The sequence below is a fragment of the Pseudorca crassidens genome, chromosome 15, assembly GCF_039906515.1.
Source record: "Pseudorca crassidens isolate mPseCra1 chromosome 15, mPseCra1.hap1, whole genome shotgun sequence".
Taxonomy (NCBI): domain Eukaryota; kingdom Metazoa; phylum Chordata; class Mammalia; order Artiodactyla; family Delphinidae; genus Pseudorca; species Pseudorca crassidens.
This window is the reverse complement of record NC_090310.1, coordinates 74,212,078-74,351,825: the sequence shown is the minus strand read 5'-3', so window position 1 is coordinate 74,351,825 and position 139,748 is coordinate 74,212,078. Positions and strand designations below refer to the sequence as shown.

At 47.9% G+C, this 139,748-nt stretch overlaps 8 protein-coding genes across 14 annotated transcripts; 4 read left to right on the top strand and 4 right to left on the bottom strand.

Moving 5' to 3' along the window:
* Positions 1-10,882: 10,882 nt before the first annotated feature.
* On the top strand, positions 10,883-15,521 carry LOC137206463 (spleen trypsin inhibitor I-like). Its single transcript, XM_067705190.1, has 3 exons — positions 10,883-11,044; positions 14,357-14,549; positions 15,008-15,521. The coding sequence occupies exons 1-3, from the start codon at positions 10,903-10,905 to the stop codon at positions 15,039-15,041; spliced, it is 369 nt and encodes a 122-aa protein (XP_067561291.1). The 5' UTR covers positions 10,883-10,902; the 3' UTR covers positions 15,042-15,521.
* Positions 15,522-23,643: 8,122 nt separating this feature from the next.
* On the top strand, positions 23,644-28,416 carry LOC137208064 (spleen trypsin inhibitor I-like). Its single transcript, XM_067708512.1, has 3 exons — positions 23,644-23,962; positions 27,259-27,448; positions 27,909-28,416. The coding sequence occupies exons 1-3, from the start codon at positions 23,821-23,823 to the stop codon at positions 27,940-27,942; spliced, it is 366 nt and encodes a 121-aa protein (XP_067564613.1). The 5' UTR covers positions 23,644-23,820; the 3' UTR covers positions 27,943-28,416.
* Positions 28,417-56,648: 28,232 nt separating this feature from the next.
* LOC137207899 (serum basic protease inhibitor-like) lies at positions 56,649-72,167 on the bottom strand. Of its 2 annotated transcripts, none has more exons than XM_067708260.1 (3): positions 68,200-72,167; positions 57,693-57,884; positions 56,649-57,235 (listed from the first exon to the last, which is right to left on the bottom strand). In XM_067708260.1, exons 1-3 carry the CDS (start codon positions 68,405-68,407, stop codon positions 57,225-57,227), a joined length of 411 nt encoding a protein of 136 aa, XP_067564361.1. In that variant the 5' UTR covers positions 68,408-72,167; the 3' UTR covers positions 56,649-57,224. The 2 variants fall into 2 exon arrangements, with proteins under 2 accessions (XP_067564361.1, XP_067564362.1); XM_067708261.1 differs by lacking the exon at positions 68,200-72,167 and adding an exon at positions 61,374-63,380.
* Positions 72,168-72,252: 85 nt separating this feature from the next.
* LOC137207897 (early lactation protein-like) lies at positions 72,253-77,042 on the top strand. Of its 2 annotated transcripts, XM_067708259.1 has the most exons (4): positions 72,253-72,388; positions 72,473-72,636; positions 74,475-74,690; positions 75,198-77,042. In XM_067708259.1, exons 1-4 carry the CDS (start codon positions 72,351-72,353, stop codon positions 75,218-75,220), a joined length of 441 nt encoding a protein of 146 aa, XP_067564360.1. In that variant the 5' UTR covers positions 72,253-72,350; the 3' UTR covers positions 75,221-77,042. The 2 variants fall into 2 exon arrangements, with proteins under 2 accessions (XP_067564360.1, XP_067564359.1); XM_067708258.1 differs by having other exon boundaries at positions 74,475-77,042.
* A 2,317-nt stretch (positions 77,043-79,359) lies between these two features.
* Positions 79,360-91,015, bottom strand: PIGT (phosphatidylinositol glycan anchor biosynthesis class T). 2 transcript variants are annotated; one of them, XM_067708250.1, is made up of 12 exons: positions 90,779-91,015; positions 90,049-90,226; positions 88,255-88,382; positions 87,852-87,952; positions 87,611-87,697; positions 86,996-87,083; positions 86,809-86,906; positions 86,541-86,706; positions 85,665-85,865; positions 80,882-81,077; positions 80,683-80,766; positions 79,360-80,031 (listed from the first exon to the last, which is right to left on the bottom strand). In XM_067708250.1, the coding sequence occupies exons 1-12, from the start codon at positions 90,963-90,965 to the stop codon at positions 79,779-79,781; spliced, it is 1,767 nt and encodes a 588-aa protein (XP_067564351.1). In that variant the 5' UTR covers positions 90,966-91,015; the 3' UTR covers positions 79,360-79,778. The 2 variants fall into 2 exon arrangements, with proteins under 2 accessions (XP_067564351.1, XP_067564352.1); XM_067708251.1 differs by having other exon boundaries at positions 80,882-81,047; positions 90,779-91,014.
* A 5,703-nt stretch (positions 91,016-96,718) lies between these two features.
* DBNDD2 (dysbindin domain containing 2) lies at positions 96,719-99,221 on the bottom strand. The gene is made up of 3 exons (XM_067708252.1): positions 99,083-99,221; positions 98,753-98,890; positions 96,719-97,390 (listed from the first exon to the last, which is right to left on the bottom strand). Exons 1-3 carry the CDS (start codon positions 99,219-99,221, stop codon positions 97,185-97,187), a joined length of 483 nt encoding a protein of 160 aa, XP_067564353.1. The 3' UTR covers positions 96,719-97,184.
* Positions 99,091-134,941, bottom strand: SYS1 (SYS1 golgi trafficking protein). Of its 4 annotated transcripts, none has more exons than XM_067708255.1 (5): positions 134,794-134,939; positions 133,900-134,139; positions 133,441-133,703; positions 132,033-132,100; positions 99,091-99,229 (listed from the first exon to the last, which is right to left on the bottom strand). In XM_067708255.1, the coding sequence occupies exons 2-5, from the start codon at positions 134,099-134,101 to the stop codon at positions 99,223-99,225; spliced, it is 540 nt and encodes a 179-aa protein (XP_067564356.1). In that variant the 5' UTR covers positions 134,102-134,139; positions 134,794-134,939; the 3' UTR covers positions 99,091-99,222. The 4 variants fall into 4 exon arrangements, with proteins under 4 accessions (XP_067564356.1, XP_067564357.1, XP_067564354.1 ...); XM_067708256.1 differs by lacking the exon at positions 99,091-99,229 and adding an exon at positions 101,916-103,216 and having other exon boundaries at positions 134,794-134,941; XM_067708253.1 differs by lacking the exon at positions 99,091-99,229 and adding an exon at positions 129,647-130,879 and having other exon boundaries at positions 134,794-134,923.
* On the top strand, positions 121,519-124,760 carry TP53TG5 (TP53 target 5). Its single transcript, XM_067708262.1, has 4 exons — positions 121,519-121,593; positions 121,794-121,924; positions 123,425-123,956; positions 124,652-124,760. The coding sequence occupies exons 1-3, from the start codon at positions 121,519-121,521 to the stop codon at positions 123,933-123,935; spliced, it is 717 nt and encodes a 238-aa protein (XP_067564363.1). The 3' UTR covers positions 123,936-123,956; positions 124,652-124,760.
* Positions 134,942-139,748: the final 4,807 nt, after the last annotated feature.

Here is a 139,748-nt window from a genome sequence, read left to right as displayed (position 1 = left end):
CACGCACTGACCGGCCATCATGTGCCATGCACTGCTCTAGGTGCTGGGATGCTCTGTGAGGAACAAATCAGACAAATTCCACCTGTGGAATCACAATCTGTGTTTTCACAAGACCCACAGGCAGAGTCAAGTTTGAGAAGCGCTGTTACTGGGCATTTGGCCCCAGCAGGCAGAGGCAGGAAGCCTGGTTATATGGGGAGATGTACATGAACAGCTCTGACCCCAGATCCTCCTCTTCTTCACTCCCCTCCTTATTCCCTGTTCCCACCCCTCAGCTGGGGTGGGAAAAGCTCTGTCAGCCCCCAGCTTTCCTCAGAAGCCCTCCTGCAAGGCCACGAGCATGAGCCGGCTCTGCCTCTCTGCAGCCCTTCTCGTCCTCCTGGGCACCCTGGTGGCTGGCACCCTGGAAGGTGAAACAAGCAACCAGGCCCAGGGTAAGTCCCGGCTCACGTCTCCTCTACAGGCTGGGGGGAGTGGGGAGGGAATGAGGGGAGTCCATGGGAGGGGCTGGGGAGCAAGCGTGGGGTGGGTGCTGACAGCCTCTCTGGATTTCTCCTGGGAAGTTGGGCAGTTGTAACTCCAGGGACATTTCATGACTCTCAAAAGGAATCATCATGTTTCAACTTTTAAAAAAAGGAACCCACCGAACCGTACCAGACCAGGGACCCCATCTTTGAGACTCTCTGTTCCTGGTCACTGCCTGTCCCTGAACCTCACTTCAATGTAAAGAAAAGATTCACCTTTGATTCTTGTCCCAGTTCATGGCCCAGGCCTCCTGAAAGTCTTGGAATTTACTGTCTTCGTAGGTCATGAGATGAGTCAAAGATGGGACCCTAGATAGCTTTTGGATGGGACTGGACTCCGGAAGATCCCACCTGGTGATTAGAGGGTTAGAACCTTCAACTCGCAGCCCCTCTGGGGAGAGGAGCGTGTACTGAGGTAGAGTTCAGTCACCGATGGCCAATGATTCAATCAAATTGCTTACCTCAGGGCTTCCCTGGTGGCGCAGTGGTTGAGAGTCCGCCTGTCGATGCAGGGCACACGGGTTCGTGCCCTGGTCCGGGAAGATCCCACATGCCATGGAGCGGCTGGGCCCGTGAGCCATGGCCGCTGAGCCTGCGCGTCCGGAGCCTGTGCTCCGCAACGGGAGAGGCCACAACAGCAAGAGGCCCGCGTACAGCAAAAAAAAAAAAAAAAAAAAAAAAAATTGCTTACCTCAAGCTCTCAATTAAAACCCATAAACACTGGGTTCAGAGGGCTTCAGGGGAGGTGAACACATCAAGGGATTGTGAGGAGGGGGTGTTCTGAGAGGGCATGGGGGCTCGGCACACCTCTTCTCCCTGTTTGCCCTGCACATCTCCTCCATAGGGCTGTCCCGGAGTTTTATAATAACTGGGGACAGTAAGTAAAGGGCTTTCCTGAGTTCTGTGAGTGGTTCTAATAAATTATTGAATATGGGAGGTGGGGCCATGGAACCCCTGAATTCATAATTTATAGCCAGTTGGCCGCATGTATGGGTGACACCAGGACTTGTGATTGGCACTTGAAGTGGGGGCCGTCCTCAGGGACTGAGCCCTCAACCTGTGGGGTGTATGTGGGACAGTGCACTCAGAAGTCCTTACCAGTCATCTGTAGTTTCCTCACCTGAACATGACCATGTTACATGACTTCTTTGAAAGGACTGCCAATCATGAGTATAAAGAATTTACCCATTTCATGGTCAATGATGGCCATTTTCCACCAAAATTTCTTAGTCTGGAAGACTTGTCTACCTACGTTTCCTCACCAAGGCCCCCCAAAGAAATTTATGGGTCAAATAATGATCATTTCTCTATTACTAAATTAATCAGAAAGTTCAGTGACAGCTGAACTTCTTCCCTTCCTGAGGCAGCTTCAGGGAGAGCAAGAAGTGTGGTACTTCCGTGAGTTTGCTCGTGGGGGGAAGACTGTTTTCTCCAGGTTGGAACAGTATTAGTCAAAACTCTAGGCCCTTCCCCTTGCCCCCCGTCAGACTATTATTTTATTTTCCTATCAGTATATAGAATGTTAGAGGTAGACTCATAATTATAGAGACATGCCCCATCACCAAATAGACTAACAGGAATTTTAATATATGCAGTCTCTTCAATGACGGTGCACTTGGCATGAGTATGAAATGGGAGATTCATTCCCTTGACAAATATTTATCAAATATTTATGCTTTTTGTCCCTAAAAAGCGTAGGTCATGTTGTAGGGAAGCAGCTGTAAACAAAATATAGTAAAATAATCTGCTTTCTACGAGAGAGAGACAATAAAGAAAGGGGAAAATATTAGGGCAGGTCGTGCTAAGCGTTTCGAAGAAAGAGAGTGATGGGGATACGGGAGGCTGTGCTCTTTCTGTAGAGGGTCAGTGAAACCCTCTGTGATAAGGAGGTGTTGAGCAGAGGCTGCAGAAAAACGTGCCTGGTGTGTTTGAGCCACAATCAGGACCAGGGTGGCTGGAGCTGAGTGGGTGAAGGGGAGGGGAGTGGAAGGGGATGAGGCAGAGATGCCATGGGGGCAGGTCCTGACCAGCCTTGTAGGACTTTATAAGAATCAAAATTTGACTCTGAGAGAGATGGGGTGTCACTGAGGGACTGGTTATGTGACCAACGGGCTAGAACTCAAGTTTTAACAGAATCCCTGTGGCTGCAGTGTGGGAGTGGCCTCAAGGGGTCAAGGGCAGAGACAGGCCATGGGCAGGCTGCTGCAGTGGTCCAGGTGAGCCATGATGGAGTGTGTACCTATGTTTCCTGGGTTGATCCCAGGTCTCTTGAATAACATGTATGACTTGCTCTGTTGAGGTTTCTATGGAGGCTTCATCACAAATCATGAGTCATTAAATCTTTAGCCATTTGTGATTGATTCAACCTCGAACCCCTCTCCGCTCCCTGAGGTGTGGGGGCAGGGAAAGGGGGAAAGTGGGAGTGAAAATTCCCACCCGCTAATGAGGCACTTTTTCCCCTGGCAACCAATCCCCATTCCTGGCTTAGGTTGGGGCTTTATAAAAGTCACCTCCCTCACATGATAAAATGTCCCTTTTTGCTCTCATCTCTTAGAAAATTCCAACAGTTTTAGGAGCTCTGTGTCAGAAATGGGATGAAGACGAAATTAATATTTTTATATAAGTCACAATATCAATATTCCATCAATAGTCCATTTTTCCAGTCCTCATGAGTTCATCAATGTAAACACACTGGTGTCTTTTCTTCCACGCCTTTCTCCATGACAGCATGATTCCTTCACATTTTCTTTTTTAATGGTGTAAACTTGCAACAACACCCCAAGTACCGAGAATAGTATTATAAAACCTATGGACCCATTGTGAAGGAATTATACAGGAGCAAAACTCGTCATGACTGCAGTGACTGTAGAGCCTGGGATTTGAAGCCAGGATTCTTGTCCTAATTTTCTTCCTCACTGCATCCTCACCTTCATTCTCCACCCACCATCACTGCTCTCCTCGTGCTGGCAAATGTAGAATTTGTGGCATCCAGTTCTCAGCATCGGTGGTGGGAGTGGTCTTTTCACTAAAGAAGCCCCTTTCCCCACAGTGATGTTGAACGTCTGTGTCTTCAAACAGTCTGGCCTTATGTTTAAATCAATTCATATTATAATTAAACCAACTACAGTGGATTCTGTTATTTGCAACTAAAACCTTAACCAGTAGGTTCCATGGAGATGCTGGTCCTTCTCACTCTTCTGCAGAGCAGCGAGCACCTCCCCATTCCCTGCCCTCAGACTGGGCCCTGCCAGGTATAGGAAGCCAACCCCTTATGGTGACATCTACCTCTTAATGGCCACCCCATACACAAAAACTGGGTGACAGACACCCCAACATGAACGCTTTTGTCCTTTACTTCTTGGGCCAGGTCAAACTTTGGGGCAGGAATTTTTCCTGGATTCTCAGAAGGAGAAAGGAAGGAGCTTGGGGCTCAAGGAACCCCCTTCCCTGTCATCATGTGCGGGGAGGGGCTTCCTACTCCAGCTCAAGAAGATCAAGCTCACGGTTAGTGGGCAATGGCCATTTGTCAGGCTCTGTGCTTGTCATATTCCCCAAATTGTATTCTTCCCCCTCCTTTCTACTTTGGTAACCATAAGTTTGTTTTCTATGTTGGTGAGTCCATTTCTTTTTTTGTTTTTTGTTGGTTTGTTTTGTTTCTCTGTTTGGCCACACCGTGCAGCACGTGGGATATTGGTTCCCTGACCAGGGATCGAACACAAGTTCCCTGCCTTGGAAGCGCAGAGTCTTAAAAACTGGATGGTTAGGGAAATCCTGTGAGTCCATTTCTATTTTCACACCACACTTCTTAAGCCAGTCCTCTGTTGATGGGCACTTGCATTGTTTACGTGTCTTGGCTATTGTAAACAGGGCTTCTATGAACATTGAGGTGCATGTATATTTTCAAATTAAAGTTTTCATTTCTGCAGATATATACGCAGGAGAGGAATTGCTGGATCATATAGTAGTTCTCTTTTTAGTTTTTTTTTCCTAGCATTATTTCTTTTATTTATTTTTAATTAATTTATTTTATTTATTCATTTTTGGCTGCGTTGGGTCTTCGTTGTTGTGCAAGGGCTTTCTCTAGTTGCGGTGAGCGGGGGTTACTCTTCGTTGCGGTGCGTGGGCTTCTCATGGCGGTGGCTTCTCTTGCTGTGGAGCACGGCTCTAGGCGCGCGGGCTTCAGTAGTTGTGGCATGTGGGCTCAATAGTTGTGACTCACGGAGTCTAGAGCGCAGGCTCAGTAGTTGTGGCGCACGGGCTTAGTTGCTCTGCAGCATGTGGGATCTTCCCAGAACAGGGCTCGAACCCGTGTCCCCTGCATTGACAGGCAGATTCCTAACCACTGTGCCACCAGGGAAGGCCTCTTTTTAGTTTTTTTAAGGAACCTCCATACTGTTTTCCATGGGGGCTGCACCAGTTTACATTCACACCAGAGTGTACGAAGCTTCTCTTTTTCCACACTCTCTCCTGCATTTATTATTTGTAGACTTCTCAATGATAGCCATTTTGACTGCTGTGATGTGATACGTCACTGTGGTTTTGATTTCCATTACTCCAATAATTAACAATGTTGACATCTTTTCAGGTGCCTGAGGCCATCTGCACGTCTTCTTTGGAGAAATGTCTGTTTAGGTTTTCTGACCACTTTTTGATTGGATTTTTTGTTTTTTCAGTATTGAGTTGCATGAGTTGTTTGTATACTTTGGATATTAACCCCCTGCTGGTCGCGTTTTTTGCAAATATTTTCTCTCATTCGGTAGGTTGCATTTTTATTTTGTCGATGGTTTCCTTTGCTGGGCAAGAGCTTTTAAGTCTGATGAGGTTCCATTTATTTATTTTTGCTTTTATTTCTTTCGGCATGGGAGACTGATCCATAAATATATTGCTACGATTTATATCCAAGAATGTTTTGCCTATGTTCTCTTCTAGTTTTATGGTGTCATGTCTTATATTTAGGTCTTTAATCCATTTTGAGTTTATTTTTGTATACAGTGTGAGGGTGTGTTCTAATTTAATCGATTCACATGTAGCTGTTCAGCTTTCCCAACATCATTTGCTTAAGAGACTGTCTTTTCCCCATTGTGTATTCTTGGACTGAACAAGTTGGGTTTATTACTCACTGCAGCAATGGACAATGAATGATATGGCATCTCATTAAGAGGATGTTGAAGGACTTACAGGATGTGGGTTTCCCTGAGGTTATTTGCAGGAGAGTTTCAGGAAGCTGGCTTTGCTCAGGATGGATGCTGTCAGGCAGTGGGGCAGTTCTATGATCAGGTGTCGTCATCTTATTCTGAAGTGAACTTTCAGCTGAGAACTGAGGAGGTACAACCAACAGGCTTTGCTATGAGATTGCTCACGGGGGGTGAGGAAAAGGTAGAATGAAGGACAACACTCAGCCTTCTGGGGGAAGGTAGGGGAAGCAAGTCTTTAGAAGGAAAGACAATAAATTCAGTTTGGTCAATGTTGAGTCCATGGTGCTTGGAGAACACATAGGCAAAGAAGTTGAGTAGACATTGATTCATTCATTCACTTGTTCATGAAATGTTTATTAGGGATAAAATATGTGATGACTGAAACCTTTGATCAGACTCCATGGCTTCAAACTCTGGCTCTGCCAATTTACTAGGTGTGTGGCCTAATCAATTTGCTAGTGCTTTACATCTGTGAGCGCAGATAAACTTTGAACTGTATCCACAGAGATGGAGTCATCCTTCCATTTATATAGGAGGAACCTGAGGTTCAGAGAAGGTGGGGATTACTAGTACCTCAGAGGGTGAAAGTAGCAATGTGAGTTCCCTGTCCTGATGTGCTGGTAAAAGTCACTGAGTCGATGAGAATGTCTAAGTAACTGAGAGAGGTAGAATTAATAATTAAAACACCCATCACCACTATTGACAACCTACTATGTACCAAGCCCTGCACGTACATCTTCAGCTCTAAACACCACAACAACCTTAATAGGTTTTTCTTCCATTTCAAAGTCATTCAAGCTGAAGCTCAGAGGTTTCATCCCTTCTCCAAGGTCACATAACCAATACCGGCAGGTGCTGGGATTCAAACTCAACACTCTCTGTCTCCTATGCTTTTCCTTGAAAGAGGTTTAAAAGCTGTGCCTTCAGAAGCCGCGACGATTCACCAGAAGAGACTCAAAGTTCTTCACATAGGAAGCTCTGCTTTTCATCATTATTTTATGCTGAGACCAAGTGGAAACCAATTTTGGTAAAGAATTTTGTTCGCATTTATGCCATGAGGGCCTTACCTGTGAGTTAGAGGAGGAGGATGGCTGAGAAAAGGCCACTGGATAGAAAAATGCGGAACTTGGTGGTGACCCTGGTAAAGGCAGCAGATCTCGCTGGTTATGAGCAATAGAAACTGACTCTGGCTATTGGGAGCAGAGAAGGAATTTGTGGCAACGGTGTGGGGATGTAGTGGTTCCTTCCTGATTGTACCCTTAAGTGAGATCCTTTTGGACTCTTCTGTTGGCACCCATAGCACTAATTGATTTAGTTCAGCTCACGGACTGAGGGGAGTGCTAAAAGGTCCCAGCTTGGAAAGGATGGTAAGCAAGGAAGAACTAAGGTCTTCCCAGGCCACCTCTGAATGACCTCCATTTTTAGGTCTTTTGGGATTCATTGATCAAGGTTAAATTCCAGGGAGAGCATCTGATTGGCCACTCTTGGTCTGGGGGTAAGGCAGGCACTTTGATTGACAGGCGGCCCAATCCCACCAGTCCTGGGTGGAGGAAGAGTCATTCCTCAAGCAAAATCAGCTACTGTATCAGGAAAAGGACAAAGAGATGCTAGGTGACAAAGCAACAAAATAGCCCATATACTGAGAGAGAGAAGTTTCCATGGAGAGAAGGGAGTTTGAATGGGTTCAACAGTCCAGGCGGAGAAAGCTCTATTGTATGGTGAAAGGCACGCTGTTTGCTCCTGGGAATTTCTCAGGCCTTCACTGTCACTTGTTTACAGTTACCTTAGAGTAGGCATGTTTGCAGCTGACTCATGTAACCTTCCATTTTAACTTTTTCTTCTTCCCTTTCTTGATAAGTATGATTTTACTCTCATGAAGTCGTGTCCACAATCTTTGATGCCTCATCTATGTTAATATCAGATAGATTTGCCTGTGTGTTGTTTATGTGTTTGTGTATTTATACCATTGACATTAGCGAGACCACATGACACTTTTTGCAAGTTCTTCCTTGTGATTTTCAGCTGTTTTTCGTCCAGCAAGTCACTTTCCCTTAGATGAACTTCAGTTTCTTCATCTGTAAAATAAGAATAATAATACTTACTTCATAAGATTCTTAAACAAGAACAAGCTACCTTTTACTGAACACTTACTGTGAGCCCACCCCACAGGTCACAATTTTAAATTCATTCCAGATCAGTTGAGTGTTGAGGATGGAGGTATTTGGAGTGGGGCTGGGGCGACAATAAGTAATGGTGGGGATTATGGAAACTGGAGAGAACACTCCCCTCGTGAGAAGAGAGCAGCTCTACTTAGCTTAGCTCATGGTTTTCAAACTGTGATCCCTTGAGCAGTACTGTCAGCAGCTCTGGAAACCTGTTAGATGCAGATCTTGGGTCCCACCGCTGTCCTACTGATCAAAACTCTGGGGTGGATCTCAAACGTGTGTTTGAACAACTGGCTGAGTGACCCTGATGCTCACTCAATTTTGAGACTCACTGCTCTTGTTACATTGCAGGACTGTGTAGCCAGACCGTTTACTTTTCCCAACAATACTAGAAATTTACTTTTTAAAGAAATCCCCCACTGTTCAATCTTGGCAAATGTTTCAAATTGTAAATTGCACTGTCTAACAATACTTATATTCTAGCCAGATTTGAACCTCTGGTTTATGCTTTTCCTTTTAATCCTTAAAATAATCCTTAAAAAAACAGTATTCATGATACCACTTTTAAGGAGGAAGACTATGTGGTTCCAAAGAGTGAGGTGCTGTTATATCACGTAGCCGGAAAGCGGCCACTCATGATTTAGATATGAACGTACGTCTCATAGGGCACAGCATCACAAACAGATAAACATCTTCTGCCTGCCCCGGGTGCATTCCATCCATTTCACAAAGGGGCCCTAGATAGCATGGATTCCAAGGTTCTCATTTCTCAGAGGGAAAAAGTGAGGATTAGAAGCAGAGATATGACTGGGGTCCCACAGTGCTGGGATCACTGGTCTTTATCCAGAATACAACCCCTGTGATGTTCCCGCCTTGCGATTTCTCTGAAGATGCCCCCAGGGGCCGGGAAGGCTTGAAACTAGAGACTCAGTCACTCATGAGCAGGGAGGTGGGAGGTGGAGGGAGGACAGGCCCCTCGGGGGTCCCTGGGTCTGGGGGCCTCTAACCTGGACCAGAGGGAGGAGGATATTGGGAGAGAAAGACAGACACATGAGAGAGGAGGGGGCAGAAAAGAGGAATCTCTGCTGTTAGGGGGAGTCTCTGCTGTTCCCTGATCTCAGATGGACAGACTGAGGCAGGGAGAGGGGCAGGACCAGAGGGCCTCCTGAGCTAGAATCCTAGTTGTGCCGTCTGCTTGCTGTGGGTCCTGAGCAAGTCGCTTCACCTCTCCGAGCCTCTGCTTTCTCGCTGGCAAAATGGGATGAGAATCCCAGATGTGGTAGGGTCGACATGAGGCTAAATGAAATCATACATGTGAAATGTCTCAGGAGAGAGCAGACCCTCCACACACAGTGGCTTGTTTTGTGGGTACCCCGCTCCTGAAGCCCTTCTGTCCGGGGGCAGCTCGGTATTGAGAGCTCCTGCCCTTCTCAGTGGAAAGGGTGACTTTGTGCGAGGAAGACAGCCCCTCCCGCCCTCTGCAGCTCATCACCCAGCTGTGTGCCCGCTTGACACTTGGCTGGGCTTGCTCCTGGGGCTTCTGGGCATTGAGCCAGCTCCCTTCTCCTTGACGCTGGAAGTGGAGCGCAGGGTGTGTGTGTGTGTGTGTGTGTGTGTGTCTGTGTGTGTGTGTGTGTGTGTGTTAGTGGCAGATTGCTTGAGTATGTGTGGATGAGTGAGTTGAGGGGGCATTGGTGCTACATGATTGTAACTGGGAGTGAATATATGGGAGTGAGTGAAGAGATTGTGGGTGTGTAAGCCCTCACACGTGCACTATAGTTTCAACTTACAAAGCAGTAGAGTGCATGGTGCACAGACTCTGAAGCCGGATCCCTGGGTTCAGATACTCTCTCTACACCCTATATCATTAGGCAAATACTTTCCTGTTACTTCAGGTTCCTCCTCTGTAACATGAGGAAATATCAAAAATTCTTCACCACCTCTTTTAAGATTTTTGAGGATTAGATGAGTTAATATATGTCAAGTAGTTAGGATAATGTCTGACACATAGAAGAAGCTAAGTTTTATCTGCTGTAATGACATTATTATTATTATTACAAGGACTTTGACTTCTCAGGGAGAAGAATATGTCTATTGCCTCCACTTCTTCCACAGAAACGCATGATGCTGGCAGCATTGACCTCATGTGACACTGGAAAACACAGGGCTCTGGGAGATTTAAGTCTTCAGGGCACAAAGTTAGGAAAAGGCAGAGCTGGTACCCAAACTGAGGTCCTATGGTTCCAAAACCACTGGGGGAGAGACAGGAGGATGGAGGCTATTGTGGGCGATCTTCCAAGCTCCCCTGAGGTCCACTCAGGCAGGCAGCTCTCCTGTTTCCGAAACCCGGCGAGGGGAAATGGGAGGTCATGCTGTGGAGACGTGTTCAGCTCCCTGCTTCCCCTCTGCCCACACCCCTTACTCCTTTTTCTACTGAGAAAACAGGGTTGCTGCCTCAGGAGGGCTTCTGCCTGGGCCAGTGCCAGGTAAACAGCAAGGGTCCATCCAGCTGAGAAGCTGTGGCAGTGGTTGCAGAAGGTGTCCTGTGTCACACCTGTCTTCTGAGTTAGGCAGTGGTAGGGGTGAGGGTGAAGCGCATAGTTCCCAGCTGTAATGAAACCTGCAGGAGTTGAAAAGGAGGACCTGAGCTAACACACTGTTGTTCACTTATCCATCCTTTGATTTGCTCTCATTCACTCATCACCTGCCATGCACTGCTCTAGGTGCTGGGACGCTCCCTGAGTCAACATATTGGACAAAATTCCACCTGTGGAATCACAATCTGTGTTTCCACGAGACCCACAGGGAGAGTCAAGTCTGAGAAGCGCTGTTACTGGGCATTTGGCCCTAGCAGGCAGAAGCAGGTTAGGTGGGGAGATTACACAATAAACAGGACCCAGCCCAGCTCCACCCTTTCCTCACTCCCCTCCTTACTGCCTGTCCCACCCCTCAGCTGGGATATGAAAAGCTCTGTCAGCCCCCAGCTTTCCTCAGAAGCCCTCCTGCAAGGCCACGATCATGAGCCGGCTCTGCCTCTCCATCGCCCTTCTCGTCCTCCTGGGCACCCTGGTGGCCGGCATCCCGGGCACCCTGGTGGCCGGCATCCAGGGGGGTGAAACCAGCAACCACACCGATGATGAAACCAGCAACCAGGTCAAAGGTAAGTCCTGACCCTCCTCTCCTCTACAGGCTGGGGGGAGGGGGGAGTGAGGGGAGTCCGTGGAAGGGGGTGGGGAGCAGGGGTGGGGTGGATGCTGACAGCCTCTCTGGATTTCTCCTGGGAAGTTGGGCAGTTTTAACTCCAGGGACATTTCCTGACTCTCAATAGGAAAAAAAATTAAAATTAAAAAATATATATGCCGCCTACCTCTACCAGATCAGGAATCCCATCTCTGACACTCTCAATTCCTGGTCATTGCCATGTCCCTGAACTTCACTGTAGTGTAATAAGAAGATCAATATTTGATCCTTGCCCTGATCCTGGAACAGACCTCCAGAAACTCCTGGAATTTACTGGGGTTATTTTTGGTAATGAGGTGAGAAAAGGAAGGCCACGGAGAGACCTGTAGGATGGGGCTGGTCTCCAAAAAAACCCAGTCATGTGTTTAGAGGTTACAACTTTCAATAGCCCGCATCCCAGCATCTCTGGGGCGAGGGGAGGGTATTGAGATGGAGATCAATCACCAATGGCCGATGATTCAATCAACACGCCTATTATTGACACCTCAATAAAGATCCATAAACATTGGGGATCAGAGAGCTTTCGGGGTGGTGAACACATGGAGGTGCTGTGAGGGGTTGCACTCCACTAGGGCAGGGCGCCTCCGCACACCTCTTCTGCCCCTTTGCCCTGCGCATCTCCTCCATTTCGCTGTCCCTGCGCTTTACCCTTTATAATAACCTGGGAACGGTAAGTAAAGGGTTTTCCTGAGTTCTGTCTGCACTTCTATTGGTTAGTGAACATGGAGGTGGGGTCATGGAACCTCCGATTCTTAGCCAGTCAGTCGGTCACAAGCATGAGTGACTCCGGACCACATGGCTCGCATTTGAAGTGAGGACAGTCTTGAGTCCTCAACCTGCGGGATCTGCACTAACTCCATGGATTTAGTATCAGAAGTAAATTGCCTTCTGGGATGCCCAGTGGGTGTTTAGGGAATTGTTTGGTGTTGGTAGAGACGCCACCTATTTGGTGTCAGGGAAAAACCAGACTCAGTCTTCCCTGTGATTTGGGGGCTCCAGTGAGGCTTGGGACAGGGGAATAATGAAAGTTGGACACTGCAGCCAGAAACTCTTACCAGTTACCTGTATTTTCAGAATTCCTGGCAGAATCAGGTAGTTTATCTAATGGGTTGTGACATGACAGTATCTTGTCCTGACCCTATCACCCACATGCCATGTGTCCTGGGGCAAGTCTTCTGCAGTTTCCTCACTTGAAAACGGGAACCACGTTACATGGGTTTTTGAACAGCTTACCACTCATGAATTTAAAGAGTTTAAACACATTTCATGGCCAATTTTGTCCATTTTCCACCAAGATGTGTTAAATTGAAAAAATTTCTCTACATACCTCCTTCGGGAAAGAAAAGATATTGAGGTGTCAAATGATGATTATTCCTCTAGGATTAAAATTAATCAGAAAGACGTGGGACCACTGAGCAGAGCAACTGCAGGGAAAGCAAGAAACACAGCGCTTGTGTGAGCTGCTCCTGGGACCAAGGCTGATACAGTCTTAGTAAAGGCTGAAGGCCCTTTCCCTTGTCCCCTTTTGACTGTCATTTTATTACCCTCTCAGGGTATGGAATGAGAGGCAGATTGATAATCACGTAGACCTGCCCCACCATCAAGGAGACTTTGCACTAACAGGAATTCCAGTACCTCCATTCTATTCAATGACTGTGCGCTTGGCATGAGCATGAAATGGAAGATTCGTTCCCTGGCCATATATTTATTAAGTCCCTACAGGCTTGGTTTTTGGTGTGGGGAAAGCTGTAGACAGAATATGGAAAAATACCTTGCCTTCTCAGAGTGAGACCGACAATAGCAAAAGGGGAAATGCTCTGCTAGGTTATGAGTTTTTGAAGGTAGAGAGTGATGGGGATAAAAGAGGCTGTGCTCTTTCCGTAGACTGATCAGCGAAACCCTCTGTGATAAGGGGGCGTTGGAGCAGAGGCTGCAGAAAGAACGTGCCTGCTGTGAACCAGCGGCAGCAATTACCAGGGTGGCTGGAGCTGAGTGGGTGGGAGGGGAGGAGGGCGGAAGGGATGAGACCAAAGAGGCCATGGGGACAGGTCCTGACCAGCCTTGTAGGATGAGAATCGGAATTTGACTGTGAGAGAGATAGGGAGTCACTGCGGGACTGGTCATGGGAGCAATGGGATAGGATCCCTGTGGCTGCAGTGCGGAGAGGGGCCTCTAGGGGACCAAGGGCAGAGACAGAGGCCCAGGGAGCAGGCTGCTGCAGGGGTCCAGGTGAGCAATGATGGAACGAGTACCTATGTTGTTCCCTGGGTCGATGCCAGATGCATGTTCACAACATGAATCTCTTCCTCTGTTGAGGTTTCTATGGAGGCTTCATTATCTAGTCATGATGCCTTAAATCATTAGCCATTGGTGACTGTTCAACCTCCAGCTCCTCTCCGATCCCTGAGGTTGGGTGGCGGGCTGAACTGTGGATGGGAGGCCACGAGGGAGAGGGTAGGAATGAAAGTTGCAACCCTCCTGTCAGGCAGTGGTTTCCCCTGGCAACCAGAGCCCATTCTGGGGTTACTAGGGTCTTCCCAAAAGTCACCTAGTTCACATAACAAAAGACACTTTTCTTGCTTTCAGCACTTAGGAAATAGCAACGTTTGTATGAACTCTGTGCCAGGATATTACAAAGAACAAGTATATATATATATATATATATATATATATATATTGCTTATTATAAGTCACAGTATCAATATAGCGTCAATATTCAATTTAGGGAGTCCCTGTGCCGTAACAAAAGAGAACACCCTGGTATGTGTTCTTCATGCCTTTCTCCATTACAGCCTGATTCCTTCACACTTTTTTATTAATGGTGGAAACTCTTTACCATACAAGTAATGCAGAGAATAGTCTTATAAAACCCAGGTACCAGCTCCAATAATTACTGACATATGACGAATATTTTTTACCTTGTCTGCCGTTTTTTATTCTTTTTTGGTAGAGTTTTTGGAACCTAATCCAAGGCATCGTACCAATTAATCTTAAAATATTTCATGTAGGAGATATCAATTTGTGCATGTTTACCATATCATGTCACACCTAGGAACATTAATAATAATATCCCAGAAAGCAGGTTGTCAAATGGCCTTTTCAATTTGACCCGTCCCCATAACCCTAACATTCTCTATTGCAAGACACACTGGTGGTTTCAGTTGTTGACATTGTAGACCAAACTGCGATGACGGTCCTCATAACTGACCCATAGCCCCTCCCATCCCATAAGGTTCTCAGCCTGCCTTCTGCCTGGAACCTCATCACACGGGTCCCTGCAGGGCCCGGAAGGTCAGGTACTTCTACAACGCCAAGTCCGGGCACTGCGACATGTTTATATACGGCGGCTGCCAAGGGAAGAAGAACAACTTCCCAACAGCACAGGACTGCATGAAGACCTGCGGTGGTCCTGTGGTGACCCACGGGTAAGGAAGGGGGCAGGACAGGGTGGGAGGGGAAGGGCTGAGAAAAACAGGTGAAACTCAGGGCGCCACCCACCATTCACACCTGCACAGTGTCTTTCCTCTTCGCTGCCTCCCAGGAGAAGTGGCTGCAGTGTCCTGTGAAACCGCAACTGAGCACATCCTCCACGGGCCAGCTTGGCAGAAGGTCACCCCTAGAAGCCCCGTCATGAGAATCTGAGCTTCCTCACATGCTCCCCTTTTCTCAGATGGGAACACTGAGTCAGCCACCCTACAGAGCATGTCTGCAGTGCTCCTGAGCTCCCCACCTAGGCTTGAAAAACTTCCTTCTTCTTGGTCATTGTGGTCCTGGGTGGACTGTGGTTGCATATTTCTGGGAAAGTCTAGGATCTGTCAAGGTCAGCGGTGTCCAGGTCTGGGGCTTCAGAGATGTCAATCAGCAAGTTCCTTTCTTTTTGCAGAGGACCTGCGAACTGTACCACCCCGAAACCCTGAAGTCAAGGAGGAGCCACGCGGGGCTGGGCTGTGGCTGCTTCTGAAACAGTGTGATCTCTTCTGAGTCCGTCTCAACCCCACCCTCCTCAGCAGAACCCTGCCTCTCTCCTCCCAACATGGGTCTACTTGCCTTAGTTCTGTCTCATCCAGTGGATTCTAAGCACCATGAGAGCAAGTCTTCCCTTTATCCCTAGCACTTAGCACAGGTCCTGGCATAGAGGAGATGATCCATAATTATTTAAGGAAGGAAGGAGTGAATGCAAGAGCACATTCCTCATGTCAGGATTCTTGTCTCAAGCCACATCCTCACTGCATCCTCACCTTCATCCCCCACCCCACCATCACTGCTCTCCTTGCGGGTGGCCAAGGTGGAAATTCAGGCATCCAGTTCTCAGTATCAGTGGTGGCAGAGGTCTTTTCAATAAAGAAGCCCCTTTCCCTCGCAGTGATGTTGTACATTTTCCTTCTGTCGCTTCAAACAGTCTGGCTTATATTCCAATAAATTCAAATTAAACTAACTGGAGTGGATTCTGTGGTTTGCCCCTAAGAACCTTCACCACTAGGGTCCACGGAGATGCGGGTCCTTCGCACTCTTCTGCAGAGCAGCCGGCACCTCCCCTTTTCCTGTCCTCACACTGGGCCCTGCCAGGTATAGGAAGCACTCCCATTACAGCACCATCTACCTCTGAATGGCCACCCCAAGCGACACTAAAACCCGGGTGAGAGACACCTCAGCATGAAAGCTTCTTTCTTTACTTCTTGGGCCAGGTCAAATCTGGGTGTAGAGGTTGCTCTCCTGGACTCTCAGAAGAACAAAGAAAGGAGTCTGTGACTCAGTTGTCCATTTGCAGTAGGAATCCCCTTGCCTGAGGTCACGTGTGGGGAGGGGCTTCTTACTTCAGTTAAAGAAGGGCAACTGCCCTTTCAGTGCGCCTGGCTCTGTGTTAACATTTTGCCTGCATTCTTTTATTAATCATCCTAAGAATCCTTCAAGGGCGGAAGCAGTGACACGGAGATGTCTCTTAGCTGCCTTATGAGTTTTGTAACACAGCAGGTCCCACCTCTCCCAAATAGAGCGACTTTGACAATGTTTTCACGCTCCTGCCTCTGGGAAGATGTGGACCGCAGGCACCTTTGGAGAACCGAGAGTATCTGCTTCACTGCAGATGAGGAAAGGGAGGCACGGGGACCACAGCAAGCATAGTATTCAAATAAACAAGGACGCAGATGGCGCTGATTCTGTTACTCACTTCCTTATAGTCTTGGGCAAATTTCCCAACATCTGTGAGCTTTACTTTCTTTAATTATAAAATAAGGATAATGCTTGTACTTTTTAACTAGCCAGAGACGTCTCTAGCTTGTACTTTTTTTTTTTTTTTTTTTTTTGCGGTAGACGGGCCTCTCACTGCTGTGGCCTCTCCCATTGCGGAGCACAGCTCCTCACGCGCAGGCTCAGTGGCCATGGCTCACGGGCCCAGCCGCTCCGCGGCACGTGGGATCTTCCCGGACCGGGGCACGTACCCGCGTCCCCTGCATCGGCAGGCGGACTCTCAACCACTGCGCCACCAGGGAAGCCCTAGCTTGTACTTTTTAACTAGCCAGAGACACCTAGAAACACTCCCTTTCCTAGTTGAATTAGTTGGGTTTATTACTCACTGCAGCAAGGAATAAGAATCACCTTGGAAGACAATATGATATCTCATTAAGAGAATGTTAGATAGAACTTATAGGATGCGGGCTTGTGTTAGGTGATTTGGTTGGCGGGGGTGTGTGTTTCAGGAAGCTGACTCTGCTCTGGATGGATGCTCTCAGGAAGTGGGGCATTTCTCTGAATGGGTATCTTAACTCTAAGAAGGGAAGACTAGCTAGAGGTTACAGCTGTACTTGGTAAAGACGTAGCAGTCACTCAATACAGGGGGATGCTTGGATATTTTGGTGGTTTGTATAATTTACCTCTTTTTGTTTGTGTTCAAACATCATTACCGAATGTCCTATTTTTGTTTTGATCCATCATGCACACAGAATGACCTTGTCAGATGTTGAAGGTTTCTGAAATAGTTCTGTTGAGTAGGAGAACATAAGGCGCACTGTAATGTCAGGTCAGGTCTTAGAACTCAGAGGCTGCATTTCTCTTTCTCTATCAATCTCATAAAGTTGTGATGACAGTTAAAAAGATATGATATTTGTTAAATGCTTTGTACAAGTATTGGCAGAGTAACCTTTTAGTGAATGTGTAATCAGATAACGGTAAGAGTACTACTATAAATATATTTATTTAATAATTATTAATTTATAACAGTGAATGGGGAAATGACTTGGTATTCATGAAAAGAGATTGGCTTCAGTAACTCACTGTGTTGCTGTGTGATCTTGGGCAAGTCACTTCACCTCTCTGAGCCACAGATTCTTTCTCTGTAAAAGAGGATGATGGTATGTGCCTTAAGAAATCCCCAGGTTTGGGCCCTTTTGAGGACCATGTTGGTTAGGCTGCTAAAGTTCTCTGCACACCACTTACAAAAGCAAATTTTCTAGAAGCACATAGAGGTTTAGTTTCCTTGGTTCCTGACTGCTTTTTAAATGTGCTGTCGACTGTAGTAAAGGAACAAATAGCATTGATTGCTGAAGTGTCCCCTTCTAGAAGTCCACCCTCATGAAGTTCTCCCAGTGCCAGAGGAGAGCCACAGTCTCTCTTCCAAATAGGTCTCCTTCTTTGTCAAGGTAACCAAAACCCCTCTTGCTTCAGTGATTGACCTTACCCCTATTCTGCCCTTTTCCCACCCCACCTTGCCTTTATTATACCCCCTGATCAAAGGGGCTAAGAGTTAACTGTCATATATTGTTCACTATTGTCATATATTGTTCACTATTGTTCTTATTACAAGGACTTTGACGTTGCAGGGAGACAGAATATATGTCTGTTGCCTCCACTGCTTCCTCAGCAACCTCACGACGTGGGCAGCACGGGTCTCATGCGGTACCTGATGACAAGGGGCTCTGGCAGATTTCTGGCCCCAGGTCACAAAGTTAGGAAAAGGGAGAGGTGGGACGCAAACTGAGGTCCTCCAATCCCAAAACCACTGGTGGAGAGATCAGAGTGGGGGGTGGTTTGCAGGGGATCATTGAGAAGTGCTGTTACTGGGCATTTGGTCCCAGCAGGCAGAAGCAGGAAGCCTGCTTATGTGGGGAGACAATAATTACACAATAAGGAAAGAGGCTTATACTTGTCAATGTTTCCAACCACAGACCACTAGAAACAGTCCACTTACAAACCGAACGAGTTGGGTTTATTACTCACTGCAGCAAGGGACAATGAATGATATGGCATCTCATTAAGAGGTTGTTTGAAGGACTTACAGGATGTGGGTTACCATGAGGTTACTTGCAGGAGAGTTTCAGGAAGCTGGCTTTGCTCAGGATGGATGCTGTCAGGCAGTGGAGCAGTTCTATGATCAGGTGTCGTCATCTTATTCTGAAGTGAACTTTCAGCTGAGAACTGAGGAGGTACAACCAACAGGCTTTGCTATGAGATTGCTCACGGGGGGTGAGGAAAAGGTAGAATGAAGGACAACACTCAGCCTTCTGGGGGAAGGTAGGGGAAGCAAGTCTTTAGAAGGAAAGACAATAAATTCAGTTTGGTCAATGTTGAGTCCATGGTGCTTGGAGAACACATAGGCAAAGAAGTTGAGTACACGTTGATTCGTTCATTCACTTGTTCATGAAATGTTTATTAGGGATAAAATATGTGATGACTGAAACTTTTGATCAGAGTCCATGGCTTCAAACTCTGGCTCTGCCAATTTACTAGCAGTGTGGCCTAATCAATTTGCTAGCATTATACATCTGTGAGCACATATAGATCTTGAATTGTGTCCATAGAGAGGGAGTCATCCTTCCATTTACATAGAAGGAAACTGAGGCTCAGAGAAGGTGGAAGTATTGCTAGTACCTCAGAGGGTGAAAGTTGAAGAGGCAGTTCCCTGTCGCGATGTGTTGGTAAAAGTCACTGAGTGGATGAGAATGTCTAAGTAACTCTGAGAGGTAGAATTAATAATATAAAACATCCGTTACCACTTATTGACAACCCACTATGTGCCAAGCCCTGCACATACATCCTAATCTCTCAATATTGCAACAATTTTAATAAGTTTTGCTTCTGTTTGAGAGTGATTCAAGCTGAAGCTCAGAGGTTTCAGCCCTTCTCCAAGGTCACATAACCAATACTGGCAGGGGCTGATATCCAAGCTTATCACTCTCTGTCTCCCATGATTTTCCTTGAAAGACGTTGGAGATGTGCATTCAAAAGCCCCGGAGATTCACCAGAAGATACTCAAAGTTCTTCAAATGGGGAACCTCTGCTTTTCATTATTATTTTTTTGTGTGTACTGAGACCAACTGGAAACAAATTTTGGTAAAGAATTTTGTTCGCATTTATGCCATGAGGGCCTTACCTGTGAGTTAGAGGAGGAGGATGGCTGAGAAAAGGCCACTGGATAGAAAAATGCGGAACTTGGTGGTGACCCTGGTAAAGGCAGCAGATCTCGCTGGTTATGAGCACTAGAAACTGACTCTGGCAGAGAAGGAATTTGTGGCAACGGTGTGGGGATGTAGTGGGCATCCATTCTCCCTTCCTGATTGTACCCTTAAGTGAGATCCTTTTGGACTCTTCTGTTGGCACCCATAGCACTAATTGATTTAGTTCAGCTCACGGACTGAGGGGAGTGCTAAAAGGTCCCAGCTTGGAAAGGATGGTAAACAAGGAAGAACTAAGGTCTTCCCAGGCCATCTCTGAATGACCTCCATTTTTAGGTCTTTTGGGATTCATTGATCAAGGTTAAATTCCAGGGAGAGCATCTGATTGGCCACTCTTGGTCTGGGGGTAAGGCAGGCACTTTGATTGACAGGCGGCCCAATCCCACCAGTCCTGGGTGGAGGAAGAGTCATTCCTCAAGCAAAATCAGCTACTGTATCAGGAAAAGGACAAAGAGATGCTAGGTGACAAAGCAACAAAATAGCCCATATACTGAGAGAGAGAAGTTTCCATGGAGAGAAGGGAGTTTGAATGGGTCCAACAGTCCAAGCGGAGAATGCTCCGTTGTATGGTGAAAGGCATAATCCTTGTTCCTGGGAATTTCTCAGGTCTTCAATGTCACTTGTTTACTGTCACCTTAAGGTGGGCATGTCTACAACTGACTCATGTCTCCTCCTCTTTTAACCTTTCCTTCTTCTGTTTTCTATTTCCCTTCTTCCTTTTCTTGATAAAAATGATTTTACTCTCATGACGTCTTGTCCACAATCTTTGATGCATCATCTATGTTAATAGCAGATACATTTGCCTGTGTGTTGTTTGTGTGTTTGTGTATTTGTAACATTGAAATATACGGGGCCACATGACTTATAGTTTCTGGCAAGTGTCTCCTTTCTGATTTTCTGCTGTTTTAACCTCCAGCAAGTCACTTTCCATTAGCTGAATTTCAGTTGCTTCATCTGTAAAATAGGAATAATAATACTTAGTTCAGAAGATTGTTAAATAAGAACAAGCTACCTTTTACCGAACACTTACTGTGAGCGCACCCCAAGGGTCACAAATTTGAATTCCTTCCAGGCCAGGTGATTGGTGTGGATGGAAATATTTGGAGTGGGAGTGGGGCTGGGGGGACAATAAGGCATGGTGGGGATTATGGAAACTGGAGAGACCGCTCCCCTCGTGAGAAGAGAGCAGCTCTACTTAGCTTAGTTCATGTTTTTCAAAGTGTGGTCCCTTGAGCGGTACCATCAGCAGCCCCAGAAACCTGTTTGATGCAGAAACTCAGGTCCCGCCCCTGTCCTACTGAAGCAAAACTCTGCGGGTGGAGATCTCAAACCTGTGTCTGAACGCCTGGCTAAGTGATTCTGATTTTCACTCAAGTTTGAGACTCACGGCTCTTGTTAAATTGCAGGACTGTGTTGCCAAATCATTTACCTTCCCAACAATGCCAGAAATTCTCTTTTATATGAAATCCCCCACTGTTAAATTTTGGCAAAAGTTTCAAAATTATAAAATGTACTGTTTGGCTAAAAATGCTTATATATTCTAGCCAGATTGCAAGCTCTGGTTTATGCTTTTCTTTTTAATCCTTAAAATAATCCTAAAAACCCAGTACTCATGACACCTCTTTTAAAGAGGAAGACTAAGGGACTCCCCTGGCGGTGCAGTGGTCAGGTCTCTGCGCTTCCAATGCAAGGGGTGCGGGTTAGATCCCTGATTGGGGAACTATATCCCACGTGCTGCGCGACCAGGCCAAATAAATATGTAAAATTTAAAATAAGGAAGGAGGAAGACTACGTACCTCCAAAAAGTGAGGTGCTGTTATATCGCATAGCCAGAAAGGGGCCACCCATGTCTTGGATATGAATGTACCTCTCACAGGGCACAGCATCACAAACAGATAAACATCTTCTGCCTGCCCCGGGTGCATTCCATCCATTTCACAAAGGGGCCCTAGATAGCATGGATTCCAAGGTTCTCATTTTTCAGAGGGAAAAAGTGAGGATTAGAAGCAGAGATATGACTGGGGTCCCACAGTGCTGGGATCATACATCTTTATCCAGAATACAACCCCTGTGATGTTCCCGCCTTGCGATTTCTCTGAAGATGCCCCCAGGGGCCGGGAAGGCTTGAAACTAGAGACTCAGTCACTCGTGAACAGGGAGGTGGGAGGTGGAGGGAGGACAGGCCCCTCGGGGGTCCCTGGGTCTGGGGGCCTCTAACCTGGACCAGAGGGAGGGGGACCGGAGGAGAGGAGGACACTGGGAGAGAAAGACAGACACATGAGAGAGGAGGATGGAAAAAAGTGGAATCTCTGCTGTTAGGCGGGGGGTCTCTGCTGTTCCCTGATCTCAGATGGACAGACTGAGGCAGGGAGAGGGGCAGGACCAGAGGGCCTCCTGAGCTAGAATCCTAGTTGTGCCGTCTGCTTGCTGTGGGTCCTGAGCAAGTCGCTTCACCCCTCCGAGCCTCTGCTTTCTCGCTGGCAAAATGGGATGAGAATCCCAGATGTGGTAGGGTCGACATGAGGCTAAATGAAATCATACATGTGAAATGTCTCAGGAGAGAGTAGACCCTCCACACACAGTGGCTTGTTTTGTGGGTACCCCGCTCCTGAAGCCCTTCTGTCCGGGGGCAGCTCGGTATTGAGAGCTCCTGCCCTTCTCAGTGGAAAGGGTGACTTTGTGCGAGGAAGACAGCCCCTCCCGCCCTCTGCAGCTCATCACCCAGCTGTGTGCCCGCTTGACACTTGGCTGGGCTTGCTCCTGGGGCTTCTGGGCATTGAGCCAGCTCCCTTCTCCTTGACGCTGGAAGTGGAGCACAGGGTGTGTGTGTGTGTGTGTGTGTGTGTGTGTCTGTGTGTGTGTGTGTGTGTGTGTTAGTGGCAGATTGCTTGAGTATGTGTGGATGAGTGAGTTGAGGGGGCATTGGTGCTACATGATTGTAACTGGGAGTGAATATATGGGAGTGAGTGAAGAGACTGTGGGTGTGTAAGCCCTCACACGTGCACTATAGTTTCAGCTTACAAAGCAGTAGAGTGCATGGTGCACAGACTCTGAAGCCGGATCCCTGGGTTCAGATACTCTCTCTACACTCTATTTCTTTAGGCAAATTCTTTCTTGTTTCCTCAGGTTCCTCCTCTGTAACATGAGGAAATATCAAAAATTCTTCACCACCTCTTTTAAGATTTTTGAGGATTAGATGAGTTAATATATGTCAAGTAGTTAGGATAATGTCTGACACATAGAAGAAGCTAAGTTTTACCTGCTGTAATGACATTATTATTATTATTACAAGGACTTTGACTTCTCAGGGAGAAGAATATGTCTATTGCCTCCACTTCTTCCACAGAAACGCATGATGCTGGCAGCATTGACCTCATGTGACACTGGAAAACACAGGGCTCTGGGAGATTTAAGTCTTCAGGGCACAAAGTTAGGAAAAGGCAGAGCTGGTACCCAAACTGAGGTCCTATGGTTCCAAAACCACTGGGGGAGAGACAGGAGGATGGAGGCTATTGTGGGCGATCTTCCAAGCTCCCCTGAGGTCCACTCAGGCAGGCAGCTCTCCTGTTTCTGAAACCCGACGAGGGGAAATGGGAGGTCATGCTGTGGAGACGTGTTCAGCTCCCTGCTTCCCCTCTGCCCACACCCCTTACTCCTTTTTCTACTGAGAAAACAGGGTTGCTGCCTCAGGAGGGCTTCTGCCTGGGCCAGTGCCAGGTAAACAGCAAGGGTCCATCCAGCTGAGAAGCTGTGGCAGTGGTTGCAGAAGGTGTCCTGTGTCACACCTGTCTTCTGAGTTAGGCAGTGGTAGGGGTGAGGGTGAAGCGCATAGTTCCCAGCTGTAATGAAACCTGCAGGAGTTGAAAAGGAGGACCTGAGCTAACACATTGTTGTTCACTTATCCATCCTTTGATTTGCTCTCATTCACTCATCACCCGCCATGCACTGCTCTAGGTGCTGGGACGCTCCCTGAGTCAACATATTGGACAAAATTCCACCTGTGGAATCACAATCTGTGTTTCCACGAGACCCACAGGGAGAGTCAAGTCTGAGAAGCGCTGTTACTGGGCATTTGGCCCTAGCAGGCAGAAGCAGGTTAGGTGGGGAGATTACACAATAAACAGGACCCAGCCCAGCTCCACCCCTTCCTCACTCCCCTCCTCACTGCCTGTCCCACCCCTCAGCTGGGATATGAAAAGCTCTGTCAGCCCCCAGCTTTCCTCAGAAGCCCTCCTGCAAGGCCACGATCATGAGCCGGCTCTGCCTCTCCATCGCCCTTCTCGTCCTCCTGGGCACCCTGGTGGCCGGCATCCCGGGCACCCTGGTGGCCGGCATCCAGGGGGGTAAAACCAGCAACCACACCGAAGGTGAAACCAGCAACCAGGCCAAAGGTAAGTCCTGACCCACCTCTCCTCTACAGGCTGGGGGGAGGGGGGAGTGAGGGGAGTCCGTGGAAGGGGTTGGGGAGCAGGCGTGGGGTGGATGCTGACAGCCTCTCTGGATTTCTCCTGGGAAGTTGGGCAGTTTTAACTCCAGGGACATTTCCTGACTCTCAATAGGAAAAAAAATTAAAATTAAAAAATATATATGCCGCCTACCTCTACCAGATCAGGAATCCCATCTCTGACACTCTCAATTCCTGGTCATTGCCATGTCCCTGAACTTCACTGTAGTGTAATAAGAAGATCAATATTTGATCCTTGCCCTGATCCTGGAACAGACCTCCAGAAACTCCTGGAATTTACTGGGGTTATTTTTGGTAATGAGGTGAGAAAAGGAAGGCCACGGAGAGACCTGTAGGATGGGGCTGGTCTCCAAAAAAACCCAGTCATGTGTTTAGAGGTTACAACTTTCAATAGCCCGCATCCCAGCATCTCTGGGGCGAGGGGAGGGTATTGAGCTGGAGATCAATCACTAATGGCCGATGATTCAATCCATATGCCTATTATTGACACCTCAATAAAATTCCATAAACGTTGGGGTTCAGAGAGCTTTCGGGGTGGTGAACACATGGAGGTGCTGTGAGGGGTTGCACTCCACTAGGGCAGGGCGCCTCCGCACACCTCTTCTCCCCCTTTGCCCTGCGTATCTCCTCCATTTCGCTGTCCCTGCACTTTACCCTTTATAATAACCTGGGAACGGTAAGTAAAGGGTTTTCCTGAGTTCTGTCTGCACTTCTCTTGGTTAGTGAACATGGAGGTGGGGTCATGGAACCTCCGAGTTTTAGCCAGTCGGTCACAAGCATGAGTGACTCCGGACCACATGGCTCGCATTTGAAGTGAGGACAGTCTTGAGTCCTCAACCTGCGGGATCTGCACTAACTCCATGGATTTAGTATCAGAAGTAAATTGCCTTCTGGGATGCCCAGTGGGTGTTTAGGGAATTGTTTGGTGTTGGTAGAGACGCCACCTATTTGGTGTCAGGGAAAAACCAGACTCAGTCTTCCCTGTGATTTGGGGGCTCCAGTGAGGCTTGGGACAGGGGAATAATGAAAGTTGGACACTGCAGCCAGAAACTCTTACCAGTTACCTGTATTTTCAGAATTCCTGGCAGAATCAGGTAGTTTATCTAATGGGTTGTGACATGACAGTATCTTGTCCTGACCCTATCACCCACATGCCGTGTGTCCTGGGGCAAGTCTTCTGCAGTTTCCTCACTTGAAAACGGGAACCACGTTACATGGGTTTTTGAACAGCTTACCACTCATGAATTTAAAGAGTTTAAACACATTTCATGGCCAATTTTGTCCATTTTCCACCAAGATGTGTTAAATTGAAAAAATTTCTCTACATACCTCCTTCGGGAAAGAAAAGATATTGAGGTGTCAAATGATGATTATTCCTCTAGGATTAAAATTAATCAGAAAGACGTGGGACCACTGAGCAGAGCAACTGCAGGGAAAGCAAGAAACACAGCGCTTGTGTGAGCTGCTCCTGGGACCAAGGCTGATACAGTCTTAGTAAAGGCTGAAGGCCCTTTCCCTTGTCCCCTTTTGACTGTCATTTTATTACCCTCTCAGGATATGGAATGAGAGGCAGATTGATAATCACGTAGACCTGCCCCACCATCAAGGAGACTTTGCACTAACAGGAATTCCAGTACCTCCATTCTATTCAATGACTGTGCGCTTGGCATGAGCATGAAATGGAAGATTCGTTCCCTGGCCATATATTTATTAAGTCCCTACAGGCTTGGTTTTTGGTGTGCGGAAAGCTGTAGACAGAATATGGAAAAATACCTTGCCTTCTCAGAGTGAGACCGACAATAGCAAAAGGGGAAATGCTCTGCTAGGTTATGAGTTTTTGAAGGTAGAGAGTGATGGGGATAAAAGAGGCTGTGCTCTTTCCGTAGACTGATCAGCGAAACCCTCTGTGATAAGGGGGCGTTGGAGCAGAGGCTGCAGAAAGAACGTGCCTGCTGTGAACCAGCGGCAGCAATTACCAGGGTGGCTGGAGCTGAGTGGGTGGGAGGGGAGGAGGGCGGAAGGGATGAGACCAAAGAGGCCATGGGGACAGGTCCTGACCAGCCTTGTAGGATGAGAATCGGAATTTGACTGAGAGATGGGGAGTCCCTGCGGGACTGGTCATGGGAGCAATGGGATAGGATCCCTGTGGCTGCAGTGCGGAGAGGGGCCTCTAGGGGACCAAGGGCAGAGACAGAGGCCCAGGGAGCAGGCTGCTGCAGGGGTCCAGGTGAGCAATGATGGAACGAGTACCTATGTTGTTCCCTGGGTCGATGCCAGATGCATGTTCACAACATGAATCTCTTCCTCTGTTGAGGTTTCTATGGAGGCTTCATTATCTAGTCATGATGCCTTAAATCATTAGCCATTGGTGACTGTTCAACCTCCAGCTCCTCTCCGATCCCTGAGGTTGGGTGGCGGGCTGAACTGCGGATGGGAGGCCACGAGGGAGAGGGTAGGAATGAAAGTTGCAACCCTCCTGTCAGGCAGTGGTTTCCCCTGGCAACCAGAGCCCATTCTGGGGTTACTAGGGTCTTCCCAAAAGTCACCTAGTTCACATAACAAAAGACACTTTTTTTGCTTTCAGCACTTAGGAAATAGCAAGGTTTGTAAGAACTCTGTGCCAGGATATTACAAAGAACAAGTATATATATATATATATATATATATATATATTGCTTATTATAAGTCACAGTATCAATATAGCGTCAATATTCAATTTAGGGAGTCCCTGTGCCGTAACAAAAGAGAACACCCTGGTATGTGTTCTTCATGCCTTTCTCCATTACAGCCTGATTCCTTCACACTTTTTTATTAATGGTGGAAACTCTTTACCATACAAGTAATGCAGAGAATAGTCTTATAAAACCCAGGTACCAATAATTACTGACATATGACGAATATTTTTTACCTTGTCTGCCGTTTTTTATTCTTTTTTGGTAGAGTTTTTGGAACCTAATCCAAGGCATCGTACCAATTAATCTTAAAATATTTCATGTAGGAGATATCAATTTGTGCATGTTTACCATATCATGTCACACCTAGGAACATTAATAATAATATCCCAGAAAGCAGGTTGTCAAATGGCCTTTTCAATTTGACCCGTCCCCATAACCCTAACATTCTCTATTGCAAGACACACTGGTGGTTTCAGTTGTTGACACTGTAGACCAAACTGCGATGACGGTCCTCATAACTGACCCATAGCCCCTCCCATCCCATAAGGTTCTCAGCCTGCCTTCTGCCTGGAACCTCATCACACGGGTCCCTGCAGGGCCCGGAAGGTCAGGTACTTCTACAACGCCAAGTCCGGGCACTGCGACATGTTTATATACAGCGGCTGCCGAGGGAAGAACAACTTCCCAACAGCACAGGACTGCATGAAGACCTGCGGTGGTCCTGTGGTGACCCACGGGTAAGGAAGGGGGCAGGACAGGGTGGGAGGGGAAGGGCTGAGAAAAAGAGATGGTGCTCAGGGGGCCACCCACCATTCACACCTGCACAGTGTCTTTCCTCCTCGCTGCCTCCCAGGAGAAGTGGCTCAGTGTCCTGTGAAACCGCAACTGAGCACATCCTCCACGGGCCAGCTTGGCAGAAGGTCACCCTAGAAGCCCCGTCATGAGAATCTGAGCTTCCTCACATGCTCCCCTTTTCTCAGATGGGAACACTGAGTCAGCCACCCTACAGAGCATGTCTGCAGTGCTCCTGAGCTCCCCACCTAGGCTTGAAAAACTCACTTCCTTCTTCTTGGTCATTGTGGTCCTGGGTGGACTGTGGTTGCATATTTCTGGGAAAGTCTAGGATCTGTCAAGGTCAGCGGTGTCCAGGTCTGGGGCTTCAGAGATGTCAATCAGCAAGTTCCTTTCTTTTTGCAGAGGACCTGCGAACTGTACCACCCCGAAACCCTGAAGTCAAGGAGGAGCCACGCGGGGCTGGGCTGTGGCTGCTTCTGAAACAGTGTGATCTCCTCTGAGTCCGTCTCAACCCCACCCTCCTCAGCAGAACCCTGCCTCTCTCCTCCCAACATGGGTCTACTTGCCTTAGTTCTGTCTCATCCAGTGGATTCTAAGCACCATGAGAGCAAGTCTTCCCTTTATCCCTAGCACTTAGCACAGGTCCTGGCATAGAGGAGATGATCCATAATTATTTAAGGAAGGAAGGAGTGAATGCAAGAGCACATTCCTCATGTCAGGATTCTTGTCTCAAGCCACATCCTCACTGCAACCTCACCTTCATCCCCCACCCCACCATCACTGCTCTCCTTGCGGGTGGCCAAGGTGGAAATTCAGGCATCCAGTTCTCAGTATCAGTGGTGGCAGAGGTCTTTTCAATAAAGAAGCCCCTTTCCCTCGCAGTGATGTTGTACATTTTCCTTCTGTCGCTTCAAACAGTCTGGCTTATATTCCAGTAAATTCAAATTAAACTAACTGGAGTGGATTCTGTGGTTTGCCCCTAAGAACCTTCACCACTAGGGTCCACGGAGATGCGGGTCCTTCGCACTCTTCTGCAGAGCAGCCGGCACCTCCCCTTTTCCTGTCCTCACACTGGGCCCTGCCAGGTATAGGAAGCACCCCCATTACAGCACCGTCTACCTCTGAATGGCCACCCCAAGCGACACTAAAACCCGGGTGAGAGACACCTCAGCATGAAAGCTTCTTTCTTTACTTCTTGGGCCAGGTCAAATCTGGGTGTAGAGGTTGCTCTCCTGGACTCTCAGAAGAACAAAGAAAGGAGTCTGTGACTCAGTTGTCCATTTGCAGTAGGAATCCCCTTGCCTGAGGTCACATGTGGGGAGGGGCTTCTTACTTCAGTTAAAGAAGGGCAACTGCCCTTTCAGTGTGCCTGGCTCTGTGTTAACATTTTGCCTGCATTCTTCTGTTAATCATCCTAAGAATCCTTCAAGGGAGGAAGCAGTGACACGGAGATGTCACTTAGCTGCCTTATGAGTTTTGTAACACAGCAGGTCCCACCTCTCCCAAATAGAGCGACTTTGACAATGTTTTCACGCTCCTGCCTCTGGGAAGATGTGGGCCGCAGGCACCTTTGGAGAACCGAGAGTATCTGCTTCACTGCAGATGAGGAAAGGGAGGCACGGGGACCACAGCAAGCATATATTCAAATAAACAAGGACGCAGATGGCGCTGATTCCGTTACTCACTTCCTTATAGTCTTGGGCAAATTTCCCAACATCTGTGAGCTTTACTTTCTTTAATTATAAAATAAGGATAATGCTTGTACTTTTTAACTAGCCAGAGACGTCTCTAGCTTGTACTTTTTTTTTTTTTTTTTTTTTTTTTTGCGGTACGCGGTCCTCTCACTGTTGTGGACTCGTTGCGTAGCACAGGCTCCACACGCGCAGGCTCAGTGGCCATGGCTCACGGGCCCAGCCGCTCCGCGGCACGTGGGATCTTCCCGGACCGGGGCACGTACCCGCGTCCCCTGCATCGGCAGGCGGACTCTCAACCACTGCGCCACCAGGGAAGCCCTAGCTTGTACTTTTTAACTAGCCAGAGACACCTAGAAACACTCCCTTTCCTAGTTGAACTAGTTGGGTTTATTACTCACTGCAGCAAGGAATAAGAATCACCTTGGAAGACAATATGATATCTCATTAAGAGAATGTTAGATAGAACTTATAGGATGCGGGCTTGTGTTAGGTGATTTGGTTGGCGGGGGTGTGTGTTTCAGGAAGCTGACTCTGCTCTGGATGGATGCTCTCAGGAAGTGGGGCATTTCTCTGAATGGGTATCTTAACTCTAAGAAGGGAAGACTAGCTAGAGGTTACAGCTGTACTTGGTAAAGACGTAGCAGTCACTCAATACAGGGGGATGCTTGGATATTTTGGTGGTTTGTATCATTGACCTCTTTTTGTTTGTGTTCAAACATCATTACCGAATGTCCTATTTTTGTTTTGATCCATCATGCACACAGAATGACCTTGTCTGATGTTGAAGGTTTCTGAAATAGTGCTGTTGATTAGGAGAACATAAGGCGCACTGTGACGTCAGGTCAGGTCTTAGAACTCAGAGGCTGCATTCTCTTTCTCTATCAATCTCATAAAGTTGTGATGACAGTTAAAAAGATATGATATTTGTTAAATGCTTTGTACAAGTATTGGCAGAGTAACCTTTTAGTGAATGTGTAATCAGATAACGGTAAGAGTACTACTATAAATATATTTATTTAATAATTATTAATTTATAACAGTGAATGGGGAAATGACTTGGTATTCATGAAAAGAGATTGACTTCAGTAACTCACTATGTTGCTGTGTGATCTTGGGCAAGTCACTTCACCTCTCTGAGCCACAGATTCTTTCTTTGTAAAAGAGGATGATGGTATGTGCCTTAAGAAATCCCCAGGTTTGGGCCCTTTTGAGGACCATGTTGGTTAGGCTGCTAAAGTTCTCTGCACACCACTTACAAAAGCAAATTTTCTAGAAGCACATAGAGGTTTAGTTTCCTTGGTTCCTGACTGCTTTTTAAATGTGCTGTCGACTGTAGTAAAGGAACAAATAGCATTGATTGCTGAAGTGTCCCCTTCTAGAAGTCCACTCTCATGAAGTTCTCCCAGTGCCAGAGGAGAGCCACAGTCTCTCTTCCAAATAGGTCTCCTTCTTTGTCAAGGTAACCAAAACCCCTCTTGCTTCAGTGATTGACCTTACCCCTATTCTGCCCTTTTCCCACCCCACCTTGCCTTTATTATACCCCCTGATCAAAGGGGCTAAGAGTTAACTGTCATACAGCTCACTATTGTTCTTATTACAAGGACTTTGACGTTGCAGGGAGACAGAATATATGTCTGTTGCCTCCACTGCTTCCTCAGCAACCTCACGACGTGGGCAGCACGGGTCTCATGCGGTACCTGATGACAAGGGGCTCTGGCAGATTTCTGGCCCCAGGTCACAAAGTTAGGAAAAGGGAGAGGTGGGACGCAAACTGAGGTCCTCCAATCCCAAAACCACTGGTGGAGAGATCAGAGTGGGGGGTGGTTTGCAGGGGATCATTGAGAAGTGCTGTTACTGGGCATTTGGTCCCAGCAGGCAGAAGCAGGAAGCCTGCTTATGTGGGGAGACAATAATTACACAATAAGGAAAGAGGCTTATACTTGTCAATGTTTCCAACCACAGACCACTAGAAACAGTCCACTTACAAACCGAACGAGTTGGGTTTATTACTCACTGCAGCAAGGGACAATGAATGATATGGCATCTCATTAAGAGGTTGTTTGAAGGACTTACAGGATGTGGGTTACCACGAGGTTACTTGCAGGAGAGTTTCAGGAAGCTGGCTTTGCTCAGGATGGATGCTGTCAGGCAGTGGGGCAGTTCTATGATCAGGTGTCGTCATCTTATTCTGAAGTGAACTTTCAGCTGAGAACTGAGGAGGTACAACCAACAGGCTTTGCTATGAGATTGCTCACGGGGGGTGAGGAAAAGGTAGAATGAAGGACAACACTCAGCCTTCTGGGGGAAGGTAGGGGAAGCAAGTCTTTAGAAGGAAAGACAATAAATTCAGTTTGGTCAATGTTGAGTCCATGGTGCTTGGAGAACACATAGGCAAAGAAGTTGAGTACACGTTGATTCATTCATTCACTTGTTCATGAAATGTTTATTAGGGATAAAATATGTGATGACTGAAACCTTTGATCAGAGTCCATGGCTTCAAACTCTGGCTCTGCCAATTTACTAGCAGTGTGGCCTAATCAATTTGCTAGCATTATACATCTGTGAGCACATATAGATCTTGAATTGTGTCCATAGAGAGGGAGTCATCCTTCCATTTACATAGAAGGAAACTGAGGCTCAGAGAATGTGGAAGTATTGCTAGTACCTCAGAGGGTGAAAGTTGAAGAGGCAGTTCCCTGTCGCGATGTGTTGGTAAAAGTCACTGAGTGGATGAGAATGTCTAAGTAACTCTGAGAGAGGTAGAATTAATAATATAAAACATCCGTTACCACTTATTGACAACCCACTATGTGCCAAGCCCTGCACATACATCCTAATCTCTCAATATTGCAACAATTTTAATAAGTTTTGCTTCTGTTTGAGAGTGATTCAAGCTGAAGCTCAGAGGTTTCAGCCCTTCTCCAAGGTCACATAACCAATACTGGCAGGAGCTGATATCCAAGCTTATCACTCTCTGTCTCCCATGATTTTCCTTGAAAGACGTTGGAGATCTGTGTGTTCAAAAGCCCCGGAGATTCACCAGAAGATATTCAAAGTTCTTCAAATGGGGAACCTCTGCTTTTCATTATTATTTTTTTGTGTGTACTGAGACCAAGTGGAAACAAATTTTGGTAAAGAATTTTGTTCGCATTTATGCCATGAGGGACTTACCTGTGAGTTAGAGGAGAAGGATGGCTGAGAAAAGGCCACTGGATAGAAAAATGCGGAACTTGGTGGTGACCCTGGTAAAGGCAGCAGATCTCGCTGGTTATGAGCACTAGAAACTGACTCTGGCAGAGAAGGAATTTGTGGCAACGGTGTGGGGATGTAGTGGGCATCCATTCTCCCTTCCTGATTGTACCCTTAAGTGAGATCCTTTTGGACTCTTCTGTTGGCACCCATAGCACTAATTGATTTAGTTCAGCTCACGGACTGAGGGGAGTGCTAAAAGGTCCCAGCTTGGAAAGGATGGTAAACAAGGAAGAACTAAGGTCTTCCCAGGCCATCTCTGAATGACCTCCATTTTTAGGTCTTTTGGGATTCATTGATCAAGGTTAAATTCCAGGGAGAGCATCTGATTGGCCACTCTTGGTCTGGGGGTAAGGCAGGCACTTTGATTGACAGGCGGCCCAATCCCACCAGTCCTGGGTGGAGGAAGAGTCATTCCTCAAGCAAAATCAGCTACTGTATCAGGAAAAGGACAAAGAGATGCTAGGTGACAAAGCAACAAAATAGCCCATATACTGAGAGAGAGAAGTTTCCATGGAGAGAAGGGAGTTTGAATGGGTCCAACAGTCCAAGCGGAGAATGCTCCGTTGTATGGTGAAAGGCATAATCCTTGTTCCTGGGAATTTCTCAGGTCTTCAATGTCACTTGTTTACTGTCACCTTAAGGTGGGCATGTCTACAACTGACTCATGTCTCCTCCTCTTTTAACCTTCCCTTCTTCTGTTTTCTATTTCCCTTCTTCCTTTTCTTGATAAAAATGATTTTACTCTCATGACGTCTTGTCCACAATCTTTGATGCATCATCTATGTTAATAGCAGATACATTTGCCTGTGTGTTGTTTGTGTGTTTGTGTATTTGTAACATTGAAATATACGGGGCCACATGACTTATAGTTTCTGGCAAGTGTCTCCTTTCTGATTTTCTGCTGTTTTAACCTCCAGCAAGTCACTTTCCATTAGCTGAATTTCAGTTGCTTCATCTGTAAAATAGGAATAATAATACTTAGTTCGGAAGATTGTTAAATAAGAACAAGCTACCTTTTACTGAACACTTACTGTGAGCCCACCCCAGGGGTCACAAATTTGAATTCCTTCCAGGCCAGGTGATTGGTGTGGATGGAAATATTTGGAGTGGGAGTGGGGCTGGGGGGACAATAAGGCATGGTGGGGATTATGGAAACTGGAGAGGACGCTCCCCTCGTGAGAAGAGAGCAGCTCTACTTAGCTTAGTTCATGTTTTTCAAAGTGTGGTCCCTTGAGCGGTACCATCAGCAGCCCCAGAAACCTGTTTGATGCAGAAACTCAGGTCCCGCCCCTGTCCTACTGAAGCAAAACTCTGCGGGTGGAGATCTCAAACCTGTGTCTGAACGCCTGGCTAAGTGATTCTGATTTTCACTCAAGTTTGAGACTCACGGCTCTTGTTAAATTGCAGGACTGTGTTGCCAAATCATTTACCTTCCCAACAATGCCAGAAATTCTCTTTTATATGAAATCCCCCACTGTTAAATTTTGGCAAAAGTTTCAAAATTATAAAATGTACTGTTTGGCTAAAAATGCTTATATATTCTAGCCAGATTGCAAGCTCTGGTTTATGCTTTTCCTTTCAATCTTTAAAATAATCCTAAAAACCCCAGTACTCATGACACCTCTTTTAAAGAGGAAGACTAAGGGACTCCCCTGGCGGTGCAGTGGTTAGGTCTCTGCGCTTCCAATGCAAGGGGTGCGGGTTAGATCCCTGATTGGGGAACTATATCCCACGTGCTGCGCGACCAGGCCAAATAAATATATAAAATTTAAAATAAGGAAGGAGGAAGACTACGTACCTCCAAAAAGTGAGGTGCTGTTATATCGCATAGCCAGAAAGGGGCCACCCATGTCTTGGATATGAATGTACCTCTCACAGGGCACAGCATCACAAACAGATAAACATCTTCTGCCTGCCCCGGGTGCATTCCATCCATTTCACAAAGGGGCCCTAGATAGCATGGATTCCAAGATTCTCATTTTTCAGAGGGAAAAAGTGAGGATTAGAAGCAGAGATATGACTGGGGTCCCACAGTGCTGGGATCATACATCTTTATCCAGAATACAACCCCTGTGATGTTCCCGCCTTGCGATTTCTCTGAAGATGCCCCCAGGGGCCGGGAAGGCTTGAAACTAGAGACTCAGTCACTCGTGAGCAGCGAGGTGGGAGGTGGAGGGAGGACAGGCCCCTCGGGGGTCCGTGGGTCTGGGGGCCTCTAACCTGGACCAGAGGGACCGGAGGAGAGGAGGACACTGGGAGAGAAAGACAGACACATGAGAGAGGAGGATGGAAAAAAGAGGAATCTCTGCTGTTAGGGGGAGTCTCTGCTGTTCCCTGGTCTCAGATGGACAGACTGAGGCAGGGAGAGGGGCAGGACCAGAGGGCCTCCTGAGCTAGAATCCTAGTTGTGCCGTCTGCTTGCTGTGGGTCCTGAGCAAGTCGCTTCACCCCTCCGAGCCTCTGCTTTCTCGCTGGCAAAATGGGATGAGCATCCCAGATGTGGTAGGGTCGACATGAGGCTAAATGAAATCATACATGTGAAATGTCTCAGGAGAGAGCAGACCCTCCACACACAGTGGCTTGTTTTGTGAGTACCCCGCTCCTGAAGCCCTTCTGTCCGGGGGCAGCTCGGTATTGAGAGCTCCTGCCCTTCTCAGTGGAAAGGGTGACTTTGTGCGAGGAAGACAGCCCCTCCCGCCCTCTGCAGCTCATCACCCAGCTGTGCGCCTGCTTGACACTTGGCTGGGCTTGCTCCTGGGGCTTCTGGGCATTGAGCCAGCGCCCTTCTCCTTGACCCTGGAAGTGGAGCGCAGGGTGTGTGTGTGTGTGTGTCTGTGTGTGTGTGTGTGTTTGTGGAAGAATGCGTGTCTGTGTGTAGATGAGTGAGGGGGTGTGCGGCTTGGTGCTACATGTGTGTAACTGGGAGTGAATGTATGGGAGTGAAGAGGTTGCAGGTGTGTAAGCCCTGACATGTGCACTATCGTTTACAGCTTACAACGCAGCAGAGTGCATGTGCACAGACTCTGAAGCCGGATCCCTGGGTTCAGATACTCTCTCTACAAGGTATGACCTCAGGCAAATTATTTCCTGTTACCTCAGGTTCCTCCTCTGTAACATGAGGAAATACCAACAGTTTCTTTCCCTCTTTTAGGATTTTTGAGGATTTGATGAGTTAATATGTGTCAAGTGCTTAGGATAATGCCTGACACATAGAAGAAGCTAAGTTTTTTCTGCTGTCATTACTATTATTTTCATTACAAAGACTTTGACTTTGCAGGGAGAAGGAATTTATGTCTGTTGCCTCCACTGCTTCCACAGCAACCCTGTGATGTGGGCAGCACGGATCTCAGGTGACACCTGATGATACTGGGGCTCTGGGAGGTTTAAGTCCTTAGGCAGAAAGTTAGGAAAAGACAGAGCTGGTACCCAAACTGAGGTCCAAGGATGCCCAAACCACTGGCGGAGAGACAGCAGGAGGGGGGCTCTTGCAGGCGACCTTCCAAGCTCCCCTGAGGTCCACTCAGGGAGGCAGCTCTCCTGTTTCTGAAACCAGGTGAGGGGCGGTGGGAGGTCATGCTGTGGAGACGTGTTCAGCTCCCTGCTTCCCCTCTGCCCACACCCCTTACTCCTTTTTCTACCCAGAAAACACGGTTCCTTCCCCAGAGGACACGCCTTCTTCCAGTTCAGCTTCAGCCTGCACCGCAGTGCCAGGTAAACAGCAAGGGTCCATCCAGCTGAGAAGCTGTGGCAATGGTTGCAGGAAGGTGTCCTGGCGTCACACCTTTCTTCTGAGTTAGGTAGGGGTAGGGGTGTGGGTGACTGGTATTGATGCTGAGATGGGATGACACCTGCAGGAGCTGAAAAGAAGGACCTGAGCTAACATACTTCTGATCACTTATCTGTCCTTTGATTTGCTCTCATCCACTCACTGACCATTCATCACCTGCCATGCACTGCTCTAGGTGCTGGGACGCTCCCTGAGTCAACATATTGGACAAAAGTCCACCTGTGGAATCACAATCTGTGTTTCCACGAGACCCACAGGCAGAGTCAAGTCTGAGAAGCGCTGTTACTGGGTATTTGGCCCCAGCAGGCAGAAGCAGGTTAGGTGGGGAGATTAAGCAATAAACAGGACCCAGCCCAGCTCCACCCCTTCCTCACTCCCCTCCTCACTGCGTGTTCCACCCCTCAGCTGGGATATGAAAAGCTCTGTCAGCCCCCAGCTTTCCTCAGAAGCCCTCCTGCAGGGCAACGAACATGAGCCGGCTCTGCCTCTCCATCGCCCTTCTCGTCCTCCTGGGCACCCTGGTGGCCTGCACCTCAGGGGGTAAACACAAGAGCCATGCCAAAGGTAAGTCCCGGCTCACCTCTCCTCCACAGACTGGGGAGGGATGAGGGGAGTCCATGGAGGGGCTGGGGAGCAGGGTTGGGGTGGGTGCTGACAGCCTCTCTGGATTTCTCCTGGGAAGTTGGGCAGTTGTAACTCCAGGGGCATTTCATGACTCTCAACAGGAAAAAAATTAGAAGTCAAAATTTTAAAATATATATCCCGCCTACCTCTACCAGATCAGGAATCCCATCTCTGACACTCTCTATTCCTGGTCAGTGCCGTGTCCCTGAACTTCACTGTAGTGTAATAAAAGGATCAATATTTGATCCTTGCCCTGGTTCCTGGAACAGACCTCCTGAAACTCCTGGAATTTACTGTTTTTTTTATGGCAATGAGGTGAGTAAAGGAATGGGACCCGAGAGACCTTCAGGGTGGGGTTCATCTCCAGAAAAACCCAATCATGTGTTTAGAGGCTAGAATTTTCATCACCCCACATCCCAGCATCTCTGGGGGGAGGGGAGGGTATTGAGTTGGAGACCAATCACCAATGGCCGATGATTCAATCAATATGCCTATTATTGACACCTCAATAAAGATCCATAAACGTTGAGGTTCAGAGAGCTTTCGGGGTGGTGAGCACATGGAGGTGCTGTGAGGGGTTGCACTCCACTAGGGCACGGGGCCTCCGCACACCTCTGCTCCCCCTTTGCCCTACGCATCTCCTCCATTTTGCTGTCCTTGGGCTTTACCCTTTATAATAACATGAGAACGGTAAGTAAAGGGTTTTCCTGATTTCGGTCACCACTTCTATTGGTTATTGAACATGGAGGTGGGGTCATGGAACCTCTGAGTTTTAGCCAGTGGGTTACAAGTGTAACTCGGGATCACGTGGCTGGCGTTTGAAGTAAGGACAGTCTTGAGCCCTCAACCTGTGGGATCTGCACTCACTCCACAGATTTAGTGTCAGAAGTGAATTGACTTGTGGGATGCCCAGTGGATGTTTGGGGATTTGGTTAATGTTGGTAGAGTCACTACATATTTTCTGTCAGGGAAAAACCCAGACTCACTCTTCCCTGTGATTCAGGGACTTAGGTGAGACTCAGAGATAGGGGAGTAATGAACATGGGACACTGCACCCAGAAACTCTTACCAGTTATCTGTATTTTCAGAATTCCTGGCAGAATCACATAGTTTATCAAATGGGTTGTGACATGGTAGTATCTTGTCCTGACCCTATGACCCACATGCCGTGTGTCCTGGGGCAAGTCTTCTGCAGTTTCCTCACTGAACAGGGGAACCATGTTACATGGGTTCTTTGAACAGCTTACCAGTCATGAATTTAAAGAGTTTAATCACATTTCACAGCCAATTTTATCCGTTTTCCACCAAGATGTGTTAATCTGAAAAAATTTCTCTACCCACCTCCTTTGGGCAAGAAAAAATATTTAGTTGTCAAATAATGATTATTCCTCTAGGATTAAAATTAATCAGAAAGACGTGGGACCACTGAGCAGAGCAACTGCAGGGAAAGCAAGAAACACAATGCTTGTGTGAGTTTCTCCTGGCACCAAGGCTGATATAATCTTAGTAAAGGCTCAAGTCCCTTTCCCTTGTCCCGCCAACCTTTAAAAAAAATATTTATTTATTTGGCTGTACCAGGTCTTAGTGGCAGCATGCAGGATCTTTTAGTTGCAGCATGCGGGCATGCAGAATCTTCAGTTGTGGCATTCAAACTCTTAGTTGCAGCATGTGGGATCTAGCTCCCTGACCAGGGATTGAACCCAGACCCCTGCACTGGGAGCACAGAGTCTTAACCACTGGACCACCAAGGAAGTCCCGCCTTTGTCCCCTTTTGACTATTATTTTATTATCCTTTTAAGATACAGAATGTTAAAGGTAGATTGATAATTATGTAGACCTTCCCCATCATCAGGTAGACTTTGCACTAACAGGAATTCAGTTATATCCATTCTATTCAGTGATTGTGCACTTGGCGTGAGCATGAAATGGAAGATTTATTCCCTTGCCATATATTTATTAAGTCCCTACGAAGCATGGTTCTTGGTGTGGGGAAAGAACTGTAGACAAAATATGGCAAAATATCTTGCCTTCTAGGAGGGAGACAGACAATAGCAAAAGGGGGGAATACTCTGCTAGGTTATGAGTGTTTTGAAGGTAGAGAGTGATGGGGATAAAGGAGGCTGTGCTCTTTCTGTAGACTGATCAGCGAAACCCTCTGTGATAAGGGGGCGTTGGAGCAGAGGCTGCAGAAAGAACGTGCCTGGTGTGTTTGAGCAGCAACAATTACCAGGGTGGCTGGAGCTGAGTGGGTGCGGGGGGGCGGGACGTGGAAGGAGATGAGGCAGAGAGGCCATGGGGGCAAGTAGGACTTTATAAGAATCAGAATTTGATTCAGAGAGATGGGGAGTCACTGATTGGTCGTGGGAGCAATGGGGTAGGACTCAAGTTGTAACAGGATCCCTGCGGCTGCAGTGTGCAGAATGGCCTCTGGGGGGCGAAGGGCAGAGACAGAGAGGCCCAGGGAGCAGGATGCTGCAGGGGTCCAGGTGAGCAATGATGGAACGTGCACCTATGTTGTTCCCTGGGTCGATGCCAGTCCTTTTGAATAACATGAATGTCTTGCTGTGTTTAGGTTTCTATGGAGGCTTCATTATCTAGTCATGATGCATTAAATCATTAGCCATTGGTGACTATTCGACCTCCAGCTCCTCTCCAATCTCTGAGGTTTGGGGCTGGGGAACTGTGGATGGAAGGCCTTGGAGGAGAGTAGGAATGAAAGTTGCAACTTTCCTGTCAGGCAGTGGTTTCCCCTGGCAACCAGAGCCTATTCTGGGGTTACTAGTTTCTTCCCAAAAGTCACCTACTTCACATAACAAAAGACGCCGTTATTGTTCTCAGCATTTAAGAAATACCAAGGTTTTTAGGAACTTCCCTGGTGGTCCAGTTCGTAAGACGGCTTGCTCCCAATGCAGGGGGCCCAGGTTCCATCCCTTGTTGGGGAACTAGATCCCGCATGCATGCCGCACCTAAGAGTTCGCATACCACAGCTAAGAAGTTCGCATACCACAGCTAAGAAGTCCGCATGCTGCAACTAAAAGATCCTGCATGCTGCAACTAAGACCCGGTGCAGCCAAAATAAATAAATATAAAACAAAACAAACAAACAAAAAAATTCCTTAAAAAGAAAAAGAAACACCAAGGTTTTTAGGAACTCCGTGCCAGGAAAATGACAAAGAACAAATGTATATATTTCTTATTATAAATCACAATATCAATATAGTGTCAATATTCAATTTATACAGTCCCCATGAGGTAACAAAAGTGAACACCCTGGTATGTGTTCTTCATGCCTTTCTCCATTACAGCCTGATTCCTTCACACTTTTTTATTAATGGTGGAAACCTTTTACCATACAAGTAAGTGCAGAGAATAGTATTATAAAACCCATGTACCAGCTCCAATAATTATTGTTATATGGAGAATATTTTTTACCTGTGTCCTCCTTTTCTTTGGTAGAGTTTTTTTTTTTCCAACTTTATTGAGATATAATTGACATGGGTAGAGTTTTTTGTTTGTTTGTTTTTGGCTGCGTTGGGTCTTCATTGTTGCGCGCGGGCTTTCTCTAGTTGTGGTGAGCGGGGATACTCTTCGCTGCGGCGCGCAGGCTTCTCATTGCAGTGGCTTCTCTCGTTGTGGAGCACGGGCTCTAGGCACACAGGCTTCAGTAGCTGTGGCTGGCGGACTCTAGATCTCGGGCTCAGTAGTTGTGGCGCACGGGCTTAGCTGCTCTGCCCCATGCGGGATCTTCCCAGACCAGGGCTCGAACCCGTGCCCCCTGCATTGGCAGGCTGACTCTTAACCACTGCGCCACCAGGGAAGCCCCAACATGGGTAGTTTTTTGAAGCTAATCAAGGGCATCATACCAATTAATCTTAAATACTTCATGAAGGAGATATAAACTTTTCCATGATTACCATATCATGGTCACGCCTAGCAACATTAATACTAATGTCCCAGAAAGCAGGTTGTCAAATGGCCTTTTCAATTTGACCAGCCCCCAGAACGCTAACATTCTCTATCGCAAACTGGTGGTGTCAGTTGTTGACCTTGTAGACCAACCTGTGATGGCCACCTTCATAACTGACCCAGAGCGCCTCCCATTCCAGCAGATTCCCTGCCTGCCTTCTGCCTGGAACCTCATCACACGGGTCCATGCAGGGCCCGGATGATCAGGTACTTCTACAACGCCAAGTCCGGGCACTGCGACATGTTTATATACGGCGGCTGCCGAGGGAAGAAGAACAACTTCCCAACAGCACAGGACTGCATGAAGACCTGCGGTGGTCACATGGGGACCCATAGGTAAGAAAGGGGGCAGGCAGGGTGAGAGGGGAAGGGCTGGGGAAAGAGGAGGGGCTCAGGGGGCCACCCACCATTCACACCTGCACAGTGTCTTTCCTCCTCGCTGCCTCCCAGGACAAGTGGCTGCAGTGTCCTGTGAAACCGCACACTGAGCACATCCTCCACGGGCCAGCTTGGCAGAAGGTCACCCTAGAAGCCCCGTCATGAGAATCTGAGCTTCCTCACATGCTCCCCTTTTCTCAGATGGGAACACTGAGTCAGCCACCCTACAGAGCATGTCCGAAGTTCTCCTGAGCACCCCACCTAGGCTTGAAAAACTCACTTCCTTCTTCTTGGTCATTGTGGTCCTGGGTGGACTGTGGTTGCATATTTTTGGGAAAGTCTAGGATCTGTCGAGATGAGCGGTGTCCAGGTCTGGGGCTTCAGAGATGTCAATCAGCAAGTTCCTTTTTTTTTGCAGAGAACCTGCGAACTGTGCTCTCCCGAAACACTGAAGTCAAGGAGGAGCCACGCGGGGCTGGGCTGTGGCTGCTTCTGAAACAGTGTGATCTCCTCTGAGTCCGTCTCAACCCCACCCTCCTCAGCAGAACCCTGCCTCTCTCCTTCCCCCATGGGTCTCCTTGCTTTAGCTCTGTCTCATCCAGTCAGCTCTAAGCACCATGAGAACAAGTCTTCCCTTTATCCTTAGCACTAAGCACGGTTCCTGGCACGAAGGAGACGGTCCATAATTACTTGAGGAAGGAAAGAATGAATGCAGATGCACATTCCTCACAGTGGCTGAGATCTTTTCAATAAAGAAGCCCCTTTCCCTCACAGTGATGTTGCTCATTTTCCTATCTGTGGCTTCAAGCTGTCTGTCTTATATTCCAATAAATTCATATTCAAATTAAACTAACTGGAGTGGATTCTGTTGTTTGCAACTAAGAACCTTAACCAATAGTGTCCATGGAAATGGTGGTCCTTCTCACTATTCTGCAGAGCAGTTGTCACCTCCCTTTTTCCTGTCCTCAGACTGGGCCCTACCAGGTATGGGAAGTAAACCCATTACAGCACCATCTACCTCTTAATGGCCACCCCAAGCTACACAAAAACCCGTGGGACAGACACCTCAACATGAAAGCTTTCGTTCCTTACTTCTTGGGCCAGGTCAAATTTGGGTGCACGTTGCTCTCCTGGACTCTCAGAAGGAGAAAAGAAGAAGCATGGGGCTTAATTGTCCATTTTTCCGAGGCAGCCCCTTGCCTGACGTCACATGTGGGGAGGGGGCTTCTTACTACAGTTAAGGAAGGGCAACTACCCTTTTTGTGCACCAGGTTCTGTGCTAGCATTTTGCCTGCATTCTTCGATTAATCATCCTAAGAATCCTTCAAGGGAGGAAATGGCGACATAGTGATGTCACTTAACTGCTGTATGAGTTTCCTAACACAGGAGGTCCCAGCTCTCCCAAGTAGAGTGACTTTGACAATGTTTTCCTATTCCTGACTCTGGGAAGATGTGGGATGAACGCACCTTAGGAGAACAGAGAGTATCTGCTTCACTACAGACGAGGAAAGTGAGTCACGGGGACCACAGCAAGTGTAGTATTTAAATAAAAAAGGATACAGATTGGTGCTGGTTCTGTTACTTCTTTGTAGTCTTGGGCAAATTTCTCAACATCTCTGAGCTTTACATTCTTTAATTATAAAATAAGGATAATGCTTGTACTTGCTAATGTCTCTAGCCAGAGACCACTAAAATCACTCCCATTCCTAGTTGAACTAGTTGGGTTTATTACTCACTGCAGCAAGGAATAGGAATCACCTTGGAAAACAATATGGTATCTTATTGAGAGAATGTTAGAAAGAACTTATAGGACGTGGGCTTGTGTTGGGTGATTTTGGGGAGGATTTCAGGAAGCTGGCTTTCCTCTGGATGAATGCTGCCAGGAAGTGGGGCAGTTCTCCGAATGGGTATCTTTATCTTAACTCTAAGAAGGGAAGACTAGATAGCAGTTAGAGCTGTATTTGGTAAAGCAGCATCAGTCACTTATATGAGGCAGAATAGGGGGATGCTTGGTCATTTGGGTGGCTTGTATAATTTAGCTGGTTTTGTCTGTGTTTAAACATGATTACAGAGTGTCCTATTTTTGTCATGATATATCATGGTCCCAGGATGGCCTTGTTTGATGTTGATGTCTTGTGAAGTGTTTACATTCATCAGGAGAACTTAAGGCCAGTGATGGTGCCAGGTCAGCCCCCGAATCAGAGGTTGCTTTTCTCCTTCTCTATCAATCTCAGAGAATTATGGTGAGAATTAAGAGGATGTGATATTTGTAAAATGCTTTGCACAAGTGTTGAGACTAAGCCCTCAATGAATGACTGTTCTGATTACAATAATGGTAGTAAATAAGTTGCAAATTGTAACAAATAATTTAATATATTAATAATTATTATTTTATAACAGTGTAATGGAAGAGGACTTATTACTAATTAGAAGAATTTGACTTCAGTAGGTATGGATATTGCTGTGTGATCTTGGGCAAATCCCTTCACCTCTCTGAGCCACAGTTTCTTTCTTTGCAAAATAGGATTCTGGTATCTGCCTTAAGAAAAACACAGGTACTTTGGGAACTATATGGATTATGGGGCTGAAGTTCTTTGAATACTTCTGACCAACCCACTTTTTAAAAAAATTTATGTATAATTGATTTACAATATTGTGCCAGTCTCTGCTGTGCAGCAAAATGACTCAGTTATACACACACAGACATTCTTTTTTTTATATTCTTTTCCATTATGGTGTATCACAGGATATAATATAGTTCCCTGTGCTATACAGTAGGACCTTGTTGTTTATCCATTCTAAATGTAATAGTTTGCACCTACCAACCCCAAACTCCCAGCCTATCCCTCCTCTTCCCTGCCAACCCCTTGGCAACTACAAGTCTGTTCTATGAGTCTGTTTCTGTTTTGTAGATAAGTTCATTTGTGTCATATTTTAGATTCCACATAGAAGTGATATCATATGGCATTTGTCTTTCTCTTTCTGACTCACTTCACTTAGTATGATAATCTCTAGGTCCATCCATGTTGTTGCAAATGCCATTATTTCATTCTTTTTATGGCTGAGTAGTATTCCATTGTATATATGTATCACATTTTTTTATCCATTCATTTGTCAATGGACATTTAGGTTGTTTCCATGCTTTTTGTTTTTTTTTTAAAGAAGATGTTGGGGGTAGGAGTTTATTTATTTATTCATTTTTTGCTGTGTTGGATCTTTGTTTCTGTGCGAGGGCTTTCTCTATTTGTGGCAAGCGGGGGCCACTCTTCATCGCAGTGCACGAGCCTCTAACTATCACGGCCTCTCCTGTTGCAGAGCACAGGCTCCAGATGTGCAGGCTCAGTAGTTGTGGCTCACGGGCCTAGTTGCTCTGCGGCATGTGGGATCCTCTCAGACCAGGGCTTGAACCCGTGTTCCCTGCATTAGCAGGCAGATTCTCAACCACTGCACCACCAGGGAAGCCCCTGTTTCCATGTTTTGGCTATTGTGAACAGTGCTGCTATGAACATAGCTGTGCATTTTTTTTTAAGTCTTTTTGGCTATAGTCTTTTCTTTTTTTTGATAAATTTATTTATTTTTGGCTGTGTTGGGTCTTCATTGCTGCACGTGGGCTTTCTCTGGTTGCAGGGAGCAGAGGCTACTCTTCGTTGTGACGTGCAGGCTTCTCATTGCAGTGGCTTCTCTTGTTGTGGAGCACGGGCTCTAGGCGCGTGGGCTTCAGTAGTTGTGGCTCACGGGCTCTAGAGCTCAGGCTCAGTAGTTGTGACTCACGGGCTTAGTTGCTCCATGGTATGTGGGATCTTCCCAGACCAGGGATCGAACCCATGTCCCCTGCATTGGCAGACGGATTCTTAACCGCTGTGCGAATTCCCTGCATGTATCTCTTTGAATTATAGTTTTATCTGGGTATATTCCCAGGAGTGGGATCACTGGGTTGTGTGGTACTTCTATTTTTAGTTTTTTAAGGAATCTCCATACTTTTTTCCGTATTGGCTGCATGGACTTACATTCCCACCAACAACATAGGAGGGTTCCCTTTTCTCCACACCCTCTCCAGCATTTGTTATTTGTAGACTTTTTTTTTTTTTTTTTTTTTTTGGTATGCGGGCCTCTCACTGTTGTGGCCTCTCCCGTTGCGGAGCACAGGCTCCGGACGCTCAGGCTCAGCGGCCATGGCTCACAGGCCCAGCCGCTCCGCGGCATGTGGGATCTTCCGAGACCGGGGCACGAACCCGTGTCCCCTGCATCGGCAGGCGAACTCTCAACCACTGTGCCACCAGGGAAGCCCGTAGACTTTTTAATGAAGGCCATTCTGTCCGGTGTGAGGTGGTACCTCATCGTAGTTTTGATTTGCATTTACAAAGATGCAATCCTTTGTTTGTTGCATCATTAGCAAATATTTTCTCCCACTCCATAGGTTGTCTTTTCATTTTTTTTTTTTTATGGTTCCTTTTGCTGTGCAAAAACGTGTAAGTTTGATCAGGTCCCATTTGTTTATTTTTGTTTTTATTTCTATTGCCTTGGGAGACTGACCTAAGAAAACGTTTGTACGATTTATGTCAGAATGTTTTGCCTATGCTCTCTTCTAGGAGTTTTATGGTATCATGTCTTATGTTTAAGTTTTTAAGCCATTTTGAGTTTATTTTTGTGTGTGCAGACCAATCCACTTTTTTTTTTTAACATCTTCATTGGAGTATAATTGCTTTACAATGCTGTGTTAGTTTCTGCTGTATAACAAAGTGAATCAGCTATATGTATACATATATCCCCATATCCCTTCCCTCTTGCGTCTCCCTCCCACCCTCCCTATCCCACCCCTCTGGGACGAAGTGAGAGAGTGGCATGGACATATATACACTACCAAATGTAAAATAGGTAGCTAGTGGGAAGCAGCTGCATAGCGCAGGGAGATCAGCTCAGTGCTTTGTGACCACCTCATTTTTAAAAGCACATGGAGTATTAGTTTCCTTCGTTTCCGGCTGCTTTTAGATTCTTTTTTCTTTTTTTTTAATGCAGACTTTTTAAAGTCTTTATTGAATTTGTTACAGTATTGCTTCTGTTTTATGTTTTGGTTTTTTGGCCCCAAGACATGTGGGATGTTAGCTTCCCATCCAGGGGTCAAACCCACACCCCCTGCATTGGAAGGCAAAGTCTTAACCACTGGACCACCAGGGAAGCCCCCCGGCTGCTTTTAAAGTGTGCTGTCCACTGCATTTAAAAAAAAAGAACAAATAGAATTTGGGGGGATGTCACCTTTCATAAGCCCCCTCAGGAAATTCCTCAGTGCCCAAGGAGTGTCACTGTTTCCTGAAAGGGTCCCTTTCTTCCTCAGAGGTCACCTAAAGCCCTTTTGCTTCAGTGATAGGTCTCACCCAGTTCCAGTTCCTTGCCCACCCCATCCCACCCTTTATTTGACGCTCTGGTGTCTCAGAAATGTAGGTGGGATTGGGGGCTTCTGCTGATTCTCTTTGGGATCAGGTCACTTGTTCCTCAGCCATTAGGAACCACACTTTAAGGAAGGCCCTGCCTGCCCCCTGGAGGCAGCATGGGGAAGTGTGCCCTCCACCTGAAGCTGCGCACACCCACTTCCCTGTGAGGCAGGAATATTGAAGTCTTTTGGTAGCTGCCTTTAAAAGCTGTTGTTGTTGTACACAATGTAGGTTTATAAATCATAGGTTAATATGAATAATTAATTTAAAATATTTATTCAGCTACTGAAGTACACAAAGCTGACTCAGTCTCTTCTCTCCTGTAGTCCATTTTCCAGCAAGAGATTCTGAGATAATGTACAAATAAGAAATGTGGTCACGGGACTTCCCTGGTGGCGCAATGGTTAAGAATCCGCCTGCCACTAGAAAAATGGTACAGATGAAGCGGTCTGCAGGGCAGAAATAGAGACACAGATGTAGAGAACAAACGTACGGACACCAAGGGGGGAAAGCGGCGGGGTGGGGGTGGGGGTGGGATGAATTGGGATTGACATATATACACTAATATGTATAAAATAGATAACTAATAAGAACCTGCTGTATAAAAAATAAATTTAATTTAATTTAAAAATTAAAAAAAAAAAGAATCTGCCTGCCAATGCAGGGGACTTGGGTTCGAGCCCTGGTCTGGGAACTAAGATCCCATATGCTGCGGAGCAACTAAGCCCGTGCACCACAACTACTGAGCCTGCACTCTAGAGCCCGCGAGCCACAACTACTGAAGCCCGCGTGCCTAGAGCCCGTGCTCCACAACAAGAGAAGCCACCGCAATGAGAAACCCGTGCACCGCAATGAAGAGTAGCCCCCGCTTGCCACAACTAGAGAAAGCCTGCATGCAGCAACGAAGACCCAACACAGCCAAAAGTAAATAAATTAATTAATTTTTAGAAAAGAAAGAAATGTGATCACTTTATTGAGAAGGAAGCACAGGGTGTGAAGGGAGGGTTAGCAGGGGGCTGGACAAGTGTGGAGGTGGTGGGAGTTGCATGGAGGGACGCCCCGAGGAAGTGAACTTTCAGCTGAGGCCTGAGGGATGAGCAAGAGGCCTGAGAGGAAGGTGGGGAAAGTTCTCAGCACATGGAAAAGCAAGAGAGGAACGAGGAGGAGAAGGTGTGTGAGAATGTGTGGGAGGACGGGACGACATGGCACTGGGTGTAGACTTGAAGGACCAGGCCTGAGGAGCCCTGTGAGATGAGCTAAGAGTTTGGGGCTTTACCCGAGGCCACAGGAAGGACCTGGACATCTTAGGAGGCCCTGGTGGAGGATGGAGAGGAGGGGCGGGGCCGAGGCAGTGGGGTCGTGATGAAACCATGTGACCCAGATTGGGACTTGAACCCACGGTCTTTTAATTGAAATCACACACCTGGTCTCAGGGCTTAATGAAGCTCAGTTTCTTTAAGTCTCATCACAGAAAGAATTCAGTGAGAGACAAAGTGATAGATAAGAAGTGGATTTATTTAGAGAGACACACATTCCATAGACAGAATTCGGTCTGTCCCAAAATGCGAGAACGGCCTTGGGAGAAGCACACTCTACAGACAGAGTGTGGGTCATCTCAGGAAGCAAAAGGCCCCGAAATATGGTGTGGTTAGTTTTTATGGGCTGGGTAATTTCGAAGTGGGAGGATTATTCCAACTATTTGGGGGAAGGGGCAGAGATTTCCAAGAATTGGGCCACCGCCCACTTTTTGACCTTTGATGATCGGCCTTGGAACTGCCGTGGAGCTGGTGGGTGTGTCATTTGGCGTATGCTAATGTATTACAATGAGCGTATAATGAGGCTCAAGGTCTACTCGGAGTCGAATCGTCTGCCATCTTGGACCTAACCAGTTTTTGTCATGTCCTATGACTATGTCATTCTTTTAAAGGTTGTACACTGCCCCCTTTCCTCCTGTTTCAGTGACAAGTGTCCAGAGGGGAGACAGGAGTGGCACGGACTCAGCAGAGAGCAGAGGGTGCAGAGGAGGCAGTGAGGAGGAACGACCAACAGGCTTTGCTACGAGATTGCTCCCGGGGGCGAGGAAAGGGAAGAAGCACTGACAGCAGGCAGCTTCCTGGGAGAAGGGAGGCGAAGCAAGTCCTTGCGGGAAGGGCAAAGAGTTCAGTTTGGTCAATGTTGAGTCCACAGCGCCGGTAAAACATTTAGGCAAAAACTTTCTCCTCCATCCGTGTGCCCCGCCCCATCCCCTTGGCTTCACAAAATCCACATTCTTGTAAAAGAGATCAAGTCAGCAGGGGGGCCCAAGAGTGCTGGGGAGGGGCGAGGCCAAGCAGTTTCCTGGCCTGGGGAGCTGGCTAGGTGCCAGGAGAAATCCGTGGGCAGCAGTGTCCAAAGCTGAAGGTCCAGTAGGCAGCTGGGTCCACAGGCTAAGACCATTTGCTCATCAAAGTGTCCTCTGCTGCCCTAGACTGACTTCCAGGAGCCGCCCTGGGCTGTGCCCCTACCTGGCTCCTGCGTCATGGCTGTGGACTGTTCCCTGTGCTCAGAGTAAACAGCCCTGGCCCCTCCCAGCCAGCACCTGTCTCCAGTCCCCAGGCTGAACATGGGAATTGGGGGGGCATTCTCCCCTCTTTCCCCCGGGACCCATCTGTGGGGACAGTGGCTGGATGTGCTTCTGTCACCAGCTGCGACTCACCTGTCATCCCAATGGTCACTGCCCCCGCCCCCTTGTGCCCTCCAGCAGCAAAGACCTCCTGGGGCTTAAGGGCCTCGGATTTGGGGTCAGGAAGGAAGTCTGAAGGCTCTTCTTGCTGGGTAACTGTGTTTTGGCCTTTAGCAGCCTGCACGTTAAAGCTTGGTGTGTACCCAGCAGTCTCCTTACTAACAGGAGACACCATTTCTGGACCACTCACACATCTTTTTTTTTTTTAATATTTTATTTATTTATTTGGTTGAGCTGGGTCTTAGTTGCAGCAGGCGGGCTCCTTAGTTGTGGCTCGCCAGCTCCTTAGTTATGGCATATGAATTCTTAGTTGTGGCATGAGTGTGGGATCCAGTTCCCTGACCAAGGATTGAACCCGGGCCCCCTGCATTGGGAGCTCAGAGTCTTAACCGCTGCGCCACCCAGGGAAATCCACCACTCACCAATCTTAGGAGATGACAACGTGGCAGCTCAGAACAAGGAAGTGATTCATTCAAGGTCCCTCAGCTGGGAGGTGGTGGAGGTGGGAGACAAACCCAGACCCTTCACCCCAAGGCTAGTGTCGAGGGCTCCTTTTGTTACTTTCTCTACACCAACTGTGCACCCTAGATGTGTCACGAAGGAGACACCTGGGCAATATATATGATGGAAGGGAAAAACAAGGGCTTGGTGGGATAGAGACCTGGGTTCAAACCTTTTCTCTATAGCTTCAAATGGGACTTGGGTAGGACCTTCCCATGGGACCTCTCGGTCTCAGAATGGGAACACCTGAGTCTAGCTCTTGGCCTCCTGCTGCCCTGCCCACGGGCCCCAGGAAGGAGGTGGGGAAGCAGGAGTGGACAAGGGTCCAGCTGCAGCTGGTCGAGCTGCACCGGCCTGGAAGCAGCTGAGGTTTCTGGTTCCCACTGGGGCCAGGGTGACACCTGATCCCCGGGGACTGGGAAATGGCAAAGGTGGCAGCCGGCCTGCCTGCCTTGTCTGCTGAGCCCTCTACTCCAGCTGACTCAGACCTGCCCCCCCAAGGCTACTCCCCCCCCACCTACCCCCGAGGCACACCGTTAAAACCTCCACCTGGGCAGCCCCTCGCTCCTGCGCCCGCCGCAAGCAAGCACCGTGCCTACGTGCAGCCCTGGTCCCCTCGCTGCCGCCCTCCTCCTTGGCCTGCTGCTGAGCCTGCCCCCAGCTCCCAGGTGAGTGGGGCGGGCAGAGGCCCGGCACAGTCTGGCAAAGGCTTAGTTCTGGGAACAGAGAACTGAGCCTCCCCAGGGCCAGAGTGGGGAGACCCATGGTGAATAGAATTTGGGGGTCTCTGGTGCCTAAAACTGGTGACCCTTGGAGCTTCAGGTATAGGGTCCAATGTGCTGGAGGTGGGGAGACACTGAAGGCTGACATTTGAGAGCAGGCTCTGTGCTAAGGGTTGAGACTCAGTGGCCAGAGAGGGGACCTCCGGCTTAAAGATCAGAAGCTCCTAGACACTCAGCTGTGCGGGGTCACCTAAGGATTGAGGGCTCTGAGGCCAAGGGCTAGGTCAGTCCTGTGTGGGGTGCAGGGACCCCATGCCTGGAGGTGGGGCTCTCTGAAGGCCCATAGGGGGCGCCAGGGCCAGAGATGGAGAATCCCTCAGAGCGAGTGGGGTACTTGCAAAAGAAGCCACTGTGTGTGGAGGGTCTGCTCTCTCCTGAGACATTTCACATGTATGATTTCATTTAGCCTCATGTCGACCCTACCACATCTGGGATGCTCATCCCATTTTGCCAGCGAGAAAGCAGAGGCTCGGAGAGGTGAAGCGACTTGCTCAGGACCCACAGCAAGCAGACGGCACAACTAGGATTCTAGCTCAGGAGGCCCTCTGGTCCTGCCCCTCTTCCTGCCTCAGTCTGTCCATCTGAGACCAGGGAACAGCAGAGACTCCTCCTAACAGCAGAGACTCCTCTTTTCTGCCCCCTCCTCTCTCATGTGTCTGTCTTTCTCTCCCAATGTCCTCCTCCCTCTGGTCCAGGTTAGAGGCCCCCAGACCCAGGAGCCCCGGACGGGCCTGTCCTCCCTCCACCTCCCACCTCCCTGCTCAAGTGACTGAGTCTCTAATTACAAACCTTCCCATCCCCTGGGGGCATCTTCAGACAAATAACAAGCAGGGAGCATCACAGGGGCTAGATTCTGGGTAAAGACCAGTGACACCAGCACTTTGGGACCCAGGTCATATCCCTGCTTCTGGTCCTCAGTTTTTGCCTCTGAAAAATGAAAAGCTTGGATTCCACGCATCCTTCCCTGATGGGAGCTGCCATGGCCTGCTGGCCAGTCTTAAACTCCAGAAAGTGCTTTTTATGACAGGCAAGCTTCACATGCTTTCTCTCACTCAATCCTTAGAGTGGAAGAGAGGGTGTTAAAGAGGAGGAAGGGGGAGGGGTGCTCAGGGAGGGGTCCCGACTTTCTTCAAACCACTCAGGCAAGAGCTGAACCCTCTTGCTGGGACTGCTGCCCAGCCAGGGATGGCGGTGTGACCTTGGGCACAGATGCTCACTCCACATCTTTAAGATGGCCTGGGCGGTCTCCGAAATCTGTAAAGTCTCTTCCTGCCTGAATGGAGGAATTCGGGGTGCCAGGCCAGGTGCTGGGAGTGGGGGAGGCCTGGGAGGGGGACTCAGAGTGGGACGAGTGTCCTAGGCCTTGGGAGTCAGTCCCCTCAGCAGCCTCTGGCCTCTCTGTGACTCTGGCCCACAGGGAGGAATCTTCAGACCAGGTCCCCAGACCTCAGGCAACAAAGTCCCCACATTGTGTCCCAGAAGCAAAGACATGCGCTAGAGCACTGAATCCAGCCAGGTGCGGGGGTCTCCCTTCCCCCTGCTGCACTTCAGATGCCTTGTCTCCCCAAGGTCCCTGGAGGGAGTGCCTCAGCTGAACTGCTTCTGTCTCCTTCCACCCAGCCAGATGTCCCAGAGTTGGGAGCACCCCACTTCCCCGAACCAGATGCTCCTACCTCCTACCAGTACCATCTCCCGTCCTGCCTGGTGGAGGCCCCCGGGGTTACCACTGGGCATCTGGCAGACGGTGGCACAGCCGGCCTGGCAGCACTTGAGGTCGGCCACGCATTCCCCACCTGAGAGGCACTCCTGCGTGCAGTTCAGGTCCACCTCTAGTGCAGAGCACATGCCTGATTTCTCTGCTCCTGTGCCTGGGAGGCGGCTGGGCAGTGAGGGACCAGAGTCCTAGTCTCAGAGGATGCCCAGCTCCTGTCCTAGGACCACAAAACTCAGTCTCCCTGGATATCTCCGTCTCTGGCCCTGGGTGCCTCCCTACAGCCTTCAGAGAATCCCACCAGGCCCCACTGCTGCCACCAGGGGGCAGGAAGGGCCTTCCTTAAAATGTGGTTCTTACTGGTTGAGGTATGGGTGACTTGAGCCCAAAGAGAACCAGCAGAAGTCCCCAACCCCACCTACATTTTTGAGGAACCAGAGGGTCAAATAAAGGGCAGGAAGGGGTGGGCAAGGGACTTGACCTGGATGAGACCTATCACTGAAGCAAGACGGCTTTAGGTTACCTCTGAGGAAGAAAGGGACCATTTCAGGAAACAGACGGTGACGCCCCTTGGACACTGAGGGACTCCCTGAGGGGCTTATGAAAGGTGGGTGACACTACAAACCAAAGGCTATTTATTCCTTTCTTTAATGCAGTAGGCGGCACATTTACAAAGGAGTCAGGAATCAAGAAAACTAAAAGTCTATGTGCTTTTAGGCAAGTGCTTTGGTCTATGGTATTCAAAACACTTTAGCACCATAACCAACATGGTCCTCACAAATATACAAACCCATGGGACTTCCCTGGTGGCGCAGTGATTAAGAATCTGCCTGCCAATGCAGGGGACACGGGTTTGAACCCTGGTCCGGGAAGATCGCACATGCCACAGAGCCACTAAGCTCATGCGCCATGACTACTGAGCCTGCGCTCTAAACCCCGCGAGCTACAGCTACTGAGCCCTGATTTCCAGGAGCTGACCGGCACCACAGTTGGCCTTATGTCTCCTGCTGAACATAAACTATTTTATAGGATGTCAGTATCAGACAAAGTCATTCTGTGCCCATGATGGGTTAAGACAAAAAGTGGGACTTGCCTGGTGGCACAGTGGTTAAGAATCCGCCTGCCAATGCAGGGGACACGGGTTCAAGCCCTTGTCTGGGAAGATCCCACATGCCATGGAGCAACAAAGTCCGTGCTCCACAACTACTGAGCCTGCACTCTAGAGCCCGTGAGCCACAGCTACTGAACCTGCGCGCCTAGAGCCCGTGCTCTGCAACAAGAGAAGCCACCACAACGAGAAGCCCGCGCACCACAACGATGAGTAGCCCCTGCTCACCTCAACTAGAGAAAGCCCGCATGCCGCAATGAAGACCCAACACAGCTATAACTAACTAACTAACTAACTAACTAAATAAATAAATAAATGGACACCCTGTAATCGTGGTTGAACACAGACAAAAGAAGCTAAGTTAACAAGCCACCAAAATGACCAAGCATCTCCCTCTTCTGCCTCATATGAGTGACTGATGCTGCTTTACCAAATACAGTTCTAAACTCTACCTTGTCCTCTCTTCTTAGAGTTAAGATTAGGATACACAGTCAGAGAACTGCCCCACTTCCTGACAGCATCCATCCAGAGCAGAGCCAGCTTCCTGAAACCTTCCCCAAATCACCCAACCATAGCACATTTCTTTAGGTCTTTTCTAACATCCTCTTAATGAGATGCTCGGTGGTTCCCCAAGGTGTGTGTTCTCCTTGCTGTAGTGAGTAATAAACCCAACTGGTTCAACCAGGAACAGGAGTGTTTCTGGAGGTGTGTGTGTGGCTAGAGACGTTGACAGGTAGAATCATTAGCCTTATTTTGTAAAAAAGGAATGAGAAACTCAGAGATTTGGAGAGATATTCCCAAGACTATAAGGTAGTAAGTGACAGAACCAGCTCTTTCTATTTTCTCATATTTAAAGACCCTGCTATGTGAGTCTCTATGCATCAGTTTCCTTATCTGTAGTGATGCAGTTAGACACTGTTCTCCAAAGGTCTCTCCAGCTCACGTCTTCCTAGAGGCAGAGGCAAGAAAACATTGTCAAAGTGGCTTGGCTTGGGAGAGCTGGGACCTCCTTTTGACTGAGAACCCAGTGGATTCTAAACAAGTCATTCCCACAACGCCTTGCAGCGGGGAAGGTCTAGTAATGAACTTGAAGTGGGGTGCATCCTGGGAGATACCTCCATAAGCCTTGGATTCCTGCCCCACCTACATCCTACCCGCTCCTCTCAGCCACCCTCACTTAGGTGTTCATATTTCCACAGTATCTGATTGCCACAGCTCTTGACCTACTGGGAAAAGCAAGACTGGAGGGTGGGGCTTCCCTGGTGGCGCAGTGGTTAAGAACCCGCCTGTCAATGCAGGGGATGCGGGTTCGCGCCCTGGTCCGGGAAGATCCCACATGCCGCGGAGCGACTAAGCCTGTGCGCCACAACTACTGAGCCTGCGCTCTAGAGCCCGTGCTCTGCAACAAGAGAAGCCACCACAATGAGTAGCCCCCGCGCACCGCAACGAAGAGAAGCCCCCGCTCACCGCAACTAGAGAAAGCCCGCGCGCAGCAACAGAGACCCAACGCGGACAAAAATTAATTAATTAAATAAATTACAAAAAAAAGACTGGAGGGTGACCCGGGAGCTGTGATCCTACTGACCATCCTCTTATTCTTCCACTAACCTCATCTCCAGCCCAGTGAGGGGGCACCTCAGGAAGGTGCCAACCATCCTAGCAGCATAAATTGTAGGGAGCTCTAAAGAGTCATTCCCTTAACTCAGTCCTGAGAATCTGAAAGATGGTGAAAGGGACTTAGCAAATGTTAAGAAACTAAAAGAGACTTGGGTGGCGGTGGAGGGGTACTTCCCTGACGGCCATCTCCCAATGTCTGTAGAACTAACAAAGACAGCAGAATTTGTCTGTAGGTTCTTAAGAGCAGAGTCAGGACCAATGTGGAAACACAGGGCCAGAGAGGAGGGGGACTCTTATAGGTTCAATAGGACGGAAGAGGGTTCTATTCATGAATGCTACCGGCTGGCACCTGCTACCCAAGAGAAAGTGAGCTCCCCCTAGCAGGAGGTAAAAAACACTGAGGCTGGTTGACTAGCTACCTTCTGTGAAAATTTAACATTTAGTTATTCAGAAGCCTTCTCCAGTGTTTTTCCAAAACCTAATTTCTCTTCCACTGGTACCTCTACACACCCACATGGCTCAGCTCTAATGGGTCTGTTTCTTAGAGATGACAAAAGCGGCCGCCTCACTCCCCTCAGGAGCTGGGACTTAGCAGGAGGGAGCGGAAAACTCAAGCTGTGGAACCAGGGCTCGCATGCAAATGCGGTGGTTCCCCCACCCCTCCTAGGGAACTTCTGTTCCCCTACTCTGTACAGGGGGACTCCCAGGTTCATCGTGTTCAGGGTTGGGTGGACTTCGAGGAACAAGTTGGGGTCTCCTCGTGATGCTCAAAGCCTACTTGGAAACGAACACAGACTCCGATCTGGGACATGGACGGATGTAAACTCTCTGTTCTCATCTCTGCCTCTTTGTCTTGCCCCAAAGCTCCTGTTTGCCCTCTTCTCTCTACCTGACAGAATCCAACTCACCCTTCCAAACTCAGCTCAGACATCGCCTCTTCTGGGAAACTGGCCTTGACATCTTCAGGGAGGCTGGCCTTGACCTCTTCAGGTGACAGCCAGGGCCTCCACCTCGGCTCCCACAGTAGCCCCAGGAAACTAATCCTCCAGCTAACTGACATCTCCATGCTCCCATTTCCTCCCTCTCAGTATCATTAGGAAAATACAAACAAATAATTTGGGGAAAATGACAAGCACAGAGCCTGGCACATGGCCAGTCTCACAAAAAAGGGTAGTTGTCCTTCTTTAACAGAAGAAGCCCCCTCTCCATACAGATGACCTTGCGGAAGGGTGTTCCTTGGAAAAATGGACAATTGAACCTCATGCTTCTTCTTTTGTCCTTCTAAGAGTCCAGGAGAACAACTTGCCCCAAAATTTGACCTGGCCCAAGAAGTAAAGAAAGAAAGCTTTCATGTTGAGGTGTCTCCCAGATATTTTTGTAGCTTGGGGTGTCCATTAAGAGGTAGATGGCATTGCAATAGGTTTTCTTCCAATAGTTGGTAGGGCCCAGTCTAAGGGCAGAAAAAGGGGAGGAGTCCACTGCTCTGCAGAATAATGAGAAGGGCCACTATCTCTGTGGACAGTGTTGGATAAGGTTCTTCGGTGCAAAAATCAGATTCCATGCAAGTTAGCTCAATTAGGAAATTAATTTATTGATTATAAGGATGTAGAATTTTAAATGACAGATAGGAAAATGTTCAACATCGCGGTGGGGGAAAGGGACTTCTTTAATGAAAAGACCTCTGCCATCACTGATTCTCAGAGCTAGATTCCAGAAATTCCACCAACGATACCCACAAGGAGAGCAGTGATGGTGGGGTGGGGGATGAAGGTGAGGATGCAGTGAGGATGAGGGTTAGGGTTAGAATACTTGCTTCAAATCCCAGGCCCTGCAGTCACTCCAGTCATGAGGAATGTGCTCCTGTATTCCTTCCTTCCTTCCTCAAATATTTATGGACCGTCTCCTTTGTGCCAGGAACCATGCTAAGCACTAGGGATAAAGGGAAGACTGTCTCTCATGGCGCTTAGAGCCGACTGGATGAGACAGAGCTAAAGCAAGTAGACCCATGGGGGGAGGAAAGAGGCAGCGTTCTGCTGAGGAGGGTAGGGTTGAGAAGGAAGCCGGGGAGGCTGAACTGTTTCAGAAGCAGCCACAGCCCAGCCCTGCGTGGGTCCTCCTTGGACTTCAGCATGTTGGGGGAGCACGGTTCACAGGTCCTCTGCAAAAAGAAAGGGACTGGCTGAATGACATCTCTGAAGCCCCAGACTTGGACACGGTACACTCTGTTGGGTCCTAGACCATCCCAGAAATGAGCAACCACAGTCCTCCCAGGACCAGGATGACCAACAAGAAGGAAGTGAGTTTTCCAAGCCTAGGTGGGGAGCTCAGGAGCTCTGCAGACCTGCTCTGCAGGGTGGCTGACTCAGTGTTCCCATCTGAAAAAGGGGAGCATGTGAGGAGGCTCCGATTCTCATGACGGGGCTTCTAGGGTGACCTTCTGCCAAGCTGGCCCGTGGAGGATGTGCTCAGTGTGTGGTTTCACAGGACACTGAGCCACTTGTCCTGGGAGGCAGCGAGGAGGAAAGACACTGTGCAGCTGTGAATGGTGGGTGGCCCCCTGAGCCCCTCCTCTTTCCCCAGCCCTTCCCCTCCCACCCTGCCTGCCCCTGTCTTACTCCAGGGCCTTTCGGCACCACCGCAGGTCCTCATGCAGTCCTCTGACGTCAAGAAGTTGTTTTGCTTGGCGTCACACCCGCCATATTTGAAGGTCTCGCAGAGCCTGGAGGTGGCGTTGTAGAAGTACCTGATAAAGATAGCCTTGCAGAGACCCTTGAAGGGAGGCTCCAGGCAGAAGGCGGGCGGTGGGTCTGCAAGGATGGGAGGGACTCTAGGTCAGTTATGAGGATGGTCATCAAAGCTTGGTCTATAAGGTCAACAACAGCAACACCCTGCTTGTTTGCAATAGAGAATGTTGGGGTGCAGGGGTGTGAAATGTGAAAAGGCCAGTCGAGGGTCTGTGCTCCAACACGTTACTATTAATGTTGTGGTGTGACCATGATATAGTAATCATCTTAAAAAATTATATCTTCTGGGCTTCCCTGGTGGCGCAGTTGTTGAGAGTCCGCCTGCCGATGCAGGGGACACGGGTTCGTGCCCTAGTCCGGGAAGATCCCACATGGCCGCTGAGCCTGAGCGTCCAGAGCCTGTGCTCCGCAACGGGAGAGGCCACGGCAGTGAGAGGCCCGCGTACAGCAAAAAAAAAAAAAATTATATCTTCCTCATGAAATATTTATGGACTAATTGCCATAATATCTTAGATTAGTTTTGAAACAGTCTACAAAGAAAAGAGGACCCACATCAATAATATTCTCCACATGCTGATAATTGTTGAAGCTGGATGATGGGTAAATGGGGTTTATAATACTATTCTCTGTACTTAATTGAATGGTTGAAAGTTTCCACTATTAAAAAAAAAATAAGTGTGAAAAGAATCCCCTGGTGGTCCAGTGGTTAGGACTCCATTTTTCCACTGCAGAGAGCCCAGGTTCGATCCCCGGTCAGGGAACTAAGATCCCACAAGCTGAGTGGTGCAGCCAAAAAAAAAAAAAAAAAAAAAAGTGTGAAGGAATCACGATGTAACGGAGAAAGGCATGAAAGAAAACACAACGGTGTGTTAGCTTTGGTTACCTCATAGGGACTGGAATAATGGAATATTGAGGGAATACTGATATTGTGACTTATAATAAATATATATTTGTCCTTCATCACATCTCTGGTAACAGACTCCTAAAACCCCTGGAATTGCCAAAGTGAAGAGAGCTGTAAGTTGTCTTTTGTTATGGGACGGAGGTGACTGACTATTGGGAAGCCCCTAGTAACCCGAGGATGGGCGCTGTTGCCACAGGCGCTAACTGCCTGACCAGAGGGTTGGAACTTACATTCCCACCCTCCTCTATGGCCTCCCCCAGCCCCGCTCAGGGAGGGGAAAGGGGCTGGAGGTTGAACAGTCACCAGAGGCCAATGATTTAATGAATCATGACTAGGTAGCAAAACCTGCATAAAACCCTCAACAGACCAAGGCATTCATGTTATTCAGAAGAATTGGCATCGACCCAGGGAACAACATAGGTACACACTCCACCGTGGCTCACCTGCACCCCTGCCGCAGCCTGCCCATGGGCTTCTGTCTCTGCCCTTTGCCCCCTAGAGGCCACTCTCCACACTGCAGCCGCAGGGACCCCGTTACAACTTGAATCCTATCCCATTGCTCCCATGACCAAGCCCTCATCTCTCTCAGTCAAATTCTGACTCTTATCTTACACGACCTGCCCCATGGCCCCTCTGCCTCATCCCCTTCCGCTCCCCACCTGCCCCCCACTCAGCTCCAGCCACCCTGGTCCCGGCTGCTGCTCAAACACACCAGGCACGTTTTACTGAAGCCTGCTCCAGCACCTGCTTATCACAGAAGGTTTGCCGACCAGTCTGTGGAAAGAGCACAGCCTCCTTTATCCCCATCAGTCTCTTTCTTCAAAATATTCATCACGACCTGGCATATTAGTTTCCCCTTTCTCTGTGATCTGTCTCCCCCTTAGGAGGCAAGTTAGTTTGCTATTTTGTGTACAGCTGTTTCCCCACATCAAGAACTATGCTTGTAAGGACTTGAGAAATATTGTTAATGGAATTGACCTCCCATTTCATGCTCATGCTAAGCGTACGTTCATTGAATAGAATGGATAGCATTGAATTGCTGTTAGTGAAAAGTCTATTTAATGATGAGGCAAGTCTATATAACTATGAATCTAGCTCTAACATTCTATATTTTGAGAGGATAGTAAAGTGATAGACAGGGGGGCAAGGGGAAGGGCATTGAGTTTTGAGTAATATTGTTCCAGCCTGGAAAAAAAAACAGCCTTAGGCCCACGAACAAACTCACAGCAGTGCTAGATGTCTTGCCCTCCCTGTAGTTGCCTCAGGCAGAGCAGAAGCTCAGCTGCCCCACACTTTTCTGATGAATTTTAATAATAGAGAAATAATCATTATTTGACACGTAAATATTTTGGGCTGGGAAGGGAAAGATAAGTAGACTACGTCTTCCAGATAAATACATCTTGGGGGAAAATGGACATCATTGGTTATGAAATTCATGATCGGTTGGTTATCCCTTCAGAGAACCTGTGCAACAGGTGTCCCCAGTCAGGTGAGGAAACCACAGACGACTTGCCCCAGCACACACAGCACGTAAGTATTTAGGTCACCATGATACTATCATGTCACAACCACAGTCACCAAATTAAAGGGGAGAGTGACTCCGGGTTTCGTCCCTGAGAGCAAACATGTGGTGTCCCTACTGACACCAACCAATTCTGCAAGGCCAACTGGGCGTCCCACGAGTCAATTCACTTCTGACACTAAAACCGCAGAGCTCGTGCAGATTCAACAATATGAGGGCTCCGTCCCACATTTCAAATGCTCGTCACAAGTCCCGGGGTCACCCATACGTGTGACAAACTTGCTATAAATTCGGAGGTTCCATGACCCCACTTCCCATCTTCAGTAATTCATTAGAACCACCCACAGAACTCAAGGAAGCCCCTTACTTACTGCTCCCAGTTTATTACAAAGGTTGAAGCCCAGGTTGAACGGAGGAGACGCATAGGGCAAAGGGGGGTTGAGGGGTGCAAAGCCTCCATGCCCTCTCAGGACACTCTCCCCTCACATCACCTTGAATGTTCACCACTCTGGACGTTCTCCAAAACCCCAACGTTTAGGGGTTTTTATTGAGGTTTCAATAGGTCAGCAAATTGATTGAATCATTGGTCACTGACAATTGAACTCAGACTCAGTACTTACCCTCTCCTCTCCCCAGAAGTACTACAGGTTGAAAGTTCTAATTCTCTAATCACCTGAGAGACTTTTTGGAGACCGGCCCCATCCTTAAGTTATCCTGGGTCCCCTTCCTTGACTCATCGCATTACCATACAGAAGACAGTAAATTCCAAGGGTTGCAGGACATCTGGGCCAGAAACCAGGACAAGGATCAAATATGGATCTTTTCATTACACTACAGTGAGGTTCAGGGACAGGCAGTGACCAGGAACAGAGAGTCTCAGAGATAGAGTCCCTGGTCTGGTACGGTTTGGTGGGTTCCTTTTTTAAAAAGCAGAAACATAATGATTCCTTTTGAGAGTCATGAAATGTCCCTGGAGTTACAACTGCCCAACTTCCCAGGAGAAATCCAGAGAGGCTGTCAGCACCCACCCCAACCCTGCTCCCCAGCCCCTCCATGGACTCCCCTCATTCCCACTCCACCCCACCCCCCAGCCCAGCCTGTGGAGGAGAGGTGAGCCGGGACTTACCTCTGGCACGGCTCTCGTGTTCAGCCCCTGGGGTGCAGGCCACCAGGGTGCCCAGGAGGACGAGGAGGGCGATGGAGAGGCAGAGCCGGCTCATGATCGTGGCCTTGCAGGAGGGCTTCTGAGGAAAGCTGGGGGCTGACAGAGCTTTTCATATCCCAGCTGAGGGGTGGGACAGGCAGTGAGGAGGGGAGTGAGGAAGGGGTGGAGCTGGGCTGGGTCCTGTTTATTGCTTAATCTCCCCACCTAACCTGCTTCTGCCTGCTGGGGCCAAATGCCCAGTAAGAGCGCTTCTCAGACTTGACTCTGCCTGTGGGTCTCATGGAAACACAGACTGTGATTCCACAGGTGGAATTTTGTCCAATATTTTGACTCAGGGAGCGTCCCAGCACCTAGAGCAGTGCATGACAGGTGATGGACGGTCAGTGGGTGGATGAGAGCAAATCAAAGGACAGATAAGTGAACGGGAGTGTGTTAGCTCAGGTCCTCCTTTTCAGCCTCCTGCTGATGTCACCACATCTGGGCATCAAAGCCTTTCACCCCCCACCCCAAATTCACTAACCTCAGAAGACAGGTGTGGCACAGGACACCTTCCTGCAACCACTGCCACAGCTTCTCAGCTGGATGGAACGTGCTCTTTACCTGGCACTGGTCCAAGCAGAAGCTGAGAAGGGGGGGGGGGGAGCAATGTTCTCCTGGGAGACAAACCCTGATTTTCTGGGTAGAAAAAAGAGTAAGGGCCATGGGCAGAGGGGAAGCAGGGAAATGAACACGTCTCCACAGCATGACCACTTACCACCCCTCACCTGGATACACCAACAGGAGAGCTGCCTGCCTGAGCGGACCTCAGGGGCTGGAGTGATCTGTGGGAGGCTGGAAAGATCGCCTGCAACATCTCCCGTTCTCAGGTCTCTCCACCTGTGGTTTTGGGGTCGGAGGATGTCAATTTGCATCCCAGCTCTCCCTTTCCCTAACTTTGTGACCTGTGGCCAGAAATCTCCCACAGCCCTGTGTCGTCAGGTGTCATCTGAGATCCATACTGCCCACGTCGTGGGGTTGCTATGGAAGCAGTGGAGTCAACAGACATATATTCCTTCTCCCTGCAAAGTCAGTCCTTGTAATAAGAATAATAGGGATTTCCCTGGGCGCAGTGGTTAAGAATCCGCCTGCCAATGCAGAGGACACGGATACGAGCCCTGGTCCAGACTCGAACATGCCACGGAGCAACTAAGCTCGTGCACCACAACTATTGAGCCTGCGTGCTGCAACTACTGAAGCCTGCACGCCTAGAGCCCATGCTCTGTAACAAGAGAAGCCACCGCAATGAGAAGCCTGCGTGCAGCAACGAAGACCCAACACAGCTGAAAATTAATTATTTTTTAAAAAAATAATTATAATAATGAGTAATGACAGCAGTAAACACTTAGCTCCTTCCATGTGCCAGGCATTACCCTAAGCATTTAACTCATCTAATCCTCACGATAATCCTAATAGAGGGTGAGGAAATCTTAATATTTCCTAAGAATACAGAGGAGAAAATTGAGGCAACAGGAAATCTGTAATTTGCCCAAGGTCATGCTGGGTAGGAACAGGACCTGAACCCAGGAAACCGGCTTCAGAGTCTGCGGACCATGCACTCGGCTGCTTTGTAAGGTATAAAGTGCAGGCACGTGTGAAGGCTTACATACCCTCCCCTCTTCACTTGTCCCATCTATTCACTCCCAATTACAACCATGTACAGCAAGGCCCCCCCATACACACTCACTCATCCACACACAGACAAGCATCCTCCCGCTAACACACACACACACACTAACAGCTAACACTGCTGAGATGTGATGATTACAATTCCCTCTGTGTACATCTTTTATCTCCTTTAATGATCACATGAAATCTCTCCTCTCTAGGGTATATTTCTACCTTACCACCTATCACAGAGGAGAAAAAATGCAGCACAGAGAGGTGAAGGCATCACCAAACTGCTGATCAGCAGTAAAAACAAGACCACAGCCCAGCCTTGTAGGCAATCACTCACACACACACACACACACACACACACACACCCTGTGCTCCACTTCCAGAGTCAAGGAGAAGGGAGCTGGCTCAATGCCCAGAAGCCCCAGGAGCAAGCCCAGCCTAGTGTCAAGCGGGCGCACAGCTGGGTGATGAGCTGCAGAGGGCGGGACGGGTTTGTGGCTGGCCCTTGAAGTGGGGCAGTTTTGTGGCACAGAGTCTTCTGCCTGTGGGCTCTAGTCTAACTCTGGGGATTTAATGTCAGAAGGGAATCGACTTGGGGGATGCCCAGTGGGTGTCGGAGAGTTGGTTGGTGTTGGTGGAGATACCATGGATTTGGTGTCTGGGGGAAAAAAACCCAGACCCACTCGTCGCTGGGCATTGGTGGCTGAGATGCGGCTTCGGGACAGGGGAGTAATGAGTGTGGGGCAGTGCATCCAGAAACGATTACCCATTATCTGCATTTTAACAATTCCCTGCAGATGTCAGGTGCTTCACTGACTGGATTTTGACAGAATAGTATTTTGACTTGAACTTACCACTCACCACGAAGTGACAAGAGGCCACTCACGTGTCTGCAGTTTCCCCATGTAGACAGGTGACACCTGCCACGCAGGTTCTAGGAAGGGATTACCCATCGTCACATAAAGAGTTTTTTCACATTCCACGGCCGATGCTATCCATTTCCAGCATGATGTCTTAGTCTGGGGAGTTCACTGGTGGCACAGTGGTTATGAATCTGCCTGCCAGGGTCCGAGGATGGCACAGGGCCACCCACACCTTACCCGCGTCGAAACAGGCCTGGCTCTACCCGAAGGCCCTGTCTGGGTCAGACCCTGAAGCCACCCTTGGCCTGCCACCTGTGAAGCAAGAGCCACCTGACCCTGAGGAAAACAAGGATGACTGCACCTCTGACTTGGCCCCAGACGAGGAGGTAGGAGGGGCTGGCATGCCCGTGATCACGGAGATTTTCAGCCTGGTGGAACCCGCCTCCGGGACACAGCAGTATGGTTGCCAAGGACAGGCAATCGGAAAGGGGAGACGGATGTAAAGAGTGGGAGACCGAGGACACACTGGCACCCACGAGTACAAGCTGGAGACCATGCGGATGGCCCAGAACCCATGTCAGCCTCTCACCACCCCTAACTTCGATGATGTGGGTTTCCTGCAGAAGAACCTGGTGCCCTTCATCACAGAGTTAAATACGCATCTGGGCCAGGAATTAGAGAAGCCGAAGGAAGATCCTGGGGAAGGTGAAGCAGCTGCAGGCCTGACTGCTGCCCCACACCAACGAGGTGAGCCAGCAGACAAATGACATATGTGAACTGCAACAGTGCCTCGTGCCACGTCGCCAACCTTCCGAGTGCACTGCTGCTTCACTGCTGCCCTCCAGTTATCACGCAAAATGTCTCTTGTGGCCCATCCTAACTGGAAGCGTACGAGGAAGGGAGTACTGGGAAACGTAGCCTAGTCAAGGTGACACGTTACAAAGCCACCCTGCCATGAATCAGCTCCCAAGGGTCTCACTACTCACCTGAGGATAACGTGATAAAGCTACATTGCTGAAAATGCAAAGCTGAAGGCCATGGATTTCATGGTGACCCCAGCAAGTACGGAAATTCTGTCAAGCCCACACAGAAAACACTTGCCGGTCTCGGCTCTTTATGTGTCATTCAAGTAGTGAGAACCTGGCCCATGGTAGGCACCGTACTTAATGCTGGGATTCAGGAATGAAAAAGATATAGTCCATGCCGTTCTATTAAATACATCAGTATGTATTTAAAAACAGTGAATGGATTTCCAACTTTATTGTGGAATTTAATGGTGAAAATACAGAATTCAGGAAACTGTTGGGAGGACAGCCCTTGCATGAACCTTGCTGAGGCACAATAAGCATTGGAAAATATATAAATAGTTTCTATCTCTATGCTGTTCTATTTTAAAATTATGTTTAAATGAAAAAGAAAAAGAATCTGCCTGCCAATGCAGGCAACATAGGTTTGAGTCCTGGTCTGGGAAGATCCCACATGCCGTGGAGCAACTAAGCCCGTGCACCACAACTACTGAGCCTCTGCTCTAGAGCCCACGAGCCACAACTACTGAGCCCACATGCCACAACTACTGAAGCCCGCATGCCTAGAACCTGTGCTCTGCAACAAGAGAAGCCACCGCAATGAGAAGCCTGCGCACCGTAACAAAGAATAACCCCCACTCGCCGCAACTAGAGAAAGCCCACATGCAGCAATGCAGCCAAAAATAAATTAATTAATTAAAAAATAAAAAATAGAGAGGGCAGACAGCAGAAGCAAGATGAACAGTTCTACAGCATGTGGAACAAAAACCACATTCACAGAAAGACAGACAAAATGAAAAGGCAGAGGACTATGTACCAGATGAAGGAACAAGATAAAATCCCAGAAAAACAACTAAAGGAAGTGGACATAGGCAACCTTCCAGAAAAAGAATTCAGAATAATGATAGTGAAGATGACCCAGGACCTTGGAAAAAGAATGGAGGCAAAGATCAAGAAGATGCAAGAAATGTTTAACAAAGACCTAGAAGTTCAAACAAAATGAACAATACAATAACTGAAATGAAAACTACACTAGAAGGAATCAATAGCAGAATAACTGAGGCAGAAGAACGGATAAGTGACCTGGAAGACAGAATGGTGGAATTCACTGCCATGGAATAGAATAAAGAAAAAAGAATGAAAAAAAATGAAGACAGCCTAAGAGACCTCTGGGACAACATTAAACACACCAACATTAACATTATAGGGGTGCCAGGAGGAGAAGAGAGAGAGAAAGGACCTGAGAAAATATTTGAAGAGATTATAGTTGAAAACTTCCCTAACATGGGAAAGGAAATAGCCACCCAAGTCCAGGAAGCACAGAGAGTCCCAGGCAGGATAAACCCAAGGAGAAACATGCCAAGGCACACAGTAATCAAACTGACAAAAATTAAAGACAAAGAAAAATTATTAAAAGCAACAAGGGAAAAATGACAACATACAGGGGAACTCCCATAAGGTTAACAGCTGATTTCTCAGCAGAAATTCTGCAAGCCAGAAGGGAGTGGCATGACATATTTAAAGTGTGAAAGGGAAGAACCTACGACCAAGATTACTCTACCTGGCAAGGATCTCATTCAGATTCGATGGAGAACTCAAAAGCTTTACAGACAAGCAAAAGCTAAGAGAATTCAAAAAAAAAAAAAAAAAAGCTAAGAGAATTCAGCACCACCAAACCAGCTCTACAACAAATGCTAAAGGAACTTTTCTAACTTTCCTAAGTGGGAAACACAAAAGAAGAAAAGGACCTACAAAAACAAACCAAAAATGATTAAGAAAATGGTCATAGGAACATACATATCGATAATTACCTTAAATGTGAATGGATTAAATGCTCCAACCAAAAGACACAGGCTCGCTGAGTGGATACAAAAACAAGACCCAGATATATGCTGTCTACAAGAGACCCACTTCAGGCCTAGGGACACATACAGACTGAAAGTGAGGGGATGGAAAAAGATATTCCATGCAAATGGAAATCAAAAGAAAGCTGGAGTAGCAATACTCATATCAGGTAAAATAGACTTTATTTTTTTATTTTTTGGATAATATTGTTCTAGCTTTTTTTTTTTTAACATCTTTATTGGAGTATAATTGCTTTACAATGTTGTGTTAGTTTCTGCTGTATAACAAAGTGAATCCACTATACATATATATATATCCCCATATCCCCTCCCTCTTGTGTCTCCCTCCCACCTTCCCTGTCTCACCCCTCTAGGTGGTCACAGAGCACTGAGCTGATCTCCCAGTGTTATGCAGCTGCTTCCCACTAGCTATCTATTTTACATTTGGTAGTGTATATATGTCCATGCCACTCTCTCACTTCGTCCCAGCTTACCCTTCCCCCTCCCCATGTCTTCAAGTCCATTCTCTATGCCTGCATCTTTATTCCTGTCCTGACCCTAGGTTCTTCAGAACATAAAATAGACTTTAAAATAAAGAATGTTACAAGAGACAAGGAAGTACACTACATAAGGATCAAGGGATCAATCCAAGAAGATATACCAATTATAAATATATATGCACCCAACATACGAGCACCTCAATACATACGGCAAATGCTAACAGCTATAAAAGAGGAAATCGACAGTAACACAATAATAGTGGGGGACTTTAACACCTCACTTACACCAATGGACAGATCATGCAGACAGAAAATTCATAAGGAAACACATGCTTTAAATGATACAATAGACCAGATAGATTTAATTGATAGTTATAGGACATTCCATCCGAAAACAGCAGATGACACTTTCTTCTCAAGTGGACACAGAACATTCTCCAGGATAGATCACATCTTGGGTCACAAAGGAAGCCTCGATGAATTTAAGAAAATTGAAATCATATCAAGCATCTTTTCCAACTGCAATGCTATGACATTAGAAATAAATTACAGGGGAAAAAACGTAAAAAACAAAAAAATTTTAAAAAATTGTTTTAATTTAAAAAGAAAAGTGCTAAATTCCTTAACTTGGGATATCTGGTTTTCTTTCATATACAATAATCTTTTGACATTCAGACTACCTGCCCTTTGTTGGAAAACTTCCTTCTATATATGCTGGCTTCCCGCTCACCTCCTCAGAGCAGTTTTCTCACGGTTACTTGAGATGCTGCCTCCCGGGCTTGAAGTTCTAAAAATTTCCTCCAACTCTCAACTTTTAGGTTGCACACTTTTTTTCAGTCGACAATGGACTAGCCTCATTTCTCCCCCAGCCTGTGGAGGAGAGGTGAGCCGGGACTTACCTCTGGCACGGCTCTTGTGTTTACCGCCCGGGGTGCCAGCCACCAGGGTAACCAGGAGGATGAGAAGCAGGTCAGAGAGGCAGAGCCGGCTCATGTTCGTGGCCTTGCAGGAGGGCTGACAGAGCTTTTCATATCCCAGCTGAGGGGTGGGATCAGGTAATGAGGAGGGGAGTGAGGAGGGGGTGGAGCTGGGGTAAGTGCTGTTCATGCTTCACCTCCCACGTAATCAGGCTTCCTGCCTCTGCCTGCTGAGGCCAAATGCCCAGTAACAGCGCTTCTTAGACTTGACTCTGCTTGTGGGTCTTGTGGAAGTAAATACGCATTCTGATCCCCCAGGTCTGGGTGACGCCTGAGAAGCTGCATTCCTAGCAGACTCACCGTTACAGGTGTGTCCCCAGCCCCAGTTTCCCCTCCTATAAGATGGTCCACAGGACCACAATTTGATAGCAAGCCTGGAGGAGACTCACCGGGGTGGAGGAGAAGGGTAGCAGGCGCAGGGAAAAGCTGCCTTTCCCACGCATCTTGGGAAGTAGAGCAGAGAAGCCAAGGTCGGGAAGGGCTGAATCTCAGGAAGCCCCGCATTCTCTCCCACTAACCTGCGCCTCTTCCTAATTCTCTGCCTTCACCTTAATTCATTGCAATGATCACACACTGGTGGCCTGTGACAAGTACAAGTCACTGGACTTATTTTGCAGAAACAAACGTGAGTCTCCTTCCATTCCCCGAGGATGAGATGATTGATTAGATCCCCATCCCCTTCTCCTTCACTCAGGATGGCATATAAGCCTCAACTGCCTGTCTCTGGGTCCCATGTCTTTGGGGATGCTCTACCTATGAAATTTGGTTTTCTCCTGTTCATCTGTCTTATGTCTAGTTTGTCTTACCAAACAAGACAAGGAACCTAGAAGGGAAGCAAAGAAAGGTTTCCTCCCCAACAACAGTAGGAGGACCTGGGTTTGGCAAATTACTTAGTGTTCCTGGGCCTTGGCGCCCTCATCTGTAAAACGGGATTGTTTATAAAATCAACCCCATTTCTTTGGGATGCTGTGAATGCATTTGAGACTAATGAATAGAGAATGCTCAGCTCTGTGCCCCTGGGGGGTAAATACTCAAAGACTCAGGGCTCCTCTTGTGATCATCAACATGACACCCAACTCCCAGTAGGAACGTCTGGATCTGATCTCAGGCCCGTGTTGAAATAAACATCTAGACCCGAGATGTCTGGGGTGCCATGTCAGCACGTTGAAACTTAATTCTGTGTTCTTGTAAATGACCTACAGTTCTTTGGACCCTTGGGGATGGAGACCGCTCACTTCATGAAGTGTTAAGTTTGTGTCACCTGAACTGTCTTCTTTAATCGTTTTAGACAAGGGAAATGCCTGCTTTCCCTTTGGGGTCTGGGGCTTCCCTGAGGTCAGCTGTGCAGGCAGTATATACCTGCATGCCTGACCACAGTAAAAACCCAAGACTCCCAGACAGAAGTGAGCTCCCCTGGTTGGCAACACCTCGGATGTGCTGGGCTGAGGGAATCAAGCAGAAGCTTGTGCCTGTGCTCCTCTAGCTTCACCCCATGCACTTTCCCCCTTTGGCGATTCTACTCTGCATCCATTTGATATAAACTCAAGTATAACACCTTTGTGTCCCGTGAGTCCTTTTATGAATTAAACCTGAGTGTGGTCTTGTGAACTCCAAACACAAGTAGTCTTGCTGCAGCAGAAATTAGTTGAGGCACCCCCATTATGTTAGACCTTATTCAGCCCTTATTCTTTCCACCCATTCCACCTGTCTCCTACAGATGTTTTCTCCCCCTCTCTTTCTTGCTTAATTGCACTCTGAAAACGACTGCCCTCTAGCTAAGGTTGCACCATGCGCCTGATGTTTACTTCTCCATGACAACACTCCCGAACACTCCTCTCCCTCGTGAGCATTCTTCATTCCGAAAAGGTCACGGAACGATAATCTCGAGGACCACCAGAACCTATTCCGGAACCACGTGACGCCAGCCCTAATGATCTCAATGTCTCCAGGAGGAAAGAAGGATGCAAACTACATCAGCCCTGATCCTTATCTACAGCCCTATTTTCCACCCTGAAACTGTAAGACCCTTTTCTACTTCCCAGGAAGCGGGGCACAGCCTTGAGTGTGTTAGCCTGCTGTGGCCCCCTTTGCCTGGCAAAGTAATAAAGCTACTCCTTTCTACTCCTCCAAAGCTCTGTCTCCGGGTTTCTATTCTGTACTGGTGAAGAGAGGCCGGGTTTTCGGCAACAGTTTCCGTTATTATCTCCAAGTAGAAACTATATCCATAGAAGGTAAATAACTTGCCTGAGGTCACACAGATAGTGAATAGCAAAGCTGGAATTTGAATTTCTCTGTCTCCAATGGTGAGGTTTTTAACAACTACTGAAGCACAAGTGAAGATAATCTAACATAACTGATGTCTCATATAGAAAACTCAATAATTGGAAAAGAAACTTTATTTCAAGATGTAATACAAGGAAATTTCCCTTACAAAAATCTGTAGGTTGGAAAAAGCATTCCATGTTCCAGTACAAAAAAAAAATGATGCAGAATGATACCAAAATACGTTATCTCAAGGATAAGCAAAGAGGTCTTCAAGCTTTCAGGTAGGAAAAAAGTCACCCCTAAGGGAGAAAAACATTCAGGCCACTTCATAGCGACACTCCATGGCAGAATTCAGTGGAACCAGGTCCACAATTGTTCTGGGAAAAGAAAGTCTCATCCAGGATTTTTTATCCCATCAAATTGTCCTTGAAATATAAAGGCAATATGCAAAAATTCAGAGAAAAAAACACCTGTAAACCCTTTGTTTTTTAGAATTATTATTTTTTTATCTACCTAATAAAATGTTTATGAGGATAACTTGAAGTAAAGATACTTATTTCACGTGGTGGAATTTCACCGTCCACTCTGGTAGCCACTAGCCACACGTGGCTACTGAGCACAGGAAATAGGAATAGTATGAATCAGGATGCGCCTCAAGTGCAAAATACACTCAGATTCCAAAGACTTAGTACGAAGAAAAGTAAAGTATCATATTGATCTTTATTACATGTGGATTATATGTTGAAATTATACTATTTTGGATCTATTGAGTTAAATAAACTATTATTAAAACTAGTTTTACTTCTTTCTTTTTAATCTTTAAAATGCTGCTGCTAAAAAAAAAGCTGCTAATTCCTTGGCAGTCCAGTGGTTAAGACTCAGTGCTTTCACTGCCGTGGGCCCGGGTTCAATCCCTGGTTGGGGAATTAAGAACCCACAAGCTGGGACCTCCCTGGTGGCGCAGTGGTTAAGAATCCGCCTGCCAATGCAGGGGACATGGGTTTGAGCCCTGGTCCAGGAGGATCCCACATGCTGCGGAACAACTATGCTCGTACGCCACAACTACTGAGCCTGTGCTCTAGAGCCCGCGAGCCACAACTACTGAGCCCGTGTGTGACAACTACTGAAGCCTGGGTGCCTAGAGCCCGTGCTCCGCAACAAGAGAAGTTATCGCAATGAGAAGCCCGCGCACCGTAACGAAGAGTAGCCCCCGCTCACCACAACTAGAGAAAGCCCATGCACAGCAACGAAGACTCATTGCAGCCAAAAATAAATGAATAAGTGAAACTTATAACAACAACAACAAAGATCCCACAGGCTACGCAGTGTGGGAAAAAAAATGCTGCTTCTAGAAAATTTAAAATTCTCTTGCGGCCTGCATTATATTTCTGCTGCACAGCACTATGGTAGAATCTGTGGGGAGTGACTTTGCCTTTTGTTTATGCTATTCAGTATAGCTTGATCTTTTAAAAATAAATATGATGATTTCTATGAAACAATACACTCATTATCCCAAAATTAAATAAATAAGCCAATGAACAAAGAGCTATGTTCTCTCTCCTGGGATGTTGAGACACTAGCTGGGAGGCTCTGGATAGGAACCAATAATAACAGAATGGAGAATAGCTGTGCTGAGCCCTTAGGGACCATGTGGTCTAGCCCACCTGTTTTACAGATAGGGAAACCGAGGCCCCCAAAGGTCCCTTTTCAGTCCAAGGTCACAGAGACTCAAGTCTGCAGTACATGAGGCTGGGGACTGCGTTCCGGATGCTACAGAAGCACCGTCTTAGGGGACTTGCTCAATAGCCATGAAGAGCCCATCCAAGGCCAGTGGCACAGCCTCCAGGTAAGAAGTCCAGTTCTTCCAGCCCACACCCCTTGCCCAGGGTGCTTCCTATTCCAAGTAATGGAAAGCGAGTACTTCCCTCAGCCCTGGGGAAGAGGACCCCTTCTCCTTCAGCTGCAGATATAAGTTCCCGCCTCCTAGCCTCAGCCCAGAACAAGTAGCTACTCACACCATGAAGCTCAGCCGCCTCCTTGCCCTTTGCCTCACCCTCTGCCTGGTGGGCTTGGCCAGCTCAGGAAAGACCTCAGGTGAGCTGAGGGGTTGGGAAAAGGGTCCCTGAGATCATAGCCTATGGGGTGGGAGGATGCTGGATCCAAGAGGCCACCTGGTCACTTCCCCCTCAGGAGGAAACCAGGGCCTAGGTATGGGAAGGGGCTCCCATAGGGTCACCATCTGGTCTCAGGAAAATGTGGGACCAGACCTCCCCGGTGTCTATGTGACATCTTCACCAAATTCTAATTTTTCTTAAAAAGCAATACACATGTTTGTGTTAAAGACAAACCATATGTAAATGTATGAAGTTTAAAAAGTGGGTCCCCTGTTTTACATAGCGCCAACAATCCTGCTCTCCAGAATCCTACTCCCTAGAATTCTTAAGCAAGAAAATAAATGTTCATACTGCTTTGAAAATGAGGCCAGATTCTCAGACTTGGCTGCACACTGAAGTCCCCTGAGGAGTCTCTGGGTCCCACACTCAGAAATTCTGATTTGATTGGTCTGGGATGAAGCCTGGGCATTGGGACATTTTTTTAAAGTTCCCCAAGAGATCCTAATATTCTAACCAAGATTGAGAACTGCTGCCTAACAGAAGGTCTCGAATTCCCTTCCTAGAATAGTCTCTTCCCTATTCTGGGTTAAGTTTCTCCCAGTATATTCAGCACAGTCAGTGTCACACGCAGTGAAGATGCACAAAATGGTTCGGTAGAGGTGAGTTGACCCACGTGCTTATTTGTGTGAGGGATGCTGTCCTTATTAGGGAAAGTGTAATTATCAAAGTGGAGTTTGTTGCATCCCATAAGAAGTCCTGAGTGTCCAAGGCTAATTGTTGAGGGAGGGTGTGTGTAAGGGTTTGATAAATTCCTTTGTGTGATAACTGGACTTGGATGTAGTTAGGAGTTAAAATAACAAGTGATTCAGTAAAAGAGGCCAGTTTCCTTATTTGCTGATTACTCATGGATATTTAAGATTATTTAATGTAAATATCTTCTTCCTAGTTATAAAAAATGATACTTGTTCACTGGCATTCAAATGATACTAAAAAGAATTTTTAGGGAATTCCCTGGTAGTCCAGTGGTTAGGACTTGGCATTTTCACTGCCATGGGCCCGGGTTCCGTCCCTGATCAGGGAAGTAAGATCCGCAAGCCACGTGGCGCAGCCAAAAAAAAAATTTTTTTTAGAAGATAAAAATCCCTTCAAATTCCACCACCCAGAGATAACTACCCTAAATATATTGGTGAACAACTTTCATGTCATCATTCTACCGGTTTATACATATATTTTACATCCGCAGATCATACCAGATCTCCTATTTTGTAATTTGTTTTTTTTATTCAACAAAAGTTATGGACCTCTCCCCATGCTGATGCGTATAGATCAACACTATGCTTTTGTTTTTTGGCCACACTCTGCAGCATGCGGGATTTAACTTCCCCAGTGTCCCTGCAGTGGAAGTCAGAGTCTTAACCACTGGACCACCAAGGAAGTCCCAACACTATGCTTTTTAGTGACTGCATAATGGCCCATGGATCCCCTGTTGGTGAACATTTACATATTTTCCAAATTATAATTCTTTGCAATTATAAACAAATCTACAACAAACATCTTGATGTCAAGTTATGAGAGGCTATATGATTTTGGGGAAATTATGGTCTTATGATTTTGGGGAAATTACCAAACCTCTCCGAGCCTCAGTTTCTTCATTTGTGAAGTGGGGACAGTAATATCCTCTCCATTAGGTTAAATAATGGCAAGTATAGCAAACACCTAAGAGGGTACTTGGTGTAGAATAAATGCTGGGGGAAAAATACTCATCAGTTCTTTAAAAGGACACATAAGTGACAATCCTGTTCTTCCTTTACCTTGCAGCCAATCTTCAGCAAGAGGCTTCCCAGGAGTTGCTCCAAACTCCCCCTGCCCTCTGCCAGCTCCCCGCAGTGAGGGGCCCTTGCAAAGCCTCTTTGCACCGATACTTCTACAACTCTACGTCCATTGAGTGTGAGCCCTTTACCTATGGTGGTTGTCAGGGCAATGCCAACAATTTTGAGACCACAGAGATCTGTGTGAGGGTCTGCAAACCCCCTGGTGAGTCCTCTGATGGAAACAGGAGGAGTAATGGAGGTGACAGCATGCTGGGCATGTGAAGGGAGGTGGTGTTGTCGAGGATGCTGGCAGTGATTCAGATGATCATGTAAATATGGAAGTTGGTGATGACGGGAATAATGGGAATAAGAGATGGGTCACCGTGGGCTGGTGATGGTGGTAATGAGGTGTAGACAGTAAGGCTGCGGTGGATGGTGGCATGGATAGTAAAGATGAAAGGAAGCTTGGTTATTGCAGTAAGCCCTTTTAAAATACATGGTGGGGCTGGTAAAGGTGAAGACGGCAATGTAACTTTCACAGGGGGGATCCTGTTGACAGAGGTGATGAACGTGATTGTAGCACTGATCACGGTGGGAGGTGACAGAAATGAGGAGGCCCCCAGGTTGGTGGGTGTTGAAGGGGTTGGGTAAGGAGTCCAGCTTGATGGCTCTGGCTCTAGGTCGCCAACAGGCCAGCCAAATAGGGAGCTGGCTGTCATCTCCCTTACAGAGACCAAGGTCAAGAGCAGCTGAAGGTGATACCTGCACGTTCCCAGGCCTTGACCGAAAGCTGGCTCGGCTGCCATTCCTGCGCAGAGGCCCTGCTCTGAGCCCATCCTGTAACCCTCCGGGACTGAGTCAATAAAGTGTTCAAAGTTGATGTGACCTGAAGCCTTCCTACAAGGGCCCTGGGCCTGTCCTCCAAAACTGCTCACAGCCACAGGGGCAATCAAACCTGCATCACCCCCACCCCTAACCTCCTTCAGACCCGCATTGCCCTGTGTCCCCAGAATGAAGATGAGGACAGAGGACACAAGTTCCCCTATCGCCAGGGGTCCTCACGCAAGCCAGACTGAATGGAAATTTGGGGACCTTGAGTGTCTGTCCCTAGATCCTGGCCTGCTGCTCTTTCCTGCCCGGGGCTGCAGGATGAGCCAGAAGGTTCTTCCTGTCCAGCAGGAACCATGGCCTGGAGCAGTGTGGAGAGGGGTGGAAATTCAGGGAATCTTGGCCAGCTAGCGTGGCACTCCCCTCTCCACCCAGAGGGATACTGGAAAAATGAAATTTATACATATTTTTTAAATTGTGGTAAAATACATACAACATGAAATTTACCATTTTAACCATTTCTAAGTGTACAACTTAGTGGCATTATGTATACTCACGCTGTTGTGCTAACGTGACCACCACCCACCTCCAGAACTTTTTCATCTTCCCAAACTGAAACTTGTACCCATTAAAAATTAACTCCTCTTCCCCCTCCCTGCAATCCTTGGACACCACAGCTCTAATTTCCGTCTCTGTGAGTTTGCTCTAGGAACCTCAGCGAAGTGGAATCACACAGTATTTGTCCTTTCGTGACTGGCTCGTTTCACCTAGCATCATCCATGTTGTAGCCTGTATCAAAATTTCCTTCCTTTTTTGGTTTTTGTTTTGTTTGTTTTTGTTTTGTTTTCGCTGCTCCGCACAGCATGAGGGATCTTAGTTCCCCAACCAGGGATTGAACCTGTGCCCCCTGCAGTGGAAGCACGGAGTCCTAACCACTGGACAGCCAGGGAATTCCCAAAAGTTCCTTCCTTTTAAAGACTAAATAATATTCCACTCTTATATACATTTTTGAAAACCAGACAGGTCTGCCTGACCACCATGCCCACCACCCCCTGTAACTGTCTCCTCCTGTCCTGCGTCTAATCTAACCACTTCCTCTTGCTGAAAGGGAAACTGCTGGGCTTCCCTGGTGGCGCAGTGGTTGAGAGTCCGCCTGCCGATGCAGGGGACGCGGGTTCGTGCCCCAGTCCGGGAAGATCTCACATGCCGCGGAGCGGCTCGGCCCGTGAGCCATGGCCACTGAGCCTGCGCGTCCGGAGCCTGTGCTCCGCAACGGGAGAGGCCACAACAGTGAGAGGCCTGCGTACCGCAAAAAAAAAAAAAAGAAAGAAAGAAAGGGAAACTGTTGCCCAAAGTCAAAGAGCAATACTAGAAGCCAGAACCTGGAATCCCTAGGCTAGATCCCTGTCCTGGTGATGTCACTGGTTCCCTTGGTGTGCCCTTCCCACCTCCATCCCCTTCAGATATCCTATTGCCCAGGAGCCAATCTAGATCATGTGAAATCACATCAGGAAGGACATGCTGAGTAGCCAGCCTTGCCCCAGGCTCAAAGTGGGAACCCAAAGTTGAATGGACTGGGACTTCCCTGGTGGTCCAGTGGTTAAGACTTCGCCTTCCAATGCAGGGGGTGCAGGTTTGATCCCTGGTCTGGGAGCTAATATCCCACATGTCTCACGGCCAAAAAACCAAAGCATAAAACAGAAGCAGTACTGTAACAAATTCAATAAAGACTAAAAAAAAAAAAAAATGGTCCACATCAAAAAAAAATCTTAAAAAAAAAAAGTTGAATGGACCCTTGGGCTTTATCAAAGGCCTGAAATACTTAAATTAAATAGACATGAGTACATATATATTTGAGACAAAGGGCATGCTTTTCTCTTTATTTCCCCACTCTCTTTCGTGTTCTGAACTGTTACCAGAGACTGAGCTCTAGAAGATAAGCGCGAGGGTAGCCTTAACGACATGCCAGGCATTGTTCCAGACACTGCAGCTACAAAAGACAAATCCTGGCCCTTACAGAGAGTAATCGTTAATAAACAAGATAAGTAAGACACACAGCACTTTAGATGGTGGTGAGGGCTACAGAGGAAAACAAGATAGGCAAGTGGTGAGCTGGTAGCTGGAGCAGCAATTTAAAATCGGGTTGGCCAGGAAGACCTCATGAATAACTTGATGGTGGAGGTGGTGGAGAGGAGTTGGATTCTGCATTTATTTTGAAGGGAGAGCAAACAGATTTGTTGACAGAGCACAATGGGGAATGAAAAGAAGGATCAAGGATGAGTCAAGGTTTCTGGCCTGACAACTGGAATGATGAGAGCTGCCATTAGCAAAGATGAGCTGACGATGGGTGAGCATGTTTGGGGTGGGGGTGGAGATTATCAGAAGTTTGGTTTTGGGGATATTGAATTTGAGATGCCTTTAGACATCCAAGTGGAGATGGCAAGCTGGGTAAATGAATCTGGAATTCAGGGAGGCGGTCTAGACTAAAGATATGGGGTGCTGTCTATACACAGATTACATAAGACATGGTAGTGGAGGGCATTTCTAGGTACTGACTTGGCTGGGGGAATAAAAGGCAGCTAGGCCACAACTCTGTGCTCTTCTGACTTGGCAGACACCCTGCTCCACGCAGGCAGCCAAGACCACTTCCCTTATCTACCCACCTGCATTCTTATCTCTGCCCATGGTCTGGACTAGCTCACTCATATCACCTCCCTTCCTAGACACACACACACACACACACACACACACACACACACACACACACACACACACACACACACACACACACACACACACACACACACACACACACACACACACACACACGTCGTTTGTATGTTCTAGAGGCTCTTGGAAAACCTTCAGAGGTAACCTGAACAGCCCCATCTATGTTAGCTGTACAGACATGACCAATCCTACCGTGTTAAAGACTGCACTCACACTTGTGGGGTTTCTAGAAAGCCCCTCACCCTACCCATCCCTACCTCTAGACCCCAGACCCCAAGCCAGAATAGCCCACACCCATTCATACATTTACGTCTGTTGACTGAGCACTTACAACTTGTCCTGAGTGCAGTCAGGTCCAGATGGAGGACAGCCCCTGTGCCTCCAGGAGGCTCCTAGTCTAATGGAAGTTAAAGGACAGTAACAGCCAGGGTGATAAGGAACATGAAAGCTAAGTCCAAGGAGGGGAGGGGCACACAGCAGCTCGGTGTATCAGGGAAGAATTCCTGGAGGAAGGAACATCTCACCTGGTTTTGTAAGTCAGAGTGAACCTAGCAGTTGAGGGGGGCATGTGGTTGGTGGAGCAGGGCATTCTGTTTGATGGGCAATTCACCAGACCACTATGATGGGAGAACTGGGGGAGGGAGGGGCAGACCACAAGTAGCTTATACAGTTGATGCCAAGTGTGTAAGAAGAAGAGACAGACGATGGGGGCAGGGCAGACATCTGCCTAAGGACTTGTTTTACAGGAATCCAGGGTTATACAACCAGGAGAGGTAGGCAGGGGTGGGCTTCAAAGCCTGTGGGTGATCTAAGGACCACCTGCAACAGAAGCTCCAGAGGAGCCTGATAAAAACATAAAAACTCGAAGTCTAGGCTACACCCAGAACGACTGAATTCACAGGGTCTGGACCCCAGGAATCTGCACTATTTCACAAGAGCCCCAGATGATTCTAATACACAGTCTGGTTGGAAAACCACCACACGGAGTTCTTCCGTCACTCCAGCCCTACCCTTGGTGATGGGGACTGGTTCTCAGGGCTCCTAAAAGGCGCAGGATGATTCATTTTCATGGTCATGGAAATGTTGATGTAAAACACTCCCAGCCAAACCCAGGGAGTTCTGGGAATTACAGTCAGACATGGTGGGCGGGGAGGGAAGCAGGAGACGGGAAGGAATTTCTGGCAGGGGTGGGAGGAGGTAGGGGAATTTTATTTGGTTGGTTGGTTGTTTCTTTGGTGGGGAGGAGGGGATGGGGTAGGAGGTCCTGTTCAGGCACCCAGCAAACACGCCCTAGTCCCCAGCTCTTCCCAGGCCTCAGGGACAGGAGGCAAAGAACCAAGGAAACAGGCACTTTTTATTCCACACCCAGTGAACTCCACCTACCGCATGATACGAATTCCTCAGCACATCCTATTATCCAGGCCATCGTATAACAGAACTTTCTGCAGTGATGGAAACATCTGTCCTCGCTGCCCAGTACTGCAGCTGCTGATCACTTTTGGTTACCGAGCACTTGAAATGGGGCTAGTACGGCTGAGGAAGTATACTTTCAATTTCAATTAATTTCAATTCAAACACACATCTGGCTAGTGGCTACCGTCCTGATAGCGCCACTTGAGGCCCTGGCCCAATCCAGGGGTCAGCCTGGTTCAAAAACTGCCTCGGGGGAGGGCACGCGGCAGAAGCAGCCCTGGGGGTCAGTCACCACCCACCTCGGAGAGAAGCAGCAGCCCAGCTGTGAGGAGGGCGCGCCTCAGAGCGGGGGGACGCCTCGGGCGCGCCGGATGAGGTTGGCCAGCCGCCTGGCCAGGCCGCCCTTGCTGGGCTCCTCAATCTGGAAGGTTCGGGTGAGGAGGTTGTAGAAGGAGCCGTAGCACACGGCCACCACTGTGCACGTGAGGCAGATGACGTTGTAGGGCATGCTGAAGTCCGGCGTGGGCAGGCTCACCAGCAGTGGCTCCGTGTAGAGCCGCACGAAGTAGCTGGAGCTGTCGGAGGCTGGGAAGCTGGGGGTTGGGAGGGAGAGGTGAGGCTGGACCGGCTGCTACCCCGCGCCGTCTCGCCACCCCCTCCTCGGACCGCACTGGGCCAGTCTTGGCAGTAAGGGTTTTCAAAGCCTTCTTAGCCTCAAAGCTCAACACAGAAATCTGATCACAGGACAGCAGCTCCGGTGCTGAGGGAGAGGGAAGGGGCCCTGCCTCCACTTGGCTGCCTTTTCCTTAGCCTTCTGGTCTCAGCCTAAAGGCCATCTCCTCAAAGCAGCCTTCCTGAATGACCCACCAGACTACTCCCCAGTGACCCTAGCAGCTCCCCTCTAGACTGAGCACAGGAAGGGCAGGGGCAAGTCTGTTTTGTTTACTGTGGTACACATGGTGCTCTCTGAAGTACCTGGCATCTGGTAAGTGCTCAATTAAATATTTGTTAAGGGAAATAATGAGTAAACTTGGGCTATACATACTGCGCTTCTCACCTATTGATTCTCCTAGAAGCTCTTTAGGATCATTCCATAAAGGCTGTACAAATATTAGAGACCACTAGGGTTTTAATTAGGACTGAGGGAACCCACTCATTACTTTGGAAGAGGCAGCATGTAGCCCCAGCCCAGCCCGCAGGAACCTGATACTCTGTGCTGGTGTCACGGCTGAGGTCACACTTACAGGGTGTTGAAGAGGGGACTCTCTTCCCAGTCCACGGGTTGGGCGGCCACCTCGCTGGGCACGAGGGCACTGAGGACAGATGGGCTGCAGAGAAGCAGACAGATATTCTGTGAGCCGTGTTCCTCACGGCTCCTCTATCAAGGGTAAGTGGCAGAGAGGGTGGGTCAGGAGGGTGGGGGCAGCAGGTCGGGGAGCCCACCTGACGTAGAAGCCGTGGTTGGGGTCCGGGGTGTACTCGGTCCACTTAAGCAGCGCCCGCTCAAACTGGATGGAGACCTTGGTGACCGAGCTGGCCGGTAGCTGAATCAGCATCTCCAGGAGGTGGGGCTGCATCCGGTCCTGGGCAGGCTGGTAGTGGATGTAACCTGGGGGAGAGGTAGGGGCCACCCATAGCTCTTTTTTTGTTAGTTAGTTAGTTATGGCTGCATTGGGTCTATGTTGCTGTGCGCAGGCTTTCTCTAGTTGCAGCGAGCGGGGGCTACTCTTCATTGCGGTGCGTGGCCTTCTCATTGAGGTGGCTTCTCTTGTTGCGGAGCACGGGCTCTAGGCGCGTGGGCTTCAGTAGTTGTGGCTCGTGGGCTCTACAGCGCAGGCTCAGTAGTTGTGGCGCACGGGCTTAGCTGCTCCGCGGTATGTGGGATCTTCCCGGACCAGGGTTCGAACCTGTGTCCCCTGCATTGGCAGGTGGATTCTTAACCACTGCGCCACCAGGGAAATCCCACCCATAGCTCTTTCCTGGGCTCAGACTACCTGCACCTCTCATCCCTACCTATCAAGGCCTTGGGGTCTGGATCGGGGTGCCCAGAAGGAGGGCTTTGGATCACAGAAGCCAGGCAGGCTCACAGGAGGGAGGAGGATCGCAGAAAAGGGAAAAGGTGTTTCCAGGGCAGCCGCCATCCCAGGACGTGTTCAACCTAATCCATCTTCACATCATGAAAACTGGGCCACCAGACATCAGGTGCCTCACGTGATGCGAAAGGCAGTCCACAGAACCACCTGGGAAGTTTTCTTGCCAAAAATATAAGACCTGAATCTAATCAAATTTCTAAATCTAACCACTGATACTCAAGAATACACAAGGGACGGGAACATGTTAAACACGGGCAAATCCAGAATGTAGAACATCCTATACAACAAATGACCCAGTTTTGCCAACAAATAAATTAAAAAAAAAAAAAAAAAAGCCTGGGAACTGTTTTATAGGTTAAAGGAGATTTAAGAGTACCACACTAATCAAGACGTGAATAACAAGGGAAATGGGGGTGAGGGGGAGTGTATACGGGAGCCCTGTACTTTCTGCTCAACTTCTCTATAAACCTAAAACCTAAAAGTCTATTACCTTAAAAAAGAGAGGGAGAGAAACTTAAGAGCATATCAAGCAAATGTAATGTGACGAGGTTACTTTGGTCCAATTCAAACAAACCAACTATAAAATTATTTTCAAGAACACTGGGGAAACAGGAGTGACAATGATAGATTATATATTTGTGCACTTTAGTATTTAAAGGTGAATTGATACAATGTCTAGAAACATAACCAAACCAATAAATAAAGGGAGAGATGAAACAAAAATGATGGGAAGCTGTGGAACAGAATAGAGAGCTCAGAAATGAACCCACACTTATATGGGCAATTAATCTATGACAAAGGAGGCAAGGATATACAATGAGGAAAAGACAGCCCCTTCAATAAATGGTACTGGTAAAACTAGATAGCTACATGCAAAAGAATCAAACTGGACTACTTTCTCACACCATATACAGAAAAAAACCTCCAAATGGATTAAAGACTTAAATGTAAAACCTGAAATGATAAAACTTCTAGAAGAAAACATAGGCAGTATGCTCTTTGACCTGGCAATATTTTGGGGGGTATGTCTCCTCGGGCAAGGAAAACAAAAGCAAAAATAAACAAATGAGGTTACATTAAATTAAAAAGCTTCTGCACAGCAAAGGAAACTATCAACAAAATGAAAAGACAGCCTACTGAATGGGAAAGCTATTTGCAAACGATATATCCGATACAGGGTTAATATGCAAACTATACAAAGAACACATACAACTCAACATAAAAAAAAAAAAACCCAAAATTACAAACTGGGCAGAGGACCTGAACAGACATTTTTCCAAAGAAGGCATACAGATGGCCAACAGGCACACAAAAAAATGTTCAACATCACTGATCATCAGGGAAATGCAAATCAAAACCACAATGAGATTATCACCTCACACATGTCAGAATGGCTGTCATCAAAAAGACAGCAAACAGGGACTTCCCTGGTGGCACAGTCGTTAAGAATCCACCTGCCAATGCAGGGGACATGGCTTCGAGCCCTGGTCTGGGAAGATCCCACGTGCTGTGGAACGACTAAGCCCATGCACCACAACTACTGAGCCTGTGCTCTAGAGCCCACGAGCCACAACTACTGAGCCCAGGTGCCACAACTGCTGAAGCCTGTGACCCACAACAACTGAGACCACAAGCCACAACTACTGAGCCCGTGAGCCACAGCTACTGAAGCCCATGTGCCTAGAGCCCATGCTCCGCAACAAGAGAAGCCACCGCAATGAGAAGCCCGCACACTGCAATGAAGAGTAGCCCCCACTTACCACAACTAGAGAAAAGCCCGTGTGCAGCCACAAAGACCCAACGCAGACAAAAAAAAAAACGACAACAAATGACAAGTGTTGGTGAGTATGTGGAGAAAAGGGAACCCCGGTGCACTGCACTGGGAACGTAAATTGGTGTAGCCACTATGGAAAACAGCAGGGAGAGTCCTCAAAAAATTAAAAATAGAACGACCATACAATCCAGCAATTCCACTCATGGGTATTTATCTGAAGAAAATGAAAACATTAATTCAAAAAGATATATGCACCCCAACATTTACTGAAACATTATTCACAATAGTCAAGATATGGAAACAACATACGTGCCCATCGATAGACAAATGGATAAAGAAGATGTGGTACATATAAACAATGGAATATTAGCCATAAAAAAGAAGGAAATCTCGACATTTGCAACAACGTGGAAGGACCTAGAGGATCTTACACTAAGTGAGATAAATCAGACAAATACTGTATGATATCACTTATATGTGGACTCTAAAAAATAAAAACAAATGAACGAACATAACCAAACAGAAACAGTCAGAGATACAGAGAACAAACAGGTGGTTGCCAGAGGCTGGGGGGCGAGGAGAGAAATAGGTGAGGGAGGGTAAGAGGTACAAATTTTCAGTTGCAAAATAAATGAATCACAGGTATGAAATGCACAGTGTGGGGAATATAGTCAATAACTACGTATAATATTTGTATGGTGACAGATGGTAACTAGACTTATCATGACGGTGATTTTGAGATGTACAGAAACACTAAATCACTATGTTATGCACCAGGAACTAACATAGTGTTATAGGTCAATTATACTTCAAAAATAAACAAAAAAGGGGACTTCCCTGGTGGTCCAGTGGCTAAGGCTCCGCACTCCCAATGCAGGGGGCCCGGGTTCCATCCCTGGTCAGGGAACTAGACCCCACATGCCGCAACTAAAGGTCCTGCATGCCGCAATGAAGATCCCGCACACGGCAACAAAGATCCCGCGTGCCGCAACTAAGACCCACTGCAGCCAAATAAATAAATAAATTTAAAAAATAAAGAAATAAACGAACTCATAGAAAAAGAGATCAGATTTGTGGTTACTAGAGGTGAGGGGTAGGGGGAAGGGGAATTGGATGAAGGCAGTCAAAAGGCACAATCTTCGAGTTCTAAGATAAGAATTAGGAAAAAAAAAAAAAGAATTAGGGATGTCATGTACCACGTGGTAAATATAATAGGCACTGTTGTGCATTATGTATGAAAGCTGTTATGAGTAAATCCTAAGAGTCCTCATCACAAGGAAAAAACAATTTTTTTTCTATTTCTTTAATTCTGTATCTGTACAAGATGGTGGGTGTTCACTAAACTTACTGTGGTCATCATTTCATGATAGATGTAAGTTAAATAAGTATGCTGAACACCTTGAACTTATAATGTGCTATATGTCAATTATATCTCAATAAAACTGGAAGAAAGACATCAACAACAACAACAAACAAAAAATAGTATATGAAGCTGGAGACCGCTGAGGCTGGATAATGGGTACATGGGGGGTTCATTACACTATTCCATTTGGGTATGCGTTTGAAATTTTCCAGAGCGAACGGTTAAAAAAACAAAAGAAACAAACAAAAAAACCCCGAAAATCCTACAAAATACACTGGTAGGATGTTCGAAGTAGAGATTTTGAAGGTGGTACAGATAGTGGAGATGAAAATAAGTAAAACTATTAACCACAGGCTTGAAAATATGGTAAACAACAGAGGGGTTTAGAGAAGATTGTAAGTCTAGCTGTTTGGGATGTGCTGTAACCTCTTCCTAGGAAGTCGTCTTCTGTATTACTAGTCTCCCTCCACTCCAAACGAAAACAAGTGCTTTTGTGCTATGCCTGGCATCTCTTAGAAAGCACTCAGTAAATATTAACTCTTCCTTAGAAAAATAATAGAAAATAAAAACAAATTTTAAAAATCACACCTCTTTACCCCACCCGAGGAAGCAAAACCATCTATTCCAGCTGTTATCTTCTTTGTTTCCAGTACTCTGTTTTTCTTGCTAACCCATTCTCCACCTGAAAGAGCCTATGAATCATCAGAAAACAAAAACATGTGCCCAGAGCACCAGGAAGCAAATGAAAAAGATATGGAAACTCCTGCCCTTATCAAGTCCTATTAAGAGTCACCAGAACTACGTGGTTTAACTCTTTTGGCTTTATAAATACTTCCAGATCTGGCATTGGTGAGGTTACCCTTTCCATTTCTCAAACTATTCCTAACTCGTGATGCCTGTGTAGACTGCCGAGGCACTTCCGGAATGACGCTGAGAACTGAGGCTTTGGGGGACCTGGAGGGGAGGTGGGGGGCTGGGTCGGGACTCGGCACTTACTTGGTTTGTTCTCCTTGCCCTTGGAGGTGATGGTGAGGGTGTGCACGTACAGCCGCAGGTACCAGGGCACAGTGTCCAGCAACAGCACGGGGAAGGCCCGGTACGGGTGGGTGTTATACAGCAGTGTGCTCAGCTCCCCGTTATGCAGCCCGTAGCCGCTCACGTACCGCTGGGCGTACAGGAAGGGCGTGGGTGGGGCCTCTGTTCAGAAAAAAGTCAACAGTTAACCACTCCTTTAAAAAAAAAAAAAAAAGCATCATTCCCCACCTTCACTCCCTGGGCCAGGTTCAGAGTCTCAAAGCCAAGGAGGGGGAGGGGGTAATGCTTTGCATTCAGAACTGGGAAACCTGCATTCTGGAACCATCCCTGGCTTCCCCAACCCACAGCAATGATAACAGAATTACTAATATTTACTAAGTACTTATACAGGCCGAGCTCTGTGCCCCCAAACCAAGTGCTCCTCACGATATTTCACATTTTTCCTTGGTAACACTGAACATAATCACAATTGTTTGATGCCTGCTTCAACTATCAGATGTTAATGTTGCTCGAAAGCAGGGTACTTCTGTCTTCAAAAAAAATTTTGTTGACTGAATGAATGAATGCATGATTGACCTCCATGTTTTCCATTAATTACCTCACCTGATCCGCTAGGTATTACTGTCCCCGCTTTCAAGACGAGGCAGTAAGGTTAGGAACCTGCCAAGGGCACAGAGCTTAGAAGAGGTGGAGTTAGAATCAGGACGTCTGACTCAAGAGTTCTAGGTCTAAACACAAGCCTGTTACCTCGCGGTGAAGAGGCAGGACTGTGAGTCTCCCCCACGAGCTGAACCCTCTGTAGCCTATGGGGGCTGCGGCTGCCCACCTCCCACCCACCATTCCCTGGGGGTCTCTTCCACTTGAGCTGGAGGTTGAGGCTGCGCGAGCTGTTGATCACGGCCGTGTCCAGCAGGTCGTAGACTGCATAGGTCTTCCGGGTGCCCAGGACGACATCCTGGTACGTGGTGAGCGGGGCCGGGTACACCTCCAATGTCTCATTGTCCTGGGGACACAATGGCAGGGCTGAGAAGCGAGCGGAGGGGCAGGCTGGTCTTGGGGGCTGGGGTGGGGCGATGTGTGTGGCTGGAGGCCTTAGTCTTAGTACCTGGCTATAGTTGGTGACGTCCACATAGACTCGGCTCTCCGAAGCCAGGGGGCAGGGCTCTGTGAGGGTTCGGGAGAACATCCGAAAGAGGGACCAGTCTGAGGAGCAGAGAGAGGGGTTGAGCAGGGGCGGGACTAGGCCTGCTCCACGTAGATGGGGTGGGGCTGGCAGTGGGTGGGCAGCTTACCTTGCTTCCCCTGCCCCGTGACGAAGGCATCAAATACAACGGACAGGGTCTGCCTCAGCTCCCAGGAGATGCTGGCACAGCGTGCATCCTACCACGAGGGCCAGAAGGCAGCAGTGAGGACCTGCCACTCCCCCAGCCGCACAGCCCCAGGGACTACTACCCGGACTCAGTCCCTTGTCCATCCTGTACCTCCCCATCCATCAGTTTGCTACCACCCACTACCGAGCACTTGCCCTCGTGCCGGCAGCTTAACGCGCATCACTGGGATGAACCATCGCCGACAACCAGAGGAACTGATACTACTATTATTCTCATTTGACAGATGAGAAAACCAGGGAACTAAAATGACTCACTCAAGGTCAAGTCAGCTGGTGAGTGGCTGAGCTAGCAGCTGCACCCGCATGGCTATCACTCTTAACCACGACGGAGACTGAGTGAATGCTTGCCAGGCAACCACTCGGTTTCCTTGGTGCGTGGCCAGTGCCCTGACTCATCATCATCACATCTCCCACTGACTACTGGCTCAGCCCTCGGTAGACACTGGGCTATGTGCTTTACCTGCACCTTCTCTCAGAGCCCCTGGATGGCCCCCATCGCCTGTTCCCCGTGACTTACTCTGCAAACAGGGCGGATATGCACTGCCTGGGAGTGGTAGCTCGTGTGAAACAGGCGATCAGCCTTCAGCAGCACAGAGAGGCCTGCCTGGAGGAGGTGGCAAGAGAGAAAACGTCAGTGTCCCACACGGCAGGGCACCCGGGCATGGGGCCGAGGTTATCTGTCAGGCAGTGAGGGGGCATCTGCCGACTCCATCCACTCTCTGGGGCTCCCACCTACATTGAGGCCCCTCTGGCCTCACCTTGGAACTGCAGGGCAAGAGCTTCTTCCACGGGGTGAGGTTCTCAGTGCAGACGACCTCCCGAGGCAGCACCGCATAGCGCAGGAAGGAGTGATCTGTGCCTGAGAGATGGAAGCCTGTCTGGGGAGGCTCTCGGGGCGCCCCTCCTCAGGACCCACACATACTCTCTAGTACCACCGCCCTAACAGTGTCAGCTCAGGGGGAAGCGGGGAGGACACCCTCCTCCCTTTGGGAGAAGGCAATGCGGAGACAGCAGAGTCTTGGGAAACCCTCCTCTGGGGCCTGCACACCCAGGGGATTTATGACCTGGCCCCGCTGAGGAAGAAGGAAGCAGAGGGGAAAGGAGGCAAAGGTTTGGGTAGGAGGAACAGGAAGAAGGAAGGGGCCGTGGAGGCTGTCTCACCATTGGCCAGCCCCAGGGGTTTGAAGGAGGCGCTGGGCGTGACTGTGTTGGTGGAGTCAATGAAGTTGAGAGAGGCGCAGAAGATCCCCGAGAGGACGTTACTGAGCTCCTTCCAGGACTTATCCACACTAAACGGAGACACAAACCCACTCACTGTCCCAGGGCTGCGTCTGCTTCCTCACTCCCCTCTGGACACCCCTGCATCCCCAGAGGCCTCTGCTTGGGTGGTTCCTCCTCCCGCCTAGTAATGCCCTCCTAACTCCTCTCTGCTCCCCTTCGAAGAGGTTCCCTCCTCCAGGAAGCCTTGCCACCCTCCTCAACCACAGCCTCCTCCTGGGCTGCTGCAGTTCTGACCATCCGAGCCTCTCACCAGGGTCCTCCTGGGAAATGGCTGGGTGGCAACAGCATCTCGTCCTAAGCATCTTTTCTCCTCAACTAGGCTGTGAGCAACCTGAGGACAGGGAGCAAGTCTGGGTCACCCACGTACCTCCCACAATGCTATGCAAAACGCCCCACACGCCAGAGGCTGAGATCAGCTCACTGATCCAACCTGAGGTGTGCTCAGCTGGGCAAAACGACATACTTCCCTGTGAAAACCCTGGGTGAGTCCTGGTTCTACACTCAGGGTTGGGAAGTCTTACATCTACAGAGGCTCACTGAGCAAGGGAAAACAAGCATTCTAGGACCCCACAGAAACATCAAATTAAATTAGACTTTTTTCTTAGAGAAATACCAAAACAGATTTGCTCTTTATACTAATAACAGAATAAAACTAGAATTCTGAACATCACCTCCATATTATAGGTAATTATGAGGGGAGACAGTGACAGCAGAGCAGATGGGACAAAAGGCAAAGAAGCCAGGGTTCAGACAAGAGAGGAAGCCTTGGCTACTGTGGGGTTTGCTCCTCATTTGACATCACCTTAGAGCTGTCCTGGGGGTTTTCAATAGTCCTCTGTTCAGAGCTTTCCAATTGCTCCAATCCTTAGGCCTCAAATAAAGATTGCAAACTGGAAGCCTGAAAGCTCTACCCAAAACCATAGCCATGTTTCATTTGACGTGCACAACATTAACCCATGTGGCATTTCTTAAATTTTTTAATTACTTGCTGATACTTAAACTTGCCAATTTTCACATTAAAATCCAGATTGCTGGTAACTTGTTAAAAATGAGAGTATCTGATGACCCTAGGCCCCTATTCCCACGTGGCAACAATCCATAGGATTGAGTAGCAGCTGTCCTCCCAAGCTCTGCCACAGGCCTCATCACTCCCTATTCTGACTCCAATTTTTTTTTTTTAATCATACACGTGCTACTGATTTCCCACAGTCGGATTAAGAGGATACTGTGGTCCAACCACAGTACCTAACCACCTCCCTCCGCCCCGCAAATAAAAGCAATTTTTCTAATACAGAGATCTGGTGTCTTGTAGGCCAATTCTAGCCCACATATACTTTGTTTGGCCCTTGTGGCATTTTGTTATTATTATGTGAATGAATGTCTTTTAAAAGGCTGTCCAGTTTGCCACAGCTTCCTACTGCCTTACATCTAAGTAAGCTTCACATATTTGTTATCTACATCTGTAGATATACACATACGCTACCTCAGGTCTGGAAGTATTAGGGGAAGGAAGTATATTCAGCCAAGAATGCCACTACGTCATAATATTTCTTACTTCCAACGCCATATTTACCCCCATGGAACTGCTGCCCCCAGGGGCAGTAGCAGGAGGACACCACCTGCCCTGCCATGTTCCCAGCACAGCCTGCCACAGCCCTCAAGGTGGGCACTCACTCAGTGACGGTGTCTTGGAACCAGGCCCACAGCTCTGCACCTGATGGGGCCTGCAAGAAGGGTGTCCCCCAGTATCGAGTCCTCCAGAAGCCTTGGGTTAAGGACAGGTGCAGCTCCCGTAGAGAATACTTGGAGATCAACTGCCCCAGTGCTTTGGGGAAGAGCCTATAATGAGATACTGGAGAAGGAAGTGCAGGTGAGTGATGATCCTGGAGGGAGGGTTCTCAGCCACCCCAAAGAGACAATATACCCCAGTTCTGGGGTCAGAGGAATCTAGATTCCTGACCAGACTCAGTCACTTACAAGCGATGTGATCTTGGACAGGTGCCTTACCTCTCTATATCTCCAATTTCTTCCTTGTAACCATTCACAGAACTTATCACCGTGCCCAGCACCCACGATAAACCGTAACCGTCAATAGCATCATCATCAGTGTTGTCAACAGAGGGTTTTAACTAAATGTTTAGAGTGGCAGCCTGGAGCTGCAGAGAGAGCACTGGACTAGAAGTCAGGAAGAGTCACTGCTCCTCTCCGGGGCTCAGTTTCTTCACTGGTATAACGGAATTCTTCAAAAACTATCCCATCCTTCTACAAGAACCATCTGTGTCAGGCCCCAAGCCCAGGGACCAGAACCTCACCCAAGGATCAGTCCTCGCCCCCAAGGCTAGCCTCCACCCCACTCCCAGCAGGTGCCACAGATATCTTTCTCCCGTCAGTGTCCTCTTCTCACCTTCTTCCCGCTGCAGCTCCGAATCCCAGCGCGTGCGGAACTGGAATGTGGCGGCTACGTCCCCAGAAGGCAGCGGGGTGATGACGAGCTCCTCCCGCAGGCTGTCGCGTGGGGGCTCCGTCTGGCCCCAGACGCCCGGCCCGAGAAGCAGCAGCACCAGCAGAGAAAGCGGCGCGGTCGCCGCCATAGCTTCGGCTGTTTCCGCCTCCCAATGGCCCCGCCCCCGCGAAAGGCCGGCTTCCAATAGGAAGAGCGTTTGAGAAGCGACTTCCGGTGCCGTCCCGGAAGCCGGGGTGCGGCTACGACAGCGACTGCCAGGATAGGCCTTTGAAGGGCTGCTGGGTGTGAAGGGGCGCTGATAGGGCACAAAGGGCAGTGGGCACGTGGCGTGGCTGGGACCTGGATTGAGGACCCCCCCTTCCCCACGACAAAGTTCTTAATAATACCGACCGCCATTGTGCCTCCGTGATAGTTGAAGAAACAGACTGAAAAATTATTACTTTTGCAAGGTCACACTGCCAGGCTCCTGTCTCCCTGAGCTTCGTGTCTCTATTTGCCCTGTCCTAAGCCTAGCCAAGAACTTTACTGCAAAACCCTCAAATAACTCACCCTTTTATTATGAAAAATTTCAAACATACAACAAAGTTGAAAGGATGAATACCTGTTAAAATGAACATCTGTATCCGCATCACCCAGATTCCACTATTAACATGTTACTGCACTTGTTTTATCACATATCAGCTTCTATCTCCCCCAATTCATCTTATGTTTTGATGCATTTCAAAGAAATTTCAGACATAAGGACACTTCCCCTTAAATGGTTCAGCATGCATATCATTAACTAGAGTTCCATAGCTGTTTACATTTTTCTTTTGGTGTAAAATTTACAAACAATGAAATGCTCAACTCTGAGGTGCACATTCATTGAGTTCAACAAATGGATACACCTGTGTAACTCTTCAAGATATGTTTGGAAAATCCCTGAAAGTTGGCTAATGCCCCTTGCCAGGCAATGTCTGTGACCCCTGCCTTCCAGATGCAACCACTGTTCTGATTTTTCTCCAGAAAATGGATTAATCTGTTCTAGAGCTTCGTATAGATGAAATCATCATATAGTATGTGTACTTTTTTTGTAAAAGGCTTCTTTCATGGGAAGAATGTTTTGGAGAATCATTCATGTTCTTGCATGTATCAGCAGTGTGTGTCTTTTCATTTCTGTAGTCATACATTGTCTGAATATACCATAGTTTATCTGCTCTCCTGTCCATGTACACCTGAGCTCTTTCAAGTTTTTAGTTCTTATGAGCTAGGCTGCTATACAAGTTTCTTTGTAGGCATATGCTTACATTTCTTTTAGGTAAATATTTAGGAGTGGTCAAAGAATAGGTATATGTTTAATTTTACAAGAAACTGCTAGATCTTTCTCCAAAACATGTCATTTCATACTTGTACCAACAATGTATGAGAGTCCCCATTGCTCCACATCCTGGTGAACATTTAATTTGCGGGGCTTTTTCGTTTTTGCCACGTGGGCGTGTTTGTAGTAGTATCTCATTATGGTTTTAATTTGCATTTCCGTGGTACCTAGTGATGTTGAACAGCTTTTCATGTGCTTCTTGGCCATTCATATCTTTTTTGCGAAAGATCTGTTAAAATCTTTTTCCACCTCTCCCCTTTTGTGCTGACTTGAGTTGTAGGAGTTCCAAGCAATTCCTGCTTTGGTTTTTCCACCTGCCCAATGGGGTACACATTCAAGAAGGATTTTATAGAGTCTTTTGGTAAAACTGACAACCATCTGGCTCTGAAGAACCAGAGATTTGGTGTCTGCCGGGTCTGCCTAGATATACCCCTGACCAACTGGAGAGGAAGTGTCAAAAAGACGTCTTTGTCTCATTATGCTCTCATTCTACTTACATCCAGTGTTCCTGCCCCACTAGACATGGAATAGAAGGAAGGCCACGAGCTTAGATGTCAGACAGACGTGGGTTCAAATCCCCACACCAGCCTTTAATCCATATGAGCATGAGCAACCTGAGTGCCACTCTTCCTGCTCTGTAAAACAGATAAACCTGCTTTCAGGGTTGTTGTAAGGATCAGAAATCAGGTACATGTAGAATCTGGAATGTAGTAAGTGCTTAATAGCCTCAACTAACCTTTACTCCAAGAGCTCTATGAGGCAGGCACTATTATCTCCATCTTACAGATGAGTAAACTGAGTACAGAAACTGAGATAATTGCCTAAGATCACAGTGAGTGATGGAGCCAGAACTCGAGTCCACACTATCAACTTCAAAAACAAATTTTTTAAGGGAGTTGCTGTTATGATTATGATTACCTTGTACTTCTATGCTTTGTTTCCTTTTGAAATTGCCTGTCCCCATCACTCAAGACCCAGCCACCCCCAGAGAAGACCTGCCTTCTCCCTCTCTAGTGTGCTACAGCCCACATTATAGTTCCATTATCTGTGGCCATGTCTCTTCCTGGAAGAGCTCTTGGCCACCTTAGTGTTTCTGTTACATAAGCAAGGAGGCTAGCACATAGTGGGGGCTCAGTAATATTTGAATGAACAAACAAGAAAATATCATAACATCGTTCCATGTTGTCCCCACACCGCCATACTGTTCACAGTATCAAGTTCTGTGCACCCCTGGGGACTACTACAGTGTGAGCCGTCCTGGGAATCTTCCCCTGAGATGTGGTCCCTCCTATTTCCTCCACAGCACAGGATTCTACAGGAGGAGTCTGTCTTCTTCCCTCCTCTCAAGAGTCTATGACAAGTCTATGCAATGGACAGAAGACACCACACTGTGGCTTGGAGACTGATAGCTGGGCTGCTTGCCTCGGAGTTGGAGCCAAATCATCCCCCATCTCCAAGGGCCCTGTGTGGCCTCAAATAAAACAGTCAGCTGGAGATGCTGGCTCTGGCTCTGAAGGCCAGCCAAGCCCCTGTGGTTTGGCAGAAGAAGAGGTCATTGTCCAAACAGGAAGTGGTCCTGGGGTCTCAGCTGACCCTAGATTTTCCCAGGCGGGGCTGGGGCTCATAGCAGCTGAACTGGAGGCTCCCCGTAGGCTCACAAACAATTCCACCTCTCCAGAGGGCTGCCGATCCCTCTCCCTGGACAGGCTCCCTGCCCCAGACCCCACAGATCTTAGCATTGTGTGCCTGGGGTTGTTGACATGCTGACAGCAACCAAGCTAGGCTAGCTTCCCATCATTCACCTTGGAGGAGAATGGGGAGATCCCAGGAGCTGAGAAGCCCTCAGAGCTGACCTGTGGATATTATGGGGTGCACCCCAGGAGAAGGCTCAGCCGCAGTCAGACCGGAGGCTGAGCCTCGCTACTCCAAAGGAAGGGACAAGAGGACAAAGAACAAGAGGGCGGAGACCATGTCTTCTGTGTGCAGCAAAGTCATCGGCAACCCAGAAAAACCACAAAATTTAACATGAGGCCGGGCCCTGGCCCAGCACAGTGGATGATCTCAACTTGGACACAGACACTTTTAGACAAAAGGAACACAGAACTCCCACAAGTTTTTCAGTAGCGCTAGGAAAAGCACTTAAGAACTGTCACTTACAATGGCCTCCTACAGGGGTGGAAGCAAAATGGGGCTATTGGGAAGACTGCACCCCTGTCACTCAGCCTGGATGGTACAAAGAGCTTTGGGATTTAGGCCGAAGGTCACTGACTCCATGGATGGTTTGATGTATGAAGGGAGGTGGAATGATTTAGTTTTTCTAATATGAAAAATGACTTGATGTTCCTTAAGGCTAGGTCCTATAACCCTCCTTTTATTCCAGTCTCTCCCTGGGCAAGCTCACTTGCACCCATACCTAAACTTACCTCCTACGTACTGATAAGTCACCTACTGATTTTCCAGCCCAATCCTCTGATCTACATTCCACTCTCATGCGTCCAAGTGCCTACTCAAAATGTCCTCTTGGTCTCAAAAGCAACTCGAACTCAACATGTCCAAAACCCAATTTATGGCCTCTTCCCCAAACCTAGTGCTCTCCTAAACTCCCCATCTGGATGAAGAACCCTCCAAATTATCCTGCAGCACAGGGCAGAAGCAAGGGTGGCACCCCTCAGCCCTTCCTCTCTCACACCTACCTATGAAAATAGTTTGAAATTTGCCTCCCCAATATCTCTCCATTCCTTCCACTTTTCTACAGCCGCCCCACCTCCACGCTATTCCATTTTTACCTAGATGGCTACAATCATCTCCTGGCTTCCAGGCATCCATTCTGGTCCCCTCCAATCAGTACATCTCTACCAGGAGTCCTTGCACCCATTCTCCTCCTAAACTACTCCTACTCCACTTTCAGATCTCAGCTCAAAACCACTTCCTCCAGGCAAACACCTCTTGACCTCTCTTAATAGGCTATTAACTCCTTCCTAGCACTAGTCCTGGTTGCAGTTTTACATTTGGGTCCCCAATAGACCCTGAACTCCATAAGAGCAGGATGGGGTCTTTTTTTTTTTCTTTTTTTGTGCCACTACCACATTCCCAAGGCCAAGCTCAGTGTCTTACACATGTTAACACTGACATTTAATATTTATTGAATGAATGTCATTTATTTGCTCATACCCTGCCTCAACCCAGTTAAGCTAATCATCACCACTATCTTCTAGGCCACCGTTGTCTCTTGCCTGGATTACTGTGTTACGTCTGTCTGGAGCCTGTCCTCTTCCAGTATGTTCTCTACACTGCAGCCAGAATTATCTTTTTAGGAAGCAACATCAACCACTTGTAATCCTTCATTACTCCCAATAAAGTTCAAAGTCGTAACGTGTAAACTGCTAGTTATCTACCCAATGACTGCTGTCCCCTTGTTTCTCAGTAACATAACCCTGATTTTATCAAGACAGCAGGGTGTCCTACCAAAGGACTACCCCAGCCTCTGCAGTAGCCAGGGTGCTTCTGAGAGGTCTGACAGGAAGTATAGGAATCAGACGCATTGGTAATTGAAACTTGAAGGGTTATTGTCTTTCCAAACGCCAGAATTTCCTTTCTTCTAGATAATGTTGTGTCCCTAAGTCTATAAAACATCTGTAAATGAAACATCCCTCAGGTTACCAAGTTCTGGCCAATGAGATGTAAGTGGACGCTATTGGTTAGAACTTCCAGGAATGCTTGTCGAGGTGGGACTCGGCAGCAGGTCGGGCCTTTTTTGCCCATCCTTAATCTCTTCTCCTTCTTTCCACCAGCTTCAGAGACATGATGGCTGGGGCCTCAACAGCCATTTCAGCCATGAGGTGTCAATGAGAATTCCAGCCATGGGCCTTAGATGGCTGCACAAAAAGAGCCAAGAAGGACCCTGGTGTCCAATAACTGTGGAGCGACCACATCGCCCTGCGCTTTGGACTTCCTTTACATGAGGAAACCAGGTTTATACCTTAAGTCACTGGTATTTTACTAGCAAACTGAAACTTGATACAGGCTTCAAAGCGTTTTACGACCTGACCTTTGTCAATCTTGCCTCTCCCTTCATCTGCTCAAATTCAACAATTCAGTCAAGCTGAATGTTTTTCAGCTCCTCGGGACTTTTCTCTCCATTTAAAGTCTTTCCAAGCTGCTCTTTCTGCCTGGGTTACAGCCCCACCTGGCTAACTCCTTCTCAGCCTCTGCAACCCAGCTTAAAAGTCACCTCTTCAACGACCATAAAAGCCAGGTTAAGATGCCCATTTTCTGGTAACAGAACAGTTCCTTGGCATGCTACTTATTACGCTGTGAATTGTGGTGCTGACTTGATTTTCTCCTCCATGAAGGCAGGCAGCCTGTCTTGTTCAAAACTGTATTCCAAATCTGCAGCTAATTCCAAATAACGACTTCTTGAATACATGGAGTAAATGAGTCATGGGAATATGGTATTGGTCAGAGAGCTAAAGAAATGTATTGGGTTTGATATCTGTACAATGTGAACAGATGAAGTGGAATGGTTGGCATATTATTATCTGTTTATTATTCATACCGTGCCCTGTTCCGAAAAGGATGTAAGGAAGCAGGATGGCTGGAGTACCATCTCACTGGGAGTGTTAAGGAGTTCACGTCCATTTAGAGACACTGGTTTAGGAGATGCTATCAGGAAACTGCAGGATAGTTTGGAGGAGGGAAGAGTGCTAAGAAAAGCAGTGGCATCTTGTCCTATCTCGTCTTCCATCTCCTCACTTGCAGGCCCTACCTCAGGAGTAAGCCAAAACCTGGCAGGGAGGTTGCAGCAGGGAAAGGTTAGCAGTAAAGCAGGAGCGGGTTAATTCCCAGAAAGGTACACCACCCACCGTCCTTTCCCCGCTCTGGTGCCTACTGCAGGTAAAGAGTCTGGTCTTCTCCGAAGCGCTCTGGCTGGGCCTGCGGTCTCAAGTGGAGAATAGGCAGCTCAATCAGTCTATAGGTGTGGGCCCACTGCTAGCTGCAGGCTCCAGGCTCTGCCCCGCCATCTCCCCCATCCTCCTCCTCGTCAGACTGTGCCAAGGGCGTGTCTGCTCCGCCATCACTGACATCCGGGCTGTGCGGATTGGTGGAGGAGTCAGAGGACGAGGAGAAAGTGCGGGATGTGGTCCTGTCTGCCGTAGGCATTGGCAGGCTCAGCTCCTCGGGACGGTCGTCCACCCCTGCCCAGAGAGAAGAGCCCGTCAGGGCCACGAACAGGGCTTCAGAGGACTCTTAGAGGCGCTCTGGCCAGGAGACACTGAGGCCCAGAGGGGAGCAGGGACTTGACCAGTCACCCGGCCAGGCTCCTGACTCCCAGTTCCTTCCACTTCACCGCACCACATCTGGGATCTAGAGTCTGGTCAATCAAGTCAAGAGTTCAAATTCTACCTACGTCACTTCCTTGCTACTGAGTAGTTTTGGGCAAGTCACTTACTTTCCCTCTCAAGGACTCTGCCCCTCCTCCGTAAAAAAGGGACCCCGACATTCCAGAGGGTTTTGAGGATGAAATCTGAGAATGCTCATAAACTGTCTGGCACATAGACCACCAATAAATAGCAGGTTTTCTTTTTTCTTTTGTTTTTGTTTTGTTTGCGGTACGTGGGCCTCTCCCTGCTGTGGCCTCTCCCGTCGCGGAGCACAGGCTCCGGACGCGCAGGCTCGGCGGCCATGGCTCATGGGCCCAGCCGCTCCACGGCATGTGGGATCTTCCCGGACTGGGGCACGAACCCGCGTCCCCTGCATCGGCAGGCGGACTCTCAACCACTGCGCCACCAGGGAAGCCCAATAGCAGTTTTAAGTAAGAGAATATCTATCTTATAGGTTAAGGATGTGGGCTTTGGAGTCAGATAGCTCTGGTTCGAATCCAGCTTCTCTACTTTCTGGCTATGTGACAACAATATCTCTGACTCTAATGTCCCTCTTTTATATATATATATATATATAGATATATATATATATATATATATTTTTTTTGGCCGCATGCCATGTGGGAACTTAGTTTCCTGACCAGGGATCGAACCCACCCCCCTTGCATTGGAAGCTTGGAGTCTTGACCACTGGACCACCAGGGAAGTCCCTCTAATGTCCTTCTTTATAAGATGGGAATAATCCCACCTGCCCTCATAGGACATTGTAAGGACTGAGATAATATATGTAAAATAGCTTAGCACAGTATTAGAAACCTAATAAAGTGCAAAATAAATATTAAGATGACTAAAACTGCTTAAGTTGTCTAATATAAAAATCATATTTTTATGTTATTTTAATTATGTTAATTAACTACATTAATTTCACAAATATAAAATTGACAAAGGCTAAGGGGGTTGGGCCTTCCTAGAGTTTTGGATTAGGAATCTGTAACCCAGCTTCCCTCAAGGTCAACTTCCCTAAAATCAGAACAGACAGCTGTTTCATGGGTGGAAATGCCCACTCCCAGCCCCTACATGCATACTTCCCCAGTCCAGCCTTGCAACCTCACTTCAGAGCCCTGACATCTGGCTCTGGCTAACCGGTGCCCAAGTGCCCGAAGTAAAGGGGCATACCAGATGTCTGGGGGGTCGGTGGAGGATCTTCGCAAGGCAAGAACACGTCAGCTCCGTCCTGATCCCCCAGGTCGATAAGTTCCACTTGCTCAAGTGTGTCCACATTCACCTCCATGGATGAGATACTACCTATGGGGGCTGCAGATCAAGAAGGGGGCAAGTCAGGAGGAGCCAGGCCAGAACTGACAGGATGGTCAGAGACATATGTCAGGTCTGGAGATAAGACGTTTCGAGGGCCAAGAAAACCAGGGGGGAGGTACCAAGATTCAGGACCTATAGGACTTCCTCCCTGCCCCACCCTAGTCCCTCTCTCCAGGATTCAGAACTTACGTCTGTGCGACTCGAGATGCAGGTGGGACAGGGGGAAGACAAACTCTGTCTCAGGCTGTAAAATGTCCTCAAAGAATTTCTGCCGCTCCCGAAGGCGGAGCTGCTGGCGCTCCAGGGCTGCCCGCGGATTTGGGTCCATGTCAGCTCCTGGAAGAGCAAGTACAGCTATGAAGTTGAGAGGGGATTCCGTGGGGGCCTGGGCTTGGGGAGCCCCCCTGCAGCCAGCATCCCAGCACTGGGGCCTCTCGACTTGACTACCTCCTCCCCTTTCCTAAAACAAAGTCCATTACCACAAACTTCAAGTCTCACGCAGAGGCGGCGCTGACCCTAGCTCCACAAAGGGGATGCCAGTTCCAGGCACAGCAAAAGAGGCTCCTCTGTATTCAGGGAACGCAGTCAATGGCCAAGTCTCAGCATCATGCCCTTCGGAGAGGGGTTGGAAGGGCTGGTTCAGCTCAAATGGGGGAGGCATGTTTTCCGCTCAATGGACCCAGCCTCTCCTCAGAAAGCTGGGGAAGAGGACAAAGAGGAAGGTCCCTTCCTCCAGGCTGCAGCTCTGGTTCCTGGCCATTCTTCAAAACCCAGACGAAAGCTAAAGTACCCCCTCCCCTACTCTCCCTCTCTCTCTCTACACACACACACACACACACACACACACACACACACGTGCACACACACACACCCCCACCACCACCAGCATCCCTACCAAACCCTGCTCTTTAATCACAGACGTGACTTCTAGGCTTGGCTCTGCCCCTAAGGAAGTCAGCTTTCCAGCCTCAGTCTCCGCATCTGAAAATGGCATCATCCTCCTACCTGCCTCCAGCACAAGACACAGGCGGTGAAGGTGCTCTGCAAAACGGAAAGCTCTGGTCCCCGTGCTATTTACAGGACACCATCTCTTCTCTGCCCCCCACAGCTGTTTCTTTGAGCTCCTCTCCTCTGACACATCTCAATGTCTGCTCTCCCCACTAGGCATCGAGTAGCAATGGGAAGGGTGCAATTCAGACCAGGCCTTCCGGCCCCCAGTGCCGAGAGCTTTCCAGAACGCCATTCACTCGGATTCGCTCCATTCCGTTCCTGAGCCCATCACCGGAGGCAAGGGAGTATCAAGCTTGAGGACCAGATCATCATCCTCCGCCTACTGCCTTCCCCACCTCATCTGGACTCGGCATATCTGAGACCCTGGCCGGCTCCACCGGCGCTGGGGTGGGCCGCGAGAGACCCAAACCCAAGTGGGCCAGGCAGGGCCAAGGAAGTGTGGGGAGACCATGTGGCCGGGGCTGGGAGCGGAGGAGGGAGGCGCTGACGCCGATTCCTGGGAAAGGCTCTTAGCGCTGCCGCCCAGGTCACAATACTAAAAATACCCAGGGCCTCTGGGGCTGTCTGGGGGCGGGGAAGGGCGACAAAGAGGGTCGGGGTCGGGGAACTGGAGGGGACCACGGGCTCCGGGACGCCCCCTCTCTTTCCCCCTCACCCCATCAACCTCAGGAAACTGGAGGGGCTGCCCCCTGGGGAGGTGCGGAGCTAAGCGCTGGGGAGAGAAGGGGGGTGTTTACATAACTGAAGGTGCAGGGGAGAGGGGTGGAGAGAGCTGTAGAGATTTGGGCGGCCGGAGGCGGCCAGGGGCCCGGCCAGTGGAATGGAGCGCTCCCTCTTCGTTCTGCCCCACCCGCACTGGAGTCAGCGAGAGCGAAAGAATTCCCTAAAAGGGGACACGCCGCGACCGCGGGGGAAGGGGGGGAAGGCGGAGGGGTCCCCCGGCCGTTCCGCTCGCGCTCCCCCCCGGCCTCCCGCTGCACCTGCGCCCGCCCAGCGGAGCCCCTACCTGCCGCGCCCAGAGACCCCGCTGACTCAGGCTGTCCGCTGCGGCGCGACGGCGGTGGGGGCGTGGTACCGGGCAGCGCCGGCCGGGGTGGGGCTGCGCCTCCGGGTCTCCCCCGGGACGGACTGGCCCTGGGAGCCGGGAACGAGGAAGCGGCGGGAGGCGGAAGTGGGGGAGGGGCGGCGGCGGGCACACACGCTTCTGCCGGTCGCCCGGCGGCCGCAAGGAGCCCCTGCGGGCGCGATCGTTCGCAGTTCCAGGGCGGGCAAAAAGTTCCCGGCACGCATCCCTCCTCCCCGCGACCCGTCGGGCCCCTCGGCGCTCCGCCCGGCTCCGCGCGCTCCCATACGCGGGCTCTCAGCCCCTGCTCCCGGCTGCTCCCCGACTCCCGGGCAGCCCCGACGCAAGCTCCACGCGCCGGCACCCGGACTCCCCAGCACCCTCGGCCACGTTCGGCACGCTTAGACGCACACCCCTCGAGAAGGCGTATGCAGGGTCAGAGGGGCTGGGGACTCGCTGCCGCCCATCAGGGCAGGTGCACTGTGGCGGAGGCCCCCTTACCCTGGGACTCACCCCGCAGTCCCCGGTTCCCGGCTCCGGGATGGGCAGGGCCGCCGTCCAGCCTTCCAGCGCACTGGGCGGGGTGGGCGCGGGGACGGGGCGGGGTGGGGGGTGGACGCCGGCGGGAAGCCAACTCCTCCGGGGTGCCAAGAGGGACGCTGCGCGTCCCGCCTGGCGGGGGTGGAGGAGCGAAGCGGAAACTGTGGGCCCAGAGGGGAAACGCTTGCCCCTCTCGCAGTGCCTCCTGGCTCAGACCAGGGCCACAAGTCTCCTGGATCGAGGCACTGTGCTTATTTTCCTCCTCCTCCCTTCCACCCTGTGCCCGTACGTAGCTCCAGAAACCGCGGGGTGGCGGGGTGGCAGGGTAGGGGGGCGTCTGTCGGAGATGCTTCTGCCGTGGGGTCACTCGATCATTCATTCAACAAACATCCACGAGCAAGCCAGAAACTAGGAGTCATCCTTGGCATCTCCCTGTCTTTCAATGCCCACATTAAAACACATCTCCATTAACTGTCGATTCTCTTTCCTAAATATCTTTTCAATCCGCCGCTTCTCTCCGTTTCCACCACCATCTCTCCCTTGGCTCCTACGGAAACCTTCTCTCTGGTTTTCTTGTACTCTGGTCCTGCGGCGCTCCATCCCCACAGCAGTTAGTCGTCACTGTAGAATCGAGAGTGCTAACCATGGAACCCCGCAGCAGTCATTTCAAAAACGCAGGTCCGATGTGCCACCCCCTGCTTAAATCCCTCCTTTGTTAGAATGAAATCCGGGTGCTGACATCTGAGCTGAGTCTTAAAGAAATGAGTTCAACAAGCAGAGAAGAGGGGGAAGGGCATGTACAAAGGGACAGAGGTGTGAAAAGTCCGGACATATTCAGGCTTCCCTGTCAGGAGACCAGCACTCAGTACAAATACCTAAAGCTCTGCCTCTTCTATTGTTACTGAGATCCCTAAACAATCCTGTGAGATAAGTACAGCAAGCAGCTTTCCCATTATTTTACAAGCAAGGAAACCAGTTTGTGGGAGGCAAAAAGTGCAGTGGTTAGGAGCACAGGCCTGGGACTCTCCTAGCAGTTTTAAGTAAGAGAATATCTATCTTATAGGTTAAGGATGTGGGCTTTGGACCTGAATTCCTTGGGTGATAAACCTAGCTCTGGTGTCTAGCCAGCTGTGTAAACAATTTCTCTGATCCTTGATTTCTTTGCCTATTAGGTAGGAATAATTAATCCCCACCTCCTATGAGATAATTCATATAAAATGCTTAGTACAGGACTTGGGCACTCTGGAGATGCTCAGTAAACAATAAACACTAGTTGTTTTGACTGTAATCGATTCTGAGAAAGGGAGGAAACTGCCTTCTTCCATGAATTTCTGAAATTATAGGAAGTAGGCTCTAACCTTCTACAGAGCTTATTATGTGCCTGTCACTGTTCTAAGTGCTTTGCATGTATTAACTCTTCTAATCCTCTTAATAATCCTGTGAGGTAAATACTATTTTTACTTCCATTTTACAGATACAGAAACTGAGATATAGAGAGGTGAAGGAACTTGTCCAAGGCCTTACAGCAACTAAGTGATGGAGCGGAAATTCAAACCCAAGTAGGCTGCTTCCAGAGACTGTGCTTATAACCATGGCTCCCAGCCTGCTCCGCTTTTATCCCGTTGCAGCTTTCATCTTCCGAGAAATGTTTTGCTCAGTCTGATTCTTATTCCTCATTAATGGATGGAGTAGATACTTGGTCCCGTTTTCTAGCACAGAGGAATGAGGCCAAGTCAAAAGTACAGTGGATGAGAGCTCAGCTCCCAAAGTCACCTCCCCCCTTTTCAGGCCTATCCCTGGGAACAGAACTGCATGGATTATTTTGAGCCGTCCCCAAGATGGTGACAGATCAGGAACCTCTCTGTCCCTTTGCCAGATATTTGCCACATACAAGGGTGGAAGAGGAAAAAGCATCCAAGTTAGAAATAATTCACAGGGCTAAGCTGGAAGGGTATTAGCCAAGAGAGAGGCCCAGGCAGCAGACCCAAGGGTGGATGGCAAAAGGAGTTGAAAGGATCAGTGAAAAAGTAGATGGCTTAGACTTCTGGGTTCCATCTAGGATGCCAAAGCTGGGAAGAGCATCATTACCACACTAATAATTTTTTTAAACTGTTAGGTAATTATAAAAGTATTACTTTCGTCAAACCCAGCAGTGAGCTAAGGCTGCAGAGCAACCAATTAACCTGAATTCCAAAGAAGGACAGGCACCTCCAAGAAGAAATAGGATGTAGGCACGGCACACCTCTGAAGTAGGAGGAAGGCAAGGTTTCCGTGCAAACAGGTAAGGAGAGTTCAGCTACACTTTTTATTGCTAAAGGCCAGGTGTGGCTAGCATGAGAGTATAGAATCCTTGGGAGTCACAGACACTAAAAATAATCATAGAAACAACAAAACCAAACTTTGTTCAACTCCTGACAAGATTGGCTCAATTCTCAACACTAATGGCCTAAGAAAAGAAGAGATATGATAATTTCCAGGCAAAAATCATATTGACCTCAGCCTCTACTGTTCTACACATTATGTCCAGGAATCAAAAATTACAACACGCACATCAAAAGCAGTTTAAGAAAAACAAAAAAAAAAACCCCTATTGTCAAGAGACAAAGCAATCAACAGAACCAGATAACTCTCTGGAGTTACCTGCCAGAAAATTTAAAACAACTATAACAATATGTGAAAGGCTCTGTTGGAAAATATGGACAACATGCATAAACAGAAGGGGAGTTTTAGCAGGGAGATGGGGACTATAAAAAGGAGTCATATGGAAAATGCTAGAAATTTTAAAAACCTGTAACAGAGATGAAGAATGCCTTTGACAGCCTCATCAGTAAACTCAACACAGCTGAGGAAAGAATCAGTGAACTTGAAGATAGGTCAACAGAGACTACCCAAACTGAAACAGAAAGAGAAAAAAAAGAGTGAAACAAAACAGAACAAAACCCCCAGAAGATCCAAAACTAACATGTGCATAATTTGAATCCCAGAAAGAGAAGAGATAGAGATAGGAACACACACACACACACACACACACACACATTTGTAGAAATAATGGTCAACAATTTTCCAAAAATAATGAAAGAACCACAGAGCGAAGAAAATCATAGAATCAAAAAAAAACCCATTAAATACCAACAGACAAACACACACACACACAATATGATCTATCATATTCAAACTGCTGAAAACCCAAGATAAAGAGAAAATCTTGAAGGCATCAAGAGGAAAACGACAGAGTACCTACAGAGGAACAAAGATAAGAATTACAGCAGATTTCTCATTCGAGAAGAAATTATATGACTAGAAGATAATAGAATGATATCTTTAAAATGCTGGAAGAAAAAAAAGACTGTCAACTTGCAATTCTATACTCAGCAAGAAACTCTCTCAAACATGAAGGTGATATAATAATTCTTTTCAGATGATCAGAAACAGAAAATTCATTACCAGCAGATCAGCATTACAAAAAATGGTAGAAGTTCTCAAGGCAGAAAGAATATGATACCAGAGAAAAACCTGGACCTACATAAAGAAATGAAGATCTCCAGAAATGGATGGAATAAAGGTAAATATGAGACTTTTGTTTTTTAATCATCTTAAAAGATAACTGGGCTTCCCTGGTGGCACAGTGGTTAGGAATCTGCCTGCCAATGCAGGGGACACAGGTTTGAGCCCTGGTCCCGGAAGATACCACATGCCGTGGAGCAACTAAGCCCGTGTGCCACAACTACTGAGCCTGCGAGCCACAACTACTGAAGCCTGCTTGCCACAACTACTGAAGCCCACGTGCCTAGAGCCCATGCTCTGCAACAAGAGAAGCCACCGCAATGAGAAGCCTGCGCACCACAACAAAGAGTGGCCCCCACTTGCCGCAACTAGAGAAAGCCCGCACGCAGCAACGAAGACCCAACGCAGACAAAAATATAATAAATTTTAAAAATAAATAAATTTATTAAAAAAAAGATAAGTGTCTAAAGCAAAAGAGTAGCAATACGTGGTGGATGTAGAGCACATATTAAAGTAAAATGTATGACAATCACAGTAGTAAAAATGATGGGAATTGGAAACACACTGTGAAAGAGTCCTTCTGCTATATAAGAAGTGGTATAATATTATTTGAAGATTGACTATGACTAACTGAAGATATATATTGTAAATGCAAGGGCAACCCACTAAAAAAATGTTTAAAGAGGTATAGATAACAAGCCAATAGTGGAGACAAAATAGAGTCATAAAAGTATTGGGAGGCATCCTCCCTGGGCCTCTTTGTGTTCAACATGTCAAGATTGCAAGGATCTGACTTCTCTTTCACCTGGGCCCTTGCTCAGTATTAATACAGCTGGCAGCTCTGAGAAATAAGACCGGGTCTTTCTCAGACAAAGGCAGGCTTGCTGACTGCTCGCTATAAAAGTGCTGGGCCTGGGTTCCTCAGCCATGATGCAAAGCCACTGTGTGTGTACCGTGCATCTGGGACCGCTGTATCACTTGTTGAACTTCGGGCTGAAGGAATCAACACAAAACTATGCTGATGTTCATGTTGTTTGATGTTCTATGAGTAATAAACTGTCTTGATTGGATGCAGTAAGTCTTATTGTCTCTTTTTGGTACCCATGAGGTTTTTCTCTGACAAAGCATAATCAATTAATCCAAAGTAAGGGGGGAAAAAGAGGAAAAACAAAAAAAAAGCACAGGTGAAAAAATAGAAAACAAATAGTGCGATGGAAGATTTTCATCCAATTGTGTGAATGAACAGCAACCAATTAAAAGACAGGTTAGTAGACTGGGGAAAAATAAAGCAAGAGGCAATAATATGCTGTCTACAAGAAACCCAGTTTAACTATAAGGATATATATGAGTCAAAGGTAAATAGATGGAATAAGATACACCATGCAAACACTAATCATAGTAAATTGGAGTAGAGATATTAATATCAGAAAAAGTAGACTTCAAAAGAAGGACTATTACCAGGGATGAAGAGGGACATTACATAATGATAAAAGGTTGTTCATTTCACCAAGAAGACTTAACAATCATAAATGTGTATGTGTACATCTGTTAACAGAGCTTCAAAAACACGAGATAAAAATAGACCTAAAATAAGAAAGAGAAAAATCCATAATACAGTTAGAGGATTCAGCGCTTCTCTCTCAGTAATCAATAAAACAAGTAGGAAAAAAAAGTAAGGATACAGAAAACCTGAACACTACCAACTAGCTTGTTCTGACTGACACTTTTATAGCACTTTTACCAGCAGAATAAACATTCTTTTCAACTGCACATAAAACATTCACCAAGATACATCTTCTGGGTCATGAAACAAACCTCAACAAATTTAAAAGAACTTAAATCATACAAAATATGTTTTATGACTATAAAAGAATGAAAATATAAATAAAAACAGAAAGAGATCTGGAAAACACCCCAATACTTGGAAATAAAACACAACACTTCCAAATAACCCATGAGTCAAAGATGAAGTCCAAAAGGAAATTAGAGAAATATCTTGACTGAATAAAAGTGAAATGTAGCAACCAGCCACCAAAAAAGCTCCCAATGTTCCTTGCCTTCTGGACGACTTTTGTGTCGTCCTCTTCTGCACTGTATCAAGGTTACTTTATGTGGTCAATAAGACATGGCAGATGATGGTACATCACGTCCAAAATTAGGATTAAAAAAATTGGAAAACCCAGAGCTTCCATCTTGGGTGTGTGTTCTCTCTATTGCTTGGATCACTCACTCTGGGGGAAGCAGGCTATTATGTTGTCTACAGCCCTACAGAGAGGCCCATGTACCTAGGAACTGAAGGTTCCAGCCAACAGCCAGTGAAGAACAGAGGCCGGCCAGCAACCCCACGAGTGATTATGGAAACAGATTCACTGGCCCCAGTAGAGCCTTTGGAATGACTGCAGCCCAGGCCAGCAGCTTGAGTGCCACCTCTGGAGAGACTACGGCAGAACCATCCAGCTAGAGCAGTCCTGGATTCCTGATGCTCAAAACCTTTGAGATGATAATACTTCTTTTTTTTAAACTGCTAAATTTGGGGATGATTTGCTAATGCAGCAATAAGTAACACATAGGGATTTTGGTATTGAACAGGGGGCCACTATCACAGCACTCTGAAATATGGGGCCGGCAGTGGACTGGCCATAGACTTGGGAAGAGTGTACTCAAAGCCCAAAATGCCTTGAGAAAGCTCTTAAAAGAAGCCTCGTGCCTTTGATAAGATTGCAGCCAGGGTATACAGGAAAGTCAGGTAAACACTATTGGGAACTGGGGAAAGAGGAATTCCTGTTATGCTGTGGCACAGTTTAGCAACCCTGTTGCCTGTGGTAAAGCGGAAAGCAGAAAACGTGCCCAATGAGTTGGGATCTGGCTAAGGATATTTCCAAATCAAGTGTTGAAGGTGCCACCTGGTGTCTTCTTGCTCCTTATAGTAAAACGCAAGAGGGGAGAGAGAAACTAAAGCAGCAGCTCTCAAATGAGTGATGGCGCCTGGGGCGGGGAGGCGGCGGGGGGCGGGGGTGGGGGCGGGGGAGCGCGGGTGGAGAGGGGACTTCCCTGGCCGGTCCAGTGGTTAAGACTCCGTGGTTCCAATTCAGGGGGCGTCGGTTAGATTCCTGGTCAGGGAACTAAGATCCCACATGTCGCATGGCAAGGCCAAAAAAAAAAAAATCTGGAGAGGTTGCTACTGGCATCTAATTAGTAGAGGCCGGGGATGCTGCTAAACATTTTATAATGCACAAGACAAAACCCTCTTACCACCCACCACCTCCTCCCTCCACAAAAAAGAATTATCCTGCCTGAAATGTCAGTAGTCCTGAGGTTGAGAAATCCTGAACTAAGAGGAAGGACTGTTAAATATGAAGGAGCCAGGACTTCATGGTAGAAAATTCTCACTCTCTCTGAATGGCAAATGATAGTAAAGTTAAAAAATGGTTTCCTAAATTGAAAAAAGAGGGGATATATGTATATGTAGAGCTGATTCACTTTGCTGTACAGTAGAAACTAACACAACATTGTAAAGCAACTCTACTCCAATAAAAATTAATTAAAAAAAAAAAAGGTTTCCTAGCAAAGCTCAAATCCAGAGCATTACCAGAAGAACATGGTCCGAGAATGTGACTATCAAATCTTTTGTTTGCATCTCAGGAAGATTCAAGACAATGCATCCGAGTAGTCTTCTGTCAGATAAAAGACCCCTAAAGAAATGATGGGTGTGCCTCACAGATCCTTTGAATCAAGCAAGAAGGATTCTAGAAAGCTTAAGGGTGTTGCCCCTTAGCCAATTCAGCAGAAGCCTAATAGAGAGAAGGGCTTATCTCAGAGAAATTGGGGGCATGGCTTTTGTCTAATAGTGTGGATCTGAATAAGATTCAGAGTGACCCACAAGTTCTTAAAAGGATTCTATATCCAGAAACATCTCCACTTGGACTTAGAGGGATAAAGAGAGTATAAAATGAAAAAAAAGGATTTCTAGTTCTGAACAAGATGGATTAGATGCCTTCCTCTTTTTCCCTCCCACTAAGTGCAGCTTAACATGCTGGGCATTATATATATAAAACAAACGTAAACATAGTTGGCAGACGAGCTAGGAACCCAAGAACACAAATGACATAGCAGTGAGTCCCTGGGTTTTCTTTTTGCTAGAGCTCTGGAGAAGCCAAACAGGCACAGACAAAAATCGGCCCCACGAAAAGCCTGCTCTCTCTTGTCAAAGGATTGGGAAAGAGGCACCCTAGCAAGACAGAAATCTTTTGACATGAAGTGACCCCGCCAGCAAAATCCTAGAGGAGAAGCCTCACTCCCAGTCTTTGTCTCATGGTAACAAGGCACCTCTCCCTCTCACCTCCAGATGGTGTTATGTGAGAGGAGGCGGAACGGGGAGCCTGGGCTTCATCAGTGCTCAGCAGTAGCAAGTACCCCTCCCCACAATTTCCATGATGTCAGTGGAGGGCATGTGGGGAGGTAGGCTGCCCTCCCCATCCAACAGTAAGGAGGCACCACTCCCTCCCCTCAACATAAAGGTGGCCAAGAGTGGAGCCTAGATGTTCACCTCTGCCCAGCAGTAATGAGGGAACCAACCTTCCAACCCTCCCCTCCCCCTACAGGGTGGTGTCAGTGGGGGCCATGTGGGCAGCCTGGACTTTCTGCACTCCCACCTGGTGGTAAAAAGTTGGTGCCCCTATCTCACTGGCCCAGGACAATAGAGGCCTACCAACACAGAAGAGTTAAATGAGATCCAGAGTCTCACCACATAACTTCTGAAGTCCAGGTCATAAATGAAAATAATTCACCATACCAAGAGCCAGGAAAATCTGAACTTCAACAAGTAAAGACAATCAACAGGTGCTAGTGGATCACAGTACTGTTGGAATGACCTGACAGGGATTTAAAAACAGTCATTATAAAAATGCTTCATCAAGCAATTGCAGGACTTCCCTGGTGGCACAGTGGTTAAGAGTCCGTCTGCCAATACAGGGGACACGGGTGCAAGCCCTGGTCCGGGAAGATCCCACATGCTGCAGAGCAGCTTAGCCCGTGCACCACAACTACTGAGCCTGTGCTCTAGAGCCCACGACACACAACTACTGAAGCCCGTGAGCCTAGAGCCCGTGCTCCGCAACAAGAGAAGCCACCGCAATGAGAAGCCTGCGCACTGCAACGAAGAGTAGCCGCCGCTCGCCGCAACTAGAGAAAGCCCGCGCACGGCAACAAAGACCCAACGCAGCCAAAAATAAATAAATAATAAATTTATTTATTTAAAACAAAAAAAAAAAAACAAGCAATTGCAAACTTTTTGAAATACTGGATTGGCCAAAAAGATGTTATGGAAAAACACAAGTGAACTTTTTGGCCAACTCAATAAATGAAAAAATAAAAATCTCAGGGAAGCAAATAGCAGATACAAAGAAGAACCACATAGAAATATTAGCACTGAAGAAAAAGTAACTGTACTGGGTTGAACAGTGTCCTCCAAAAATTCACGACTACCTAATACCACAGATTGTGACCTTATTTGGAAATAGGGTCTTTGCAGATGTAATTAGTTAAGATGGTGTTGTACTGGATTAGGGTGGGCACTAAGTCCAATAACTGGTATCTTTATAAGACTATGTGAAAACATAAAAAGACACACAGGCGAAAACACCATGTGAAGATGGTGGCAGATATCAGAATGATAGATCGCAAGCCAAGGAATGCCAAGGATCGCTGGCAATCACCAGACGCTAGGAAAGGGGTATGGAACAGATTCTCCCTTGGAGATTCCAGAAGGAACCAACACCTTGATTTTTGGACTTCTGGCTTCCAGTACTGTGTGAAAATAAACTTCTGTTGTTTTAAGCCAAGTTTCTCGTAATTTGTTAGAGCAACCCTATGAAACTAACACAAATTAGTTTAAATTTAAAAATTTTTAATTTAAAATTAAAAAAAAAAAACCCTCACTGGATAGGCTCAATAGAAGAATGAAAATAACATATGAAAGGATTGGTGAATTTCAAGATAGAACAGTAGAAATTACCCAATCTGAAAAACAAGGAAAATTAGATTTTAAAGAAGAAGGAAGGAAGGAAAGAAGGGAGGGAGGGAGGAAGGGAAAAAGGAAGGACAGAGCCTCAGCAACCTGTGAGACAATAACAAAAGATTTAACATTTGTGTCACTGGAGTCTCAAGTGGAGGGAAAAGAAGTGGAACTGAAAAAGCATTCAAAGAAATAATGGCTGAAATTTCCCAAAATTTAACAAAGAACTACACCCCCTCCCTATTTTTGAATTCTCCCTTTTGAAAAGATCAATAAAATTGACAAACCTCTGACAATACTAACAAAGAAAAAAGAAGAGAGAAAGTGACCTAAACTCTCAATATCATGAGTGCAACAGAAAATATCCCTACAGACTCTGCAGATGTTGTAAAGATAATAAGGGACCAATAGGAACAGCTCTACACACATAAATTCGACAACTTAGATGAAAAGGACCAATTCCTCAAAAAGTACAAACTGCCAAAATTCATCCAACATGAAACAGATAATTTAAATAACTCTATAACTATTACAGAAATTGAATTTGTAGTTAATTAAAAACAAAACACCAAAAAAACACAAAATTCTTGAAAAAGAAATCCCCAGGCCCAGAGAGTTTCACTGGAGAAATCTACACAACATTTTTAGAAGAATTAATACCAATTTTATACAATCTTTTTCAGAAAATGGAATAGAAGGGAACATCTCTCCACTTGTTTTATAAAGCTAGTATTATCTTGATACCAAAACCAGACAAAGACAGTACTGAAATAAAATAAAACACAATAGACACATTTCATCTAAGCTGACAGATTTGAGGGCATAGAGTTATTCATGACGTTCCTTTATTATCCTTTACATGTCCCTGAGATCAGTAGTGACGGCCCCTCTTAAATTTCGTTTTTTTAAAATATTTATTTAAAAAATAAATAAAATAAAAAATTTATTTAAAATAAAATAAAATTTAAAAGAATTTCTTTAAAAAATATATATGTATGTATTTATTTACTTATTTGACTGCATCGGGTCTTAGCTGCCACACTCGGGATCTTTGCTGCCATGTGCGCTGGCTCTAGAGCACGCTGGCTTAGTTGCCCCGTGGCACGTGGGATCTTAGTTCCCCGACCAGGAATCGAACCTGGGTCCCCTGCATTGGAAGGTGGATTCTTAACCACTGGGGTACGAGGGAACTCCCTTAAATTTCTAATATTGGTAATTTGTGTCTTCTTTTTTTTCTTGGTTAGTCCGGCCAGAGGTCTGTCAATTTTATTTATTTTTCCAAAGGATCCGTTTTTGGTTTCATTGATTTTCTCTATTGTTTTCCTATTTTCAATTTCATTGACTTCTCCTCTAATTTTTATTACTTCTTTTATTTTGCTTGCTTTAGGCTTAAATTGCTCTTCTTTCTCTAGTTTTATAAGGTGAAAGCTTAGATTGATTTCTGATCTTTCTTCTTTTCTAATATACACATTTAGTGCTATAAATTTCCCTCTACGCACTGTTTTCACTGCATCCCGCAAATTTTGAGAAGCTGTATGTTCATATTGTTCAAAATATTTTTAAATTCCTCTTGAGATTTCTTCTTTGATCCATGTGTTATTTAGTAGTGTGTTGTTTAATCTCCAAATATCTTGGAATTTCCAGCTATCTGTTATTGGTCTCTAGTTTGTTTCCATTTTGGCTTGAGAACACACTTTGTATGATTCCTACTTTTAAAAATCTGATCAGGTAGGATTTATGGCCCAGAATGTGGTTTATCTTGAACGTTCCATATGAGCTTGAAAAGAATGGGTATTCTGCTGTTCTTGGATGAAGTATTCTATAAATTTTATAGAATTTTATAGTATAAAAGCCAACTAGATCAAGTTGACTGATGGTGGTGTTCAACTATATCCTCACTGATTTTCTGCCTGCTTGATTTATCAAGTATTGAAAGAATGGTGTTGAAGTCTCCAACTGTAGTAGTGGATTTGTTTATTTCTCTATGGCGTTCCACCACTTTTGGGGGATTTTTTTTAAAACTATTTATTTATTTATTTGTCTGCACCGGGTCTTAGTTGCGGCTCGCGGGATCTTCGTTGCCACGTGCAGGATCTTCGTTGCAGCATGTGGGATCTTTTAGTTGCAGCATGGGAAATCTTGGTTGTGACATGTGGGATCCAGTTCCCTGAGCAGGGATCGAACCTGGGCTCCCTGCATTGGGAGCACGGAGTCTTAGCCGCTGGACCACCAGGGAAGTCTCCGGAGTTCCACCAGTTTTTACCTCACATATTTTGACACTCTGTTGTTAGGGACACACACATTAAAGATTGTTTGTCTTCATGGAGAATGGACTCCTTTATTATTATTTAATGCCCTTCATCCCCGATAATGTTCCTTGTTCTGAAGTCTGCTTTGACTGAAGTTAAGATATAGCTGCTCCAGCTTTTTTTTTTTTTTTGATTGGTGTTAGCATGGCACATCTTTCTCCATCCCTTTGCTTTTAAACTATCTTGTGTCTTTCTATTTAAAGTGGGATTTTTTTAAAGACAGTATATAGTTGGGTCTTATTTTTTTTATCTACTCTGACAGTCTCAGTCCTTCAATATTTAATATTTAGGCCAGTCACAAAGTGATTACTGATATACTTAGTATAAACATCTATCATGTTTATAACTTTTCTATTTGTTGCACTTGTTTTTTGTTTCTTTTTCTTTCTTTCCCTCTTTTTCTGCTTCTTTTGTTTTAATTAAGTATTTTATAAAATTCTATTTTCCTCTCCTTCCTTAGCTTATAAATGGTACTTCTTTTTAAAAATTTTTAGCTGTTTCCCTAGTTTGTAACATATGTTTACAACTAATTTAAGTCCACTCTCAAACTATAGCAGTTCAAGGGTAGTACAGGTACCATATAAAAGGACCTATATCCATCATAAAAATCGACATAAAAATCTTCAACAGGGCTTCCCTGGTGGCGCAGTGGTTGAGAGTCCGCCTGCCGATGCAGGGGACACGGGTTCGTGCCCCGGTCCGGGAAGATCCCACATGCCGCGGAGCGGCTGGGCCCGTGAGTCATGGTCGCTGAGCCTGCGCGTCCGGAGCCTGTGCTCCGCAACGGGAGAGGCCACAACAGTGAGAGGCCCGCGTACCGAAAAAAACAAAAACAAAAAAACTTGAACAAAGTATGAGCAAATTGAGTCTAGCAAATATAAAAAGAATTAAACACCAAAACTAAGTGAGGTTTATTCAGAGATGCAAGCCTAGTTCAATATTCAAGTCAGTTAATGTAATCAACCATAGTAATTAACAAAAGAAAAAAATCACACGATCATATCAACTGACGCAGAAAAATCATAAAATTCAATGGCTATTCATGATAAAAACTCAAGAAACTAAGAATAGAGGGTAACTTTGAACTGGATAAAGACCACCTACAGAAGATCTACAGCTAACGTCATACTTAATGGTGAAAGATAAGATGCTTTCCCCTTAGCATCAAGAACAAGGCAAGGATGTCTGCTTTCACCACTTTTATTCAAAATGGTACTGGAAGTCATAGCCAGAACAATAAAATAAGAAAAGGAAATTAAAGGTATACAGATGTGGGAAGAAAATATTTGCAAGTCACACATCTTACAAAGGACTCATATCTAGAATATATAAAGAACTCTCAAAACTCAACAGTAAAAAAACAATCCAATTAGAAAATAAGCAAAAGATTTGAACAGATATTTCACCAAAGAGGACATAGAGATGGCAAATAAACACATTAAAATATGCTCAACATCGATAGGCAGTAGGGAAATGCAAACTAAAAGCATGATGAGGTATCACTACACATCTATTTTATACCAGTTAATTAAAAATTAGTGACCATACTAAAAGCAGGTCAGGATGCAAAGAAGCTAGATCATCCAAACATTGCTGGTGGAATGTAAAATGATACAGTCACTCTGGAAAAAGTTCGGCAGTTTCTTAGAAAACTAAACATATACTTACCACAAAATCTAGCAATCATACTCCTTGGCATTGATTACAGAGAAATTAAAACTATGTCCATGTGAAACCTGTATATGAGTGTTCATGTCAGCTTTATTTGTAATAGCCCTAAATGAGAAACAACCCAAATGTTCTTCAGTGGGTGAATGGTTAAACAAATTGTGGTACATCCATACTGTGTAATAATAGTTGGCAAAAGAGGAACAAATTAGTGATACACACAACTGGATGGATATCAAGGGCATTATTCTGAGTACAAAAAAAGCCAAGCCTGCAATGTTACATACTGTATGATTTCATACATGTAACATTCCTGAAATAATAAAAATATAGAAATAGAGATGGGGGACTTCCCTGGTGGCTCAGTGGTTAAGAATCTGCCTGCCAATGCAGGGGACACAGGTTCAAGCCCTGGCCCGGGAAGATCCCACATGCCGTGGAGCAGCTAAACCCGTGTGCCACAGTTACTGAGCCTGCGCTCTAGAGCCCATGAGCCACAACTACTGAACCCCGCGTGCCTAGAGCCCGTGCCACAACAAGAGAAGCCACGGGGCAATGAGATGGCCGTGCAACTCAACGAAGAGTAGCCCCCCGCTCACCGCAACTAGAGAAAGCTCACGTGCAGCCACAAAGACCCAATGCAGCCAAAAATAAATAAATAAATTTATTTTAAAAAAAAGAAAATCAAAAGAAAAAAATTAAATATGTATCCCGCTTTGAAATATATATATATATGTATATACCCCAATAAACCTAACTTTAAAGAAAGTAAAGTACAAACTATGAGATGAAACAAAACAATGACGAAAAAAGAGTAGACCCTCACAGCCATCAGGATAGCTACTATAGAAAGAAAGAAAGAAAGAAAGAAAGAAAGAAAGAAAGGAGGGAGGGAGGAAAAATAACAAGTGTTGGTGAGGATGTGGCAAACTGAAACCCTGTGCACTGTTGGTGGGAATGTAAAATAGTGCAGCCACTATAGAAAACAGAATGGTGGTTCCTCAAAAAATTAAAAATAGAGGGACTTCCCTGGTAGTCCAGTGGGTAAGACTCCGAGCTCCCAATGCAGGAGGCCCAGGTTTGATCCCTGGTCAGGGAATTAGATCCCTCATGCCTCAACTAAGAGTCTGCATGCCACAACTAAGAAGTCCACATGCCGCAACTAAGACCCAGCGCAGGTTAAATAAATAAATATTAAAAGAAATTAAAAATAGAATTACCATATGGCCCAGAAATTCCACTTGTGAGTGTACACTCAAAAGAATTTAAAGTAGGGTCTTAAAGAGAGATATTGGGGCTCCCCTGGTGGCACAGTTAAGAATCCGCCTGCCAAGCAGGGGACACGGGTTCGAGCCCTGGCCCGGGAAGATCCCACATGCCGCAGAGCAACTAAGCCCATGTGCCACAACTACTGAGCCTGCGCTCTAGAGCCCACGTGCCACAACTACTGAAGCCTGTGCACCTAGAGCCCATGGTCCACAACAAGAGAAGCCACCGCATGTGAAGCCCACACACTGCAATGAAGAGTAGCCCCTGCTCGCTGCAACTAGAGAAAGCCCGCGTGTAGCAACGAAGACCCAACACAACCAAAAATAAATAAATTTTTTTAAAAAGAGAGATATTTGTACACCCATGTTCATAGCAGCATTATTCATAGTAGCCAAAAAGGTGGAAGCAACCCAAGTGCCTACCAATGGATTAGTAGATAAGCAAAATATGGTCTATACGTACAACAGAATATTATTCAGCCTTAAAGGAAGGGAATTCTGCTATAACGTGATGAACCTTGAGGATATTATGCTAAGTGAAATAAGCCATCACAGCAAAACAAATATTGTATGATTCCATTCACATGAGGTCCCTAGAGCAGTCAAATTCATAGAGACAGAAGGTAGAAGGGTGGTTGCCAGGGCTGAGGGGGAGTTGGGAATGGGGAGTTGTTATTTAGTATTGAGTTTCAGTTTTGCAAGATGAAAAGAGTTCTGGAGATGGATGGCGGTGATGGTTACGCAACAGTGTGAATGTACCGAACACTACTGAACTGCCCACTTAAAATGTTTAAGGTGGTAAATTTTGTTATGTGTATTTACCACAACTAAGAAAAACAGACTGGAAGTTTCTCACTCAAGTGCCTTGGATTTGGTCCAAAAGGCTGACCAGCTGTGTGTCCTTGGGTGTCACTATTCCCATAAATGGTTTTTCCTGTGTAAACGGAAGAGACAAACAAGACAGAATATGGGAATTTGCTTTAGGAGCCATTGCTGGGGTACAATGTCTGGTCAGGGAGAATGCCCTGCCCCCTTGGGGATGAACTCCCTAAGCTTCCAAAGGGAGGGAAGTGAATGACGATGAAAAGAACAGGCTAGAACAGAATGGCAGAGGCGCGCGCCAGCCCCTGGAGCTCAATCAAGCCCCGTTGCCTCGGTTGCTGGAACGCTCCCAGGATGCTCTGACCCTCAGGACAAACTTCCAGCCCCTGAGCCTGTGATCAAGCCCTTAGCAGTCTGTGTCTTGCTCACTCCTCCGGGTTTGGTCACTGCCATTCTGGGCTCCTACTTTCCACTCCAGCACATACACCAGTTCATAATTCCCTCCCACACCTGTACTTTTAAAATCCCCTCTTTTGAGAGTGCCCTGCCCAGCCCACAGCCCTCTGCCTGGAGGCCATACTCCTCCTTTGTTCCTCATCACCATCTCTGCGAAGACTTCCCTGGCCTCCCCACACTGCTCCTCTGTGTTCCAGCGGCGCCCGCCCCCCAGCCCTTACCATAGGTAATGCCATTTATTTCACTTTTTCATGAAATACTTAGTGGGCACCTATTGTCAGCCAGGTACTATTCTAGGCTCTGAGGGGTTAGCAACGAAGAGAACAGCCAGAAGTCCCTGCCCCTGAGGAACGCATATTCTAGAAGGACCTCTCCCCTGGGCCTGTGTGCCATCTTCAGTGGGGAGCGCACAGCGGAGCCCCAGCCCTTGGTGCCCAGGTGCTGAGTGGCGGGGGTAGACGACCCTGATGCAGCCCACCAGAGTCCAGCAGGGTCCAGGAAGAGCTGAAATCGCGCAGGGAGAGGGAAGCAGAGGAGCCACGGAGAGTGCTGAGGCAGAGGGAGAGGGGCGGGGCTGTGCTCCGCGCCTTCCCTGCCAAGTCACCTCCTGGGTTTCTTCCCTGGTGCACAGAGTGTTTTACCACCCGCTTATCTTTGCCCTAATAATAAAGGGCATGTACATGTAAGAAGCTGTTCGGTAGTCTGGTCTTGGTCCATCACCCCTAAAAGGCAGAGCTAAGCACCCCAGATGCACGCACACCCCTCCGCCCGGGTATGGTGTGGATGTGGTACCAGATTGGCTGACTGAGTGAGGTGGTGCCCGAGAGGCTGGATCTCACCAGCTCTTCTGATTATTCAGATGCAGCCAGCTGGGCAGATTACTCAGAGCAGCCTAAGCTGTTAAAATCTCCCATCATCTGTCCCCAGCCCTTCACCACGACTCCGCCTCTGCCCTCATCTCCTGACGCCACTCCTTCCCCCTTCCCTCACCTCCTCCAGGTCTCTCCTCAAATCTCATCTTGTCGGTGAAATGGCCCCATTCCATCCTTTTTAATACAGCAAAGCTCCTACTTTTGTTCTCCCTTTCCGGACCACACTGTTTACTTTTCTCCACACACTTACTCCCATCCAACGTTAACAGAAGCGTGCTGGAACCGACTCTGAGGGCTTACAAAAGCCTATGACATTTTTAGGAACTTGGTTGGCTGGTTGTTAAGCAATGCCATCACTAAAAATTAAATTATACCAACTTCATCAAGTTAACGATATTAAAAACAAAGGTGAGGGGCTTCCCTGGTGGCGCAGTGGTTAAGAATCCACCTGCCAACGTAGGGGACACGGGTTCGAGCCCTGGTCCGGGAAGATCCCACATACCACAGAGCAACTAAGCCCATGCACCGCAACTACTGAGCCCACGTGCCACAACTACCAAAGCCCGAGCACCTAGAGCCCGTGCTCCACAAGAGAAGCCACCGCAATGAGAAGCCCACGCACTGCAACGAAGAGCAGTCCCCGCTCACCGCAACTAGAGAAAGCCCGCGTGCAGCAACGAAGACCCAACACAGCCAAAAATAAATAAATAAAAAATAAATTAATTAAAAAAAAATAAAAACAAAGGTGAAAAATGCTCAAACTCATCACTTTCTAATTTTTACTACCTTTTGCTATTATCTATGACCTTGAGAATCTTTACAGCTGTAGAAATATGGTGGAAATATATAACGTATATAATGTATATAATGTATATAACGTATATAATGTATATAATGTATATAACGTATATAATGTATAATGGCATGCTACTGCGCATTTCTTTTCAACTCTGCATTCATTGACATCACACTGGTAGCTTGAAATCGGCCCTGGTAGGAGTATTTACACCACAGAAACAGGTAAGTGTGATAGATCAGGTTTTGATTTATTGTTCTGTTGATTGTCTAGACCAGCAGTTGGCCACGGGCCAAATCCAGCCCACCAACTATTTCTGTAAATAAACTTTATTGCAACACAGCCAGGCCCACTCATTTCCATATCTGTGGCTGCTTTCACATCCCAAGAGCAGTTGAGTAGTTGCAACTACATGGCCTGCAAAGTCTAACATATTTACTATCTTGCTCCTTACAGAAGAAATTTGCCTACCCCCGGTCTAGCCTTAAGAAAGTAATGGAGGAAATGTTAATAATGTAGATTAAATGTAAATATGTTCTGTCTATAGCTGCTACAGGCAGATCTCATTTTATTTCGCTTTACTGCACTTCACAGATAGTGCGGTATTTACAAATTGAAGGTTTGTGGAAACCCTAGTTGAACAAGTCCATAGGCACCATTTTTTCAACAGCATTTGCTTGCTTCATGTCACTGTGTCACATTTTGGTAATTTTCACAATATTTCAAACTTTTTCACTATTATACTTGTTACAGTGATCTGTGACCTTTGATGTTGCTGCTACGACTTGCTGAAGGCTCAGATGATGATCCGTGTTTTTTAGCAATTAAGTATTTTTAAATTAAGGTATGTACATTTTTTTAGACATAATGCTATTATTGCACACTTAACAGACTACAGTATAGTGTAAACATAACTTTCATATGCACTGGGAAACCAAAAGATTCAGGTAGCTCGCTGTATTGCAGTGGTCTGGAACCGAACCTGCCACATCTCTGAGGTATGCCTGTACATCGTAAATAGCCACACACACGCAAAAAAAGCTGAGCAAATATACTCCCGGTGTTTGAAAACTGTGACCTAATACAGCAGAGAAGTCGATCAGGTCATTGAGAAATGAGTTGAATTCCAACAACTTTGTTCTTTCACTTTTTCACTTTCTTACATCAACATTCATGTTGGAACTACACTTGTTCATCAGTTATAACCATAGGTTGACTATGGATGCCAGAGTTAGGCAAAATTCAAGAAAAGTATACTGTAAGAATAAACTGGCTATACCGAATTCACAATAAAGAGTATTGTAGAATTTTATTAGGTTTCTTTCAGTAAAATTTATGATAAACACACATTCACACACACATATACACACTTTGTTTCAGAGAGCCTATTGTTAAACCCTTACAAGCACACACACGCTCCACTAGAATGTAAGCTCCTTGATGGTAGGAATTGTTTTTTTTTTAATCCAGCGCTTAGAACACACCTAACACATAGCAGATACACAGTCAACACATGTGACATGAATGGACATATGAGCATAGTTGGGAACCCACGTTTCATGGGTTGACGGTCAGACCTTACGTTTCCAGCTCCAACATTATCCAGCTGTGTGGATAAATTATTTAATTTCTTTGAACTCTGGCTTCTTTATTAAAACAAACAAACAAACAAACAAAAAGACGGGGGAATCTTCCTACCTCACAGGGAGATGGTGACAATATATGCCTCTGCCCGGCACCTACCAGGTTTCTCCACAGACAGGAGTTTCCTCCTCACCCTCCACCCCTGTCATCCACATACTCCTCGGAGACAGCCCTGCCACTGTCACACATTTCAGTGATGTCACAGCCCCCTCCCTGGGAGCCCCAGCACAATCATCCCCATGCCCAGCCTGAGCGCTGGCTGAGCTGAGAGAGGCGGGGGGCAGGCGGTGCCTTGCTCCATCTGTCTCTGAGGCCTCACAGCTCCAGCATGAGTCCATCAGCAAAGAAGAGGCTCAAGAATACAGTGGTTTCCAAGGTTGGATTTGGGACTAGACCCAGTGGGGGTCTCAACAAAGAGTCCAACCATGCCCAGGATGGGGACCTTCCAGCCTGGGGGGAAGAGGGAGAGGTGAAGGGTGAAGGGAGGTCAGGAGAGTTAGAATGGGCTCCCTGTTTCCACCCCCAAACCAAGGTGACAAAACTCCCAGTCTAGGGTTGGTCACACCAAGCCCAGCCCAATGGAGAGGCATTATGGCGGCGTTCGGGGGGTTCCTACTGTGTTAGCATTCCCTCTCTCTCTCTCTCTCTGTCTCTGTCAGATGCAAGATGAGGAACCACGGGACAAGATACAGCAGCCTGTCAGCAAAGTAATTGCGCGGAACCGACTTAAAGCGGTGAGGCGCCCCGTTTTGGTGTCTGCTTAGGAGAGCCTGAGCCCCCATGCAGTGTTGCTCCTGGCTGCCAGGCCGAGTGACCCGGGAGGAGTCACGTGGCCCTGCCCTGAGCTGAGCTGAGCCAAAGTCCGGGTAGCGGGGTGGGACGCTAGCCCAGGAAAGCTGAAGCTTCAGTTTTTCTGGCTCCTCGCTCCTGGCAGGTGCTAAAAAACTTGGCGCTCTTGAAGCTGCTTGAGAGCTCGAACCCTCGGACCCAAGAACTGCATAACCTGGCCAAAAGGTGTTGGAATTCCCTGCTCAGAGTTCCGAAGATCCGCAGGGTCTCCTCTGGGTGAGCATGGCCCACCCGCGGCCCCTATCATGGGCCCAATAGCCACCTTTACTAGGAACGGGCACTATGCTAAGGAATTTCGCAACCTGCATTTTGACTAGGCTCTGGCAGAAAGGTCGTTATTTATTAGCCCTATTTTACTGAGGAGCTGAGGCTCAAGAGATGTTGTAACTTATCCCGTTAACTGGACTGGTAAGTGGCAGAGCTAGGATTTGAAGCCGTTCCCAGCTGATATCAGAGCTGTTGTCATAACCCTGGTCATAATCATCCAACCACGGGACTAACCACCACCTGGTGCTCTGAGCACGAGGGGCCACCCCTTCTGCCTCTCCCAAGTCAACACCACGCAGAGATTCACCTGCAAACGAGTCATTCTGCTGAGGCTCAGTTTCCTCACAAGTCACATCGGGATGCTAAGAAAGCTGACATGAGGCACCCGCTAAGTGCCAGGTACCATGCAAAGCATTTTCCCACTTAGTTTATTCTTCACAAAAATCCTGTTAGGTAGAAGGAATTACCCCAGTTTTACAGATGAGGAAACTAAGGCTCTGACAGGTTACCTTTCTTGCCCCAAATCACACAGATGGTAAGAGGCAGAAGCAAATGTGAATCCCAGTTTGTCTCCAAAGCCTGTGCTCTCCAAGCCGCTCTGCCTCTTCCCTGCCTCCTGCTTTGCAGGACTGTTGTGAGGGTCCTGGGCCTGACACCCAGTGGGCACCCAATCGGCAGTGGCCATTATTATCCTCTGTATTGTCATTATCCTGAGCCTGAGGCCTCTCTCTCTCCACACACACTCAGCTAGGACAGGGGCTGCCACATTGCAGGGGACTCAGTCTACGACAGACACCCCTGGGGAAAGTCTCCTAACCCCTCTAGGTAACTCCACCCCTCTGGCTCCTCCCTCTGAGTTGGCGTCCTCCTCGATGCAGGTGCTCAGGAAACACTGAGCCAGAAGGGTCAGGATCATCTAGTCCCAGAGATTTCCAAGCCTTTCTAAAGCAGCAGAGCCACTCTTCAAATTTCTGTCCCCAAGCCCCAACTGTGTCGTTGGAGGGAAGCTATCCTGCCCCTCACCCTGCCCCTCCAGGGGTGGGGGGTGGTCATTTGAGATATTTTCTAAGATTTCTTGGAACACAATATGAAAAAAAAAAAAACCCAAAAGCAAAACACTGGACCAGTCCAGTCCATCAGCTGAAACGCAAAGAGGCAGAACGCTAACCCAGTGGCCGGCGCAGGCAACACATATTTCTAGGCACCCGAACTACTAGCCATTGCCTCAGGCCTTCCCAACCTCTCACATCCCTTCTGCCCGCCGGCCCTCATCACCACACCTCCTGCCCCCAGGAACAAGACCTCTGAGTGGTAGAGAAGCTTCTTCTCAGGCCCTCTCTAGCTTTCCTGACAGGCTCCCTGAGCTGACTGCAGAACCGTTGTCTCGGTCTAGCTGGAGGCCCAGGACCTTGGTCTTGCTCTGCTGACTGCCGCTCCTCTCCCTGCCAGCCACGAAGACGTCTGGGATACAGTAGAACAAAATAACAAAGATCTTCAGGAGGCTGGGTGTCCCAACAAGAAACTGGACTCCAAGAAATCAGAGCCCCTGAGGGAGCCTGAGGACCCGGAGCAGTCAAGGCCCAAGGCGGTACTGCGGAAGGGGCACACGGCACAGCAAGCAGTGCCGCACGAGGAGGAGTGGCCGGAGCCTGAGGTCCCCGTGACGTCAAAGGGTCGTGGCCTGCCCACTGGCCCTGGAGCCCAGGAGAGGCAATCACCCACTGTGGACCCCCGGGTCGTCTTCCTGAAGACCCACCAGTACAGAACTCCCATGGAGGACATGAAACAGCTGGACACAGCAGACCAGTGGATCTGGTGTGAGGGGCTGCCCACACGAGTCCACCTCCCAGGGCCCCGGGTGATGTGCAGACCATCCGCCCTGCGCTCGGTCAAGCGCTGCTGCACCCGCCTCTGCTCGGCATCACTTGAGCTGCCAATGGTCCGTCCATACAAGATGTGACAATGCCACTGCCAGGCTAGGGTGAGACACAAGCCCCAAGCCAGGCCCTGAGCTGGGCCCAGAGTCAGAGGGCTTAGGATCCAGAGTCTTGGGGGCTGTGGCTGGCGGTGCTGGGAGGCCCTACCTTCATGCCCAGAGAGGGAAGCCCAGAGAGGCGGAAGCCATTGACCAAGTCCACACAGCAGGGCAGTGGCCAGGCTGGGTCCTCTCAGGACCCAAGTAGGGGCTCCGGGTAAGGAGGGCACTGGGAGTGTGGTTCTGAGGTGGGTCATCCACTGCCTGGAGGCCTCAGGAGGGGCCATCTGCTATGGCTCAGAATCTCACAGAAGTCTGAGTAAGTGAGTTTAGGGATTTCCAAATGTGGGGCTAAGGGGAGGGGGCGTGGTCAAGTAAGGCTCTTCTGCATCTCATCCCCTCTTAGATAAACTCTGCATTTGTTTTATTTATTCGTGCCTCAAATAAGACCTACTCTGAACAAAAGTTCCTTAGCAAAAGAAAAAGTAGAAATACTCCAGCCCCTCCACTGAGGTCCCAAGAAAGGAAGGGGGTGATGGGCCTGGGGGTCCAGCTGAATGGGAAGCTGCCCCTTCAGCAAACCGGGCATCGCCAATCTGCCAGACACCGCAGCGCCCTGGTCCCTGAGCCCTCTCCCTGGACGCCAGCGCCCTCTGGGGGCGGTCTTAGCCCCTAACTGACGCTGAGGTCTCTGCTCGCAGGTGTGACCTTGGATGGGAGCCAGAGGTGTGCGGAGAGGGCGGAGATCGCGCAACCATCTCAACGGGAGGTATGGGCGGGAAAATTCGCGAGTCTACAAATAAAATCTCCCATATGGCGCTGAAGAATACTGCCGCTGGCTCTGCCTCTTTATCTGGGGCTGGAAAGGCTAGAGGAAAGAGGCCCTCCGCGGAGGTAAGGTGGAGGAGTGGGGAAGAGTGTGAATCACGACTTCAGGTTAATTCCACTCCATCCCCAGGTCCCTTCGGTCAGTGTAGAAGCCGTAACAAAGAAGCAAGCGGGCTGCTCCCCTCCCCCGCCTCTGCAAGCTGGCCTCCTGAGCGGTGCTCTCCATGAAGTCATAGAAGGGGGGCGTTGGTTGTGCGCTTCCTGGGTGCCAGGTGCCTCACAATGGCCCTGCAGGCCAAGGAGAGGAGGAAACCACCGCGGCGCCGAGAAGCTCACGCCGCTGGGAAGTGGCACAGCAAGAACTCTAATCTAGGTCTCCTGGCTGCTCCCCGTTCCATTTCCCGAATTAGGGGAAAAGGTGCAACGCAGCATCCAGCCCGTCACGCACGTGCATTGCGCCCTGATTATCACGGCTCCGGGTGTCAATAAATGCCAGCCGGAAACGTGAAATGTGCCCCGCCTGGGTCACGGAAAGCACCGAGTCAGGCGGGGAACTGGTACTTCGTCCTACTGCTCCCGTGGGACACAGCGCGTCCATCCTCCAACCCCGAGTCCGGTAGGAGCCACAGGGCCCTGAATATGCAGTTGGGGAGAGGAAAACAGAGGGGGCCCAGGCTTTCTCTGCACAAAGACTATGATCCTGGTCCTCCGTATTCCCCTGGAGACAGGCTGTGTGCAGCGGGCGCCCTCGGGAGAGCAGCAGAGCCATCGAGGGGCGCAGAGCCCTCCACCCTCACTCCCAGGGAGCCAGGACACTGATGGAGATCCTCAGATTGGGAGGGAGAGAGAAGGATGGGAAAGGCTCCCGCTAAACCGGCCGGCTCGCACCCCTCCTCTCCACTGGGGCTCAGCACCCTGACTGAGCATCCGCCAGGAGGCCGCCAGCGGAAACCGGGCCGCGAGAACAGCCTGAGCGGGGCCTGGCGCTGGACCGCTCTGCACCGCACTGCTCAGCCTCGGGAATGGCGACCTAACGCCCCCGCAGCGCGCTCCCTACCTGCGGCCACCCAGGCGCGGCGCTCCCTTCCCGAGCACCCCGCCCCGCCCCCTCCGCGCAACCTCCACTCCCGTAACCTTCACTTCAAGCTGTCTTCCCGCTAAGCTTGCAATCCAGCCCGTTTCCTGGGTAGTCTCCATTTCGGTTCCCTCGCTGGGCATCATCAATCACATCAACCCTCTATTCGATCTTTCCTCCCAAGCACCTTCCGTTCCATCAACCTTCAAGTAAACTTCTGTCCAGCGTGCTCTATCAGCGGGCGATTAGGGCAGCGCACTCCCAAACAAAAAGCCAAACCCTGTGTGTGTGGCGGGGTGGGAGGGGGGGGCATGCACTAGTCTTCATGGGAACCTTCCCCGGGGAGCCCCAAGTGGGGGCCCGAATGGCCTGAGCCTAGGCGAGGTTGGCAACTTCTGCTTTGCCCAATTGGGAGCCAGAGCTGGGCCCCAGCTTCCCACGGGCAATGCCATCAAGTGAGCAGACAGAAGCCTGTGTGCCTAGGCTGGGACCCAGCGTGGCCAGGGTGCCGCTGGGGAAGCAAGGATGCAGGCCTCATGCATGTGAATGACTTCCAGCAGTGCACTCCTTCCAGCCTTATCCCTTCCACCTGCTGGCATTAGGCTCAGGCAACCTGCCTCCCATAATCCCAGGACTAGGGTCTCCCCACTACCATTCTCCCATTGTTTAACCACTTCAACCTGAGGCCCCTCTTCAGGGCTCAGTCAGATCCTGATTTGGGCAGGATGCTGCAACCCATAATCTCAGGGATAAGAGACCGCAGGAGAAATGGCTCCCTAACAGTTAACTGGGGGAAATTTTTTAATGTTTGAATTTTAACAAGTCACACGACCTCTCAGAGCGTATTCCATCTGTTTATTTAAAGAGGGATACTAATAGCCATTCCAGAGGGCTTTGGGCAAATCAGGCTTGATGTAGTTGAAACCAGTTTGTGGGACGTTGAACATTCGGCCTTTTTCCAGGCCTCCTTGCTGTAATAAAGCCAGTACTGGCCCTGTTTCTCACTTATGAGCGGCTGCCTAACTGCCCACCTTTAGGGAACTAGCTGCTTGTTTAAAAAGGCAATCTTATGTTCACATTCACAAAATAGCATCTGGATCCCGGAGACTGTCCCTCTCCCAATCTGGGCCATGTACCACTTAAACATGATTGGTGGATGAATGGGGCTGAGGTTGCTGAGGCAGACAGGCCTAGCTTCTTATCAGCTGTTTGATGCTGGGGAAAGCTGTTTACTCCTAAGCCTCAGTTTCATTGTCTGCAAAATGGGGAAAACGGTGGTGCCTATCTCATTGGGTTAAGTTAGAAACATAAATCACTTTACAGTGCATGGCACATAGGAGCTCAATACTTGGTGGCTGTACCTAGGTCATGGGCAAGCCTGTCCCCCACCTAACAGTTGAGGCTTTGAAGAAAGATATCTCCTCTGTAAAATGGGAAGGGGGCAGCGGTCCCATAATTCTAACTGCTTAGATTCATGGATCACTTTCTTATAGGTCAGGCACAGCACTAAATGCTTTACATTATGACATCTCACTGAATCCTCACAAAAACTCAGGGAAGTTCAACCCAGGGAAGGTTAAGTAGCTTATCCAAGGTCTCAGAGCTGGTAATGGGACTCCAGGACTTAACCTTGCACTCCATTGCAGCTCTCTAAAGCCTTCTGACATTGGGCCCCTAGAAGTCTCCCTGGCTTGGCCAGGTAGGCAGGTCAGGGATTAAAACTCTCAGCTCCCTCTACTCCCCTTGCTTCAATGTTGTTCTACCATCCTTTGCTACTTTCCTACAGAAAACCTCAAGCACGCAGTAGCTCTTAATTCCCTCTCCACAAAGAACCTCTCTTGTGCCCAGAACTGGCCTCTCCTTCCCCTGCCCCTGAGGCTGTAGTCCCTGGGTTACAGGCTGACTGCCCCCGGGGACTGCGAGAAGGAAGTTACCCTGATCTGGGAGTTGTTGAAGAGAGTCTAAGACTCTGCTTCCAGGGGAACCTAACCTGTTTGAGCTGTGCCTCACATAAGACTCACGGGGACCTGGAGCTTCCCGCCTCACTGGTGCCTGCTGGCTGCCCTTCTGACCCCCATGTGGCTCTGATCTGGGCAGGCCTGCCTAGAACTAGGGGTTAGAGGCACCCTCTGAGCTAGACATCCCTTTCTCCTTTCCCATCCTTCTTGCGGGTTATAAACTATTCTGAGCACCAGCTATGCACTAGTCTCCACTTGTCTCTCCAAATGGTAGTGGACGGGATGGGGCGGGGGGGCGTCTAGACGTCAGACCCCTAGAAAGTCAAGAGCTACACCAACTCAGTGGTAGGGTGGCGGTAACTTTCGGATCTAGGTACTTTCCTTTATCCTTTGGAAATAAAAATATTTCCAACATTCCTATGTTCACTTGGAAATCTGTGGCCGTATTTAATGTACTGCCTATCCGTTTTCTTGGAAAGCAAGTAATATTTACACAGTTTACATCCTTAGTATTTAAAACAATACAGTAGGATGCGAAAGTATGATTATAAGGTGCAGATTGTTTAACCACTAAGAACTTAAACATCTTTAACTATTAATCTCTTCAGAATGAGCTTATTAATGTCACTACCGGAACCCAAATCCTGGCTCTGCCAGCTCCTAACATGTAACCTTGGGCAAGTTCCTTACAGTTTCCTCATCTGTAAGATACAGATGATGCTGTTTCCTACTTCAGAGGGTTGTTGTGAAGATTAAGTGAGCAAGGAGGTGCAGAGCACTTAGTCTACTGCTGGACATCTCTTTAGGAAGCACTCAATGCATGTTATTTATTACTTCCATTGCCCAGTTCTCTCTGGAACTTGCCTCTAGACACTGCTTTGTCACTTTAGAATTCATAAAAATCTCAGGAAACTCACATATGTTTGACCCCCAACTGTCATTCAGCTTAGTCATGATATTATTAAAAAACAAAAAAACCCCACCTTGGCTCCCCTGACCTTTGGCAGTTTTCATAAATCCAACTGACACTCAAGGGGCAGAGATCTGTCATCGAAGATGTGCAGGACAGCACCAGCCTTTGTGGGAAACTCCCAAAGAGGTGTGCCAACACAGCTGGAGCTACCACCACCAGAGCTGGCCACGGGAGCCTGCGGCCACACGATGTGAGTGCTCTGAGGCTTGCCTCAAAATAAAGTTAGTCACCTGCCTTTAGAGTCTGGGGGGAAATCCATCCACCCAGGGGAAGCCATTTCAGCTGGTCATACCTCCTGGACCCCGCAGCCAGGATTAGAATCTCATTAACAACCTGCTTCCTCCCAGCTTGGCTAGAGTTCCCTGAGTTACTGAGGTGCCTCACCCGAGCATTCTCCCAGCCTCTGCCCAGGCATGTTCACTCTTAAACCTTCATCCTGTCGGCCTCAACTTCCTATTCTGCAGGGCTGGGAGCCAGGAGGCTAGAAAGGCTTCCTGGGGAGATGGCAAAAGTCCCCAACCGTGTAGCCCTAACACTGAAAGCTGAGCACTGACAGCTCTCTCAGGCAGGCTCTGGAGGATCCAAAGGGGTGCAGCAATGGTTTCCAGGCAGAAATGGGTCTAGACCAGTGCATTCCACTGGGCACGTTCAGAAGTCACTGGCAAATGGCAAAGGTACCCTGAGAGTCATGGCAGTTCACCCAAGGCGTGGCGGAGAAGGCTGCAGGCGGGGGTGGGACACAGGTGTCCCCGGCACTTAGTGTTTTAACCAGGTGGAGGAATACTTGGGTTCAGGAAAAAAGAAGGTGGCCTAATCATTCTGTATAGCTCCCGAGCACAGCATTACAAAATAAGCACAGGCAGAACCGTGGAAAATACTGTATTTATGTACACGGGAAGGGCAGCTGTAAGCCCCTCACAGAGGACACTCCACCCCGAAGAAAAATCTTAGTAGCAAATTCCTATCTCCCTCGGCACTATCAAGTGCACCTCAAGCTGGAAGGCTGGGCTTCCTGTGTCTGGGCGCCCACTGTACCCTTCCCACTGTGTAATTCCAAACAAGGCGGGAAAAGGGAACTATTGCCAGAACGGAGGAGGTCCGTGGGAGCTGGGATGCCCGGTCATTCCTAGAGAACAGGCAGTGACTCTAGTTCGAGGGTTAGATGGGGAGCGACGCTAAGATTCTTCTCTGGGTCCTATGGCCTGCAATGTTGAAAGCTGGCAGCAGGGTGGAGGCCCAGTAGAGAGAACCGGAAGAAAGTCAGTCATGGGTTCACTGGTGTACACACACATGTGTGTAGCAGGACACAGGTTGTGCGTTTTCTTTCTGCTTGATGCCTCCACCTGCCATCCTCTCACTGACAGCAGCCTGCTACTTTGCGCCTACATCTTTCTGTGGCTCTGGATCCAGAAACCCAGTGTTGCTCCAAACAGAACAGCTGCAGTCCAGCAGCATGGCAAAGCTAACAGCTGTCCCAGGGAGGTAAGACAGGTGGCTAGAAGAGTGGTTCGCTGTGATCAGATTCCCTTGATTATTTTTTTTTTCCTTTTTAAAATAACAGGCTGGTGACAGGTATGGTGGCTCAAGAGTGGCATGGTTCTGATTCTGTTATTACCCTGAAAGAGGTCCCCCTTGCCGACCTCCCAGATACCAAGGCTTCAGTGAACGGAGGCCGTTCTTGCAGCTGTGATCCTGCCTGCTACCTGCCTTCTTGACGGGGCCTCACTCTCTCTCCCACACCAACAGAGACTTCACATTTCCCGGGTTCCTCTCAGGCCTGGGCTGGACCTCATCTGGACAGTCGGAGCAGCCCAAGGTGTCAAGTGCCCAGCTGGGTGTCCAAAGGACCTGACTCTAGACACTGGACTTCGGGGCTGAGTTGAGGGGGATCTCCTTGAGCTCCGACCGCATGCACAGGTACTCCCCGATGACAGCCATGAGTGCAATGCACACGGCCTGGACCAGCCACCAGGTCAGCGCCGAGGGGAAACGGGAGCTGTAGAACCAGCAGCCCAGGAGGTGAAAGAAATGGACAGTGACAGTGAAATCCAGACACTGCTTCCCTCGCCGGATGAAGTACAGCAAGCCCAGGGCACTGTGGGGAGAGGACAGCAGTGAGTTGTCACTGGGTTGTCCTGGCCTTAGATTAGGTTATTTGGGGGAGCAGGGACAATTAGGATGACAGCATAGTGGTCAGAAGCAAGCGAGAGAAGTGGGAGGCAGGGGTTACATTATCAGATGCCCAGAGGAACCTGGCAGGTGATGCTGAGAGTGGATCAGGCTGGGGAGAAGGAAAAAGTACGAGCTTGATGATCAATGCAGCTGCCACTCAAAGGGATCCCAGCGACTGGTGGGGACTGTGGCAGCATGAAGCATACCTGTTTCATCTAAAGTGCAGCCTGCAGCTAGGCAAGTCACCATGCTAGAATGCTGGCCTGGAATCAATCGATCATCCCATTTTTTAAGAGAAGCCAGAAATCTGTATTTTTAACATAAAATATCCTGATTTTCAACTAAGTGAAAAAAGTCTTAAACACCCTGCATGGGTTGACAACTGTGTAAGCCAAACAGAACATATGTGGGAGCCAAATTCAGGTCAAAGTCACCCCACCAGTTTTCAACCTCCAGTGTAAGGTCAAGAACAGTAATGTGAAAGGCATCGTTCTAAGTACCTCCTGTGAATTAACTCATGGAACCCTTACCACTATGAGGTGGGTAATATTATTAGCCTGATTTTACTGATGAGGAAACTGGGGCTTAGACAGATTAACTTGTCCACAGTCACTAGACTAGTGGTAAAGCTGAGAGTCAAAGCCAAGTGAGTCGGCTTCCCGAGCCTAAGCTCTTAGTCACTTCCCTAAACCACCTCTCAGTCAAAGCCCTCAGGGTACAGATGAGGACCCAAGGCCTAGAGAGAAGGGAAGGAACTTGGCCAATGGCACATGGGCCAAGAATAGACTGACTCCCGGTGCAATCCTTTCCTCATCTGATTCCACATCAGGGAAGTGGTCTGAGATGAAAGCTGTCCCAAGGCAGCATGCACAGAGCGACATAAGAGCTTTCCAGCTAAGTCAAAACAGCGATCAAAGAAACCCTACAGTGGAGCCAGTCTCAGAACTGGCCTCTGCCACCCATTTTAGTCCACCACTGCCCAGGAACAAGTGCCAGCCTGTTTCACGTCCGAATTTAGGAAGTTAGTTCCAGTGCTAAGACCCCAAAAGCTGGATAGCAAAACTGGTGATACTCACCAGGTGAGGGCGTTGAGGACGAAGGACATCGTGGAGAGCCGGCCTGGAGGGGTGGAAAAGCCCAGGATCTGAGGGGGAATCACAAATGGAAATATGCTGGAGAAGTGGCCTGGCAGAGCCCCAGGCTCGAGGACCCCAGCAGCCCCGCTCAGGAACAAACATCATTCCAGGACCACAGAAGCCAACAGGCCTCTTCATCTGTATGGCAGCCTACTTCCACCAAGCTGCTTTTACAGACGTCCACCACTGTATCTCATCTGACCCCTCACAGCAGCCGGGAAGGGATCATTATCCTCATTTTACAAAGGAGGAATGAAAATTCAAAGAAGTTAAGTCACTTGCCCAAAGTGACAGGGTAAATAAACAGCAAAAGAGTTAGAACGGGGTTCAGCAAGGCTCCTAAGAAGGTACTACTAGGCACCTGGTGGGTGAGTGACCTCCACCACTGTCCATACGGTACTATCCAATACCAAACATCTGCACACTTTCAGCTTTCAAAGGCCTTGACATTCATTATCTCATATCATCCTCACAACAACCTCATAAAGTTGTTATTGTTGTTACTGTTACCTCTTTTTGGATAATAACTTGCTTATTATTACCTTTTTTTGGATAATAACTTGCCCAAGGGCTACATAGAGAATAAGCAACAGGAGGAAAGATTCCATCCCAGATCTCCTGGCTCCAAGAACTGTGCTTATTACCATATACCACAGCTGCCTCTCTGAAGCAAAACACCTCTCCACCCTCCCATTACACTTTATAAGGCACTTTCTTACTCGTAGGCCCCTCTGGCCCTCATAACATTTTGCTGAGGATTATTCTATTCCAGAAGAGGAAACAGGCTCAGAAAGATAAAGCAACTTGCCCCAAATCCCACAGCTGGTATGTTTCAGCCTACATTGGACACTAAGCATTTCTGAATCCAAAGCCAGGCTCTTTGTACTGCAGTCCACGACCTCTATGCCAGCGGTCTCATGATTTTGCAGACAGGAAAACAGGTTCAGAGAGATGACAACACTCGCCCCAGGTCACACAGCTAGTACATGGAACTTAGAGACCTGACTCCAAAGTCCAGGAAGTTCCCATTATACTCCGTGAATGCTCTTTTATCCATCCCCCCGTCCCCAATTTGGCACCCGAGAATCTGGGACTCAGAGAAGTGAAGTCACTTTTTCAGTGTCAGAAAGGAGATGTATCAGGTTGCCTGGAACGCAGGCCCCTTCCTTTGTACTAATCTGCCTCTCTGTCATTCCATTTTATGGATAGGGCAGCCGAGGCTCAGAAAGGTGATATCCCTTTCCCAGGGCCACAAAACGAGAAGGTGGCCCAGCCAGGTCTAGAGCCCAGTAGTGTCAGACCACCCGGTGAGGCCGAGACGCCGCCCGCGCCGGCCCGGGGACCATACCTCGGCGTCGAACATCTGGTCCAGCGAGGGGCTGCTGCGCACCAGCCCGTCCACCAGCGCCAGCCACAGGCCCAGCGAGCCGTAATACACGGTCTGCATGAGGACGATCTGCGACAGGATCAGCAACGGGTCCCACACGTAGCTGCGGAACTGGCCCGCCATGCCGGCCCGCGGGGCCCGGCCGCCGCCCGGGCCTGGGTCAGCGCCACCGCCGCGCCATGGGCCCCGGGCCGCCCCGGCACCTGAGAGGACACACGCCGGGCCTCAGCCCGCCGGCCGTCACCATGGCAACGTCGCCCAGTCGGGAGGAGGGACTGGGACCGAGGGGGCGAGCCCATTCCGGGAGTTGGGGGGGAGGCCGGGGCGGACAGACCCATTCCCGGAGTGAGGGGAAATCCTGCCCGTTCCAGCAGCTGCTCGGGCCCCGCTCGTACTCGAGCTCCTGTGGGGTTCACTCACCGGGTGACGGACTCGAGGATCGAAGCTTCCGAGCGCAGCCCAGCCTCAACGACTGGCCCCCGGAACGGTGCTGACAGGCAAGACCATGGAGGAGAGGCCCTACCGGCCTAGAGAGGCAAAGCTCCAGCTCCTGCTGCGACTGTAGCCGCTGCGTAGGAAGGAAGCGTTTCCGGGGACAGCGGTGGAGGGGCGGGGCTGACATTGCGCAGGCGTAGCGGGTGCAGTCTTCGGTTGAGCCACCTAAACGAGAGTAGGGAAGCCCGGAAGCGAAGTGTGCACATGCGCAGAAGAAAAAAATGAAGGCGAACGGAAGTGGGGCACCAGAACGGTAGAGCTAGCGTGCCCTCTAGAGGGAGATCTTGAAGAAAAGGAGGACGGCTAGGGTAGAAGGTAAGAGGAGGGGTCAAGGGCGAGGGAAAGATGTTTGGGAATTAACGAGGTGATAACGTCGACTCTGTTTTCAGCCTAGATTCCCAACGTTTTCTTCCTCCTAGTTATATCCTGGGATAACTTGAACTTGCCAGCAATTCCACACATGATTTTGCCACTGTTTCTGGGTTACAGATGGTAAAACTAAGGGCCAGAGAAGGAAAGGAATATACTGTCTCAAAGACATAGAATTAGTGGCAGTCAGAATTAGAGTTCAAGTATTTCCAATACCACAGCACTGATTTCGTGCCCTACTGAGTGCCAGGAAAATTTGCACACGTTCGAATGAGACAGCCCCTGCCCTCAGACACAACCTAACTGTATTAGAAGGCAGAGTAGTGGGTGTTTTATAATGTGGATATCCATATATATATATATATATATATATATATATATATATATATATATATATATATATATATATATTTAAAATGGGGGAAAAAAGCCCAGGTTCTGAAGTCATACCTGGAAGCAGATCCCGATGCTGCCTGCCGCCATAGCTATTTCTCTCTGCCTTCTCTTCTGAGTCCAAATAGTGTGGACAGTCAGTAAATACGTGCTGAATGAGTCAAGAATAGAGAAAGGGCAACAGCAAATTGATGAGTCATTTCACTCCTGCCTCAGCCGACCGAAACCCATCGATTTCCTTGATCCTAGGTTCTCCTTCTCCGGAAAGGAAAGAAGGGAAGTAACTGGTTCCAGGAAGAGTTCAGGTTTTCTAGCCTGCTCTACTAGCTGTGTGATTAGCAAGCCACTTTCTTCTTTAAACCTCAGCTTCCCTGTTTATGAAATGAGGAGTTAGACAAGATTAATGTTTTCCATCATTTAATCTGCCCTCCACTAATTATTTTCCCATTAAAAAAAGCTTATCAAAGATCTATGTAACTTGCCAGTCAGAACTTCTGAACAGCATGCGTTAACCATGTTATCACCTTGAGTTGTTACAATTCCAGACAAAGGTAAAGAAACCTGAGACGCTATCAAGAGTAAGTGTGTGATTTCCCTTATCGTTTGGAAATATTGTAAACAGTTCACTTGGACTCCAGCTTGGAAGTCATTAAGGCTCAAAGATTTCTGAGGTGATTTCCAGTTCGACTATTCTTTTAGGCACCTCATTTCAGCTCACCAAATCTCTCTGGTGTATTGATGACTTACATGATCTAGTGCTTCTGAGAAAACATCTTCTGTTTATTAAGTGTCTATGTGATCTTGTTTCATCCTCATAATCAGAGAAGGTATGGGAACTCCCTGGCGGTCCAATGGTTAGGACTCTGCACTTTCACTGCCGAGGGCCTGGGTTCGATCCCTGGTCGGGGAACTAAGATCCCACAGTGGCCGAAATCATCATCATCATCAGAGAAGATAGATATTATCCCCCACTTTAAAGATGAGGAAACTGAGGCTCTGAGAGTGGGGCGTGACTCTACCTAGGTCAGAGAGCTCATAGGAAGCTGAGCTGGGATTCAAACCCAGGACACCTGACTCCAAACACCAAGATACCATTCCAGAATTTTAAAAAAGAAAAAAGAAAGAAAGGAAGAAGACAGTGAAATATGTGTGGGATAGTGGGAAGTGGGGAAGGAGCAGTGAATCCCTAGGCTTAAGTGGTTCAGGGTGAGGGATTACGGAGAGGTTGGAAGAGAGGCTCAGGAAAAGTGCTCTAGAGGTTCAACTTAGTTTCGGCAGGCAGCTTCCTTTCTTCCAGGTGCTAGATGGTGTGTCTCTTCCTGAGTTGGGCCCCCTCAAGTCACATCTGGGCCTTCTCCACCCCATCTCTCCCACAGAAGAAAGGGGAGGGAACACCTTCCTTCCTGGAAAATGCAGGTAGCCCTGAGGCGTTGGGACTGGTGGATAGCTGGTGTCTGAGTCATCCCTGGATCCTGGAGCTTGCCTTTGGGAAACCCCCATGGGCCTGCCAGACAGCAGTTTCCTTTTCCCTGTAGAATTTCAGCTTTTGAATTCCTACCTTTCCAAGCCCCGGAAATGGGCAGTGTCCCAAGTCTTAATTTGGCTACGAGAAGGAAACTAAGCTGAGGAAAACCACGGTAATACTCTTGGCCAGTCTTCGTGACCCATTTTGAGAATTTGACTACAGGTGGCCTGGAAAAGGAAAATGAACTTTGGGTTCAGACCACAAAGCCTGTGCTAGGGCCCCGCCAACTTGCCATGTGACCTTGGGCAAGTCCCACACTGGATCTTAGTATCCCAAACTATAAAATCAAAGAGGTTCGTTGGACTCCAACTTCCAAACGCAGTCCATGGCCCTGAGCCATCTGAGTCACCTGAGGAACATATACAGTCAGATTCTCAAGCCTTGCTGCAAACCGAAGTCTGAATCTCCAGGAGCAGAGTACAGAAATCTGTAAAGAGCTTCCCAAGTGATTCAGAGGAACATCCGCCTTTGATAATTACAGAACAAGATGATCTGTAATTGACCTCAAACTAACTCTGCTGCTAACAGAAAATTGTGCTGTGACCTTGCCATGTCCACGGCTCTCTTTGGGCCTCAGGGTTTTCTTCCCCTGTCTGTAATATGAGTGGGTTGGACTAAAATAGCTGATCTCCAAGGGCCTTTCCCACGCTGCCAAGTTTGTAGTTTTCAAACTTATGAATGAAACTTTAAACTTTGGGTCAGAGGCAGAATGACAAAAAGCCACAAGCAGGGACAAACTGTCCTCTGGGCGCAGAAGAAGAGACTGCCTCTGGTCACTTGGTCATTGACGTCACTCTCACATTGGGCTCCCACTGTGAGCACATAAAGACAACTCCTGCTAGGGGCACTTTCTAGATCCACCACCGTAAATCCCTTGGGAAATGCCCTCTTAGAGGTCTATGGACTTTGGAACCCTTCTTGTCTTTGAACACTGGCTCTACTACTGTCTTACTGGGTGACCTTAGGGAAGTTACTTTATCTGAGTCTCAGTTTCCTCCTCTATGAAATGGGGGTCAGAATATTACCCATGTCCGGGGCTTTCCTGAGAATCAAATGTGTGTCGGGCATTGTCTCACTGCCAGATATGTGGTCAGCATTATGTAAACATTAGCAAATTAATTACTGTTATTATTTCTTTCCTTGGAATGTGGGAGTGGTAATAGCTGTTCTCTCAGATTTATGGCAAGGATCTAAGTAGATAACAGACAGAGTGAGCTCCTATTACCTGGCACATAATAGGAGCTCAGTAAATGTGGTACCTTCTCTTCCGAATCCCATCCCACCCCTGAGTTCTCCAACCCCCACCCCCCCACTTCTCCCTTCTTCCCTCCCAAGGCTGCCCTACAGCCTCCGCTCCGTGATCTTTTTCAGGGAAGGTTTGCAGGAAAACACTTAAGGGAGACACATGTCTCAGGTTATGCAACTCTGTGCTTACATTTTTTGGAAACTCCACGTGGGAGGCTAGCGTTTGGCTGCCTGTCCTCTGCATTGGTGATCATCCTGGGCTCTGGCCAGTGAGTCACTCTCTTAGAAGGAAAACCAGAGAGAGTTCATTCATTGCCTGCTTGTTTTTTCCTCTGGACTGAGAACCCTTTGTTACCTCCACTGTTTTAAGGGCTGCGTGTGCCTCTGTTTCTGGGGAAGGATATTTGCTGAGCACCTACTGTGTGCCAGACACATATTATCACATTGAATCTTTTCTTTTTTTTTTTTTGGCCACGCTGCGCAGCCCGACCAGGGGTGGAACCCATGCCCCCTGCATTGGGAGCCCGCGTCTTAAACACTGGACCGCCAGGGAAGTCCCCATTTAATCTTTATTTAATTTCCAAAACGAGCCTGTGAATTGTAGGTACAACGAATGGTGCTACTTAACAGATGAAGAACCTCGGCTGAGGAAAAGGACAGTTTACCCAAGACCACACTGGTAGAGCTTGAACTCCAACCCAGGTCAGCCTGACTCCACACATACCTCTTCCCAGCGCACAATAGAAAGTGCACTGGACTTTACAGTTTACATAGAGCTTTCAACTACATGATCTTATCATCCCAACAGCTCTGGGGAGGTGGGTATGTACATTTTCCCCATTTTACAGATGAAGAAACTGAGGCTCAGAGAAAGAAGTGACTCAGCTCAGTATACAGCTGAGGTGTGGTTGGTCTTGTCGGTTGGAATGATCAGGGTTAAGAAGCCTCTGGAGCTTTAATCTTTCCACTCCAGCCTCCCACTTCCTTACACCAGAGGGGGTCGAGGAACTGGTTTTCTGTGTTCTGTGCTCAGTGGTCAGTGGTTTCTACAAATCACCTCTCTGTGGAGGATGGACGATGCCAAGCATTCCAGTGGGTGGCTGGGCCTCCGAGCAGAGGGTGTTTCTCTTGAATCAAGAACTCTTTTCCAGGGATTGGTTACCCAGGCCAAAGACACCCTGGAGATAAGTGAGATTTTCTGAAACAGTTACCCCAGCCCCTCAGGTTTTCTGACCCCACCGTGTACTGTACTCTGCCCCTCCCTAGAAATTACTCCTTACTCTGACGTTGAAGGATTCAGGGCTTTATTTTAAGAAGAAAAGATGTTTTCTTCACTTTCCTTTTCGTCTTCATTCACTCAGTCAGTCATTCAATCATTCATTTGATAAGTATTCATTCAGCATTTACTATGTGCCAAGAACCGGTCTGAGTATACAGATAGAGATGAATAAAATGGGGACCTCCCTGGCGGTCCAGCAGTTAGGACTCTGCCATTGCACTGCCCAGGGCGTGTGTTCAATCCCTGGTTGGGGAACTAAGATCTCGCAAGCCGTGCGGCGCAGCCAAAAAAGAATAAATAGAAAAATCTCTGCCCTCGTAGGATTTATTTTCTCATGGAGGAGAGAGACAGTAAACAAGTCAACCAACAATGTAAAATTGAACATCAAGCAGAGAGAAGCACTATGAGTAAAAATGAGGGTCAGGGGACAGAGGCAGTAGAGGATGGAGGGTGAGAGCTGTCACTTCAGAAATGGCAGTCAGCAAAGCCTTCCCGGAAGAGGTGGCATTGAAGCAGAGATCTGACTGAAGCAAAGGATGAAGCCAACTGGATATCTGGGGAGAATATTCCAGATAGAGGGAACTCAAGGGCAAAGCCCTCAGGCAGGAATGAGATTGGCATATTCACGGGAGAGCAAGGAGGCCAGTGTGGCAGGATCTGAGTGAACAGAGGGAGGAACGGAGGTTACCCCATCACCCTTGACCAAGAATGGACAGCTTACAGTTTATTTTCAACTTACAACACCCCTGGGAGGTGAGTGGGGTAGCTGGGTGGGGGTAGGTGGGAGGGATGGGAAGAGGGGGCAGATTCACTCGTTCACAAATATTTATTTTTTTATTATTTTTTTAATAACAAAAAAATTGGGGGGTGGGCCGTGCCACACAGCTTGCGGGAACTTAGTTTGCTGACCAGGGATCAAACCCAGGCCCCCTGCAGTAGAAGCGTGGAGTCCTAACCACTGGA

Excerpts from the sequence above, each read along its gene's own strand:
- LOC137206463 (XM_067705190.1), top strand. The coding sequence starts at position 10,903 with ATGAGCCGGCTCTGCCTCTCCATCGCCCTTCTCGTCCTCCTGGGCACC. Across the intron at positions 11,045-14,356 it reads AACCAGCAACCAGGTCAAAG|GTTCTCAGCCTGCCTTCTGC; the intron begins GTAAGTCCTGAC and ends CCATCCCATAAG. Across the intron at positions 14,550-15,007 it reads GGTCCTGTGGTGACCCACGG|AGGACCTGCGAACTGTACCA; the intron begins GTAAGGAAGGGG and ends TTCTTTTTGCAG.
- LOC137208064 (XM_067708512.1), top strand. The coding sequence starts at position 23,821 with ATGAGCCGGCTCTGCCTCTCCATCGCCCTTCTCGTCCTCCTGGGCACC. Across the intron at positions 23,963-27,258 it reads AACCAGCAACCAGGCCAAAG|GTTCTCAGCCTGCCTTCTGC; the intron begins GTAAGTCCTGAC and ends CCATCCCATAAG. Across the intron at positions 27,449-27,908 it reads GGTCCTGTGGTGACCCACGG|AGGACCTGCGAACTGTACCA; the intron begins GTAAGGAAGGGG and ends TTCTTTTTGCAG.
- LOC137207899 (XM_067708260.1), bottom strand. The coding sequence starts at position 68,407 with ATGAACAGCACTTACCCCAGCTCCACCCCCTCCTCACTCCCCTCCTCA. Across the intron at positions 57,885-68,199 it reads ACACAAGAGCCGTGCCAGAG|ACCCACCGCCCGCCTTCTGC; the intron begins GTAAGTCCCGGC and ends CCATCCTTGCAG.
- LOC137207897 (XM_067708258.1), top strand. The coding sequence starts at position 72,351 with ATGAAGAGCCCATCCAAGGCCAGTGGCACAGCCTCCAG. Across the intron at positions 72,389-72,472 it reads GCCAGTGGCACAGCCTCCAG|CCCTGGGGAAGAGGACCCCT; the intron begins GTAAGAAGTCCA and ends TACTTCCCTCAG. Across the intron at positions 72,637-74,474 it reads CAGCTCAGGAAAGACCTCAG|CCAATCTTCAGCAAGAGGCT; the intron begins GTGAGCTGAGGG and ends TTTACCTTGCAG.
- PIGT (XM_067708250.1), bottom strand. The coding sequence starts at position 90,965 with ATGGCGGCGACCGCGCCGCTTTCTCTGCTGGTGCTGCTGCTTCTCGGG. Across the intron at positions 86,707-86,808 it reads ACGTCACCAACTATAGCCAG|GACAATGAGACATTGGAGGT; the intron begins GTACTAAGACTA and ends TTGTGTCCCCAG. Across the intron at positions 81,078-85,664 it reads GGGCAAGGAGAACAAACCAA|AGCTATGGGTGGCCCCTACC; the intron begins GTAAGTGCCGAG and ends TAACAAAAAAAG.
- DBNDD2 (XM_067708252.1), bottom strand. The coding sequence starts at position 99,221 with ATGGACCCAAATCCGCGGGCAGCCCTGGAGCGCCAGCAGCTCCGCCTT. Across the intron at positions 98,891-99,082 it reads GCATCTCGAGTCGCACAGAC|CCCCCATAGGTAGTATCTCA; the intron begins GTAAGTTCTGAA and ends CTTGATCTGCAG. Across the intron at positions 97,391-98,752 it reads ACCGACCCCCCAGACATCTG|GGGTGGACGACCGTCCCGAG; the intron begins GTATGCCCCTTT and ends CTCTCTGGGCAG.
- TP53TG5 (XM_067708262.1), top strand. The coding sequence starts at position 121,519 with ATGCAAGATGAGGAACCACGGGACAAGATACAGCAGCCTGTCAGCAAA. Across the intron at positions 121,594-121,793 it reads CGCGGAACCGACTTAAAGCG|GTGCTAAAAAACTTGGCGCT; the intron begins GTGAGGCGCCCC and ends CGCTCCTGGCAG. Across the intron at positions 121,925-123,424 it reads ATCCGCAGGGTCTCCTCTGG|CCACGAAGACGTCTGGGATA; the intron begins GTGAGCATGGCC and ends TCTCCCTGCCAG.
- SYS1 (XM_067708253.1), bottom strand. The coding sequence starts at position 134,101 with ATGTCAGCCCCGCCCCTCCACCGCTGTCCCCGGAAACGCTTCCTTCCT. Across the intron at positions 132,101-133,440 it reads ACCAGATGTTCGACGCCGAG|ATCCTGGGCTTTTCCACCCC; the intron begins GTATGGTCCCCG and ends ATTCCCCCTCAG. Across the intron at positions 130,880-132,032 it reads GTCCTCAACGCCCTCACCTG|TGCCCTGGGCTTGCTGTACT; the intron begins GTGAGTATCACC and ends CTCTCCCCACAG.